Here is a 144,179-nt window from a genome sequence, read left to right on the forward strand (position 1 = left end):
GCTGCCCTGGCTCTGGCCCTCCTGTGGCTTGATTTTCAGTCTTCCTTCTGCTCTGGGACCTATCTTTGTAAAGTCTTCCCTTTTCCTTAACAATAATGTACAGTTATCTAGAGCTTACGATGTACTTTGCTAAGCACTTTACATACAGTATTTTGCTTCAGAAACTCTTATTAGGTCCATGTCGCAGATGAGGAAGCTGGGGCTCAGAAAGCTTATATAACTCCCTTAAGCAAATAAAGTCAGTGTTTTAGTGTCTATGCCATGTAGCCCCTTGAGCAATTTCAATCATGTTGTCAGTTTCTGTGTCTTGTGAACAAAAGACCCTAAAGGGACTCATCTTCTCTCATGCCTTACCCAGATTGGCATTAAGACTAGCTTCAGATGACCTCTGTGAAGTCCTTCCTGACTGGGTCATGCAGAGTTGGACACTTCCCATTCTCTACTCCAATGGGACATGGTTCATATTTATCCGATATCATTGGTTTACTTCTCTCTTCTCTGCAAGTCTATGACTTCCTCAATGATAGAATCCCAGAATTATTTGTGTCTGTCGCCTGGAGCAGAGTAGGAGTTCAATGAATCTTTGTTGAATGGGTGGGTGACTCCTTCTTACCTCGAGTGTATGAATAAGAGGGAAAGAGAAAGAAAAGAGAACAGGTGAGTGACATCAGTAGGCCACCATCTGTATATTTCAACACATATCCTAGGACAGGGGTACACGGACTGAGGAATGAGTTATTTTGAATGCTAAATTCTAATAAGATCACAACGCTTGATTTGAATCATTAGTTGAATTAATTTAGGAAATACATGTTGGCGATCTCACCAAGTCTCAGCAAATACCGGGGCCCGTGGAGGCGGGAGGGAGGTGGGTCTCTGGATCCAGGGAGCCCGCGATCTACACGTGTGGGCTGGCCAGTGTCAAAGGTGGTCTGACAGGGGCCACCAGAGAGTAAAGAAGAGCAGAGAGGAAGGAGTGGTTTGTTATGCCTGGGAGCACCCAAAGTCTCCACTGAGAAACGGCATCAGGGGTCAAGTTCAATAGCAAAGGGGGTGTCACCTGTGGGATGCAGGCCCCTAGGGCGGAGGAGCAGGGTGGATGCCTGGAAAGCTGTCCTGTGTGCAGGGGAAGGAAAGGCTGGTGGTGAGGATGTGAGAGTCCCTGTCCTTGGAAAGGGAGCAAAATTCAACTTTGCCCAAGTGGATGTGGCAGAAGGTTTTATCAGCCTCTTCATTCGCTCCTCCCGTTTTTATGAGGAAGGAAGGAAAGTACTGCTATTTTCTAGGTTGGCTGCATTTTCTGCTGGTGATTTTAAAACTGTGGCTCTTGGTTACCAGGACGCTTTTGAAATGCAGGTTCCTAAACTTCCCTACAGAAACTGTAATTCACTGGGCTGGGGTGGAGCCCAGGAGCCTGCATTTGTATCAGGCACCCCAGGAGATTCTGAGGCAACGGATTCTTCCAACCCAGTTTGTAAACCATTTCCCAGAGGCCCTACAGGTTTAGGAAAATGTGAAGGGACCTTTCGGTTGTTTGATGGGATCCTGGTTCTGGGGAGAGTCTTGTGCTGGGAGCTTGAGTTCACGGGGTTTCACCGTTTTGTATAGAAAGAACGCAGGTGCCTCCTTGGGGTCAGGAGGGAGGTTGTTTTTCTATAAAATGATTAGGGGCTTCTTAAGGGCAAGTTCTAGAAATAGGAGTTGCAGCTGGGACTTGTGGTGGACAGTGGGCTAAGCGCTCTGGGGAAGGAGCTGGCCCTGCAGCAAGGTGACAGCCTGGGACCTACGCCTGGTGAGGTCCACTGGGTTTCTTCTGCCGATGAGCTTTACCAGCAGGCACATTGAGTATTAGTTTTGGTTCTGTGAGGTAATTGCCCCCTTTTATGCCATAACCTTAAGTAAAATTCTGTTCCATACGACAGCACCGGGTTAGGAGTATTCCTGAGAATTTAAGACCTGGATCCACATTTGCCTTTAGAGCAGAGTGTGGGAGAGAAAGGATGTGGCTGAGGTGGCGTATTCTTTCCTGGGGCAGCCGTAACAAAGTACCCCAAACTGAGTGGCTTGAAAAATGGAAATTTATTCTCTTGTTTCTGGAGGCGACAAGTCTGAAGTGAAGGTGTTAGCAGAGCCACGCTCCCTCTGAGAGCTGTAGGGGAATCCTTCCTTGTCTCTTCCTAGCTTCTGGTGGTGACCATTAATCCCTGGCATGCCTTGGCTTGCAGCTGTGTCACTCCAGTCTCTGCCTCTGGCATCACATGGCATTCTCCCTGGGTGTCTGTGTCCAAGTTTTCCTCTTCTTAGAGAGACACCTGCTAGAGTGGTTGGGGCCCACCCTAATGATCTCCTTTAAGCTTGAATCATCTGCAAAGACCTATTTCCAAGTAAGGTCACATTCACAGGTACCAGGGGTTAGGACTTGAACATATATCTTTTTTGGGGGACACAATTCAGCCTATAACAGATGGCCAGATGTGAGAGTATATCCCCTCTATTCCTCACCCTCCCTCAGAATCTTCAGAAATATTTTGGAGGGGGACTGAATTATTGGAAGAAATATCAGCAATTCGTAAGTTTGAAGTTGGGGTATTTTATCAGGATAGTACACGACAAGACCCCAGATGGACTTGGGCCCACTCCAGTTCCATATGTGTCACGAGTGGTTAGTGCTTAGCCCACTGTTTGCCACATGAACCACCTAACTTCCCTTGTACAGCAGCCAGCTCTGTGTCACCGTCACAGGATTCAGGTCCGGCTTGTCTAGGGCCAAGCTGAGTTCTCTATGCAGAGAGATACTTAAATCCTTCCAGTGTTCAGACAATTCGATGAAATTACTGTGGGGCTGTTAGGTTCTCAGACAAAAAAATTGCTATGCAAAGTCAGAGCCTCATTATTTCACCCAAGGTTGGAAAAAGAAGAAGAGACCTGGTTACATAGTCCCCTTGGCTGGCAGTCATCGTGCTTGGGACACGGGTCACATGCTCGTGTCTGCTTGATCATAAACACCTGGTCCTGGAAGCATCCTCAGTTTCATTTTCAGAGACGGGGATGGCAAATTTAAAATTCAAATTCTTCTGAACAGCGGAGAGAATGTAGCTACGAAAGTGTATCAGACGATAGTGTTTTAAATGAAGGTTAATTTTCTGATAAAATAGAAAATGAAGGAAACATTATCTTGCTGCACACAAGCATGGTTTAGAATACTATAGCTCAATTAGATGTTCTGATCATGCAAACCATCGGCTTCATGTCTTGTTAAACTTCTCCTTTTCAAATTAGGAAGCTTTTCCATACTAAGATTAGCAGGGGTATTAAGGGTACAGCAGATAAAAGATCCCTTTGAGCTAGAAGGAAAATTATAACTTAAGAGAGTTCAAAACTAAATGAGAACTCCCTAAACTCCCGTGGTGTATCCAACGTTATTAAAAACATTGTCCAGCATGGAAATTAACTGCTAGACTCAGAGGAAAGAAAAGTTATTACTCTGTGCTTTTTTCCCCAAAAATATCGAGTACTTTTTCTTAATGGAATTTTACTTTGTGCATACTGAGATATACATCGAGCACGTTAGTCAGACCTATATCAGGTATTATTTGCAAAATAGTTTTTGGAATATAAATGTTTACTCCTTATGGGCTGGGTTTAAGGGAAAGGGAAGCAAAGACCATTGGAATTTCCTAGCTTTTGTTGCAAATGAAAGTTGATATTGTAAGTTTTAATAGGTACATCATTTTTCTGATTCATCCTCAAATCTTTTTATTCAGCTCTCCCTGGGTTTCATCCGGAACAGAGAGATGTGCTGTCATTTTGTACCGAGTCTTGTTTATGTTCAGTGCTGATAGTAAAGTCACAAAATGTGTCAGCACATACTCTGTGGCACTTAATGGAGTGTGTTCCCTGAGTGAACGAATGGTGCCTCGTCTTGGTAAGACAGTTGGTTACTGTCACGCCTGTCTCCCTTCTCATTAATGCTCTCAGTGTTCAATTCTTCGTCCCCTGTGCTGGCACTGTGGTCGTGACCCGCTAACTGCTCTCCCTTCCTCGGAGCTCTCCCCTCTGACCCGCTCCCTCCTGCAGGCCCAGGGCACAGTGCTCAGCCTGTGACTTGGCCGTCCTGATTGCCAGCCTTGCACCATCGCCGTGCCTTCCTGTGTGGCTTCTTTTGAACTCTCTTCTGGTTTTCTTCACAGGCCTTGTGCCAGCTCAGAGATCATATGTTCCAGGAAGCTTTCCCTGATCCTGGTTTCTCCCCGATGCCTTGTGTCCTCCCTCAGGAGCGCGTTTCACACTGTCTGGTTGTTGCTTGCTCCTTGTCTGTCTCCTCCTGAACCATCAAGTCTAAGGGCAGCATCTGGGTCTTGTTTGCCTGGATGTTTCTGGCATGTGGCCCAGTACTTGACACGTAATGGGTGCTTGACCAACGCTTGTTTGCTCCTCATTTAAGTAATAATTGGATATATTTGGGGTCTCAGGGAATATACAGGCTCTTTGAAGATGAGATGCACCCTCACTGAAACCCTAAAAATTGTGACCCTAGAAGTCTAGGACTGAGGGGCTGTGCCGAGGTTGCCTGGGCCAAAGATTCATCACACCCTCATTCTCCAGGTTGGGATGGGGTTGTGCCTGGTTGAGTGGAGGAAGAAATCTTAGGTGGATCAGTGGCCAGTAGTTTGGCAGATTCTGTCACTTAAATTGGGGCCAATGCAATAAATTATTGAATGTGATAGTGGATGACATATCATCTTATCTCAGAAAAGGGAACTGAGAAGCACCGTCCTGGATACCTTAAACACTAAGACATCATTTTCTGAAGCAGGTCCAGTTACTTGCATTTTATAGTGAAGGACTTTAGGGTACTGGTCCAGAAAAGAACACTGGAGTCAGACAGCCTACATGTAAACATCGTCACATTTATTAGCTGTAAGATCTAGGAAAAGGGCTAATCTCTGAGTGTCTCAGCTTTTTCACGTGTAATATGGGATTAAAGAAAGCACCCTGAAGTTGTAGTGAAGCTAAAATGAGATAATATGTGCAAACACTTAGCACAGTGCTTCGCTCTAAGTCTCAGTGAATACCTTATTTAAAACAGAGAAACTGAGGTTGGAAGGATTTAAATCCCAGGTGTGATCACTTAGCTAGTGGGGAGTGACTTAGCTAGAGAGGATTTCTGAATCCAGTTTTGTCTGTCTTACAAAAAAACAGGACTTTTCCTGCTCTACCGGATGGTTTTGTTAGAACCCAGTCTTGCATCCTTGACATTGGTGTCTGGAGCCTTTCTGACCCCTGTAGTTTGCCGCAGTGTTTTTAGGGATCTCCCCGTCAGCCCGTGCACTGCCCATACATTGTCTCGTCAGTTACCCGACACCATGGACATTTTCACGGAACTCCAAACTAGATGTTGCTCCTAAATTTTTAGTTTTCAAAGGACATTCCTGGACCCAGCTGCAGAATCCTATAAATTAAATTGAAATCAGTCACATTTATGATGAGGTTGTTAAAAAGCTGTAAGTGTTATGAATTTATGACTCTGTGCTCACATTCAGCTGTTCACTGCTTCTGCTTCTAGGTCTTTCTATCCTGTGTGGGATAAAATTTATATATGTGGGTGAGATCATTATAAATCTTTTATGCACCACAAGTGTGAGCTTAAATGTCTGCAAGGATGGAGAACCAGGCCCATGAGATAGCTGCTATATTTCGTGGGTTACGGCTCTTGTATTAACTACCAAAAAGAAAATCTCTCAAACCAAACCCAAACACTGAAGTTTATAACCAGCACCTACTGAACTCAATGAAGAGGGAATGCTTTATGATGGAGCTAAACTTTGATTCCGTGGAGACTATTTTAAATTTTTCTTCTTTTTCACATTAAATAAGTAATTCATTGATGACCATCCTTCCAAATGTCCCTTACGGACTTCCAGCTGAGCCCAGTGAGAAAGGAACAGTTTCTCTGCACCAGGATTTGGTGGCCCCATTGCGCTGGTCAGTAGGGAAAGTGAGGTCAGCACAGAGCAGCTGGGAGCCCTTTCCTCATTACTTTTTGGAATATTGACCCTGAACTTGTGTGTCAGAGAAGTCAAAGTGTCAAAGAAAATGCAGACATCTGGCAAGCCTTTAAGAAAACTATCACAAAAGTGAAAATGTATGTTTATCTTTTGCGAGGGGACAGCTGGAGGCTAGGTGTCAACCACACTGGGTGACTTCATGAGCTGTACCATGGCAGGGCGAGGCCTTATTGCCATTCTGAGAGAAACCCGGAAATAAACCCATTAGAATGATGTGATCAAATTAAAAAGGATAAGAGAATGTGGCAAAGGATCATTAGAAGCAAATACTGAGGTAGATTGAATGTTCGCGAACATTCTGTGCTGACTCCGTGCTTTGGAGCATGGGGCTCCCTGTTTTGCTGTGTTGTCAGTAGGAAATGACTCCTAAATTAATCCAGGCAACAGAATCATCTGGAGGAACTTTAATAAAAAATGCATGTTCAGGGTCCCGTCTCAGATCTGAATCAGAATTCCTAAAGCCGTGGCACATGTCTCTTTTTAATGAAATCCTTGGGTTGATTTTTGAGAACCAGAACCCAGTTTGGTAGTCACACATTCTCTATATCCTTTTGAAAATGTGTGTGAATTACTTTGGGCTTATCTCTTCTAGGAAAAAATTCTAAGTAAGTTGTGATTTCAGAGATTCTCACCTCCCTTCTGCAAACAGAGAACAGAAGCCCAGAAAGGTTGGCGCTGTGATCTAAGGTTGCACATCTCAGTGGGAGCCGCAGCAGAGCTTGCACTCAGGCCTGTGGCTGCCCAGCCCAGGGATCTTTCACTAGACCTGTGATCCCCACTCTGAGCTCTGAAGCAGCCCAGGGCGCTACAATGAACTCACACGATCCCTGCAGGACATTTAATATCTTCAGTTTTCTGAGGAAACAGTGATGCTCTGTGTCTGTCAGACAATAATGTGTGTGCTACTAGCTTGAGATAGCTCGGTTTCAACTTTGGGTCATGCTGCATTCTTTTTAATGACGTGACTTCTCAATCTGAGTTTCTGAAGATCATTAAGATAAAAAGCAACTATTTCAGGAAAATCAGTATGAAACAGGAAATGAGGGCGGCAATGTCCACTAAGTCCAAGGATTGAGAAGATGTGCTAAGCCCAATAAGTACGCATATCTACTAGTAAGTGGCTGTTTTAGAATGAAAAAAATGTTATTTTATCTTTCAATTTGTGTATTATTTTTTAAATGGCTACTAACTTCTTAGGACATAAATGCTTATAAACTAATTATTCAGTAGGCATAACTATTAGATATTTCTTTTGTCACAGGAACACTGTGAAAAAATTACTGAGACACTAAGGACACCATGAAAGAAGAAAGATTAAGAACTTCATCACACTGTCTTCCTGTTGTCACACACTGGATTTTGACTCGGGCATTCCAAAGCTTTGGTTTCCTGAGTTTCAAAAAAAACCCTTGATATCTTCTCTTCTTTTGGTGTCATTGTTCTCACCATTTATTTCAGACTACTTGTTTCCAGAAGAATCTATATATGAAAGAGTTTCAGATGACAAGAGTTTTTGTTTCAGCAGCAAAACTACACTTGTCCTGAAATGAGATCATATTCAGAGCTGTCTTATTGGAGGAGTAGGGCGCTGATGACATGAACACAGGGAAGTTCATCCGTCCAAAATATCAACTCTACTGCTTGTCATTCTACCATCATGGCCCCATTCCTTTGGGTTCTGTAGACAGTAGGGGCTTCTAGAAACCCCCATTGAGATGCAGGTGTTTCTTGGCCGACTTCTCTTAGAAGCCTTAGTCGTCATAAAGAGTCAGACTGGAGAAACAGCACACAGTTTACCTGATCCTGTAGGTAGAAAGCAACAGGAGGGAAACTGAAATGGAAAGACGGATGCTCATGTTGCTTATGGAGCAGATTTCCTAGGACTGACTGGCTTTGTCTCAGATGATGGGGAAAACAATCCCCAAGAACCTAGGGAAGAGCTCTGATTCTTTAGCTAATTCAGATTTTACCAAGATAATCCGTGTCACTTTTTGGTCATTTTGTTTAATTGGTAGAAACAGCCCTTTCCATTTGTCTAGTGCATTACCTTTCTGGAAGCTTTTTGTAGCCTAATCTCATTTGGTTTTCACCACATCCCTCGGAGGATTATTATTCTCATTTTTAACAGATGAGGAACCTGAGGCCAAGGGAGGTGCTATGCCTTGAGCTGGTTAACGAAAGAGAAGGTTGGGACTCTGGGCTTCTGGCTCTTAGTTCCTTTCCTTTCCTGCCACATCTTTATGGGTTTAAGAAAATTCAATAATGGGTGTAGTCAAAGCCATTATGAACACTAAAGAGGCTAGAGGCCATGGTTGTTCATCTTCGCTTAATGTCATGGCTCAGTACTGCAGTTACCCTGAGGGTCCTTGGTTCAACCCCAGCGCTCATCTTACTCCTGTCACTTCTATGACCATTGTGACCATTGGCACAGAATTCAGCTCTATGTATCATTGTATTTCCCAAAATGTGAATTCAGATGCTTTCTGTATTGTCTCCTTCCATGAGGAATAAAAGGGACTTGCTGCATATCGTGAATCTGTCTGTCTGAGAGCTGTGAGTTTTCCCGGGTCCACAGGGCCTCTCCTCCTTGTCTCCTTTGTGCACCATACACGTGTGAAATCCAAGCAGAGGCTGACTTGTTTTGTTGTAAGGGAGACAGTGCATTAAGGAAATGTTTTCACAACTGCAGTGCAGGGAGAACAATAAAGCCCATCCCACAGAGAGGAAGCGCACAGGGTGTCTCCAGGTCTCAAATGGAATAAATCATTTGCAAGGGCTGTGGTTAATGTTTGGTCTGAACGAGGCCCACACAGCTGGGACACTCAGTACTTTTGATCTGGCCTTTCAAGCTAGGGTGATGCCAGGAAATTGCATTTAATGGACTGAAGGCTGCAGTGTAGAAAATGGGAAAGGATTGTTATAAAAACAATAGAGACCATTTCACCACCCTCCCTCCACTGCACCTGTTGTTCCTCTGGAGTCCCTGAGTCTCTGCTCTACAAGGGGAGCCTGAGACTGGCCGGCTGGGAGCCCCAGGGACACGCGGCCCCAGACTGATCTGCTTGTGGTTAGAGACCTTCTCCAGGGCTCCAGCACGCACTGACTGTGTCAGATTATGACACATGTCACTGACTCATCTCCGCCAGGCCAGTCATTTCAGCACAGGAAGCCATGCACCTGCACTTCTTTGTGGTGAAAATAACTAATTTGGGGGAAGTGTTCAGCTAGTCTTGTCAGAGTTCAATTGATTAAGTTCGTACTCATGGCCACACCCAACCCTTGAGCATTGGGTGTATAAATAACCCCAGAAATGATACTGCAAACTAGCTTTACCTCTTCATGATAGGACTGGAGAGTTGATTTCAATAAAAGAGGAGGGAGGGAAAACCATCACATACTCATTGGATCCCCACACCTGTCAGATGGACCTGAAGAAGCGTTTCCTTCCTTCCTCTCATTCTTCCCATTGTGGAACTGAGCAGCAGGGTGGACTTTCCACATGGCTTACAGTGTTGGGGGCAGGTGCAAAAGCAGAAGGGCATAGAAAACAGCTGATTTGGCTGGAGAGATTAGAAATACTTGCTAGCTTCCTATTTCCATATGACTGTATGTCATCAGGGACTGAAGTTTTCAGGACAAAATCCCCCTCTTGTGATAGAAGTATTGACATTAAGTAGTTGCACATCATCGGGATGAGTGAACTGATTAATGCAGAGGTGGTTTGCTAATTCTGTGTAAGAAATTCGAGTACTCAACTGCATTTGATCTTTGACACAGAGGAAGCAAGTATCAGTATCATCTCCCATTATTCAAATGGGAACAGTGAGTCTCAGAGTGTTACACAGCAGGTCAAAGAAAGGTGGATTTGGAGCTGAAGGGCAATAAATTAATCAGAGGCTGAATTACGTGGCCAAGGTCTTCAACTAGTATGTGATACTGGAAGCGGTAGGGGGATAGGAGGAAGAAAATCACTTGCTATATGAGATATCGATACTCTTTTCAACTAGAATAGTCAAGAGTAGAGGCATTAGGTAAAAGTTAGAGTGCTTGGGACAAATTTTATCTTGGTGATTTTAGTTTTAGGGAACTAATTCCAATGGCCTGTTTTCAAGTATCTTCTATGGTTAACTCTTTGAATAAAGGCGTGCTTGATTATTCTCTTAGCCTCATAATTTACCCTTCTTTAAAAAATTATTCAGCAAATAGATAACAGTAAGGAGATCACCACCCCACTGCCTATGAGTTTTTCTGGTGAACGTCCCTTTTCCTTTCACGTGTTTGGCCAGATCTGCTTGGGGGAAGTATGATGAAGATCTTTACTGTTTGGCAACCTTCTTTTAGGGTGCTTGGGAAACTGAATGCGCTTTCTTACCGTCATCATATTCTAGTGGGAGATATTGGACAAAAATGAAAAGCTCCATTAAAAAGGCACTACTTTAGCTACCGAGAGTGATTTGACAGCACACAAGGCATGGTCTTGGTTGGCCCTTGCTCTAGAACCAGTAAGAAATGACTTTGGTATGAAAAAAATATTGGACTGATGAACACTGTCATTTTCCCTTCCTGGGCACCAGTTTCTGCTTATGCATCTGTTAAGGTAACACTAGCTGCTGTCACAGGTAAACCCTCTAAGTCCCAGTGGCTTAACATAGTAACGGGGTCCTGCTTTCATAGAGGACAGCTGAGTGTTCTCATTGCTTGCCAGACTTCCACATGCTCTCTCGGTGATTGAGGATCTTTCTATGTTATAGCTCTGCCCTGTCATCTTTGTTATTGAGTTGGTGGATGGGAAAAGAGTTGAAGATTATGTAGGAAGTACTTTTTAATAGGCATGTGTCATATCCATTCATATTTCATTGGCCATAACTCAATCACATGGCCATACTTAATTGCCTATGAGGCTGGTTAATGCATTCTAGTGTTCTGCCAAGAGGACAAAACAGATTTGATGAACAATTAGTTAGTTCCTACTCCACCTTTAAAAATGAGGGGTTGGACTAGATGACCTGTTACATTCTCTTTTTGATCTAAATTCAACCACTGCAAGATTCTAAGATCCCTACCTTTCATGGACTCATGATCTTTTGTGTGAATTGATCCACATATGACATTCCAAGGACGAAATATATTCTTAGTCATATGAAAGATGACCAGTCCTTTAAGGATGAAGTTTGACAAGGACGCTTTCATCAAGATAATTCAGTGAGTCCAGATACATCAATGACCAATAAAATGTTGCTTTTTTTAAATAGGCAGTCATGATGGAGTAACCCGTATCATACACAAATAGAAAATTGGATCAAATATATGAAATAACTCTTTGCAGACACTGGAGAAGAGACTGCAGATAACGAAAGAAACAAGGTGAACCAAGAGCTCTGGATTTCCACCTAGTTGCGCTTTCTGGCCACAGTGTAGGGGGGAGTGCCAAGCAGAGACTGGCGGTGTTGATAGAACTCAGGGTTCAGGGAGGTGGAGGTGCTGGAGTTGGTGGTACAGAATACCAGAGAGGCAGAAGCTATGCAAGGAAAGGGGGCAAGAGCTCTGCGTTGTTTCCCCTTGGTTCTCTTGCCGATGACCAAACTGAACATGCAAAATACGAAATTCCATGATTCTAGGCAAGAAGGACTGGGAAGACGTAAGATAAAGAATTCTTAGAGTTTATATGGGACTAGGAGATGTTCAGGTTCCAACCAGCCAAAGTCAACAGTGGTCGCTGGATGCCTGGGCCATTCAGTACAGTCACCAACTGCGTGATGACTTAGTAGTAGGACTTCACTAGCCCTGGAGTAAGTCCACTTGAATGCGTCTTTTCAGTTCTCGAGTAGAATGTTCTACCTATGCTAATTAAATCATTTGTTGTTTCTGTTGTTCAGATTTTCGGTATCTCTACTAATACTCATGGCTGCTTGTTCTTTCGGTTACTGAAGAGCTGTGTTACGCTCTTCAACAGTGATTGTGGGTTTCTCTTTCCATTTGCCTTCAGTTCTGTAAATCTTTTTAATCTATATATTTTTGAGGTTATATTATTAGGTGTATTCAAATTTAGGCTTGTTATATCTTCTTGTTGGATAGATCCTGTTATTCTAATGAAATATACCCTTTTATCTCTACTGTTATCAGTATGATCAGAATAGCTTTCTTTTCATTAGTGTTTCATGGTGTACATTTTTCCATCTGTTTACCTTTAAATTTTGTGTATCCTTCTGGTTAAGGTATGTCTCTCGTAGGCAATGTATATATTTATGTATATATGTTTATATATGTGCTATATACATGACTACATATATATAGTTATGAACATATATAGTTATACATACATATAGTTGAATTTTTCTTTTTGTAAATTCTGTCTGACAATCTTTGTCTTTTACTTACTGATTATCTGGCTTTAAATCTGTTACCTGGTTAAATCAACTTCTGTGGCTCTTGAAGCAATATATATGTTTGCGTTCATTTATCAAAACATTTAGTTTAACCCAACTAATAAAGAGGAATAATCTTAAAAAGAGAAAAGGAAAGTAGTTATTCTTTTTAAGGCAACTTGTGGAATGAGATCCAGCATTATTGGATGGCATTTTATCTTTGATGCCTGGTGGGAGATTACATTCTTGAGTGAGCATACATCGGACATCTCTTTGCTTTGACGTCTTGTCATTTTCCCACCCGCTCAGAGCGCCGTCACCCGGTGAGGTCCTCCCAGTCTCCTATAGGCAGCGGGAGGCGCTTCATCCTCTGCTTCTACCCCTCCGTCTCTCCAATTATTGCATCTTATTGCATCTGCTCGTTTACATGTTGTGGGAGAATCTGAGCTTCTCAGCAGGGCTCATGTTCTATGAACTCTTCTGTCTCAGCCTCTGACTCCTAAACAGCTCTCAATTGTTGTTGAATAAACGATGCATGCATGGTAGTGTCTGGATTAACCCCAATGGCATAAGTTTACATGGGAGGAGTGATTCAAGATCTGCTAAGGCCAGGAGTGGCCTTACAAGGTCTAAGACGATCCTGAGTGTTCCCTTCGTCAAAGGGTTCTAAAGGAAGTTGAGTTAAGTCCGAAATCGGACTTTGCTCTTTTGTTGACCCAAGCTCACAAGTGGGGCCTGGAATTAAACCAGTCTCTTCTTTTGTGGTGACAGACAATTAGTTTGGGAAAGAAATTTTTCCTGAGGCTTTCCTATTATTTATCAATTTTGGGGCCTATGAATAGCTTTGAATACAAAATTGCATGTGAAAATCGTTGTGTCTGCTATTGAATAATTGACTGATCTGTCACTCACAGCCTCTGAATGAAGGGTCCTGGTTAATTGCACCTGCTAGCTACTGATTGCACCTGCAATTAGGCAATTGTGGGGGCAGTTTTTCTGTTTCCGTTTAATTGCCTGGGCTAAAATGGAGAGTACCCTTTACAAATGTGGTCTATTATCTCATTGTGAGCCTTTGCAAATATAAGATGACCCCAGGAAGAGATGGAGAAAATATATAGTTTTGTTTGTTGCACACCAATTAATGTCAGTAATCTAGCCAACATTCCTACGCTTTTCATTCTAGTAAGACATTTAAGAACATTGGAATCAGTTGATACCCCCAATATAACTTACCTCTGCAGCATTTAGTTTTGCTATTTTTTCATAACACGAATATCCAAAGTGGTTTTAATTCATAAAAATCTTCCATGGTCACATTGTACTTGTCAGGGAGCCTTCTGAATGTGATTATTATAGTTCTGTTGCTTTCAGAGAGGAACACAAGACCCCGCCGAGAAGATCCGGCCCTTGAGTAATTAACTTCATACTGGGGTATATTTTCTGACCTGACCCTGACTCCAAGTTGTAAAAGCCTACTCCACCCATTGTATAAAGTACTTCTTTTAACAAGAGTACTAGTTAAAATTCTGTGGATTTGGGGGCGATTTTGCCTATTTACTGAATTTTTGTTTTTCTTTTTTGGTCATTTTTGCTATGTAGTGCAACAGAGATGTGCTGCTCAGAGGCCCTTTTCAAAATGGACTTGCTCCCCACTGTAATGAGTGCGGGTGACTGACAGCCTCCGGCCATTAGTTTCGTGGAGATCCGCCTCAGTTTTCCAGCTGTGGGCTTGCTGATGCCCAAGAGAAGTGGAGGAAGAAGGTCTTATCCCTTTCCATGTAACATAGGACTCTCCTAAGGTCAACCTTGCCCTGGAGCTCCCTGGGGGAGACTTTGCCATGTCATTTGTCCTTGCAGTCTGCCAGCTCCTCAGCCCAATCCGGCATGCTTCCTTTTCTTTCTTAATAGATGTTACTCCCCAATAAACCTTTTGTGCTCTCAACTCCATCCCGGCATCTGCTTCCTGGAGAATCCAGTCAATAACCACCATCAAATAAAGATGAATTAGGAATAGCTCAGAGGGTGTTTATTTTATTGCATCCAAGGCTTTGAACCAAAAACAGTTTTCAAGGAAATCTATTTTTCTATGAGATTATAAGAGTTACTTCTTTTTTATTTCTGTGTTTTCTTTTTTTCCCTCTACCAATCAAGGGAAAGGTATGTAAAATGATTTAGAGCCAAAAAATACAGTTTGTAATTTTAGAACCTGTGTTTCAAAGGATTTTTGTTTGACTTAAGTAACTGTTATTTGTAGTAGTTATTATTAAATAATATTATTTTTAGAGACCAAACTTCCAAATATTTCTAAGTGAAATGGAAGTTATCTCTAAACAGGTGCTAACAATTGGGAGAGACTTTTTACCTTTATATTATTACATCAGCAAAGCAATGTCGCATTCATTTTATAGACTTTATTCGTCTTCAGTTAAACTTCTTTAAATGCCTTTTCATATTAACTTTTAATCCAATGATGGATAGTGTATTTGGCAAAAATTCTACTTCCTGCCTGCCAAAATCTACATTGCAAATCGTGTGCCCTTTCTTCCATAACCATTGGGTTTCATATTTCCAAACTCCCAACAAGTATTAATGTTTGGGATCTGAGAATGAGACATCGGAATTCCTGGGAATGCTAGGGAATCCCTGAAATTATTTTAGTCTGTATTTTTCATAATATTTTTATATGTATTTTAAATGAATAATGAGTGACCTTAATAATAAACAGCAAATAATTTTTATTGTAATAGGGTTATACTAAAAGTTTCAAAAGATTTCCATAAACAAAAGATACCATAAGAAATGCACGGCTTATTACTCATATATGAACTGATATATTGTGACATGTAAAAGTGATCCCTTCCTGATAGGAATGTTTGATCATAGAAAACATTAAAAGGAGTACATTAACACAAAATGTACACCAAATAAAAGTCCAAATAAAACCAAGTAAACAAAATAAAACCAAAAATCCAAGTAAAAATCATTTAAAAATGGAAAGATATTATCCCAAATATTTAATATTTAAAAATTGCCATTCTTAAAAGTAATGTTTTAAACTATCCAAAGCATCAATTGCCTCATGTGCTAGTCTTGATCTTTGTTTTGTAACAAATATTCCATACATAGACAATTTTCTTTCATTTTGTGTTGAGCTGGTCTAACTGTTCTGCGTCTAAAAGCACATATGACTTGGGTGCTAGGGCCTAGGTTACTAGTTTTCTTTGCTAACAATGAAAATGTCTTGTCGACTTGCTCTGATTTTGGTTTTGCTGTTGAAATCAATATTACTTATGCTAATCAGTTTCTGATTTCATGTAATATTCCATAGCATTGGCATTTTCTCTTTGCATTTTTCCGTTAAAATATTTACAAAAAACTGTAGCCTATAGCAAATACTCAAATACTGGAAAACACTATAGAATATTATTGGGTGTTATTTGAACAGTGTAACAGTTAGATCTCTTAGCATGGTTAACAACATTATTCAAAATGAGTGTCAGTATTGCCAGTTTAAGTATTTATTTTGTTTCCTTCCCAAACTTGTTATTTCCTGGAACACCACTCCTAGGATTTGTGTAAAGTATACTCTGTGTATAAACGTATTAATATTTATTTTATTGACAATAGTGGTGCACCATTAGCAGTAGACATGGCCGGAACACACTCTTGTAAAATGCCAACGGCTAAAAGCAACACCAACTGACTCAATGATCACACTCCTCTCTTCCTTGCTCTTGTCTCAGTTTTCAGAAACTTTGATCTTAACCTTGGACTCCATATATGGCATTTCCTACTCTTGCTTTTGATTTCAATCAGAGACTTACATCTAACCAATAACGTCTTACTTGTTAACTCTGTGTCTTTTAGGAAAAGTGTAATAATTATTCCTGTTTTCTTATTTTCACAATTGATTTTTCTTAGGACTTGGAATTCAGAAAAATGTAAATTTCCTAAGAAAAACAGGGAAGGAATTTCTGCATTAAAACACTAATTGTTATCTTTGGTTGAGTAATGGAATTTGTTGGGAATTCCGCCAGAAGAAGACTGAGTTTTTCTCCCTTTGTGATCTGTGGTCATGGAACGGTGCTGTGAACATTGGAGATATTTGTTGACAAGTGTGATGGTGTCTTTGTGGGCTCGTGGCAATCACAATTAATGCTATACTATGGATGCCAAAGCAGCTAAGTGTGAAATTCCTGTTCTTTGTGGTCAACCAGACCAATTAAAAAACATTCATGAGGGTTGGGCTGGGAAGGGATCTGAGGTCTAGCAAACTGACAGTACCAAGGAGAATTGATTGGACAAGGGGAAACCTTTAGCAGAATCTCCTTTGTAAATGCTATCGTTGAAGAGAGAAGGATTCACCACTTTGGTGAGGTGACAAGGATTGTAGAAGGGGAGGCCAGGAGCTCAGGCATCTGTCCTTTGACAATCCTCGTCATTCCCATGCATATCCTCCTAGCACAAGAGGAAAAAGGAAGCCAAGTGTGTGGAGGTGTGGACTGAAAACCACTTCCTGAGGCCTGAGCACCCAGGTGGAGGCAGTCCTCCTCTACCTGACTCTCTCTGCCTCATTCTGCACAAAAAGAGCCTGCTCCACCAGGCCTTCATGAAGGGTTGAGAAAATTTTCTCCATTGACACAACATATATGTGTTAATAAGAAAAAAGTCAACCTTCTAATTATTCCTACAGGACTTAGCTTAATACAGTTCCAGTGTGAACATCACAGTCAAATGCTTACCCACCAGGCAGACACTGAAAGATGCTCTGAGAGCTGGCATGCATATGTACGAGTTTTGTTTTTTAGGAAACTAAGTTTATGAAACTGATGATCTTTCAATGGAGGAAAATTTTACCTCAGTTAGTTGGATGACTAGAGCTCTGTAATGGATATTTTCTTTTATATACTTTGGATCCTGGTGTTTTTCTTCATTGTTCTGAAGTTGAATGTTATGGAAACTTTTTAATAGGTAAATGTAATTTTGTACATTTAGATAGCGTTCTACTTTCATAAATTTATCAAATAAACATGTACATAGGAGATGAGGCTGGTATTCATTTTAAAGTGTCTTGTTGGCCCGTTAATGTAAAGTTATTTGAGTGAATACACTGTCATTATGAGTCACATACATGGGTTGGTAGAATATATATTAGACAGTTGATTAAATTACCCTAAATATAATAAGCTTATTTCCTATGTATTTTATTATAGTAGTATAGTATCGGAGGTGATGATATGTGTGTGAATGCGTGGAAAGGATGTTTTTTGCTTGAAACTGTAATTTAGTGCTCACTCAAATGCCATAAAGACTGCTTTGGACTAGGGGAAATCATGGAATTTATCTTTGATTTAAACTGTGAGTTGAATTTTAGACCAGAAGGTGTTTTTATATCTTTGCAAGTTGCAGTCTAACTGGTTACCTTCATTAGTCCGCCCCGGCGAGAACCTCTCCAAATGATGGCAGACCGTTGGTGCAATGGCCAGTCTCTGGACCGGGGCTGGGAGAACCCGACCCTGCTTCATGGCGGCAGGACAACTTGGCTCCGTGGCGCTGAGCACGTCCCTTGCCTCCCTGGGCCTGCTTCTGGGCTTTGGATGTCTCAGGGCTCATTCCAGTTCAGAAATCTTGTAATTCTCTCATCTGAATTATGTCCTTGAGCAAGCATACGATTCCCTGGACAATAAGCTTCGGCATTCCCAAACCTTGTCCTAGATGGTGCATAAGATGTTACAAGAGGAATAAAGAGACAGCCCATATCAGTGCCTGACCAGGGGATCACTCTTAATTTGAGGCACATCCGTGTAAATGATTGATCCGACGTTTACACGTGTGTTTTGTTTTTCCCAGTTCATGGGACTCTCATAAACATAGAGGCCCCTGGAACGGCACCTGCAGTGGCTTCCTCTCAGCCTTGGCTGTTTCCTGAGGCAGAAGAGCAGTGGCTGGTCTCTTGGCAGGAGCTAACATCGCCCGCCCTTTCCTATTCTGCCCTCCAGACAGTGCTGTGCTTTGTAACGGGTGTGAGCCAGGGCAGGGAGGGGCGGTCGGTTGGGCTGTGGATGCTGTCAGCCTCTGGGGTCCACAGGGAAAGACTCAAAATAGAACAGCAAATGCTTTTTTCCAGAAGTCCACTTGTTTCACGCCAAAAACAGTGAGACATGGATTTTTTAAAAAAGATTATCTCTGAAATACAATAGTTTCTCTCTAAGTGTTTATAGAGAACTGCTGATCCATCCATCCATTCATTCACTTGAGTATTTATTGAGCACCTGCAAAGTGTCAGGTCCTCTGCACTGTGATGACGATAGAGCTTCACCAGACAGCTCCAGTCCTGCTGCAGTGGGTAATTTTATGTGTCACTGTGGCTGGGCCGTCTTCCCCAGAATTTAGGCAAACACCAGTCTAGATGTTGCCAAGAAGGTCTTCTCAGATGAGGTTAACATTTAAATCAGTAGACTTGGAGGGAAGCAGATGACCCTCCCTAATGCGGTGGGCCTCATCCAGTCAGTTGAAGGCCTTAAGAGAAAAAGATTGATGTCCCCTGAAGAGGATGGAAGCGTGCCTCCAGACTGCTCTCAGCAACTCCAGACCGCAGCATCGTCTCCAGACTGTGACATCAGCTCTTCCCCGGGTCGCCAGCCGGGATTGTCTGTTCACCTGGGTTTCTGAGCGTCATACGTAACTGGTCCCTCTCAATAGCAATAAAAATAGCAGTCGTAATAAACAGTTGATGTTAATTGAAGCCTGCTCTAGGGCTTTAAAAGTGTTGACTCATTTAATCCCAAGAAGTGGAGGAAGGTGATCACCTCCTTTTCATGGATGAGGGAACTGAGGCACAGAGAGGTGAAGTGACCTCTCCAACCAGTAAAGGGTTGAGTGGGGATCACGATGCAGATGTCTCTCCAGCTGCAGAGCTGGTGTCCTTAACGAGGCACCATCTGCCTCTGTCCCTGCTGCTCTGACTGCTTCTGCTCCTGCCGGCCGCGCAGCCATACGGCACCTTAGGTCCTATCCCCCTGTTACATCCATTTCCTCGTGTAATCCTTGCAAGAATCCCATGAAGTAGGAAGGACTGCTGGTGTCATTCCCCACCAAGTGAAGAAAAGTGAAGAAACTGAGGCTCAGAGAATTTGCATGGCCAGTGCCCAGTCCCGGGACCGCTGGTCACTGTGGCGGCTTTGTCTCCTGACGCCAGGTGGGTGCAGTTTTTGCTACCCTGTGCCTTTTCCTCCGAGGCTTGCTGTATACGCTGAGGTTGGAAATGGGCGATTTCCCAGCTCCTTGGTCTCCCAGGCCCTGGTACCACATGAAGGAGGCAAAATTGCAACCGGTGAGGTGGACGTGCGTTTCGATGTCCTCCTGTTTCCTCGTGTCTTCTGAGGCTGTCTCCACTGGGGCTCCCTTTTGGAGAATCCAATTTTCTTCTCTCCATCTGCATAGTTGTCCCTGGTTTGTGGGCTCAGCTTAAATCAATCCTTCTAGAACCTTCCCTGATGGCACCTCCCTCTGTTCTTTCCTTCCGCGTTAGGTGTTCTTAGCTGGATGCCTCATTTGTTAATCAACCTTTGGCACAATTCTCATAGGATTGAGGAGCTCTGAGAAGCTTCTCCAGGTTTCTTTATGCCTCCTGGTCGAGGCCAGAGCCTGGCACACAGGAGGTATGGAGCTTGTGTTTGTGCATTTGATGTGATTAAATATGGTTGAAAACGTGGGTCAGTCAAATTGGAAATGACCCAATCACCTAATAGTGTCTCAAAGGGAGGCAGGGCAGGCAGCCCACTGGCCTAGTGAAATCCCCAGCGGGAGCACTCCAGTCCCTGCTGTGACCTCCTGGAATCAGGTCCAAAGCTCAATAGGAATTTTAGTGGGTGTAATAATGACCCTGTGATTCAGAAGTTCAGCTTGAACACAAGCAATTTCCTCAATTCAGTTCCCCACCAGGGAGCATTTCCTGGTGAGCACTTGGAGTTTCTTTTGTAACACCTACCTTAATTTGGGTACTTTCTAATTCAAACGCTGTGCAGGCAGCCTGAGCTCACAGCACCTCTCTCTGAGCAGGCTGCTTATGGCAGCCCCTGAATTTCTTTTGCAGCAATTGTAGAAAGGGGCAAAACCAAGGTCATTGCTGCACTGAATTGGGAGCTACGGTGGGGAAGAAGGATTGAATGGTGTACATCAATGGCAGAGCAGGGGAGAAAATGACAAGCAGGGGACAGTCACTAACCGTTGGCTTTGGGAAGGTTGGGTAGGACTTGTAGAGCTAGAGAAGGAGAAGCCAGGAAATAAAGGAGTCACTGGTATCACTTTACCCCATGTAGTTTGGCTGCACTGAGACCCCAGGGCCCTCATCCTAGAAATTTTACAACTTGGATCAGTGAATTGTTTTTTTTTTTTTAAAAGATTGGCACCTGAGCTAACATCTGTTGCCAATCTTTTGTTTTTCTTCTCCTCCTGAAAGCCCCCCAGTACTTAGCTGTATATTCTAGTTGCAGGTCCTTCTAGCTCTGCTATGCGGCATGCCACCTCAGCGTGGCCTAATGAGCGGTGCCAGGTCCGCATCCAGGATCCAAACTGGTGAAACCCTGGGCTGCCGAAGCAGAGCGTGAGAACTTAACCATTCGACCACGGGGCCAGGCCCTGGGTCAGTGAATTCTTAATCTGTAAATGGTCCTGGATGCCATCAAAGCCAAGGCTTTTATCTGAGATAAGGGTACAGAAGCACAGAATGGACTGGCCTTATCATGGTGGAGCCTGCGTGGGAATCCTTTCCCACTCCCCTCCCAGCCCGGAGCTTCTTCCACCGCCCAATGAAGGGCCAGCCCTGAGTCCTTGTTTGGCATCAAATGAGCGAACTCTGAGTACAGATTCAGCAAGTCCTTTGTGGCTTCAGCTGTCAATGACCTGGAGCCATGCTGAGAGGAGGAGCAAGGATTCTACCACTCTCCACAGCAGCGCAGGTTTGTCTGGGTTTCATGTTAGCATTTATAGCGCACTTGGAATGTACTGAGGGTTTTTCTTACACATTAAATATATCATTTAATCCTCACAAAATCCTCTGAAAATGACAGCATTGTTACCTCCATTTTGCAGCTAGATGGGGGTGGACATTGGATTGTCACCCAGCTCTCCCGAGCTCCCGTGCCACTTACTTCATTCCCCTACATGCCTGCCACGTGGCGCTGTCCTTTGTTAAAACACAGCTCTCCCCTTCCAGGTGGTCAAATCCCCATTTCTCGGTTAAACGGCCATCTAACTTGTCCTTTCTATGCCTCGGCTGCTGGCTGTATTCCTTGGTCTAGGAGTTCAGGTCACCGAAATTGTGCAGGTGTTCGCTTGTCTGTTACGTGTCAAGGACCGAGCCACAGAGGGGATATGGGGGGATCCTTTCCTTCAAGAATTAATGACTCACATGGCAAATTGGGAAATCGCTTCCAGCCGACAGACAGGGACGCTTCCAGGGAGAAGCAGCGTGTGGATGGGTCCTTGATGGATAGGCAGAATTTGGACAAGGGTGGAGGAGGGACCAAGAGGGAAGGCTGAGCATCCGGGGGGAAGTGTGAGCGTTGTGCAGGGATGACGGTGGACACGCTGTGCTCCCGACCTGCCTGCTCCTTCATGCTGACTGATGGGGAGAACGACTGCGCCTGCCACTCTGTTATCAAATGCAAACTGCAAAAAGCGTGAGCAACATCAGAGCGCGGAGAGAGGTTCCTGGAATCACCAGACTATTTGGGGTCCTTTTGTCTCCTCCTACTTTTCCTCTGCCCATAGAACCCTCCTCACTGCTCGTCCGTTTCCATCTTAATAACAGGGCGCAGCGCTTCCGCCATGCCCAGGAGCTCTTCTCTCAAGCGCCTGCTTGGGATAAACGCCTCTCTTTTGCGCTTACCTCCAGCTGACGACTTCCTCTCTTCCTGATCAAAAACTTGTCAGTCAGATAGTTAGGGTGCAGTGGGGCCAAACAAGTCGCACTGAGCAAAACTTTAAGTAGAGACAGAGTATAAAAAGTAACTGGAGACACTCACGTCTTACATGGCATACATTATAATTTTGGCGTCTTACTGGTACTGGATCCCAAAATGGATTTAAAGGTAGCGGTAGTACAAAAGATCAGCTAGGGTGCGTGAACCAGACCAAACGAAGCAAAATCCTGCCCGGCACTGGCGTCAGATGGAACTGAGTTCAAATTCTGGTTCTTTTGCTTATTAAAGAGGAGACTGTGAGGAACTTATTAATTTAGCTTAAGTTCCTACTTCACAGAATTCTTGGGTGCAAAGTGCCCAGCCCACAGCTCCATAAATAGATCTGTTCTCACGTCGACGGGCTGTGGTCTGTTTCTGCAGCATCATGACTTCTTATTTCTGAAGTCTTATTCCAGGCTGTGACCTAAACCAGCATCTGAACGGTGCTTGAAGTGCTGTGGGAACATTCAGAGACGGCTATGTCTGGTGCGCCGGCTGTTGGCCCCAGTGTGACAATGTTAAATATAACATCTGATAATTCTGAAGAGCGTGGTGAAGAGGCAGCGCCTGCCAGTATTGCACCCGCTGGTGCCTCAGCAGCCCACTATCCTGTCCTTGTAGTGGTGGCCAGCTGGCCCGTTGGCCTGAGCCTCCTAATGGTGAAGTGAGAGCGCTAGAGGGGGCCTCTGAGGGGCTGTCCAGCTCTGGAAGCAGGAGCACACTAGCAGGAGGGCAGAGGTCCAGACTGCTGTTGCCACTCCTTTCCATATTTCAGACTTAAGTGCCATCATCTCATGAGTGCGTTGTTGGAGCAGGCGCTGGCTCCAGGTAGCTGTGTGGACCTGTGGTGAGGGTTAGACATATCGGGTTCAGAAGCTGCCCTGGGGCCTGGATGTGGGCGTAGGTGGCAGAGTGGGAAGCAGACCAGGTCCCCAGCCGCCCAGGCCTGCGCTTGTCTGGGGCACCGTGGCAGCTCCCACGTTGCAGGGGCTGTTTCTCAGGGCTTCTCCCTGCTGAGCTGACACAGCCAGCATCCACCACTCCCAGGCTGGATTTCTTGTTGCTGCCAGCCACTCTGCGCCGGGAGGGGTGCAGGTTAGGCTCGGGGGCACCCTACTTCCCTGGGAGACAGTTTTAAACAGGCTCAGCTGACTGGGGGGAGTCCCTACATGGTGTTCAGGGCTGAAATAAGTAAAATAATATCCACCACCAGCCCAGGAAAAACAGGCCAAATATACACTACAGAATCTCAAATGCTTTTTTCTGAAAATGACGTTCCTGTTGGTTGCCTTTCATGGAAACACCTACTCACCCTCGGGACCCATTGAGCACCCTCCATCATTCTCTTTCACAGACTCAGTTTACCAACACATCTTGCAAAGCCAATTTGTCCAGGGCCATGAGCTGCATGGTGGAGTTAACAAAATGAACCCCACACGCTCTCTTCAGGTCATGACCACTGGCCATGTCCTCATAGTCCTTGCATTACATTGTCACCTGACTTCAGCTGAGTAGACAAGTATATGTGAAAATGCTGACTATGGACAAGGCATTTAGTTAGCACTACTGGCTTTTGTTGCTGACTTCTTTTGTGTTCCTAAGACTTAGTTCTGCAGTGAGAGTCTGAGTTCCGAGAGGGCAGAAACTTCTCTCTGTATCCACATCCCACAATATCCAGACAACAGGGGTTTATTAAATATTTGTCATAGTGTTTAAAAAATAGTAACAGTAACAACCCAAATACTGGGCTGAAAAAACAGTAGCGACATATAAGTGACGAGAAGTTTCACCCAAGGAAAATAAGCTTTATTTCTAGTGGAGAAAATGGCATAACAGCCACAGCTGCCGCTTCATGTGGCACACATTCCTTACCTTGGATGATCTCACCAGTCCTTCATGGTGGGTGTTATTAGCCCATTTATTTATTTATTTATTTTTTCAAGGAAGATTAGCCCTGAGCAAACATCTGCCAATCCTCCTCTTTTTGCTGAGGAAGACTGGCCCTGAGCTAACATCCGTGCCCATCTTCCTCTACTCTATATGTGGGATGCCTGCCACAGCATGGCGTGCCAAGTGGTGCCATGTCCGCACCCAGGATCCGAACCGGCGAACCCTGGGCCGCAGAGAAGTGGAACTTGCGCACTTAACTGCTGCGCCACCGGGCCAGCTCCTATTGTCCCGTTTTGAAGATGAGAAACCCAAGTCCTGATCAGAGTCACAAATGTAGTAACTTGTGCTGTGAATTATGGTGTAGGTCTTTTAGACTCCAAAGCTGTGATCTGTTTGTTAAGCCATGCTGCTGAGTGTTTTCACCCATTGTGTTCAGCGCCCGGTGAGATTTAATGTAAGAGATCTGTGTGCAGACGTTTCTGGTGCCTGCATATGAGAGGACACAAACAAGCGCAGATAAATCAGAGAGACCTTATCGTCGTGGAGGGATGTGCACTCATATGATGAACAGGTCAAAGTGTGTGATAACCGCCAGATAAGAGGCCTGGAGGACGTGTGTGTTGTGCAGAATAGCTTTGTTGAGTATCTGTGTTTCTTTATAAAGCTGGCAGCACAGTTGGAAACTGGTGTCTGGGACATTTTCGAGAACTAGATTCTGCTTCCTCCTCTCTTGCTGGCAATTTTGACCTCATGGTCCTACAGTTAATTATCTATGAAATATGTGCAGTATACCTTGCCCAGCCCAACTCAGCCTGATTATTTCCGTTTTAGCTAATAGAACCCATCGTTTCTGAAAGAGCCCATCTATGCGGTTCATGCTTTGGGAGTGGAGAGGTGTTGGTTCTTTAGGTGTGGTCAGGCTGAGCTGAACTGCGGTGTTGAACGAAAAGACAGCATTCCATTAGGTTCGTAGCTTTTCCTTACCTCTGACAGAAAGGGAGGAGAATATTAATGATGAGGGCACCCCCTTTTAGTAAATGAAATACCCCCCTCCAAGACCTCTATGCGTCCAAACCTTGGGAGTCGGAGGTCACCCACCTGCACAGACTAATGAGATTCATTAACACCAGGAGACCAGAGAGGTTCGCAAAGGGACATTATTGTGGCTCTTCTCTCCTTCAACAAAGGAGCCTCCCTTGTCCCTTTGCCTTCCTTCTGTCTGTGTCTATCATTAAAACAGAAGTGGGGGCGGGGCTTGAGCGAGGAAGCCTTCCACTAACTGCTTCCTGGAAACTCTTAAGAGTCTCAGCTGTTCTGTGGACAAAAACGAATGCCGTGCGTGGCGCGTAGCTGGATGGCTGTTCCTCATGACTGGGGGAGACTGCCGGTCCAGGTGGATTCAGAATCCTTCCGGATGCACGGAACTCTCAGGGGATGGTGGCTGCTGTTTTGGCATCCTGTCCCTCTTTAGGATGGAGACTTCATATGGGTCCTTGGAAATAGCGCATGTTCCCTCTCGCTGGCTGGAGGAGGTGGCTCTGAAATACAAGCCGTTAGGGATCTTTCTGAAAGATCTTGGGCCCTCCCCAGAAGACGCAGGTGATGACCGGGACAGCGTGCCCAGCAGGGTAGCAGGAGACTTCCGCACCTTTAATGTTTGACAAAAGGATGAAAACATTGAAAACAAGCAGAGCACTTCTCCAGTAGCAGGGGGTTTTTGTCTGCTGTGAGGCTGGGATGACCTGCATCTACCTAGCAGTGACAGAGGGCATCTAGCCAAACCTGCCTATCCTGTCTTTGCGGGTCTGATGGAGTTTGCCCAGTTAACAGAGGCCGTTTCTTACAGTATTATATGTGGGCTTCCCATGATTTAAAAAATATCAAAGATTTTCACTTGGGGGATGGAGACGGCGAAGAGGAAATGGACAGATGATATTACTCAAACTTTTGTTTAAAATGCTTTCAGGGAGCTATTCGTCTTTTGGCTGCTGTTACTTTTTTCCTGTTTGTTTCTTTTTTGTAATAAAAGTGTTTTAAAAGTAATTATGCTCGTCGAAGAAAGTGTGGAAAGTTCTAGAAAGTATAAAGAATCCAAGAAAAAAGTAATCTGTGATGGTACCATCAAGTGGCAAGCATAATGAATATTTTGGTTCATTCATCTCTAGTCTTTTGAGGAGGGAGATTATATGGGGGGAGGTGGGAGTCATTTTTTATAAAACTTATATTATGGATTTAACTTGAATCCTCTCTTTTGAACTCAGTACTATGGAATAGGCCTTCTTTATGTTATTAAAGACTTTTTGCCAACATATTTTTTTTTCTGGTTTAAAAATACTCCTTTCCCTACCACATGTTTTTTTGAGAGAGATTAAAAAACAAACCTACCTTGATGGGACCTTTAGTTTGAATATAAACAACCCAGTTGTTTTAAAGCGTTCTTCCCCCCAAGGAGAAACATTCCAATTGTTTCTGTTTATGAGATGCAAAATATTTCATCCCTTTGTCACTTTTTTTGGGTGTGGGTTCAAGATTGTGAAACTACGTTGGTTGTTTGATTTGATGATCCTTGTGGGTGAAATTGTGTTGCCTAAATTCTTTTCAACAAATGCACTCTTTCCCAAATCTAATCTCTGTTTGGATTTCTCAATGAAATTCTCATCATCTTATTTATTATTCCTCATTGAACAGTGTTTTGTTTTTTAAAGTGATTTTCATGGAACGTCAATTCCCTTTATGTAAAAGTCTGAAACCTAGGTCAGCTCCATGCGCAGTCCCCAGTGGGAGAGTCCACCTGTTTCCCCACATCTCACGTGATGCTTGACAGTCTTTTTCCCTCTTCCCTCCCTTATACACTTTTGGCTGGAACAGAACGTTTCCAAGCAGGTGTGTCCTAACCCAGAAGCCTGGGTTTAAGGATGCTTTCGTAAAAACAAATGAGCAATGAGTATATTCAGTGCCATACAATTAGATCTCAAAATAGAGTCTCTAGATTTTTTAAAATAAAAGATATCATACTCAGTGGAAATGACATGATTCCAAAAACACCTACGGTATAACGTTTCTACATTAGTCAAAAAAAAAAAAATAAAGATACAATTAAAGAAGTATTGGCAAAGAGAAATAGAAAGTGGTGCAATTTAGGCAGGAGCTAACTCACATAGAAAAACATTGACCAGAGATAAAAACAGGGAAGTGACCAGAGAAGAATTTTTTTCTTTAGAAACACCTGCATGATGAATGCCAAGGAATGGGAAAGAAAATGAAATAAGCCACAGAATTAATCAGCTTTTATCTTTATTGTAAAATGATTCCTGCATTGAAATAAAGTTTTAGCAATAGGAAGCTTCCAGTCGGTGTGACCACACGTCCTGTTTGCTCAGGGCAGTCTCTGTTCTTGCCTCAGATCCTTGCATAATTATTAATAAGATTGCCTTTTGTTCTCAAAACTGTAGCAGTTTGGACACTATTATATGGTCTCTTTATAACAGCAAAACTGAAATGTTTGTGATATGATAAACAATTAGTAAACACACTAGTTTCACACATGGATTTTGAAATGTGAGTTGGAAGTGACAACACAAAATTCAACACATTTACATCCACAGCTCAGATCTACAGTGACGTCGGAAAGTTGACTGAATGAGGATTTCAGGAGAACACGGAGTATAGAATGAGGTATGGAGGACTAAGGTTATTTTTATAATTATAATAATGATATTTTACATCCGTAGGGTAATTTACAGTTTCCAGAGACCTTCCATATCCCTGGACTCATGTGTCCTCCTGTGACTTTGAGTGGTCTGGAAGGAGGGGATAACAACAATGATGGAGGAGACGCCAACCCACCTCTGCTCTCGGGTTTTGGTGACCCCACGCTGGGAGTGGATGTCGTCCCTTACTGATACTGGAGGGAAGGGAATGAGAACAGCCTGGAGCACGTTCAAAGAAGGAGTAGGGCCTCAAAGGCAGGAATTTATTCGGAAAATCCTAGCAAGTGAAATCTGCATATCGATGCTGAGTTATGACCCATGGCAACTCCAGCTTTGGAAAAACAACTTAGGGATCTGCTTTTAGTGAAGATGAATAGTTTCCTGTGATTAATAGAAAAAAGATCAAGTGAGGAAAAGTAGCTCCTTATGAGAGCATTTTGAAGTGATGGGATTGATCATCATGAAAAAGGTGGCTCGTACCCAAACTCTTCAAATGTGTTACTGGAAAATTAAATTAATTCTGTAGAGTTTTGGTTTTTTTCTCCCTATTATCCACTATTAATATTAACAGGATAATATTATCCACTGTTAATATTATAATATTACCCCCTACTAATATTAATTAATAATTATTTAATTATTATATATTATAATAAATTTATATAAAATATAAAATAATAATATAATTATCATTAATAATTAATATAAATAGTGGATAATATTATCCAAAAACCCACTTTTTTCCCCGTAGAGAAATAATTGAAAAGAAATGAATATTCAGGAGCAAGGGGCCTACCATTCAAATGTGTAAATTTGGCATTTGAGGGGAGGCGAATTGCTTAAGCAGTTGCCTAAGTGACTGTGGGTGTCAGTTAATACTGGCTGATGAGGGTTTTACTCCCATTAGCAGAAAGATAGGTTCAGTTATTCAGTTTTAATCCATTTAGGAATGACTTTGTGGCAAGTGACCCAGCACTGTTTGCATGCATTCCAAGAAGAGAGCACGTCTCAGGCGATTGGCTCCTTCTCCCCAGGAGAAATCAGGACACACAGAAACTGTGACTTGCAGGGTGACCCTGTTCCTCTTTCTGAGTCATCCAGGAAGTAAAGTGGGATATAAGGAAAAGTCTGACCTAGGCTTGATTTCCAATGTCACTTTACCAAGGCTGAGGTCTCAGGTCTGTTTCTTAAGCTGGGGAGGCATAGGAAGATTTACTGAGGAATTCGGATGAGTTACTGTATTGAAAGTACTTCAAGCTCTGCGTGGAGCCTGTTGCCTGCAATTGCTTCTGCTGAGGTCTATTGCCCTCGCTGGTATTTTGCTCTGATTGGGAAGCCTCCAGGCTCCTCTCCTTCCTGGGCGGGGGGCAAGGCTGCTGCAGAATTGAGAGAACTCTGAGGGACAGGCCCAGAGGGAACCACAGTCTCTCCACCAAACAGCTCAATGGTCTCTATGGTTTGATTCCTATTAATCCCTCTAGACCAAAGTAGATTTTAGTCTAGTAGTGAGGTGGTCTTTTATTTAGACCTTTGGAAGAAAGTTAAATTAGATTGTTACTGCACAAAATTGGGGTTCTCTTGCCTGATGTACATAAAAAAAGCCAATTATTATGGCATCAGCTTTTGGGAAAAGAAATCAGCTTTATTTTGCGAGATCGATCTGCAAGGGGTCAGGGGCGTATGCTCTCAGATCTGTCTCCTCGATCCGGGGCTTGGGACACAATTTATGGGACGAAGGGCAGGGAGGTCTCAGGTGTGGAGATAGATGATTGGAGGTGAGGAGAGGTGAGGTAAGTGGTGATCTGGGCAAGTGTAGTCAAGCTTCATGTCTCTTCACAGGACGCATGTTCACAAAATGGCGGCATTATCGTCATCTGAGGCTGGAGTTTTTAGCTCTTTGACATCAAAAAGGTCACTTCCCAAGCATTTGCACAGGCCCAGTTGATGGGGCGGTGGTCTCAGCTGGCCTGAACCAGACAGGGGGTCTCAGTTCCTCAAAACTCACTCTTAGTTACTCTGTTGATAAGATGGGGTCAGTTGAACTGGTCATGGAGGGCCTGAGGTTACAGAATGAGCTGTAATAAATGACATAATGCAGCTTAATTTTAAATTTCCTGTTACCACAAATAAATAGAACTGCTTTTCTTAAGACGTATACCCGTTTTTTAAACTTTAATTAAGTGATTGATAGACATGCTGCCTGTGCCTTTCGATGTGAACCCTTTACCGTGTTCCCAGATGGCTGCGAGCTTCCGGCTCCTCTAGGCAACTCCTTGAAGGCAGGGATTTTACTAAAGATTTTGTGGGGAGACAGAAAATGGTTTTTGTTGCACACCAAATGGCAAAACCTTGAAAATCCTCCTGGAATCTTTCTAAGCCTTCTCCTGAGGCTCTTTCTAAACAGCATTTGTTCCCAAATCACTTTCTCCATGCCCTCTTCTGCCTTTCCCTCAGGCAGCCTCTGCATTTTCCTATCTCCCGCCTCTTCCTTCTAGATCTTTCCCTGGCTTCTATTCACTCTCCTATTTATGGAGTAATTAAGTCCTTTCTTTTCTTCTCCAGTTTCTCTTCTCCCAGGCCTTGCCCTTTTCTCTCCCGCCTCAGAAAACGCACGACTTTCTTTAGGACCCACTGTCTTTAGACCCAGGTGGCAAAGACAAAGAATTTTTATTGACAAATAAATCACAAAGAATTTTTGAAAAATTCCTATGACAATAAAATGACTCAATGACATTTATTGGCCCTCAGGACTGATTAGCTAGTTGTACCAAATATCATAAAATGTAAAATTCTCTGGGACAAGAATACTTCCATGTGTGTTGCAATTTTAAAAAGATTTCATTTACAAAAACAGAATGGGGAAAGATTCAGAACTCTATTTGCTTTCATGGCCTAGACATTTTTTTCCAGTTTCTTCTGTTGGTTTACAAAATGGAAACTTATATTTCTATCTGCTCTGAATTAACAATTGTCTATTAACTGATAGCTCCTGTCAAGAGAATTGGAGAAACAGGAGAGAAAAGGGGAGAGGAAGGGAGGGTTCAGGGTCCGACTGTGGAGTCTGGATGCCTCTTCAAACACTTAGTGGCTTGTAACCTTCCATGGATTCCTTAATGCCTCTCCACCTTAGTTTCCTAAAATGAGAATAACGATACTACCAAATATATGGCTTCCAGGAGAAAATAGATAATAAGTACTTAGAATTGTGTCTGACACATTATAAATGCTCAATAAATGTCAGCCATCATTATTTTTGCAGAAGGGTACAACGTTATTGATATTTTCAAAAGGAAAACCCGATGACATGCTTCCTAAGGAAGGATTGTGGTGGCAAGTGCTAGGTAGGTCTGCGTTGTCTCCTCGTTTCTTGAAGATGTTAGGATCAGAGCCAGGCATGGCCCCTGCGAACTGTTGCAGCATGGGTGTAAGCCACGTCGCAGGCCTGGGCAGGACCCTGCCCCACTGAGTTCCTCCCTGTTTCAGTCTGGCATGCCCTGTTCTGTCAAAGTTGCTCTGCAGTTGACGTCTCTGCTTGACCTGTTCAACAGAGATTCGAGCGTCTGCCGTCCAACAGGCACTGCTTTGGTTTAGGAAACAGAGGTGACCCCAGTGGACAGCATCTTGGCTCTTGTCACTTGCATTTCTGGCAGTAGCGGTGGGAAGACAGAAAATAAACAGATAAATATGCAGTCTGTAAGTCTTTGTACTTTTAAAAATTATACTATTTTCTATTAGCTTTTTATTTTCAGATCATTATAGATTCACATGCAGTTGTAAGAAATAATACGGAAAGATCCCATGTCCCCTTGACCCAATTTTCCTGATTGATAGCATTTTACAAAACTATAATACAATATTACAATCAGGATATTGACACTGACTCAGCAAAGATACAGAATGTCTCCATCTCCACAAGCATCCCTTATACGGCCCGCTAGAGCCACACTTTTCTCCCACCCTCGCCCACTCCCTAATCTCTGCAAGCCACTAATTTGTTCTCCATTTCTCTAATTTAGTCATTTCAAGAACATCATATAAATGGAATCATACAATATGTCACATTTGGGATTGGCTTTTTGCACTCAGCATGGTCCTTTGGAGATTCCTTCAGGTTGTGGCATGCATTCATAGTGCATTCCTTTCACTGCTGAGTAGTATTCCACGGTGCGGATGTGCCACACTATGTTTAAATGTTTACCCGTTGAAGGACATCTAGGCTACGTCCAGATTTTTGCTGTTATGAATAAAGCTGCTAAGAACATTGGTGTACATGTTTCGAATGAACATGAGTTTTTGTTTCTCTGGGGTAAATGTCCTGGAGTACAATGGCTGGGCGTATGGTAGTTTATTTTTTTAAGAAATGTTTATTTTTTTAAGAAAGTGCCCAACTGTTTTCCAGCGTGGTTGTACCATTTGACGTTGCCATGAGCAACGCATGGTTGATTAAGCTTCTCCACATCCTTGCCAGCACTTGCTGTTGTCTCTACTTTTTTAAATCTTCTGTTGGATATGTGGTGATACTTCACTGTGGTTTTATTTTGTATTCCCCTAATGGATGATTGTGCTGAACATCTTTTCATGTGCTGTTTGCCATCTGTATATCCTCGCCAGTGAAATGTCAGTTCACGTCTTGTGTATATTTTGTAATTGGATTGTTTGTTTTCTACTGTTGAGTTGAGAGCTGTTTATGTACGCTAGAGATGAGCCCTTTGTTGGACATGTGGATTGCAAATGTTTTCTCTCAGTCTGTACCTTGTCTCTCTATCCTCTTAATAGAGTCTTTCACAGAGCAAAAGCTTTTAATTTTGATGACATCCATTTTATCAACTTTTCCTTTTATAGATTGTGCTTTTGATGTCAAGTCTAAGAAATCTTTACTCAGCCCAAGATCCCAAAGATTTTCTCTTGTCTTTTTTCTATAAATTTTCCAGTTTTACATTTAAGCCTGTGATCCATTTTGAGTTACTTATATATGTTACGAACTTCAGGTTGAAAAATCGTAGGAATGCATTGATTTTTGCATGTTTATCTTGTATCCTGTAGTCCTGATGAACTGTTATTAGTGCCAGGAGATTTTTGGAGATAACTTGGCTTTTTTTTTTTTTTTGTCCATGAATGTCCAGTTACTCTAGTACTGCTTGTCAAAAAGGCTACCTTTCCTACATTGAATTGCTTTTGCATGTTTGTCAAAAATCAGTTGGGTACATTTGTGTGTGTCTATCTCTGGCTTCTCTGTTGTCTTCCATTGAGTTATATGTCTGTCACCAACCACTACCACACAGTATTGATTACTGTAGCTGTACAATGTCTTGAAATTGTGTAGACTGATTCCTCCCACTGTATATTTCTTTAGCAAAATTGTTTCAGCTACCATGCTTCTTTTGCTTTTTCACATAAATTTTAGAATAATCTTATCTGTATCTGCAAAAAATCTTGCTGGGACTTTGCTAACCAACACATTAAACCTATATATCGATTTGGGGAGAATCGACATCTTTGCTGTGTTGTCTTCTAATCCACGAACATGATAAGTCTCTCCATTTATTTCTATCTTCTTTGATTTCTTTCATCGGTGTTTTTTAGTTTTTAGTCTGTAAGTCCTCTATATGTTTTGTTATATTTATACCTAAGTGGCTCTTATTTTTTGAGAAATTATAAATAATGTTGTATTTTTAATTTCAGTGTCCACATGTTCATTGAGAGTATATAGAAACACAATTGAATTTTGAATATTTGCCTTGTGTCCTGTGATCTTGCTGAACTAAGTAGGCATTGTTTTTTTGGAGATTCCTTGGAATTTTTTTAAGTAGATAATCATATCTACTGCAAATAGAGATAGTTTAGTTTCTTCATCTCTGACATATATGCCTTTTATTTCTTTTTCTTGCCTCATTTAATTGGCTAGATCTCCTAGCACTATGCTCAATAAGAGTGGTGAGAGTGGACATCTTTGCCTTGTTCCCAATCTTAGGGGAAAAAAACATTCAATCTTTTATGATTAAGTATAATATAAATTCTAGGTTTTCTGTAGATGTTATTTGTCAAGTTGAGAAATTTCCCTACTATTCCTACTTTTCTGAGAGATTTTTACTGTAAATGGGTGTTGAGTTTTGTCAAATGATTTTTCTACATTAAGTGATATGATCTTTGGATTTTTCTTCTTTAGATTGCAAACATGGCAGATTACATTGATTGATTTTCAAATGTTGAACTAGCCTTGCATACCTGGGTAAAAACCTTACTTGGTTATGGTAAATAATTCTCTTTATATATTGATGAATTCTATTTGCTAATATTTTGTTAAGGAGTTTTACATCTATATTGAGGAGGAACGTTGGTTAATAGTTCCTCTTTTTCTGCTGTCTTTGTCTGGTTTTGATATCAGGATAATGAGAATAGCTTCATAAAATGAATTGAGAAGTATTCCTTCCTCTTCTGTTTTCTGGAAGAGGTTGTATAGAATTAGTGTTAGTTATTCTTTAAACATTTGGTAGAATTCTCTGGTGAAACTATCTGGGCTCAGAGATTCCTACTCTGATACTTTTAAAATCACACATTTAATTTCCCTAATAGTTATAGTGCTATTCAAATAATGTATTTGATATTGGAAGAATTGTAGTAGCTTGTTTTTTTTGAGTAATTGGTCCATTTCATCTAAGTTGTTAAACCTGTGCGTGCTGAGTTGTTCATAGCATTCTTTTATTATGCTTTTGGTGTCTCCTGGGTCTGTAGTGATATTCTATGTTTCCTGCCTGAAGTTGGTCATTTGCATCTTCTGACTTGCTGGAGGTTTGTCAATTTTATTGATCTTTTCAAAGAAACAATTTCTTCATTTCATTGATTTTCTCTATTTTCTGTATTTAATGTCATTGATTTCTGCTCTTTTCTTGAGTATTTCCTTCCATTTTCTTGTTTTGAATTTATTTTTCTCTTCCCTTTCTAGGTTCTTGAGAGGAGAGCATAGATTATTGATTTGAGACTTTTCCTCTTTCATAATAAATTTCTCTTTCCACATTGCTTTGGTTATGTCCCACAAATTTTGGTGGGCTACATTTTCATTTTTATTCAATTCAATTTCTTAGACTTTTTCTTGAGACTTCCTCTTTGACCCATGGGTTATTTAGAAGTCTGTTGTTTAGTTTCTAGGCGTTTAGATGTTTTTCTGTTATCTTTATGTTATTGATTTCTGTTTTGATTCCATTGTGGTCAGATAACCCGCTATGTATAATTTCAATACTTTGTGATTTGTTGAGGGCTGTTTTATGGTCCAGGATATGGTCTATGTTGATATTATCTTCTGAGAATTCTTGAAAAGTCTGTGTGTTCTGTTGTTTTTGCCAGACTGTTGCATAAATGCCTATTAGAGCCTTTTGTTTTAGTTCTGCTATATCCTTGATGATTTTCTGTCTAGTTCTATCACTTGTCAAGGGTGGGGTGTTGAAATCTCCAGCTGTCATTGTGATTGTCTATTTATCCTTTCAATTCTATCAGTTCTTGCTTCACACGTTCTACAGCTTGTTGTTTGATGCACACATTTATGATTTCTATGTCTTTTGGTGAATTCATCATTTTGTTATTACATAATGTCTTGGGTGGGAGGGTGGGAGTGCCTCATTATCACTCCTCACACGGCCTCCACAGCGGTGTGGGAGGTGGCTTTGTTACCACCGGGTGCCTCCCTCGTAGGCCTCCTTTGATGCTGCCTCTCTTGGGAAGGGGAGGAATGCCTTATTAGGGCCACGTTGGAGAGAATTCCAGGCTCCCCGTGTGGTCTCCATTGACACTGTGGGGAGTCCCTACTCACCCTTCTCTGAGCCACCCCAGGATGTTTCATTACAGCCAGTCCAGGGTAGGAGTCTAGTTTCCTTCCTCTGCCTTTGTTGGCGGGGGTGGGGGGGGGCACAGTTTTTCTGTTGTTTGTCTAGAATAGGGCAGGTATTGTGTAAGTGTTTTCTATTTTTCTAGGCTGCCCTTTTTCTGGTCCTTAGGCTAGAGAGAGCAGGCTTTTTGGGGAGGCTTTGTTGCCTGTGCTCTTTGCTATTCCTAGGTTGCTGGCTTCTTCAGCTCCAAGTCTGGGATATAAGAGATAAAAAGGACTCCAGAGAGCTCATACCACATTGTTCCTTCGGTTGTGAGGTCCCCAGACTGCCTGTCATATTCTATCAACATTTTAGAGTTTTCTTTTCTGTCTTACATATAAATATTCAAGATATTTAGTTGTGCTTAGCAAGGAGAATAGGGAAAAATCCATCTACATCATCTTTGAGGAAGCCTAACGCAGTATGTCATTTATCAACTATGAAGAAAAAGGAAGCATGGTTGGGGGGTGATGATGTGGCAGTGAATGTTGTTGCTTTTATATAGGGAGATCAGAGAAGGACTTTTTGGTAATGGTTTGAGTTGACCTCTAAATAAATTTAAGAAAGGGTCATGTAGATATCTAAGGGAGGTGCATTCTAGGAAGATGGAATAGCAAATGGAAAGGTGTTGGGATGAGTTCTTACTTGGCATTCAAAGATTTGCAATATAGGCTAGCTAAAAGGCAGGGAGCAAGGGCAGAGTGATGGGCATTGAGAACTGGGAGGTGGTATGTGGTTAGACTATGTCAGACTTTATAGGCCATTTTAAAGATTTTAGCTTTTACTTGGAAGGAGATGGGAGCCAAAGAGCAACCATGAGCTGATTTAGGTTTCAACTTGATCACTCTGGGTGCTATGTAGAGAATAAATTGAGGGTGTGGGAGTTGAGGCTAGGAGCAGGAAAACCAATTTAAAGCAATTGTATTAGCCTAGAGGAGAGTCCCAACTCCCAGACAGCCTAGAACTTTCATTTTTTTAAATTAATTTTAATTTTTTTTTTTTTGAAGAAGAAGACTAGCCCCCAGCTAACATCTGCTAATCCTCCTCTTTTTGCTGAGGAAGACTGGCCCTGAGCTAACATCTGTGCCTATCTTCCTCTATTTTTTTATATGTGGGACGCCTACCACAGCATGGCTCGCCAAGTGGTGCCATGTCTGCACCCGGGATTCAAACCGGCGAACCCCCGGCCACCAAAGCAGAACATGCTCACTTAACCGCTGTGCCACCGGGCCGGGCCCTAGAACTTTCATTTTTGTATAGAGGATGATATGCATTAATGAAAAAATTCTGGGTAATTTTGTCAGGATCGTTTTAAGTGGATTCCTTAAAATCTGGGTTGGCAAATTTAGAAAAAAATTCTCGAATTCAAAGGCTCTATGATAAATTTCTTCTGAGTAATTACACTGGTGCCTAGGCACTATTTGATCTATTTATGAGTGTCTGCATCTTACTGGCAAGTCTCTTTTCAGGGTCAGCACAGATACGGCACAATGACTTGTCTCCCAATGTTTCTTCATTCTTCCTCTCTTTTTTGAAGCTGTTGCCTGAAATATTAAATAGCTGTATCTGCAATTGGGTTGTGTTTGTTATAACTTCCAATTACGTCATCTGCTGCCATTGGAAAAACATGGATTATTACATCAGAATTGTTACTGACTTTTTGGGTTAAGGCACATTTATCAATTGGTCATGACAACCAAGATCCTCCCTGAACGGCAGGGTGGAGTTCTGGCACATTAGCTTATCTGAGCATGATATTTACAATCTATTGTCTATTTTCTGGTGTGTTCAGAGAAGATTCTGTGATTTTTACAATAGGCATACTCAGGGTCAGCTGGAAGACACTGAAAAGCACTGTTGTAGGCCTCAGCTATGCACCCCTGGTTGCCTATATTTGGGCATATAGGTTGGTCATTGCTTTCAATTATTCCCCTGAGTAAATCACGGCTGTCAACCGTCTCTCACCAGGCTTAGTGAATTACCTTTGCTGATTCTCGGATGGGGAGCATCTTGGAAATGTAAGAGTAGCATTCAGTGGTGTCTGGGAAGAGGACTTTGGTATACCAGGGCCATCGTGGGCTACATGAGGAGCAGCCGGGGAAGACCCTATCTGAGGGCCTGTTGTCCTTGTCCAGACTCCCACTCCCCATCAAGAATAGCTCTCCTTGACTTCCCACTGGCTGAGTTCTAACTTTCTTTCCCCTGCTCCTGGTGCCAGCATCCCTGAGCCACTGGAGGCCACCAAGTACCAAGCCTGGTTTACACTTTCCCTCTCCTCAATATCTACCCCAGCCTGGAGGAAAATCAAAGGTGGAGTTTTATTGCACGGTATAAGATAAACCTGTTGTATACCTTTGTGAGCCAAATTTGAAATAGAGATTAAAAAGCATACTTCCGGGATAAAACCAGAATGGCAATTTGAAGGAAGGGCTCTGAAGCAGGACTTACTTTTGAAGTGGTTTCTGCACATTCTCTTCCCCTGTAGTATGATGACAAAATTTACCCCCCGTGATTAGATGAGGATTAAATGAGATGCAGCAAGGTTGATACTCAACGCGTGACGATGCATCACGGGGGCCATAACACCTGTCATGTTTTGTCGACGATGACAGTACTTCACAAATCTGGTTGAATGAACCTAGAGTCCATCTGACTGATCCAGGGGCTTTCTCACAGGCGGTTTTCAGAATGTCCTTTGGCTTTTATGTTCATGCTATTTAAAAAAAAAAGCCAAAACCAAAACTATAAACCTGTAATTATTATCTTAAAACACTTTAAATAAAAGAGGCAAAAAGTTTATTTAATAACTGTGGCCTATCCGTTTGTGGGTCAGATTATTTTTCAAGCTATAAGTGATAGAATGTAAATAACATAGATCTTTACAGAACACACTCTTAAGGTTAGAAAGGGCCTTAGTTTTTTCACTTAAGCCATCTCTCACTTGAGGTAGAAATGGATTCTATGGTATTTCAGGCACAGCTTGAATACGCTATTCATTCATTCATTCAACAAGCATGTATTGTGTGTTTATTATAGTTGAGGTGCTTTTCTAGGGCATTGGGTAAAAAGGCCCTTAAGACATTTAAAATGGAGTGGAAGAGACATGTGAAGCTGTCAGAACCTGCATTAAGTGTTGTCATATCCAGTGTTTAGTGCGTGTTTATGGAGGACTGGCCTCTTAGCATTCCTGTCTCTCAGCTGAGGAAGGATAAGACTACTGTTGCGGGGGGGGGGGGGGGGGAGGGGGGGTGGTCCAACCCAGGCAGTCTGAACCCAGAATCTGGGCTTCTAATGACTATACTCAGAAAGAGGCACCCAGTTGCTTCGGGGCTGGCGTGGTCCCGGCTTGCTTCCTATAAAGCAGACTCTAGAACCCGGGCACGGGGAACTCACTCTTTCTAGAGAAAGGCCATTGGACATTTCCTGAATGTATTCCTGAAAAATAAAATACAAATCTAAACACTTCTAAATGTTATAAAAGGAGGGAGGAAGGGAGTGGGAGGGAGTAACCCAGGGAACAGTAGGCTGTGGGGAGATAAGAGAGCGGTCGGCGAGAGTGGTGAGTCCTTTTTTCACTTTCATGACTGTCGCATTGAGACATATGCTCCAGCACTTTTCCGGTCCTTCCATTTGCCGAGATCCACCCCCTCCACCCACCAGCCTCCACACAGGCCGTTCCCTCTGCCGGAGACACTCACCCCACTGGTGGGGGGCGGTGAGGAGCACTCACCCTCGGTGTTATTTCCTGGGGGAAGGGGTCCTGATCCCCTAGATTATTTTCATCCCTCCATTATACATTTTCCCATAACCCTGTCTAGTCTTTCTCACAATTGCAGTTGGGTAATTATTTGGGTAATTCTTTAAGTGCCTGTTAAATATCTGTCCCTTTGCCCTGATTCTAAGCTCTATGAGGAGAAGGATGGTCTCATTTTTATTCATCCTTATCCAGCTGGTACCTAGTATAGTGCCAAGGTCAAAATAAGTGCCTGTTAGGGGTTGCATTGTGTCCTTCTCCTCAAAAAGGATATGTCGGAGTCCTAACCCCCAGGACCATAGAATATGACCCTATTGAGAGATGAGGTCTTTACAGAAGGAATCATGTGGAGATGGAGTCATTAGGGTGGGCCTGATCTAATATGACTAGTGTCCTTGTAAAAAGGGGAAATTTGGACATAGTCATGCACACGGGAGAACACCGTGTGAAGATGAAGGAAGAGACCTACAAGCCAAGGAATGCCCATGACTGCCAGCAAACCACCAGAAGCTAGGAGACAGGTAGGCAGTAGATTCTCCCTCATGGACCTCAGCGGGTACCAACCCTGCCAACACCTTGATCTCAGGGTTCCCGTCTCCAGAACCGTGGGACGATACATTTCAGTTAAGTCACCCAGTTTGTGGTACTTTGTTAAGGTGGTGCTGGAGACTCATATGGTGCCTAATAAATACCCATTCACTACAAAAAAGAAACAGCAATATGTGGCAGCACACACTCATTTCCCATCCTTGGAATAGGGGCTTAGTCAATGTTTGTTGCTACTATGAAGTTTAACATGTGCCACTTTTTTTGTTTGTTTTTATTTTTGTTTGTTTTATTTCTCATTGTTAATTTCACAACTAGAAGAGTTTAGCTCTCTGTATAATTCTCAAAAAACCTCAAATGGTGTTTTAACCTCCCAAATGTTTTGATTATTCTTTCCCTTCTGGATCTTTGACCTGAGAGAAGGGAATTGGACAGAAGTGGCTGGTGTCACCTGAGACCATGTGTGACACCAGCTATAAGCGTAAAATCTCAAAAATCACATATCGTAGAACCAGCATTAAATTGTAGGGGAAATGTGAGTCATCCACGCATTTGTGATGATCTTGTTATGTACGGATTGGTACCTGGCAGGCTTCGTTTTCTCTAGGATTTCTGCCACCAACTGTCACTACATACTTTTCAATTTGCACAATCTCGTCACTGCCAAGAAAGAAATACCTCGGTGCGTCTTGTAATTACAGAGCTGCTCCTGTCGCCCCCTCCCCAGATCCCTGGAGGTTAAATTTGCACATTCTGACAAAGTAATTTCTTGATTTTGTTTTCTGTACGAATCATTGAAGGTTTCCTGAACAGCTTCGTTCAAACAGTGAGTCAGTGTCAGCCCCGAAAAGGACTTCCTCCTCTGACAGTTTAATTGTTCTCTTGGTTTCCAGGTTTTTCACCTTTTACAAAATATGATGCTTTCTCTACATCTTGTCTAAATATGGATTTGAAACACTGGACTGGTTTAAAAGCTGAAAAGCTAAAGTCTAATTGGAAGGCAAATGTGATTGTTGCAGATATATACAGAGCTTCTTGAAAGACAGCTCAGGACTTGAGACTAATGTCCCAGGAAGCATAAGGCACAGGCAAGGTGCAGATTCTCTGGAACAACACTCAGGGTGCCTGGGCACTCAGCAGCCACTCGATGGCGTTTTGCCGTTGGCCCATCGGCCAACAAGTGAGTACCTTGCCTGTACTGGGGACTGCCTTTCCACCCCATTAGCCTGCTTTGTGGTTCATAATGAGCCCAGTGCCTGGAATCCACATAGCCATCGTGTTCAAGGCGAGACCTCCACCTGTTCTCTTCGTCCCGCCCGTCTGCCCTCCCCTAAGTTCTTGCTCTGCCACTTACATCTGTTCCGTGTCTTCTGACTCTTCACCTCTGCTTTTCTCTGACTCCTTCCTCTCTGACTGTAAACACGTTATATATATACCATCCTTAACCTAAAAGAAACAAAATGAAATCTGTCTTTGAACCAGCCTCCTGCTCAAGGTAGGACCCTCTCTCATTTTCTTTCTTGCAAAAACTTGGAGAATCTTTCTAAATTTACCACCTTCTCTCTTTCACCTTCCATTCACTTCAGCTCACGCGCTGCCTCTTCACGGCGCCTGCTCTTAAGGGAACCACTGGTTTCCTAAATCAGGAGACTTAGTCCTCATCTCACTTGACCTTGGAAGCATTAACAGCAGTGTCAGAGGAGCCATGTGCTGAGCTAAAACCAAGAGGTGCCAGAGATAGAGAAGGGGCAAAGAGTATCAGAGGTCAGTTGACGGTCTCTGCCCCACTAATATTACTCTTCTTGACCAGTCAACTTCTTTTGTTTCCCCTTTAATTTTCACCTTAATTGATGGTTATCTTAGGATTTGTACTCACATCTTTCTCTTCTATTTTTCATTTTCTTCTTTCATCATATCTTCTCTACTTACTTTTATATTCTTTTAGGCAACATCATCATTTTCCCCAGCTTCAAGTACTGTCTCTCTGCCTGGACTTCCAAATCTTTACTTTCACCAAGGACCTGTTTGCTGAGCTCTAAACCTGTATTCCAAATGCTTGTTGGGCACGACCCCAGCGAAGTTTCATGGGTACTTCAAGTTAACGTGTCACACAGGGAATTTGATAATATCTTCAGAATTGCTCCTCTCCCTGTATTCTCTCTTTCAGCAAACCGCAGGACCACCTACTCCGTACTCTAAGCTAGAATCTTGGATATTTTCCTGGTCTTTCCTCTATTGCGTTTCTCACACCCAGTGTTATCAAATGCGGTGAATCCTTCCTTGTCTAGAACTCTCGAATTTATCGTCTCTTTTCCAGTTGCACTGCCGTAATTTGGGTTCTGTCCCTAGCATCTCTAAGGCTCGTTAACTAACGTGTAGCCCAGCGCTTTTTTCCTCCAAGTGCAAATCGCCTGGAGATCTTGTTAAAGTGTGGATCCTGCGTTCAAAGGCCTGTCGGGGGGCTTGAGTCTCTGCGTGTCCGACAAGCTCCTAGGTGACGCGGCTGCTGCTGGGTCGTGGGCCAGAGCTCGAGCAGCAGTGCTCCGGACAAGTAATACCTGCTCTCAGTCCCTCTCCCTCTATCTTTTCACTCCCTCACCCTCCTCTTCCCTCCCTGACCTGCACCCTACATAGCACCTCCTTATGCTCACAAGTCATTCTCTACAATGATGACAACCTTCTAATTTCTTAAAGCAAAAATACGATAATTTCATTGTCTTGTTTAAAAAACTTGATGGGGATTTTGTTGCCTTTGGGACAAAGTCCAACCTGTTTGGTAGAATATGCAGGACAATTTTAATGATCTGTAACGCACGTGCCTCTTATCTCCCCTGCTTTCTTAATCCACAGAATATGTATGTACAATTATTTTATTATTATTTTTTTTGGTGAGGAAGATTGGCCCTGAGCTAACATCTGTTGCCAATCTTCCTCCATTTTTTATGTGGAATGCCACCACAGCCTGGATTGATGAGCAGTGTGTAGGTCTGTGCCTGGGATCCAAACCTGTGAACCCCAGGCCTCTGAAGTGGAATGCACAAACCTAACCACTAAGCTATCGAATCAGCCCCCTTTATGCACATTTTTTTTATAGGGAAAGGGACTGAAGAATCTGTTGGATTCTCAAAGTGGTCTTTAACCTCAGAAAGGGGAATCACTGCTATCCTTTCTTGATGAGGAAATTTTATAGATGAAGAAACCATGGTCCACATAGATTAGACAGTTTCCCAGAGCGCATGAAACATGCATAGTTGCAGAGGCTGGACTAGACCTTGAATCCTTGGAGTTCTAGTCTGGTGCTGATTGCACTGAGCCATGAAAACCATCTTTCGTTAGTGGGTGAGGTCGGGGTCAAAGTGAGATGGCTGTGAGGAAGTGGGATGTCTTACAGCTGCAACAACCAAGCGACGTGCTTTAGCGCCTGGGTTACTCCCTTCCAGTGTTTGCACCCTGGAGGGGGCTTCACTGTACCTATGCGCTCGTGGTTTTCTAACAGAAGAGAGAAGCTCTGAGGCTGCAGGAAGGGCAACTAGTACTGTGGCTGGAAGAGCTCACTAGGAATGTGCAGTGTCAAGATGGTGACGTATGAGCCACAGAAGAAGGAACTTGGCTGCTTAGCCTGGGGGAGAGGGGGTAGGGGTGGGGGGCTTCTCCAAGGAGTTATGATGGCTGTTTTCCAATATCTGCCAAATTACAGTATCCAGTATATATTGATTGATTTTCCACAATGTGCATGTGGCTGTTTGTGTTTATTTGTATGATCTCCTAGAAGCCAGCAAGGTTGCTATGTGAGCGCTGGTTTAAGTTTTGGTTAGTGTATTGAAGCATCACCTCTGAAGACCAACATTACTTCTTCTTTCAGCAGAAGACTTGAAAACCCACCAGCAGGGCAAAGGGAGAAATCTGTTGACTTTCAAAGCTGTAAACTTACTATCAGGCTTGTTCATCTTTAAACATACTGTTTTCACTCTCAGAGGACATTTTTTCTAATGTCAAAATAAATAACATTTGACATTTTAAAATATAATTAGTAATGAGCATTCAGTAGAGGGCGGGTATGAGGAGCCGCTGGGTATATGCGGAAGGAGAGGTTTCTGGTGTCCCCGTCTATCACGCTTTTGGAATGATGGCAAAAGGCAGTGACCACTACGTCTTTGGGTCTGTTTAATCTCCAGCTGTGAACATGTGATCAATCATCTTGTGGACAACAAAAGACTTTTTCTAGAACCAGCAATGATTTCCATGTGCTTGCAAAGGTTTATGCACGTGCTGGTCTGCCAGCGGGTCGGCCCCGATGATGCAGTCTCTGTGCTCGGTGACTTACAGGGAGCTCAGGAAGAAGCCTCAGGACTTACTACTTCCACTATCAACTTTGCAGTTAACTCGCTATCTTGAGCAGTCGTGTGCCAGTTTTCTTTCTAATAAAAATAAGGGAAATCAAGCTTGTAAGTTTGCAAAGCTCTTTGAAATTTCAAATTCAAATATTATCAATGTGCAAATGATTGTAAGTCTCTCTCAGTTGCTGCCTTCTATTTACAAACAGCTGAGCCTTTTCTTCCCACTTCTGGATGAGACAGAGAAAGGGCACCAGAACCAGCCTCAAAAGGTTTGAAGGAAACATGTTGTGGCTTGGAACGCAGAAAATCAGGAATGCTATCTTCAGAGAGAAAGAAAAGGCAGATTATATCTGCTACAGAGGTTTCAGGCTATTTGGCTACAATCCCTCCATGTATAGGGACATATAGGGTGAATTTAACTCAGCAAATAAACACTTTTCAATTCAAATTGGATCCTAGAGAGCTATCTGAGGAAAAATCATTTTTCAGGATCTTCATTCTCTATAGTTTCTTGGAATTGAAATTGCTTAAAAGAATTTCATGTTTTATTTTAAACCATTTAAAAACATATCATGGCAGGAACATGAAAGCTACCACTGGAATTCCCATTTCCACCATTTTCAAAATGGATAGGGCTGGTCGAGGGGTGGTGTGACGCTGGTGGGGGTTTTCTGGGTTGCTTTCCGTCGTGTGCTTGGTGAAAAAAGGCAGAGCATATGGAAGGCTGGTGATTCATCTCCGTGTAAGATGTCCTGGGGAGGGTTGGGATGCATTCGCTCTGCAGCATTTCCCCCGCTGTACAATGCTGAAGTTTTTGCCTTAATGAAACAGAAGAATTTGCTCTATTTCAGATTTTCAAATGGATGATCCCAGAAATTTTTTCCAAATCAAAGTTTCCTCCTTTTCTGTCTTTGTGTGACCCCATCTCCTTTTGCAGTCTTATTCACAAGGGTCCCACTCTACCCCGGCAGCTGGGGAGGAGTACGATAGCCTATGTGTTCAGTGGTGCTTTCAGGGCTCAGAGAGCACTGCCCCGTGAGTGTGTGGCAGTGTAGGTGTCCCCAGGTGGAAGGACATTATTAAATCAGGAAGAATATTTCAACAAATAGATGGCAGTGTATATCTTAGTGATGGTGGAAGGTAAATATTTAGGCAGTACAAGCTGTTGTTTGCAAGAACTAATTTTGTTGAAGATCAGGGTCAAGTGTACGTACTAAGAGTCTTTGATTTATTGGCATTATTCAAAAATTGGGCTTAATTTGTTCTTCCCTTGGAGGGCACATCTTTCGCGCTTGACTTCAAAGCATCAGTGACATGACTGGAAGAAGCTTGAGATGTGGTTACTTTTTGTAAAAATATTAAAATGTGGAAAATCAGAAAGATCTTCTTTAAATAGTCTGCTATAATTAAACATTTATCTTACATCCATATAATGGAAAATGGTGAGCCATTGGAAACTATTTTGGATAGTTTGTTTAATTTTAAACTATTAGAATGTTCAATGTCAGTAAAAGGAGATTACGTTATACAATTAAACGAAAAAAATGAGTATACAAATAGTATGTATGCCATGGTCCCATTTCCTTAAATCTATCTACAACAATAGATGGGGCTATATGAAATTACTGTTTCGTATGTCAAAATATTTTGATATCAGCAATTTTGGATAGTTCAAGGTACAAGAGAAAGTGTACACATACACACACACCATATATACACACATATACACATGCCACACACACACACACGAATGATAATTACCAAACTCTGGATGGGGATCACAGGCAACTTAAAAAATGTTTCTTTTTCTTATTGATGCTTTCTATAATGAACGTGCGTTACTCTTTTAATAAGAGAGAGAGAAGCAGATGCAGAAACTTTCATGGTGGAGACAGGTTGGCTTTGGAGCTTGTCTATGCTGTCAGTAGAAGACTGGAGGATTTTTATCTCTGATTTTCAGAGCTCTTTAGAAATGACCAGATTTGGTGAAAGTAACTACCCTTCTCTTCTCTTCCCTTCCTGTCCCCAAGTAGATTCCCCCAACTAAATTGTGGGATCTCCTTTTGCATGCAAGGATCTGGCATTAAGCAGGAGCTCAGTAAATATTTGTGAAGGACTGAATGAGTGAATACTTGAAGGGGAGAGTGATTAAATTATTATTGTATAATATATTCTGAAATTTTGCCTTTTTCCTCCCAATTACTAAATGACTTGATTTGTCCTAAGAATAGAATGGGGTTGAGTTATAAGTCCATATACTAAGAGGAAAATCCAGTCTGTTGAAAAAGGCAAAAATGAAAACATTGAATTGACTGCTGAATTTGTCTAGAAGAATCTTCACAATTCTCCTGGATAGGGTATAAAATAGCTGGGTAAAAATCTCAGTTTATTTTGAATTTCTGGAAGATGTTAGAATTCCTGACCCCTTATTATACAGACATTTCTAAAGCAGCCTGACCTATAGGGACAAGTGCTCAGGCCTAGCTGGCCCTAGACTCTAGTTTTGGATCCTCTGCAGGATGCATTTAACTCTGTCTGTGACCAGAAGCATTGTTTTTTCAGTCTCATCCCTCTCCAGGATTGCTATCTGTGCCCAGTTTTCATTTCAATGGCTATCCACTTCTACTTTGGGTTGAAAGGAGGGTAGGAAAAAAAGAGAGAAAGAGAGGAAAGATGGAAGGAAGGAAGTGAGGGAGGAAGGACTGAGGGAGAGAGGGATGGAAGGGAGAGAGGGAGGGGTAGGGGGAGGGAGAGATTTTTAGCCATGTGGGATCTTTCAGTACTCTTTTTAGCAAATGGTTATAAAAATGCTCCAAAGGGTAGATGCTGATCATTTACCAGCTGACACGATCAGGGGAGCATTATTTCCATCCTGTGATTACCTCTAAGTGACTCATGCCAGCCTAGATGGGTTCTAAGTCCCTGAGTAGCGCAGGTCCTGAAATTAACTTGAATAACCTAATTTCTACCTTCCCGTCGATCTCTTCTTACACACTGTGCAAAGGGCAAAACAGAAGTGAAACAAGAAAGATTAACAAGGTCTGTGCCAGCTGTTCGAGGAGAAGGCATTGTTTGTCTGCATTTAAGGAGAAAAGGACACTATTTGGCAGCGTGGGGTGCCTCGGCGTCGGCTGGAGCTAATGATCATCCTGAGAATTGAGCTGTAAGGCGAGTTGCCCATTGACCGGCCCTGACTGCTCTGGCTGACAGGTGCTAATGGGAGGGGGCAGGACACAGCTGCCTGAACAGGAATCCCATTATCCTTTGCTGGGTATTGATTCGCCCTGTGGGATGTTTCCTTTCTGGCTGTGTTAATTTTCAGAGTGCACGTTCGCCTCGTTCTCAGCACAGAGAGAGAGTCAGAGGTGCTTGGGGCTAACGTGATGGGCTCTGCCTTCCAGTCTGCAGAGGTTCTGTCTGTAGGGATGTAGGCTTTCTCTAATTATAGTGCCTGCTAGGGGACAAGGTCTGGAAGAATAGCTTTACCACTAATATAATTGCCCGAGGTGCATGGCAAATTAATCTAATGACATGAGGTGCATTTTGAAAGTGTTTTTTTTTTTCCCCCACTCATAAACGTAGTTCAAATTTAAAACTCAATGTTTTTGCACAGAAAATCCAGGAAGAGATCCAACAGTTGGAGTCTCGGCCATCTACAGTCTTCTAAAAATTTTCAATCTCTTCTTTGTTTACAATTAGGCCTTCTAAAAAATCTTTAGAGATAATTTAGAGATGACCTTTGCCTTTGGTCTTCCTCTGTGATTTGGTGGTTTGTATTGAAGGGCAATACGTGGGTGAATTGGTTTATTATAGTTAAAGTGATTGAATATAACATTTAGAGATATCTTATTAGGTAGGTAGGTCAAGGCAGATTGTCCATTGAAGAATTAGATACTACAGACTCAACTCTGGGTACCAATGAGGCATTTAAGTCATTTCATTTGACTCTTTTTAGCATCAGCCAGTCCACATCATTTACAGACTCTCTACGTGTTAAAGAAATTGTCCTTAGATTGAGCAGAAACCTGTATTTCTATAAACTTTATGCAAGTGTATCTGTGCGTGTTGTGTATCGTGACAGGGTATTTCAGGTACATTTAAATGCTGGAACATTCAGTTTAGTTCACAAATTGCCCCAATTTCTTTCAGCTCCTATGTCTCTGTTAATGTCTGATGCAGAAACTGCAGGAGGCCTTAGTTCTGAAGGGACACTGGTCACATGCATAGCTTCTGTTCCTCAGCCTCCATCTGGCTGTTTCCCCGTGGGTATGTCGTGTTTCTGAACAGTGCAGGCATCCGGCTTTTGGAATTCCTCTGCATTCAGCTCTCCTGGGAAAGGTGAGACTAAGCAAGGAGGGATCTGTGCTCAAAGCGTTGACAGGAGGCTGTCTAGCACCACCCGCGGTGAGTTCTGTTCTTGAGAAACAGATTTCTGTGTCCATTTGCAGTGCTTCTGCCAGCGAGGAAAGTTTGTGTCAGAGGTTCAGCTTAGCAAAAGGCAGACAAGCTAGGCATGAACGATTTGTCTGAGGAGGTCGGAAATGGCTCTCATAATGATCATGTGATTTTTCCTCCACGGCAAGCTCGAGATGTTTTCTATTCACTATTTCTTGACTTTTCAGAAGAGCTCTGTGGTAATCTGGTTTCAGTGTTAGAGCCCGTTTGATCCATCGGGGACTGAGGAAGTGGAGCATGTCCATTCAAGGGCTGGAGTGGGACTTAGGCCTGCATTTGGTAAAAATATATAGAACTTGCTTGAGACAAGAGGCAGCAATCCTTTTTTTAATGCATTATATTTTTGTGGTTATACAAATAATTATGTAGCTTTTGTAGGAAATTTAAAAATATAAAAAATGACAATCATCCATAATTCTGCTATTTAGAAATAATAACCGTCATTACTATTTTGATAATTTCTGTCCATTTCTAATTATATGATTTTTGTGTCCTGTTTTATCGTTTGTTATTTTGCCCAAAACGTTCCCTCACAGCACTAAAAACTCTTTAAGGATGTAACTACCAATGACTGAGTCACATTCAGGGCAAGGAAGGACAGTCGGGGAGATGGGGCATCTCCACAAGCCTGGAGCACAGTGGACAGAGGGATGAGTTCCCCAGAGCAGGTAGAAAATGCTGGTGGACAAGATGGGGGTGACTTGGTGGCCTTTAGGAGATTTCTACTGCCCTGTTTGGCTCGATGAAAAAGAGGGGAGGTAGAAGTGAAAGAGGGACATCATAGTGGTCGCATCTCTGAAAGAAGAGGGTGACTGATATAGAGGGTGGATGGGGAATACTGCCCTACAGATACCAGTCTTGGAGAGCTCAAGAGAATAAAGCTGAAATCACCTTACAGAAAACGTAAAACTGATGACGTCATACCTCTGGTGGAGGGTGTTGTTGAGAAAGCGCTCAGAAGTAATGGGCTCAGACCCAGACCTCCAGCCACTCAAGCTCAATCCTCCATCCCTCTCCACCACCACCCTGCAAATGGGTGACTCATTGAAAAATTGTCATCAAAATGCACGTGAGCTTTGTAGATTGATTCCAAACACAAGTGGAGAGTTAGAATATAAAAAGTCAAAGGCACGTGGAGAATACACACCAGAAAAAATGATGCCACAAAGGTAAAGAAATGTATAAACAAATACTTCTCTACGGATGCAAAGATATTAACAAAAATGTGACCTTTCTGAGAGAAAAACTCAAAGGAGAAATGTAGGGCCTCAAAGTAGAGATCATAAAAGTAAGAAAACAATCAAAATCATTATGGAAACAAGACTCTTATTACCAGAAGCCAAAAAATATATATGGCAAAAGACACATTCTGAGACATAAAAAGTAAGTTTCAGAGAATGAGCAAAATGAAATAGAAAAGAAATAAATTACAGATGGTTATAGAAGACATCGTTGGTAGTGAAGACAGATAAAGGATAGCTCATATAATCATAGTTGTGCCTGGAAAGGAGAAGAGAGAAAATGTAGGCAAAAATTTAAAATGATATTTTTAAATTTTGGATTTTTGTTTTACAAACAGATTGGCATCCACAGATTGAAAGAGTACACCATGTCCCAGGAAAACAAGTTCAGAAGAAGACTACTCTCACATGTTTTGCTGAAGTTAATAGGGAGGATTCCGTGGCACCTAGGGGAAAATCAAGTTCTCTCTAAGGCGAAAAGGCAGGGTGGCCCCAGACGTTTTTATAGCGTTCAAATGGGAAACGCAATGGACCAATGTTTACAAAGTTAGAGATGAAAATATGAGTCAAGATGTTTATATGCAACCTAGCTGCTATTCAAGTAGAAAGACAACAGGCAGGTCTTCTCAAGCATTCAAGAACTCAAGGTGTATAGGCCCCAGTAGTCCTCAAAAAGCCTGTGAGAGAATAAGCTGTAGGCAAGCAGGAGATCACTAGAGATTTTAGGTGAAGACGGAGGAGCAGGAGGAAGGGAAGGAGAGAAAGGGGAAGAGGCAGGAGGAAGAGAAGCGACGAGAGAGAGAGAGGAAATGAGAACGGAAGAAAGGAAAGGAGAAGACTGGTGACAGCATCGAATTCACTGAAATGAGACGCAAAGCTGAGTAACTGGAGAGTATGATTAGAAAACAGAATGTAAACATAAAATATGCTAATAATAAACTGCCAAAACATTGAGTTTGAGTGGGGAGAGAAGATGTGAGTATTTATGGAATATATCCAAACACAGACATACAAAGGATAACTTTAATAGAAGAGGTGGTGATTTACCAGGAAATGCAAATAAAAATAAGGCAGAGTTGTAAAATTCATGTCTAGCAAGTTTTAACTAAAAGTAAAAACTATTAAAGATAAACACTGTGTACTGATAAAGATTACAACCTACCATGAAGGTCTATCCTGAATGTTAACGCACAAAATATGGAAAAACTCATTAAAACAGAAAATAAACAGATGAAAACACAAAAGAACAAGTAAACTTTAATTTACCTTTCTTAGCTTACGATATATCAAGTAAATAAAAACAAGTAAAAGTATAGAAAGTCAAATTATTCAAGACGTGAAATAGATATGTATTGATTGATCATATGTTAAGCCACAACGAAAACAAAGTTCTGAAAGTAGAAATGGTTCAGATATTATCTGATGGCAATGTTATAAAAACTAGAAATGGACAACTGTGACTGACGCTGCCGGTGACCTACTCAATATTCATTTTGTCTTCTGCTTTTTAGTTGAATCTCAGGTTTGCACGGGCTGCAATGTTCCCAGCTGAAAATACTCACCCAGACGCCATTTCTGCTAGGGCTGCCATATGACACAATTGCAGTCAGTGAGACTTGGAAGCTGAGAGTTCTGGAAAAGCTTTTGCTTTCCTGATACAGTGCTCTTTCTTTTCCACTTTCGTTTTCTTCCTTCCTGCTTCTTGCTTGGAAAGCAAATGTGACACCTTGAGGGAAGATGAAAAACATAAGGAAAAAGATCTACATACTTACATACTGGTAAAATTAATTTGTATACTGGGATCCACAAAACGGAGGCTGCCCCGGGGGTCCAGCTGAGGCCACAAATCTAAACCTAAGTCAGACTGTACTTACAGGAAACACCTCATCATCAAGGAAACCTAACATACACCTGTGGCTTAGCATCAAAAGAATGACAGGCATATTTACCAGGCAACTCTACATGCAAGAGCTGGGCAACTACCCTGAAATTCTCTGCCAGAGGCACATGTGTGAACAGCAGTTTATAATAAATGACAGAAAGTTGTAAATGTGACTAAGAAGAAGTGATCAATTCTAGGAAAACTTTAGAAAGTTGCATGGAAGGAGGGTCTTTGTTTATGTCTATGTTTATGAGGGATACTACCAAAAAGTTGGTATTTTTTTTTGTAATGCCTTTGTCTGGTTTTAGGAATGCTGGCCTCATAAAATGAATTGGGATGTACTCTGTTCTTTTTTATGTTGTGTAAGAGTTTGTGTAGAATTGATATTATTTTTTTCCTTATATGCTTTTTAGATTCACTAATGCCACCATCTAAGCCTGGGGTTTCATTTGTGAGAAAGTCTTTCAACTGTAAATCCAATTTCATCTACAATTTAAATATAGGGCTTCAAGTAGAGAGTTTTATAAATATATCAGTTTCAAATATTCTGTTTCTTTTCATTTAAATATTGACAATTTGTATCATTCAAGAAATTTTTCCATTTCAACTAAGTTGTTGAATTTATTGTCATGAAGTGATTCACAATATTTCCTTATTATCTTTGCCTTTTGTAGAGGATCTGTAGTAATGTCTCCTTTTTCATTCCTGGTATTGATATTTCACATATTTTCTCTTTATTTTCTGATCAGTCTGGCTAGAGATTTATCAATTTTATTGATATTTTCATAAACCAGTTTTTAGTTTCACTGATTTTCTTTTTCAGTTCTCTGTTTTTAATTTTGTTGATTTCTGCTTAAAAAAACCCTTTCCTCTTATTATTTGAATTAAATTTGTTCTTAGTTTTCTAGTTTCTTGAGGTATAAAGTGAGATCATTTTATTTAAGACCTTTCTTCCTTTCTAATACAAGCATTTAATGCTCTAAAGTTTTCTTTAAACATTGCTTTAGCTGTAAGCTGAAATCCAGAGTTTATTATGTTGATTTTTAATTTTCATTCTGTTGAAAACATTTTATAATTTCTCTTTAATTTTTACTTTGACTCCTGGGTTGGTTATGATTTCCAAGTCTCTGAAGATCTTCCATGTGTCTTTCTGTTACTGATTTCATCGTCATCAAAGAAGTTACTTTGCATGATTTCAATCCCCTTAAAATTTTTGAGGCTGACTTTATGGCTTATTGTATGATCTGTCTTTTGACTATTCCATGTGACCTCAGGAGCGTGTTGTTGAATGGAGCATTTTATGAAGATCAATTAGGTCAATTTGGTCTCAGGTTTTCCAAATGCTTAATTTTCTTTGAATTGCTCGAGCAATTCCTGAGAAGGAGTTGTTGAAATCTTCAACCATAATTAAGGATTTGTCTACTTCAACTTCTAGCTCCGTGTTTCTGCTTCATGCCCATTGAAGCATTTTTATTACATGCCTACACATTTAGGATTTTAAAATTTTTATCTTTTACTGGAGAAGATTGGCCCTGAGCTAAGATCTGTGCCAATCTTCCTCTATTTTGTATGTGGGTTGCTGCCACAGCATGGCCACCAACAAGTGGTATAGGTCCGTGCCTGGGAACCAAACCTGGGCCACCATAGTGGAGCCTGCCAAACTTAACCACCAGACCACAGGGCCAGCCCCACATTTAGGATTTTTGTAGGCTGTTTATTATTATGGTATGTCCCTATCTATCTCTGGTAATAATCCTTGTTTTGAAGTAGTACTTTGATATTAATATAACCACTCCATATTTCTTTTGATTAATGTTTGCATTTAGCCTTTTTAAATCTTTTTACTTTTAATCTATCTTTGTTTTTATGTTTAACTTAGATTATTGATATACTATGTTTGCCTTGTTTTTTCTTTTAATCCAGTCTAACAGTATCTGTCTTTAATTGGGGAGTTTTGTTCATCTACTTTTACTCTACTAATGAATATGTTTGAGATTAAGTCTACTCTTGCTATTTATCTATTTTCCCATCTGTTCTTTATTACTTTTTTGCCTACTTGCTTCCTTTTGTGGATTCATTGAATTTTCTTATGACTACTCTTTTTTTTTGAGGAAGATTATCCCCAAGCTAACATTTGCTGTCGATCCTCCCCTTTTTGCTGAGGAAGATTGGCCCTGAGCTAACATCTGTGCCCATCTTCCTCTCTTTTATATGTGGGACACCTGCCACAGCATGGCTTGATAAGTGGTACATAGGTCCTCACCCGGGATCCAAACCGGTGAACCCTGGGCCATGGAAGCAGAGCATGCAAACTTAACCACTGCACCACTGGGCTGGCTCCTTCTTATGACTACATTTTACCTGTACTGCTAGATTAATAGTTGTTCCTCTTTTATTTTTTGTTAGTTGCTCTAGAGTTAACATTATGAAATTTTAATTTATTGCAGTCCCTATTCAAATATTTTACCACTTCAGTTTTAGTATAATAATCTTATTACAGTGTACTTCCAATAACACCTTTTTTCTTGTGATATTATTGTCATACCTCTTAGTCCTACATATGCCATAAATCTCATAATACATCATTATCACAAGTATCATTATTATTGCTTTAAACAATTCTTTTTTATACATTAAAAAATAATTAAAATGTATTTTTATAACAGTCTACATGTTTACTATTCTCAGCACTCTTTATTCTGTCCTATATGTCTAAATTTTCATCTAATATTATTTTCTTTTGAAGAAACACCTCTTAAAGTTCTTGTAGTGCAAGTCTGATGATAGTGAATTATATATTTTGTCTCAAAAAGATCTTTATTTTATCTTCGCTTTTGAAATGCTGGATAAATTCTAGATTAGCAGCTTTTCAATATTTTAAAATACGTCTCTCCATCGTCTTCTGGTTTGCATAGTCTCTGGTGAGATATCTGCTGTAATTCATATCATTGTCCTTTTTAGTTTATTGTATCCTTTTTATGTTGTTTTTGAAAGATTTTCTCATCACTCATTTTCAGAAAATTTTAACTGCACATATTATCCCTTACATTTCTTTTGCCTGGGTTTGTTAAGCTTTTAGGATCTATAGATTTACAGTTTTCATCAAATTTGATATAAAAGTCTTTGTCTATATTTCTGCAAAAATTTTTCTCTCCATTTTCTTTCCAGTCCTTCTAGTGCTCCACTTACATGAATGCTGGAGAACTTGACATTGTCCCACAGTTTGCTGATAATTTGTTTACTTTTTCATTCTTTTTTCTCTGTCCTTCATTTGGGATAATTTCTACTGCTATTTCTTTAAATTCACTTGTCTTTTCTTATTCTATGTCTAATCTGCTCTTAATCCAGTGTTTTTATTTTTAATTTGAAATACTTTTTATTTATAAACGTTTCACTTAGTTTTTTTTTTTTTTTTTCTGTACCTTAGATCATTTCCCTTTTCATCACGGTCATGCTTTCCTCTGCCTTCTCGGACGTTTGGAATAAAATTATGTTCTCTTTTTAACTTATTAGTCCACTAGTTTCCTCATGCCTGTGTGAGTTTCTATTTTTTATTTCTTCTGATATGGAAAAATTTATGCTTTTTTACAAGCCTAGTAGCTTTTTAATAATGCCATGTATTGTAAATGTCATGTTGTTGTTTGCTGTGTTTTGGTTTTGTGTGTGTTTTTAATAATGATGAATTTTTGTTTTTGTATGTCATTAGATTAGTTGGTATCACTTGGTATTACTTTGAGGCTCGTTTCTTCTTTTGACTGGAACCATATGTTATGTTTTTAGTGACTTGCCATCATAAATGCAGGCGGATTTCTTTGTATACTTCAGGTATAATATGCAATAGAGTTTTACATAATGCAAATTAATTTTTGTATTTTATTTCTTTACTCTTTCATTAAAATTTATTCCAAAGGCTTCTTTAATTTTATTCACATTCTATTTCTTAATTAAACTTTTTATTTTGAAATAATTATAACTTCACATGCAAGAAGAAACAGTACAAAGGGATTCCATGTGTTCTATACCCAGTTTCTCCCAAAGGTAACATCTTGAAAAACCACAGCACAATATCACAAACATAATGTGGACATCAATACAGTAAGACTGCTCCCTCACCATCTGTTGTGTGGCTCTTGGTAGAATACCCATTCGCCTGCCAACCGTGCCCCCTCCTTAACCCCAGGTAACCAATAATCTGCTTTTCACTTCTATAACTTTGAAATTTTCAAATGTTATATAAATAGAATCATACAGCATATAATCTTTTGGAATTGGCTTTTTTCACCCAGCAGAATTTTCTGGAGATTCATCTCAGTTGTGATGTGTATCGATAGTTTGTTCCTTTTTATTGCTGAGTAGTATTTCATGATATGGATGTGCCACAGTTTATTTAACCTGTTGAAGAACATCTGAGTTGTTTCCAGATCTGGGCTATTGTGAGTAAAGCTGCTATGAACGTTTATGTACAGGTTTTGAGTGAACATAAGTTTTAATTTTATCTGGGATTAATCCCCAGGAATGCAATTGCTGGATGTATGGTATTTGCATGTTTAACTATTTAAAAAACTGCCAATCTTTTTCAGACTGGCTGTACCATTTTACTTTGCCACCAGCAACATATGAGTGATAACAGTTACTCCACATCCATGCCAGCATTGATGTTGTCACTTTTCTAAAGGTCCTAGCCATTCCGATGAGTGATTTTATTTTGCATTTCCCTAACAGATAATGATGTTGAATAGCTTTGCCTGTCTTTATTTGCCATCTGCATATCTTCTACAGTGAAATGTCTGTTCACGTCTTTTATACATCTTCTAATTAGCTTGTTTCTTTACTGTTGAGTTTTCAGAGTTGTTTATATATTCTAAAGAGTAGCCCTTTGTTGAATATGTGATTTTCAAATATTTTGGCCTTCTCTGTAGCTTGCCTTTTCATTTTTTAATAGAGTCTTTTGCAGGGCAAACGTTTTAAATTATGATAAAGCTGAATTTATAAATTTCCTTTATGGATTGTGCTTTTGGAGTCAAGTCTAAGTGCTCTTTGCCTACCCTAAGATTCTGAAAGATTTTTGCCCTATTTTTTTTCTAAAATTTTTATAGTTTTACATTTTACATTTAAGTCCATGCTACATTTTGAGTTATTTTTGTGTAAGACAAGGGGGTCTGTATTATGTTCCACACATCTATGGGTCTCTCTCTCTCTTTCTTCCCACTAACACCACACAGTCTTGATTACTGCAGCCATAATAAGTCTCGAAGTTAGTTAGACTGGCACTTCCCACTTCATTCTTTTTTGTTTTTAAGGCTTTGTTTTTTTAGAGTGGTTTTAGGTTCACAAGAAAACTGAGAGGAAGGTGCAGAAATTTCCCATATACCCACTGTCCCCACATGTGTATAATCTCTCCCGTTATCAACAACACTCACCAAACTGTTACATTTTTTACCAAGGATGAACCCACACTGATACATCACAAGCATCCAAAGTCCATAGTTTACCTTAGTGTTCATTCTTTCTGTCCTACACTCTATGGTTAGATGAATGTCTAATGACACCTACACATCATTTTAATACCATACAGAGTATTTTCACTGCTCTAAAAATTCTCTAAGCTTTGCCTTTTCATTTTCCCCCATCCCCACAAGCAACCACAAATCTTCTTATTGTCGCCATAGTTTTGCCTTTTCCAGAATGTCATATAGTTGGAATCATACAGTATGTAGCTTTTTCAGATTGGCTTTTTTCACTTAGGAATATGCATTTAGGGTTCCTCCATATCTTTTCAAGCCTTGATAGCTCATTTCCTTTTAGTGCTGAATAATATTCCATTCTGGATATTCTGCAATTGGTTTACCCATTCACCTACTGAAGGGCATCTTGGTTGCTTCCAAGTTTTGGCAATTATGAATATAGATGCTATGAACATCTATGCACAGGTTATTGTGTAGACATAGATTTTTTTACTCCTTTGGGTAAATACCAAGGAGTGCGATTGTTGGATTGTATGGTAAGAATACATTTAGTTCTGTAAGAAACCACCAAACTGTCTTCCAAATTAACTGTACTATTTTGCATTTCCATCAACAACGAATGAGATTTCCTCTTGCTCCACATCCTCACCAGCGTTTGGTGTCATCAGTGTTCTGGATTTTGGCCATTGTAATAGATGTGTAGTGGTATCTCATTGTAGTATAATTTGCATTGCCTTGGTGACATATGATGTGGAGCATCTTTTCATATACTTATGTGCCATTTTCTTTGGTTAAGTGTCTGTTAAGGTCTTCGGCCCATCTTTTAATGATGACATGAATGTTAAATGTTATTTTATAGTCCCTTAGGTGACTGCAGCTCTGTTCTTTTCTAAACTTTTTTTCAGTATATCTTCTTTCTTGCTCAGATAGGGTAGTTTCTATCATTTTACCTCCAAGTTCACTGATTTCTTTTCCTCTTTCCCCTCTGTTCTATGAATGATGCTATCCATTGAATTCTTTATTTTGGTTATTCTTTTTTTAAGTTAACATATTCCCATTTGGTTCCTTTTTATATCTTCTATATCTTTGCTGAGGCTTTCAACTTTTTAATTCATTTCAAGCATGTTTGTAACTGCTTTTTGAAGCATTTCTCTGATGGTTGCTTTAAAATCTTTATCAGGATAATTCTAATTTCTGTGTCATCTTGGTGCTGGAGTCTGTTGACTTTTTTCCTCATTTAGTTATAGATCTTCCTGTTTTTTATTTTAACAAATAATTTTTGATGGAAACTGGGGCATTTTGAATATTAAGTTTTGAGACCCTGTATCTTATTTCAACCTTCTCTTTTGTTTGGCTTCCTCCAGCACTATCCTTTAGGGGTAGGGGAGCAATGTCACCACATTACTCTCAGGTGGGTGTAGAAGTCCAGGATCCCCACTCAGCCTCTAAGACTTGTGAGGGGCGGGGGCTTCTCATTCCTCCTGAGGGTGGAATTTCCGGCTCTTTGCTGGGGCTCCACTGATAACATCCAGGATGAGAGGGTTAGAAATGCCTCATTACTGCTCCTCTTGTGGCCTCATCTGACACCTTGGGCAGGTGGCTTCTTTATCACTGAGCACTTGTAAAATCCCTGACTGTATTCGAGGCCTCCTTTGATGCCACCCCTGTAGTGAAGGGGAGAGGCACCTTACTACTGCCGGGTGGGGTGGAAGTCTAGGCTCCCCACGTGGTCTTCACTGACAGACACTGAGGGGCAGGGGCAGAGGGGGAAGGGCTCATTATACCTGGTGGGATGAGAGTCCTGGCTCCCTAGTCTCTCCTTCTCAACACTTCCCTAGGGAGGGTTTGTGGGGACCTGATTACAGCCTGGCAAGGATGGAGGTCTGGCTCCTCCACTTGGCCTTTGTTCGTGTGGGTGGGAGTGGGATCACAGCATTTTTGGTGTGTTTGACTGCAGTAGAGCAGGTAGTATCTAAAAGTTTTCTGTCCTTCTATGCTGCCTCTTCCTTCTACCTCTGACTAGAAAGAACATACTTGGGGGGCCTCTTTTTATCTGCACCTGGTGGCATTTCTGTGTTGCCCGCTCCTCTAGCTCTGAGTCTGGAACATAGGAGGCAATGTGAAAACCCAGGGAGCTTCCTGTGGTGTCAGTCTTTGGGTCCCAGTGTCCCTAGCTAATCTGTCTTAGCTCTACTTTTCAGAGTCTTCTTCTATTTGTCTTTCGTATGATGTTCAGGGTTTTAGTTGTTCTTAGTGGGAGGAATAGGGTAAAGTATGCCTACTCTGTCTTCCTGAAAGCAAAAGTCCCATGAGACTAGTTTTGAAGCCTTGTAAAGGTGATTCCTCAGACTTTAGCCTGGGGTTAGTTTAGTCCCACTTCTAATGTCTTATCCTCCTGACGTGTCTACTTAATGCCCCGTGTATGACAAGCTCCTTTCTCTTGGCCTGGTGGGAATATAAGCTATTCCCTAAACACACCTGGATTTTGACAATAATATTAGCTAAGAGTATCTTTCCTTTAATTTGAATTTTTTTTGTTATTAGTGTGGTTGGATATTTTCTTTCATATGAAAACTAGGTATCTGCCCCTCAATGCCTGTAACTTTTCCAGTTTGCTAAGAGTCGTCTTGTCCTTTAAGGTTTCCATAAGCTTTGGCTTTTCCCTCCCTGTTACTGATCCCTTACAATATCTTTGGGAATCTTGAAGCTGGTGGCTGGGGAGGACACATGTCCCCTGGTCACTTAGTGCTCTGTGTTCCTGCTTCCTCTAGATTCTCACTGCCTATGTTCTGCTTCACCTCCTGTGTGCGCTGGGTTTTTCTGTGCTTCATGGAGCTGGAGAACACTCCACATCTGGGCTCTCAGAGCACCGCTGACTCCATGGTGGGCCGCAGCCTGCTCTACCCAAAGTTGGGAAGATGAGGTGGGGGTCATATTAGAGCAACAACGACTCACATGAGAGCTCAGCAAGCAATTTAAGATCACGTGTTAGATTTCCATCTTCTCAACAGTCTCTTGGCTGCTTCCAACGCTGGGGATGTTCCCTGAATGACTCTTCCCTTTGTGCTCAAGTATTCTGCCATGTTGCTCAGCCCTCTCTCCTCAACCTCTTCATCTCTCTTTCTTTCAACCTCTGCCCCGAAATCCCTCTCCATTTCTCGTGTACAGCTCGTTGACCCCATGGCCTCCCTGCAGCCCATCTGGGCCTTGCCCAGACAACAGCCTCATCTTTCTCACCAAATGTTTTCTGAAGACACTGTTTCCTGGAGAGAAATTTTTTTTCCATCTTCAAGCTTATACATTGCACCACTCCAGGGGGCATCTTTCACACTTTCACAGAAAATAGACCATGAGCGGGTCCTGGGACTGTCGGATGGGGAAGCCTGGGGCTTTGTGTAGTGCAGACGTTAGCTCTTTGACTAGTAACATAAGCCTGGAAAACACTTTTTCTAGTTTGCCATTTGTCTTAAGATGTTTGTTGCTTTATTCTGCTGTATAAAAATATTTATATACATAAAACCTGCATTTGAAGTTGAATATGTAATTTTTCCTTTATGTGTATTTATTATTCAGGCTTATTTAGAAAATCTGTCTCTGCCTAAAGGTTATAAAATACCATGTTTTCTTCTAGTGCAGTTCTTTTGTTGTCTTGTTTTAATTTTTTTTAAACCTGTAATCCTGTTGGAAACAGTTTGAAATAAGAAGCTAAAGACCCTGCTTTCTTCTCATTCTTGCCAAATAACTTGTTTGACAACGTTTACTGGTTAAAGAATTATTTTCTGTTGATTTGAAACGACACTTTTCCACTATTTATACTTGAGCCTTTATCTGGGTTCAAGTTTAATGTTATATCAAACTTTAATCATGACTTCGTTTTATCTCTGTTCTTCTAAAGACATTATCTCGGGTTCAAGGTCCTAGACTGCCAGAACTCCATGGCATGTGAAAGTCATCTGGGTCCAGCCCCATCATGCCATGGAGGGAGAAACTGAGGGCATAAAATTCAAGCAACTTGGCTGTTGGCGCACAGGGAGCCAGCAGCAGGGCCAGAGTTTAAGCCAAGTTTGTGTGTCCTTAAAATGGGTTTTGCCTCTACCCTTCATCTTCATTTCTACCGCATCACACATATCTGTCCTTGTAATTTCCCTTCACTGGTTGTGCTGGTCCCCTCTTCCCCACCCTAGTACATGGTATACAGACCTTCTAGAATAATCTTGGTAAAACAGAAACTGTGCAAGACAGAAGAGAGGATAGCATGTTGCCTGTGTGGAAAATTCTATTGTGGCACAGCCTCATGGACCTTCCTGAGCTATGTGGTGAGTAAGAAGACCCTGTAGTCAGGGCAACCTTGGGGCCCAGGACGCCTGGCACAGAGGCTCACTGATCAAGTGCTACTTGAGGTGGGGAGGAGCGTTCTCCTACTCCTGGTGCAGGACCCAGGCATGCAGGCTGGCTCAGAAGCTGTTGGCAGAGTCGATGGGGGCATCAGCAGGCCCAGCAAGCAGTGCCCCATCCAGAGGGTGGCGGGAATGGAGCATAGATAACAGGCCCACAGGGGCGGTTCCTAGAGGACAAGACACCCTGGCTGCTCTGTGAGTTGTGAGGCAAGTAGGACAAAGTATGAGGGCAGGGTGAGTAATGATGCATGTGTGTATTTGTAATGTGTGTATTACCTCTGTGCTTCAGAGGTAAGAGCTGTGACCAGGATAGCAAGAAGGGGGTATCTGTGAATGCCAGAGGGTCTGCAAGAGAGGCACGTGGAATGGAAAATCCTGGCTGAGAAATGGGGATCTGCTCCTAGATGCAGATGGGATGGTGCCTGCCCTGTTCCAGAGGGAAATGCTGGGTCCTGACACTGTATGTGAGAGATTTCTGAAACCACGTCCTTCTTTGGATTTCCCGTGGTAGCTGCTGCCTTGGCTGGGACTCGGTGACCCCACACGTGATGTGTTGCTTCACACAGTTTTCCAGACAGGCCTCAGCAGGTTGTCATAAAGGCTGCTTGGTACCTGAGAGGAAGACAATGGTGACTAACACCTGTGGGCAACAGAACTTGTTTAAAAGCTAATATAGGACCCCCGAGGTCTTCCAGAAATAACAGAGAGGATTTTTCAGGGGGATAACTCCTGCTTTGTGGAGTAGGAACAATGCAAATTTTACAGCCCAAGCAGTATAAATTTTACTGATAACCTCACCCCATTTTTCTTCTTTTTGAGCCCATTTTTAATTCCAAGTTGAGATGGCCTGAGGATACTTGGGTTACGTGTATTTTCCCATGTTGCCTCAGAGCCTTGGAAGCAAAGTGCATGTTACTCCAGCTGTGGCTGTATTGAGATTAACACTATTGAAAATATGCTTCCTTTGACCCCAGGTATGTGCCTGCAGATTTTCCAAGCCTGGGGCCTGTCGGAAAAGGAAGTGGAAGAGGGTTGTGGGAAAGCTTGATAATGGTTGGGAAAGAAGAGAGCATCCCTCTAAACATGCACTTGATCAGACTCTCAAGGAAATCATGCTAGGTTTGTGATAAACACAAGGAGCAGGTATTTAGAATGCTCCTAGTTCTAAAAGGAATAATAAAAAACCCAAATCTCGGTAGTTCTAAGAGTATATCACTGTGTATATTAACAGATGAGAATATTGACTAAAAGTAGTTACTTCTCATAATAAGTGGCTCCCCTATAGAAACCTTAGAACTCTTCCCTTGGAATGGAGGAAGCAGAAATTCACCCCAACCTAGGTGCTTAGAGGGGCAAGATGCCCACTGCCTTTAACTAGTTGACCATTTTTGTGGACATCTACCATTTTGGTCATTAATCAATGATGTTGGCAGGAAATCACCCATTAGGATGGGTTCATGCAGGTCTTGAAAAATATTAACTGTTTTGTCTACATTGGGGTTGGAGAAATCCCACAGAGCAGGTTGTTACGGACTAAACTTTTGTATCCCCCCAAAAATCATATGTTGAAGCTCTAACCCCCCATGTTCTGGTATTGGGAGGTAGGCCTTTGGGAAGTACTTAGGTTTAGATGACGGTCTGATGGATTAGGGCCCTTATAAGAAGAGGTGGAGCCACCAGAGCTTCCTCTCTTCCCCACGAGAGAACACAGCAAAAAGGCAACCATCTGCTTGCTAAGAAGGCCCTCACCAAGTACCGAATCTGCCAGCACCTTCATCCTGGCTTTCCCAGTCTCCAAAACTGTGAGAAGAATGTCTGTTATTTAAGCCACCCAGGCCATGGGATTTTGTCATGACAGCCCGAGTAGACTAAGACAGAACAGCTACTTCTAGTGTCAGAGAGAACCGGGCCCTGGGTTTGGCTTCCTCACCTAGCTAATGGGATGGCCCTGGACTTCTCTGAACTCCCATTTACTCATCTCTAAAGCAGAGATAATAATACCTCCATTGTAGGACCATTGGTCCATTTAGGATACACACACCCAACCCTGCACTCCCGTTCCTCCTCCACACATGCACATCATGCATCCGGCCCTGGATAACTGGGACATAGTTGAACCTCCATATATATTTCTTATTGTTTATTGGTTTATACAAATAGAAGCTCTTTTGGGAGCTCTTATCTATGTGATGAATGTGATTTTTTAAAGGGGACATTTAGAAATTGGACTTCAATTTGGAGGTACAAGATTTTAGAGGCACTAAATTTGAAGGTACTTGAATTTGACTTATTTTTAAGATATTTGAAGATGGAAGCCAAAAAGATAACATCCATCTAGTCTAGAGGTAAGCACCCAATAATAAACTACTATGAATAGTAAAGAAAAATTGCTGCATACGGCTATTCCATTTTTTGGTTAATAGGATCTGATGTCACTGTAATGGTATTTAGTAAATTATAATGCTGCCATTAAATTATAATCCTGTAGCAAGTAGTTGTGAATTCAATTATGCTGCTTAGCTTCTAGCTATCCTGCATATTTCATCAAAAGCTGATTTGCCAATGATGGCAATGGCCTCACATTGCTATAAGGAAAAAGACATGTAGATAAAACTTGGGTTGAAAGTCAACCAGTTAATGAGAGGCTCATCAAAGTCCTACGCTAGCCCAGTCATTGAAATCATCTTCCACTGACGTGGGGTGCCCTGAGGTTTTCTGTCTCATGTTGTTCCATCTGTCCAGGCCCACTCTCCAGCTGTCCACAGAGAAGAGGAATGGGTGATTCCCTTCAACTTCCGTGTGAAATATGTGGCCAACGGTAGATCCCACCTGGGAAAGGGGAGGCTTCAGTCCCTGAGCTCAGGTGTGTATACCTGCTAGGAAACCTCAAGGGCAAATTAGCACCCAGAGAATATAGAATCTGGTTTGTAACAGGAAATCTGAGCGTCAGCTTTCAGCGACTCAAGTTTCTTTGGGGGAGAGTCTCTGAATTAAATAGCTTTTCTGAGGAGAGCTAAGAATCCAGGGTAGACAAGGAGGTCTTCAAAGCAAGGTCAGAGGCAGTAAGCAACATTCGCATGACCCAAGAAAGCCATTGTCCGGGATGCAAGCTCCTTGTAAGAGGCCTGGAGAGTGAAATGAAATGAAAAGAGAGGCCGAATGGGAAGAAATAAATTGTTCCTGTTGGCATAAATACAACTGGAAAAAACAACTTGGTCTGTAGGTCTTAGGACAGCAAAGCAATTGGCAGCTTGAAAAGCGGAAACACCCTTGGCTGTGCAGTTGTGTTCAATGCCAGGTTCAGATCTCGGCTTTGGTGGGTGACCTTGGGCAACATCTGCCCTTGTAAATGGAAATAATGATCCTGTCTTGGGGCTATTGATATCGACGTAAAGCATCCTGACGCATTTCCAGTGTGCAGGCAAAGAGACTGGGGTCTCTGGAGCCAGATTGCCCTGGTCTGGATTTGGTGTCCACTACTTACTAGCAGCATGATTTTGGACAAGTTCTTTTACTTTCCTGTGCCTCGGTTTGCTCACATGAAATAGAGCCAACAATAGTACTTTCCTCAAAGTGTTGATGTGAAGAGTAAATGAGTAATGTATGTAATATAGTTAGAACAGTGTCTGGCATCTAATACTATTACTGTATAAGTATTTGTTGTTATTGTGATCAGGCATGGTATTATCACTTCTTGAGGAACTATATGGTCTTGAGAGAATATTGAGTAAAGAAATAGAAATGGGGAGGATACTTGAGAGAGAATCAGTAGCTGTCCTCACTGTATATGTAGAATGACCTTGAGTCCATTTCTGCCTGACAGAGGGGCACACTTTCCGACATCATTCATCCAATTGTGATGCAGAGCTGGGGTTCGAATTCTGTTATACTGCAGCACCTCCTCCTTAGACATCCAGTGCTGTGCAGCCAAGATAAAACCTACCTGATTAGTGGGCTCCCTGTCTCCAGGATTTGATTATTAATCGAGGTCAATACAATATTGTAAAGCCTTGGTTTGGACCGCCACCGGGAGCAGCCGTGCAGCTGCGAGCGTGCGAGAGCAGAGGAGCTGACTTCCTCTTTATCGAGGGGGAGAAGGAAATCCCAGTATCTAAAGGCAGGGAGAGGCGATGTTGATTCCTGACTAGATTCTAGAAGATCTGTGTGCTAGGCATGAGAGGTTTTCACCAGTATCTGGTTCTCCCAAAAATTAGGCAAAGGATTGAGCTCTGCCTCCTGGGAGTTCATTGTGGGCGTGCAGAGCGAGGGATGTATGTCAGTTTTGGGTGGAAGCACTTGCTGGGGTGCAGCTCTGAGCCCACTCCTCCCTGGTACCCATGGCAGAAGTACATCTTGACTTAAAAGGGCCGTGAGAGCAGAATATTCTGGAATTTTGAGCTAACGCAAGGAGGACTTTGTGGTCCTGGAGAGGAAATAAACTTGTGTTTGTTGGGCCACTGTTACTACCTAGCCCTCAAAGACTATTTGCTTTCACTCATTCACACATTCATTCATTCTTTAGTTGGTTCATTCAGCACATGATTATTGGGTATGTAGGGTGCTCAAGCCCTGGATGCCCTAAATCACTTGTTAGCTCTTGAAATACAGATCTTGTTCTCCACTATATTTGAGTGTTTGGAGGCACTGAATTATGCTGTTGAACTGTTTGTCACAATATTACTGTTGGTGTATTGTAAAAATTACAGTGTGCTCATTGTTCCCTCTCCCTGTACTCATTTCCTTCCTTCCAGCTGATGGTGAATTAAAACAGATGCGGAGAGAAGAGGGCAGAAACGCAACCTTAGGCATCACAGACAGGGACAAAGGGAGTGTTGGGTCACATTCTATTGGGACATATTTGGGATGCTTTCTGTCACGCATTTGCACCAAGTACACTTTCCCAAGAATGAAAAGCAAAATAAAACAACACACACAGGTCAAGGATTTGAGGTTTGTTTGATTTGGGTTGTTATTTGGGAACCAGAGAAAGCAAACCAGAGGAGCTTTGCTTGTTAAGTCAAGATGAGCATATTCTTGCAACTAAGTTAGTTTGCTCAAATACTTAGGGAATAATATCTACCCTCTAAAGGAGATAATAAGGATTTTGTAAAAATCATATGCAAAAATAGTGTTCTGCAGCCAGCTGGCCCTCAGACTGTCCAGTGGCTTCCTGCTCTCGCATCCGTACACCTTCACTTTGCCTGGTGCTGGACCCCTCAGTGGCATCTGACAAGTGACATTTGTGTGTTGAATTGACTGAGCCTCTCACTTTTCAAGCAACTGTGTTGGCAACAGAAAATGTAGCATCAACTCATTTATGGCGGCTGCTATAACACACTAAAATGCAGTAGAATGTGGAAAAGGGAAACTTTCACAGCAACGGAAGCTCCCATTGTCCCCCAGCACTACAGGGCTTTGTAGCGTGATTTTAAAGGCTGTAAGTCACAGGGAAGAGAGGGTTTCCTGAGCCTCTGGGGTAACCTCTCTCTTTTCCGTTCCATGTGATTGTGAATGGAGTAACTGAAAGGCTAAAATGGTCTCCAGATTAGAGAACCACGCAATTTTGGTTTGTTTCTGTATTGCTAATGGGATTGTAGAAATAAATATATTTTATTTGAAATTTTTATTTGCTTAGAAAAATAAGACGTTCTCATAAAAACTCAGAAACTACAAGAATATATTTTTATACGTATAAATTGACTTTTAAACATATTTAAAAGTGAAACTCGTTCTGCTCTTCCTACTAGACATAATTACTGTTTATATATGTAAATAGATATACACACATATCTAGTTGCATATAAAAGTCATATAATTATATATATAATGTAATCTCAGCTGTGTATAGTTATAGAATATTTCACATTTTTCCTACTGTTATATATAAAATTTTTTCTTATTTTAAATATAAATTTACATACCTCTTTTTATAAACCTTATTTTATTGGCTGTATAATATTTCATTCCATATTCACAATGATGATTTTTTCATGTAAAAATTTCCTGTCAGTATAAAATCATAGGCTGTTACTCTTTCTACCTGCAGACGCATCATGCAACTATGAGAAGATGTTTGTTAAATCAATTGCTAAAAAAAAAAATGCACAGAATCTGGCTAGCAGTAAGTATCATGTTCACCCACTCTCGTCCAAAACTAGAAAGAGTTAACATATGTGCTGTCACCGCAAGCACGAGTGTGGGAAGGAAAGCATTTCTCCTCCTGAACCGTTTTTAAATCACACCCATAACGTGGCTGGAAGTGAGTGTCAGGCCAAGAGAGAAGCGTTCCTCTGTTCCAAAGAATACCGCAATAGGATCACAAACGAGGCAACTTGGAACCCAGCAAAGCGAAGGTGCAGGAAGCGACTTGATTCAGTTACACCGTGTCTATCTGTGTAGACTGTTCAACAGCAACAGTGTTGTCATTTGCTAATTATGCAAAGAAACACTTTTCACTTTGTAAAATATATTTCATTCATATATATTAAATTAAACTAAAAGGAGAAACTTTTTGAAGATTTCTGGTTTGGATTTTTAATTCTGATTTAAAGAATGACTCAGCCGTTTTGAATTCATAAATATATCTTACTTACTTAGTTGCGTCCACAATAGATGGGTCTACCATCATGCCATTTGTTGGCTCTGCTAATGGCCCACTCTTCCAGAATTAGAAGCCGCTGTCTAGACCTCTTGACGGGTTGCAGCCCAGGCTGTGATCTTCCTGGCCTGCAGGACCTCTCCTGCCAAGAAGCGCCATCCCCATGCAGGCTTGGGAGACACGTTTCATCTTGGTGTTGTTTGCAGACAGACTTTAAAAAGCTGTTCCGAGAATACATCTCTGCCAGTAGTTTAGTATGTCAAACCGAGGACAAGAAGTTTGCTCTATTCTTAAAATGCAACTATTTGTATATTGGGAATACTGGCCAATGAGAAGGAGAGCTGAAGGTCAGGAAAACAACTAGGCTGCTCATGTCAGAGCTGAGTCATGGCGCCCCATGGGATTCTGGAAAGGCCTTAAGTGGTGTGGGAAGGACTGAAAGGGTGAGCACACCCCAGGGGTGGCTGTTTTGTGGCTTCTTGAGATATTAACTCCTCCATACTCAGGGGTACGGATGGGAAATGACCAAGCTAGAAGAATTCTCTGTTTATTTAAAAAAATTTATGGAAAAATAATAAAATCCTAAAGATAAGAGTGTGGGAGGCACTGTGGAGAGGAAGAGGCATGAAGAATGTACATAAATAGTTCTTCCCAGGGAAACCGGACCTGGGAAGATGAAAGACTTATGCAAAATTTGGTATCCTTGAAACTCTCAGTATGCTTTTATTAAAAAAAAAGAAAAGGCACTGACTATCCCTGTATTGTCCACTACCCAGGCAGAGAGGAGGGCAAGCTGCATGATGGGCACGTGACTGCCCAGCCACCTGCCTGTCATACCAATGTGGCCTCAAGGCCAAGCCAGAAGGACTCCTCCGTGCGAGTGAAGAAAACCGAGCAGAGGATAATTTATGGCATGTGCTTGGAGATTCCCTTAAATAGAAAAGACAGCCGCTCAACTTTTCCCAGCATGTGCACCATATTCAATGCGCCACATTGAATACACGGGAAACACAGACCTCCACAAATGTCTGGACGGGATCTGGGTGCAAGCACAACATCCCGATTGCCACGAGGCCCCGAATTACTGCCTAATGATGCCCACCACTCAGAAGGATTGCAAGGTCAAGTGAGGGAAGGCCGAGAGCACACCTCACCCAGCGTCTGCACCGAGCTGGCCCCCTGTACGTCAAGGCTCATTGCCTTCCCCAGACTGTAAATTCGACCAAAGAGGTAGCTTATTAGATAATAACCCCCAGGTCATAACTCACTTTAGAATACATTATAAATTATGATTTATACATACTCTTAATTGTAAACTGAACATTACATTAAATTTGAACTTTAAATAAAATTAAAATTAATTAAATTCCTCAGTCTACACTGAGTAGATAGTGAAAAGGCACAGAGTGAGAATCTGGAAATTAAAACATTTACAATGGATACCCTGCAACTAGATAATGCTGAAGTGGCTAGTATTAGGTGTGCTGACTAAATTCCCCACAGCAGTGCGTTGGTTTAAAAGTGACACTGCGAGGTCACTGTGCTGACGGTAGACTAACATTGAATTACTACACGTAGTTTTTGGAGGTAGCACATACGTAAATAATTTTTAAAACATCGAAGTCTAACTGGGTTTTGATAAAATCTGGTCTGATGGGTCAAAATTATTTGCTGAATTTATTTAAATCTTAATAGCTGCATGACTAATTTCCCTGGAATGATCACTCTCTTGAGGGCTGCTTGGGCAACCTGTTTTCAATCCCCAAAAGATGAACTTAAAAGAGCATTCGTTCTCAGATGGAGAGGATAGGGGTGTGTGTGCAGTAACTTGGTGTGGTGATATGTTGGAAGGAAGGGGAGATTTAGAACATAGCATCAGACTTTTCATGGAACGACTGCAAGAAGAGACCTCAGACCGGAAGTGGTTCCCAAGTCAGGAAAGGCGATCGAAGGTCTGTTGAATATTCTGACCACGGAAACGAAGGTAGCGTGCACAGCATATAGATTTGCTCCCCATCCTGGGACTCCTCCTGGAAGGTTGAGGGAGAGTTGGCTGAATCATTTACTGTCACCCACCACAGCCCCTGCTTCTACTATGGAGAACGTCCACATGCGGTCTGATGTGGTACAGCCTGCCTTGATCGGCGACTGGACCTATGGTCCTCTAGGCAGTCACTCTGGGCTGCTGATTGGCCAGAGAGGAAGGAAGTCAAGAATGCACCTAGAGGCATGGCCTTAGCCTCCTTGAGGCGCTCAGCTGCCAGCTGAGTTGGAGTATACAAAGAAAAAACCCCAAGAGTTTTCACTGTGAACCTTTCCAGACCTTTTCATTTCTTAACTCCTGTGAAAAGAAAATTGATCTCAGAATCTTACACATTTAAATATCTACTTGGACTGAAAATATTTTATTATTTAAAATGCCTGCGAAGTCATCGTGTTAGAGTTCGTATTTCCTACAATTAGAAGGAAGGAAAACAATTAGCATTTTGTAGCCACCTACTATGTTCTAGATCTTGGGCTCAGCAATTTTAAATATGTGATTTTTTTGTCAGAGGGATGGGTGGTGGAGTGGGGGGTGAATTTAGGGCCCCAACGTGCTCTCATACTGATTCCCAGATTCCTGCTGAAGACTCAGATTGGGTTTTTGAGAAACTCAGCAGCAAAAGGGTGAGCAGTTGTGGTGTAGGAGGCGTTCTTAGGGGGAAAGCAAAGTGGAGAATCTTAGCCCTGGTGGATGGGGGGCACCAGCAAAGAGCAACAGGTCCACAGGGTGGGAGGGGCACCAAGGAGGCGGTGATTAGCCAGCCTCCATTTGGCTGATGGGGTCTTGGGGAAGCCTTCTCACAAGAGGTTATAGTTGAGTAGGGCCTTGTAACAAGAATCAAGGGCATTCCAGCAAAGGGCACAGGAGAGATGGTGCATAGAGGTCAGGGTGAAGGCAGGGTTAGGGCATGGGGTGTTGGGAGTAAGATGGAGCCCACTGGGGCTACCGCCAGGGCTGAGTCGAATGATAAGAGTCCTGTGTCCTCCAGGCACTCTGCCCTGACGTGGTGCAACAGATGCAGCTGGCTGGAAGGGCCTGGAGGATCAGTGACCCAGTTCCCCAACTTGCTCAGAAAGTGCCCCGGGGAAGACTGCACAAGCTTGCCTGGAGTTTGTAAGCGCATATGATGGAACTCCGAGTCCTAGAAGTTAGAGAGAACAGCAATTTCATTTTATGTTGAGAGGAAATTCTTAGAGCAGACTATTTCGTATCTATTATCTTCATTACACACATGAATCATTTGAAGGTATTTCCTGAGGACATACCCACTATGCGTTTAGAGCTGTATGTGTATAGCTGGAGAGCGGCTGCAGCCCGCCAATGGGAAACTTCCAGTTGGGTTGGATGACTCAGTCCATCCCAGGCAGTGGGGTGAGGGCTATATGGTGCTGACTTGGGGCAATTGGTATCGGCTACAGGGCAGAGAGAGCTTCATGAACTGAGCCTGGAGCGTGATTATGTTCAGCTGGGTGAAGGGGAGGAGCAAAAGCCTCTCATGGGAGGGGAAGCTCTGGAAATGTGCTTTTGGGTATGAGGTTGTGAAATGGAAATCATAGCTTTGGAGATCAGCCTTACTGGAATGGAATAAATCAAATGTAACATGGCTGGAAGGAGGTGGAATGTGGGGAGGACATCAATGTTTAGATGATTGAAGAGCCAGACAGAGAAATTTAATTCTGCTGCATTAGGCAAGAGTAACAAGCACAAATGCGTCAATGTCTTCAGGGCGAGACAGCTTTCATAGCTTGAGAAGCCATCAAGTGTGGGGCGATAGGGAATGGTGAAGCCTGTGGTGAAGCAGAGAGTGCAAGGCAGGCCTGGAGATACCAGACTCATTTTTTAGTATAGTGACAAAACCCCCAAAATTTGCTGTAGTTGTGGTCATTGGTCTCTGAATTGGTTGACTCTATTTTTTTTTGTGAGGGGGGGGGGCAGATAATGTTAATATTGTAAACTTTCTCAAGAAATGGAGTAAAAGTAGTTTTAGGACTTTGGCCTGATACTAAATCAAGAGGGGAACAGAGACAACTAGTCAGGGAGAAGGTGATTTCTAAATTCCAGGCATGAAGCCATAAGGCCTGGATGCTGTGGGGAGGAAAGGTCCGTGGGTAGGTGTTGAAAAGGGTGACTGGGACCAGAAAGCAGATGGAGTCCAGGAGGTCCACGCTGAATTTCTGAAGTCCTACAATTTCCCATCTCCTGAGCCAGAAATTATAAAACCAGGATAGTTTTACAAATAAGTGCTGGAATAAAAAAAATCAAAACAAACCCAAAAAACCCACCTGTTCCTAGAGTCTTTGCATTTTCTTTGTTATTGTTAATAACGTTCCTGTTTGCACAGATACACAGTCTGATATTAGTTCATCTCCAGGAACCGTGGTGAGGTAAGTGAGAAAGAAAAGAGAGAAAGCAAAAGTGGGATTTTAATGAAGGAAAGTGAAGCATCTCCAACTTAAAAACAAGCAAAACATTGTCATGATTATTGAAAATAGAAACCTGAGATCAAAATCCAAAGATTTTACAAATCCATGCACTCTTTATTAACTCATCCAAGAAAAACTCCCACAAAAGATTTCTGAGATGCCGGGAGTGGGGGCAGGGTATAAATAGCTGTGCTGGAGACAGGAATTCAGACGGTTCTAAGCATGCTGACAGTATGGTAAACAAACGAGCAGTTGCCTTCCTGACACAAACATTGGGACTCGGCTAGTTTTGATTTCTAGCTCTGATTCTGTGTGACTGTGCCACCGAAATTAAGATTTCTCACTTTACATCTCACCATTCTTGATGGGGCCAGAGCTGGTGCAACATTACATTCCGTCTAGAACGATTTCACCCTCAAAGCAAAACTGCAACATCTCATATGGCAACAGAGCGTTGTATTCATGACTGCCTTTTCTTCCTTTCTTCCTTTCTTTTCTTTCTTTTCTTTCTTTCTTTTTTTTTTTTTTTTGTAAGCAGAAAAATAATGTGGTTTGATGCAATGGCCCAACACAATAGGAGCTAATGAATAGAGCGTGTTGCTCTCGAGAGACTGCAGTTCAATTACTGGTGGTGCCAATCAAGGCAGAAATATTAACCATGGTAACCACAGATTTCCAGCTCTATAGATGCATCAGGGAGGCAGTTGCTCTTTGGGAATCATCGGGGTCCTGGGAGGGAGAAGGGCTTGGAGTGACAAAGCACCACTGAGCCGGTGAATGCCGCCTTCACAAAGATGGGCATTGATGGGCTACTCCTCCAAGAAGTCCTGCTGTGGAGGCCCAGAGCTTCATTCCAAGAGAACTTGTGGGGGTCCAGGAGGAAGGTACAATGGCAAAGAAATATGTATTTAGAGGGAGCTGAATAGGGCGAGAAGAAAGAAAGTGAAAGAAAGTTATGTGGTATGGGTCATGCGTTACCACAATGATCTGGATTCATTAGGATTTGGGGGCAGTGAATTACATACAGGGTAAGGTATGTGTTACGGGTTGAATTGTGTCTCTCAAAAACTCATATGTTGGAGTCCTAAACTCCCGTACCTCAGCATGTGACTTTATTTGGACATAAGGTGATGGCAGATATAATTAGTTAAGATGAGGTCATACTGGAGTAGGTAGGATCCCTGATCCAATATGGCTGGTGTCCTTATAAAAACAGGAAATTTAGACAGACATGCACACAAGGGGAATGCCACGTGAACATGAAGACAGAGATTGGGGTGATGTATCTGCTAGCCAAGGGACGCCAGAGATTGCAGCTAGGAGAAAGTAATGGAACAGATTCTCCCCCACAGCCTCAGAAGTTACCAACCCTGCCAAAAGCTTGGTCTTGGGCTTCCGGCCTCTGGAACTGTGAGATGATAAATTTCTATTGGTTAAGCCATTCAGTTTGTGGTGCTTTGTTGAGGCAGCCCTAGCAAGCTGGTACAGCCCAGATCTATTGAATCAGGAACTTCATGGCTAGGGCCCAGTTACCTGTGTTGGAACAACCTACCAAGAGATTCTGATGCACGCTGGAGTTTGAAAACTGCTGCTCTAAATCATTAGTTCCCATTAAAATAGTCTAGAGATGCTTTCTAAAAACCAGACTTTCCTAGCAGTTGTGATATTCTCCCTTCTCCCTCCCCCCCCCACAGATTGGTTGAATTAGAATCTCACAGATATTTCTTGCAACAAGTTTGGAAATCCAGGGCGCAGGTTTTCTAATGGTGTGTCTGGTGCTTCTTCCACTTAGAAGGCAATTGCTCTTCCAATAAGGAATCTTCAGTTTTGCATCGTGTTTTCCAGTTTATGGCACACTTTAACGTGAATTGTCTCATTTGCTTAGTTTTGGGTCCTGACCCACTAGTGGGGAAGAATAAAAAGGAGAAACTTTCATTGGTTCAGCGGTCCCTCGGTGAGCCAGGCATGGGATGCATGCCCATGTAAGGTTCTGTTCTCCCAGGTGAGTGCCCGAGGGCACCTTGGGCTCTGGAAGAATCACGTGAGTTGGGGTTGCAGCTAGAGAACCTCGCAATACTTGCTCATTTAATGCTCGATCATGTTTTTGGTTGGCTTTATTTGGAAGTGAATCCTAAAATGCAGTCTTGACTGTGTCCCCACTTCCAACGCCCCAGGGCCTCCTCTGTCTCTCTTCCCTTCAGGACAGCACCTGATTTACTGGGTTGGGCCTTCAAAATTCACCCCAACTTGCTGCACCAGGCTCATTTCCCTCCGTCCCTGTCCCCTCACCCCGCACTCATGCTCTGTGCCGTTAGCTAGAGAGATAATAAACACATGGGCTCACATTGACCTTACTATGTGTTACTCTCAGCTCTTTTCAAAGGTCAGTGTGCAAAGTTCCCCGGGATTAGTGTCTGAAGTAGGCCCAAGACTCTGCATTTCTGATGAGCCCCCAGGTGCCGCTGACGGTATGAGCATCACAACTTAAGGAACAGACCCTTAGCACATATTAGCTTATTTAATCCTCACAACAACCCATGAGGTTGGTGCTCTTGTTGTCCCTTATTCAGATGGGGAAACTGAGGCACAGGATGGTGAAGTGTCTTTCCTAAAGTCACACAGCCAGTAAGTGACAGAGCTGGGATTTGACCCCAGGCAGTCTGGCTCTAAGTTCCATTTTCTTGTCCATTTCCCCAAGTTGCTTTTCAACAGGAATTACAAACTATTTGTGGTTTCCCAATACCCCGTCTTCTTTCTCTGCTCTGTGCCTCCAATGCAAGTTAATCAACCTCTCCTCCCCTCAATGTTCTCATCTGAGAAATGGGGCTATGGCAATACCTCGCTCACAGAGTTGTTATGGGGATTGAACAAGACAGTCTGCGAAGCTTGCTTTTGCTTCTCCTCCTCCTTATCATTACTATTATTATGTGGGTAAAAATGTGGACTTCAATTCCACTGACTGTGTTGGAGCTGTCTCTGCAGGACGCCTTAGCTGTGTGACCTGGCATGTGACTTAAACTCTCTGAAGGTCAGTTTCTTCTTCTAAAAAGGCTATAATAATAATAATTCCTTCCTCACAGAGTTAATTTATGAAGCATAAATTAGAGAATACACGTAAAATCTCTTTGTGTAAGCCAGGCATGTAGAAAGGCGTTAAAAATTGTTAATTGCTATTATTTTCATTCAGTAAACACTTCTTTCAGCCATATCCACATGTTCTTATTCAAGTAATATTCTAAGCCCTTTCCCATGCATCATCTTAGTTAAGCTTTACAAGAGTCTCATGAAACATTTATTCGTTTCCACTGTGCAGATGAGAGAACTGAATCACAGAACCAGAGTGACTTGCTTAATGCCATGCGGTTCATTATGGGTGGAATAGAGTTGAAAGCCCCAACCATGGCCATCGCTTCCTCTTTCTGTGATGGTCAGTGCGCGACCTTCACCAAGAGGGGTCCACCAAGTGCAGAACGAGAAGAGCACTCATGTGTGCTGCCCCTCGACTGCCTCTCCGCTCCCTGACCTCTGAGCTTGGTGGTGGTTTCCTTAAATCCCTTTCTTTCACTACGTCTTTACGTTACTGACTTTTTTTCATGCCCCTTTGTCCTCCTTGCTCTCCGACTGTGGCCCCTTTTGTGATAACTCTTGGTCACGGTGGCATGGGTAGAGTAGGCGTGGACAGTTCTGGTAACCAGTCTCTCCTTGGCTCTTTAGACTCGCCCCTTTAGCTGAGAGCCAAATGGGTCAGAGGGGGAAATGGTTTCAGCAATCCTTACTCCTGGTAGAACTAACTCCCCCCTTCAACTTCTATGAAACAAGAGCAAAAGTGGCTGACAAAATTTGAAAACTGAGTCCAGATTATTTCAGTGCAATGTACACCCATGTTCCATATGGTGTTCTGAGATGATATGAGCATCGTCTAGGGCAGAAGAAAATATTTTCCTTAAGTAAATCGGAAACTTTCTTGAGGTTGGTGGCTAGTTTACAGATATTCATTCTGGAGTTAGGATATTTGTCTTTCTCCTAAGTATTATGTGGCCTGTATAAGTGTTATTTGTGAAATGTAAGTGAATTCATATTAATTTTAATTTCACTTCAACAAGCATTTATCGCAGGCCTGTGATGCGCTTATCGGTAGGACAGACCTTTCTGGGATCAAAGGGCCCAGAATGCACAGACACACACAGACACACACATACAAAATCTCTTACACTGAACTTGAGGAGATTTGCTTCTCTCTTGGAGAACTTAAAAAGGAAAGAATTGGGGAATATTTGTGATGTTTTCCCATTAAAAACCCACGGGAATGACGGTCAAATGCTGGACGATTATTTGTCAGCCCAAAGCAGTGCTTTCTGTGAATAATTTGGATCACTGTGTCCCTCTGACTGAGGGGGGACAGAATTTTCACGCTATTGGGATGGGGATAGGGCAGAGACGTGGAGATCTGTTTTTCTAGGATGGAAGTGGTGATTTGGTAGAAAGAAAATTGAACATGCAGGCCAAAGACTTGCATTCCAATTTTTGGTCTGATATTTGTTCACAGTGGGATCTTACACAAGTTAATTAACCTCTCTGAACCCAATTTGCTCATCTGTAAGACAGAGTTAAAATATCGACTTTAAGGATTGCTGAATAGAAGAAATAGAATAATAGATGTGAGCATATTCCGTAAACACTGGAGCGCTGTACTCATTCAAAGGTTATTATTATAATAATGTTGACAACATGATTAACCTGACTGTCCAAATGGGGACGATATGGAGGAAATGAAAGCACAGATCCACCCTGGTGTCCCCACTGCTGTCCCCAACAAGCAGCCAGGCCTGAACTGAGGGGAGGGAGAGTCAGGGTAGCTGAGGCACACAGGGTGCAGCCTGAGGGAGTGGTGGGGCCAAAGCTGGAGAAGTGTAGCGTTTAGTGGCAGTAAGTACATTCACAGTGTTGTACGACCATCACCATTGTCTAGTTCCGGAATTTTTCATCACCCAAAAGAAAAACTCATACCTGTTAAAGGAGTCACTCTCCATTCCTCCCTCTCCCCAGCCTGACAGCTACAAATCTGCTTTCTGTCTCTATGGATTTGCCTAGTGGGGATATTTCATATAAGTGGAATCATAAAGTATGTGACTTTTTGTGTCTAGCTTCTTTCACTGAGCATAACGATTTCAAGGTTCCTCAGTGTTGTAGAGTGTATCTGTGCTTCATTCCTTTCTATGTCAGAGTAATATTCCATTGCATGGGTATGTCACATTTTGTTTATCTATCCAATGGACAAAGGTAGAAGGTCCTTTCTCCCTCTGGGCTGTTATGAATAGTGTTTCTGTGAACACTGGCATGCACATTTGTGTTTGAATCTCATCAACTCTTCCCTCCCACTATTTCATTCTCCATGTGGCCAAAATAATCTTTTAGAAGATAAATCTGATCTTCTCACCCCCTGTCTTAAGCCTGCAAAGGCTTCCCAGGCCTTGTGGGATAAAATTGAAAGTCATTAGCGTGGTCTGCAAGGCCCTGTGTGTTCCTGCTTCTGCCCACCGCATCAGCCTGTGTTTCTCTCCTCCTTGCTTTGCGTACTTCAGCCACTTAGCACTTATTTTGGTTCCGGCAGTACAACATACTTCTACCACCCCTGGTCAGTGCCACAGCTTTTTCAGCTCAGCCTAGAAAGCTCTTCTGGATTCCTCTTTACCAACCTCACTCAATCACACTTGAGATTTCAACTAAAATCTCACTTTCTAGGGCAGGCTTTCATGCTGCCAAACTAAGTCCAGCCTCCATATTTTGTATTCTCTCACACCCTGCCCTTCTCCTTGGTAGCATGTATCACAATTGCAATTACAGTGATTAGTTGTCTATCCCTAAAGAAATGTAAGCTCCCTGAGGGATGGTACAGGATTGTCTGTAGGCAGCTGTAAATCCAGCACTTAGCGCCTTGTCCTACAGACAGTAAGTGCTCAGCTTTCATTTATCCAACATCGTGGGTGTCCAACCCCAGCAACACTGACGCATCTAATATTCCTGCCCTTCTTGCTGTCGCTGCACACTTCCGTGTTAGCACAGTGTGGGGCAGAGGCAAGGAGGCCCCTTTGTCCTGCGAAGAATTTGGGGAATGTGCATCATTTCCTGTGAGGTCCATGGCGACATTCTCCGTGTTCTGCCATGGCCATGAGGTGAGAGGTGCCATCTTTCACTTAGAGGCTGGAAAACAAAATGAAGGTGCCATGTGGGAAAATGGCCTTCACTTGCTCTAGGACTGTTTTCTGTTAAGCAGAGGAACTGCAGCCAGAGCAAAAGTTGAGAATGCACAATGGCTGAAATACATTAAGCTTTGGGCCAATGCTCATACATTTGAAATGATGTCAGAGCCATGGAGACAAAGTCCTTTAATCTCCTGTAGAAGACTGAGTAAAGTTAGTGCCCCGTGGAGGACCACTTATGATATTTTCCTCCTGGAACAAACTGTGGGCAAGTGGGGTATGGTTGTCTCTACCAGGACAACGGCAACGGTGACCATACTCTGTAGGGTCCCTGCGGTGCTATAAGTGGTGGCGCCAGCTGTGGCCACACTTTCATATTGCAAGAATGAACCATTGCAGGTGAATGACTGATGCATTGATAGAGGATGCGAAGGACTTTATCCAGGCCGGTGGCCTGGGGTGAGGTCAGCTGTCGAAGCTGGCAGTGGGAAGAACAAAGGTGGCCCATATAGATAGATTCCCAGCCAGGGCGAACCATCAGATCATTCTGAGCCTTTTGCAGTGCACGAGGCATGCGGAAAGTCTTAATGAGGACAGTGCTTTGGTTAGGCAATTTTTTCTATTAAAAGGATTTTTCTTTTTAATAGAGGAAATATTGACGATCAAGCATTAATCATCTTACAAGATCATGGCTAACACCCATTGAGCAGGCCCCCATGCCGGGCACTGGGCTGCATTGCTTACATGGGCCATTGCTTCCAAGTCCCCACGATGACCTCCCAGGTGGGCCTCCTGGTTAGCCCATTATGTAAATGGACCCGGAACTTGGAGAGATTAAATGACTTGTCCAAAGGTATTTAGCTAATAAGTGACAGACGTGGGATTCTAACCCAATTTTCTTTGAACCCAGAGCCAGTGCTTTTAATGGTTACAGTGAATTGACACTATTTTGGAGGTTTGGACAAGTGCAAGACCCTCTTAGGATTCGGTCCTATGCAGCAGGAAGTAGTTATAGACGATGAAATAGAGAAATCTGTCCTTGGTGTCCCCGTAGGAATCCATAGCAGATTTTCTGGAATCATGCACAGGCGAACACGTACAACACACACACACACACACACTCCAAAAAGACAAAAACAGGCGGATGAGCCAGGAGCCTCCGGGGGCAGAGTCTTCCTCTGAGCCCTGCAGGGCCCAGGGAATTGGTTCAGGTTGATGCTGAGGTTGGAATCCTGTGACCAAACCACGCAGTCACTCTCTTGAACTCTGTCTCTGGAACTGCCTTTCTGGATGCGGGCTACTTGTGACTTGTGGCATTACTTCTTTGACAATGTCAGAAAGCGGTGGTTCATCTTCATCTGTTCCCCTTGTACAGCCTCATGACAGAATATTGAACACCTGTAATTCACAGGAAGGTGGCATAGCTCAGGGCTTAAGAACACAAGCTCTTGGGACAAGTGTCCCTTCCAAATCCCAATTGTGCTGCATGCCTCCATGTGACTTGGGGATAGTTACTTCAACAATTTGTACCTTCCTTTCCTCTTCCATAAAACGTGGGTAATGAGGGTACCTTCCGGTGATGGTTAATTTTATGTATTAACTTGGTTAGGCTATGGTATCCAGATGTTTGGTCAAACATCAGTCCGGATATTGCTGTGAAGGAATTTTCTAGATGAGATTAACATTTAAATCAGTAGACTTTTGAGTAGAGCTGATTACTCACCAAAATGAGGGTGGGCCTCATCCAATCAGCTGAAGACCTTAATAGAAAAAATTGATCTTCCCTGAGCGAGAAGGAATTCCACCAGCAGATGACCTTCAGACTCAACCTACAACATCAGCTCTTCCCTGGGTCTCCAGCCTGCCGACCTACCCTGCAGATTTTGGACTTGTTAGTCCTCACAATTGCTTGAGCCAATTCCTTAAAATACCTCTCTCTCTCAATGAGATTATATATCTATATATAAATATATATAATAGATAGATATATAATTTCCTATTGATTCTTTTTCTCTGGGGAAGGCTGACTACTGCCCTTCCTCACTGGGTTATTTTGAAGACTAAATGAGTTATTACGTGTGAAACTCATAGAGCCGTACGTGGCACAAAGTATGAGGTCACCATGTTAGCAATTATGTTAAATCTAGCATGAACTAGTGCGATCTGCATGCACACTCTGCAGGGTGTCGGCGTGGATGGGACATGAGGTTGAGGAAGTCACGGGCCTTGCCTCAGAAAGAGGACAGTCCAGCGGAAGGGACAAGCATGCACTCTGGCAATTGGAATGCACTGAGGAGAAAGAGAGAGAAACGGAGGAGTCATAATAGTGGGCTGACTGTGTGCATATTGCTCTCAGACACCTTGACCTGCTGCTCAAGGTTAGTGCCTTTCTCTAGGTCCTTCTAGTGTCATAGAAGGCATGAGTTTAAGGTTATGTCAGCCTCCCAAATGTGAGACTGGCTTTTACACAGGAAGTTGATTCTTATTCAACGATGGGGTTACGGAAGGCAAAGCTACAAGTGAATGTGTCATGCTCGGCCATGGGACAGGTGAACAGCAGATGTTTCATAGCAGGTGTCAAGGCCTATCTACAGTAAGGTTGGCGCCGGTACAGGGTCATTGGAAAGGCAGCTCCTGTCCCTGGGAAACCTGGAACCTAGGGAGGGACACTCCCACCTGGTCAACAATTCCAAAGCTTTGGCCTTGCTGGAGTGGAGGTCAGTGCCAGGGCGGTGGGAGTACAGAGGAGGGAATGACAGGAGCCGACGGGAGCCAAGGAAGGAGCTGGAGATTCAGTGGATAAATAGTAGTCGGGGGAGAGCAGAGGAAGAGACCCTCACAGAGGGAGGCAGAGCCTGGCTGGGCCTTGCCTGGCACGGAGGAAGCACTGGGCAGTTGGGTGTCCTGCAGAAGGTCTCTGTGTCCTGGGAGTGGGGAGGAGGAGCAGCATTAGATGAGAGAAGTCCAACCTCAGCGAAGCTCCTCCATAATAAACCCATTCACCATGGCTCGTGATTCACGGTGGTTACAAGAAAGCCGGGGCACAGTTGCTGAAGAACCACTTCCCCTCGAGCCCACATCTTCTACTGAATTTTGAGATAATTGTATGACACCACCCAGAGAAGGAACCCCAGCTCCTTGGAGACAAAAGCATTGCCATTCTCTCTCTTAGGGCTCCTCTAGCTCCCAGCGTGGTGCCCGGCACAAAATACATTTTCAATCCATTTTTATAGAAATGAATTCAATTTTAAGCCTTTACTTTTCAGCTCATTCTACCAGTCAATCAGTATTTAGTGATTGTTGACAGAAGTATAATCAAAGAATTTCAGATCTATAAGGACCTTGGATACTGGCTATGCACATATCTCGTAGAGATGAAGATACTGAGGCCTTGAGATGTCAAGTAATTGGCCCTAAATTACCGGGTAGCATGGCTTGTCGGGTGGAGGCCATCCAACTCTTTCTAGTCTGAGAAACAGAGCGATGATGCAGATACTCTGGAACTGCGTATGTCTTCAGATGTGGTCTATTCATTGGTTTGTGGCTGGTCTTCTGTGTTATTTAGAGAGTGGTGCTGGTAAGATTAAGATTGCATTATGGGCGAGTTGGCTTCCATTTCTCCCTGGGAGATTGAGTGCATGGCTCACCAGCTCATAACCCAAAAGATCAATGCCGGATCAGTGCAAAATCACCTCTCAAGTATTCAGCGGGCATTTTCCAGAACAGCGCTAGTTGCTGGGGTTTAATGGATATTAGAAGATGAGTCAGACATGGTTCTTGCCCTCATGAAACTCAAAGTCAGTTGGAAAAAGAGCATAACCACAGGAAACAGGACAAGGAAAAGAAAGTGAAATGACCATAGGAGGCAGTTGGCAGAATGGCCTGTTTTCAGGCTCTTGCCCTCACGATGGTAGGACAGTGTCTCCGAAAGCTCAGCCAGGGTCAGTTTTGCTTGTTCTTCACTGAGATCAGAGCCATTTGGTACCCTTGCAGTAATTTACTGTTAAAAAGGCAATCGGTTGAGTTTTCCGTTCTGAAAATCAGTGATGAGGAAACAGCCAGAGAGAGCCCGGAAACATTATTTACAAGCCAATGAAGGTGGAATTGAACAAGAGAATGTCGTTTGAGTGTGCTCCAGAATTCCTTAGGGGGGACTGCATTTTCTGTAGAGAGAAAAGGAAAGCAGGAAAACACTAGTTTGTAATACTATTTCACCACTTGTGGGTTATGCCTGATGAAATAGGAGGCCAAGTTGATTTTGGATGGGGAGTTGACAGGTGAATGTAGTGGCACCTTTCACTGAATCTCTTAGAAGCAGCAAACAGGGCTGGCCCTGTGGCCGAGTGGTTGTTAACGGAGGGTTAAGTTAACGCGCTCTGCTTCAGTGGCCCAGGGTTTCACCGGTTCGGATCATGGGCATGGACCTAGCACCACTTGTCAGGCTACACTGAGGCAGCATCCCACATAGCACAACCAGAAGGGCTCACAACCAAAATATGCAACTATGTACTGGAGGGCTTTGGGGACAAGAAGAAGAAGAAAAGATTGGCAATAGATGTTGGCTCAGGTGCCAATCGTTAAAAAAAAAAACAAACCCCCAAAGCAGCAAACACTTGTTGTTAGTGTCATCAAGTGGATTCTGACTCTGTGACCCTGTGTACAGCAGAGAAGGACCCTGCCTGGTCTTTTTGTACCATCGTCTCACCTTCTGGCACTCTATCAGACAATGCTCTGCTGCTGTTCATAGAGTTTTCATGGCCAATTCTTCTTAAGTGGGTGGCCAGGTCCTTCTTCCTAGACTTTCTTAGTCTGGAAGCTCTGCTGAAACCTGTCCACCAGGGGGGACCTGCTGTTATTGGAAACAGCAACAGTAGAGCTTTCAGCATCGCAACAACCTGCACCCGCCATTGGATCACAAGCGACAGGTGGGTGATATGTTTCCCTGGCCGGGAGATGAACCCAGACTGCGGTGGTGAGGGAGCTGCATCTTAACCACTAGACCTCCAGCGCTGACTGCAGCAAACATAGCTCCTTGGGAATCTGGATTTGGTGTCTATTACCAAGGACACCCAAAAAGAGCCAGCTCACTCAAAGCAGGACTTATGGCAGTTTCTGCACAGGTGAGAACAGACATTTGTACTCATGCTTAACGAAAGTGATCCTCGTAAGACCACATGATTTATTATGACTCATTTCCCATGAGAAACTTAGCAGAATTAACCACAGAACCCATCCAAATCATCGAAAAGCTAATCATAAGGACCTCCTCTAAAATCAAGCCCCCTTAAGACAGTACCCACTCAAAGGAATCTTTGTATCACCCACAGTACTCTGCCTAGGCTCTAGCCCATAGTAAGTGCATCCTAAATGTCTGAGGAGTGAATGAAAAGAAGGCATGACCATGATAAAAAGGAAACAGAGAAACACATCAAGTTACTGTCTTTAGCTACGTATGAACATGCATAAATAATTATGAAACTGATTAAATTTACACATTTAGGAAATAACCACTCAGGATAATATTTCTCCATGAGTGTATCATCAGAGATGTCATCCAATTTGGCCCTCACACCAGAGTAGACACTTCTGTTTCCAGTTTATAGAAACTAGTGCTTAGATGCATTAAGCAACTGCCCTGGATGATGGCTATAAAAATATGGGTTCATCAATTGTCACAAATGTCCCACTCTGCGGGGGAGGCTGTGCATGTGCGGGGGCAGGGGTATATGCGAAATCTCTGTGCTTCCCTCTCAATTTTACTGTGGATCTAAAACTGATCTAAAAAATAAGTCTTTATTAAAAAACATATGGAGCAAATGAATGAGTGACCTGCACGTGGTGACTCAGCCAGCACGTGATAGAACAGACAAAATTCAGATCTCCTGATTCGTATTTAGTGTCCTGATTTAAGGTAACTCCTGAGTTAAGACCAAACAGGCATGTGCTTCTGCTCTATAACCTGCTTCTCTGGGTTTTGGTTCAGAATCACTAGTTGAAGGATACCACGAAATTTACACATACTTATTTATCTTCTTTCTGCAGGTCATTTCTGCACAAGTGCACATTGCTGTCACCCATGCTAGTGTGAGTTTCTGGAAGGTGAGGCTAAGTCAGCCCCTCCCTCCTCTGTCCTTCCTTCATGCTGTGTACCCGCCTCTCCTGTCACACCGGATTGTGAGCAGGCATTTGTCTCTGTCTCTCTCAAAGACTGAGGGCCATGTCAGACTCGACTTTCTATGCCCTCTCCCAGCTCAGTGCTTTGTGTGTAACAGGTTCTCAAAAGTTGCTAACTGCAGAATAACTATGACCATTTAACTGCCTTTATCTGTCACATATAAAATAGATTCCAATTAAATACCTTTCGACGATGCTAATAACAACAAATAAGAATATCAACATTTCTTGGGTTAATGTGATGTTCAAACAAAAGATTACGTAATTGGATGAAAGGAGCTTCTCCCTTGGAAACTGCAAAGAAGTGCTTCACTTGTGCCAGGGAGGACTTCAGACCCTGGTGCGACTCAGTCACTCAGTGTAGCACGATGATGGCGTGTGGACGGAACACATGGGTTCATAGTTTGCATCCCGGTTGGCTGGTGTTCCTAACTTGATTCAGAGAACATTCCTTTTTGCTCACCAGTTTGGACCACATGCCTCCAAAAGGCTAATTCCCACTTTTTGAGTTGGTGTTTATTGAGTTCCATCTGGTGAGCAGAATACCATGAATATGTCTGAAATGGGTTACGTTAATGACTGCTCAACGTAGGAGAAAGGAGACAATGATAGCAAAGATAAGGTCTGTTCCTATTGATTAGAAAACACAGTTGTAGTCTAAGCATCGGAGATTTTCTCAAGGTTAAGATTCCACCCAAGAAAAGAGCATGAATCAGAATTAGAAATCAAGTCACACAAAGACAGACGTGTTTCCTAGTGGTGTTGATAAACCGGGACAAATGAGGGGGGAAGATCAGGCAAATATTTGCAAGTAAAGTTTCAGAGAGCAAACGCAGATTAGACACATCAGAGAGAAAATTTGCTTCAAAAATAGAAATTAATTTATTTAGTAAGTCAAAGATAAGCTGGGTTGTCATTACATGAGAAAATGGAATGATGTTCCCTAAAATAAAAAAATGTGTTTAATCCCAGGGAGTTCAACTTTTGGAAATAATTCTAGAACTGGATTAAAAAATAACTTCGATAACTGCCTTGCCAGCCCTTTATTCCTCCTTTTTTGAAAAAAAAGTCCAAGTTTCCTCTGAATCGAGTTTGAACACTCCTAGTGGAATTTGTCCGAGGCTCCGTAAATTGCTAACATTCCATCTTGCCATGTCTTATAAACATATAGACGGCAGTTGTTGCACAGAGTTAGGTTTTTAATAATTTTTCAACTCCTTTCCCTCTGGAGTCCAATTAAAGCCATCCTCTGCTGGGAATCCATTCGTGAATTTCGGAGCTTTATTATGAGAACAAAGAGGTAAGTCTTTCTGTAGAGAATAATCCTACACTGGCGGAGAGCTGTACTCGATGACCTAATGGGTCCTTTCTATCTCTAATTTCTATGATTCTATGAAAATCATCACTCACTATAAGAAACAGATGTTGCCTGGGAGACAATGGTGGTGAGGACCATGTTTCTCCATCAGCCCCTTTCAGAGGCGTGCTGCCACCTCTTTTTCCCCCACTTCTCTCCTCTGTGGCAGCTGACGGGATATTTATAGCCTCTTCCTCAGCCTGCCAATTATAATTATCAATATCTTCACTGATAAAAAAAGAGGCATCATCAGAGTTGTGCACAGTATGTGATAAGCCAAGTTTGAGTTGAAAACGAGAATAGTTTCTTCCCATTATGGACAAAAGAGAGGTGCATTTGGTGGCGGGGCTGCCATCTAGGCTGTGTTACTGTGGCCACAAGAGAGATTTTGGCCTCCCTTAAAGCACCTCTGTGGACAAATAGCGAGGTGGAGATGCTCTTATGAGCAGCTATCGCTTGAAAAGACAATGCAGTCTGTACAGTACGGAGTTAGAGAGTTGCTCTAAATATAATGAATAAACGTGAACTCTTACACCAGGCAGCACAGCTTAGTAATTGCTGTTCTGGAGCTCACGTCTCTGCAGCTATTTAGCTCAGCATTTCATCTCCAGCTGCAGCACAATTTTTGCCAAATATAGATAAGTGAAGTTAAAGTTATTGGCAACCACTAGTTCTGTGTCCCTGTTTTGAGTTTATAGATTTCATAGGAATGGCATTACTTTATTTCTGCAGCAGACAATTGTTCTTCTGCAGCAAGAACTTTTTCCATGGTACAGTCTGCATGGCATTTCGACTGAGGCTGGAAATTGTATCAGAGAGATGTATGGGCAGCCGGAGGGAGATTTCTGTTTGGGCTACAGAGTAGTTGAAATTTGGTGGTGGAGGCAAGACAGACTCTCAACCCAACCAACATATTTTAAGGGTTTCCAAACCTTAGCAGAATTTTAACAAAGTATCTGCAGACGCCCCCTTTCATCAAGGACCGCCTGACGGTAGTGATGACTCCATCCACATCTGCAGCTTTTCTGAGACTCACCTTTGGGAATACGTGGCCCCCAGCACCTGAAAGCAGTGTGTGGTTCTAGCCTTTTATTTCTGGTGAAATCTGAGGCTATAAAATTTCCTTTTAGATGACTAAGAATTATAGCGTTAAGAATTTAAAGTGATCTTTGTGTAGGAGTTCAACTGTCCAGGGCGTACAATTCCCTTCTGAGGTGGATGACCCCTGACCTCTTGATCACTTTTCTTTGAACATAAAGCTTAGTCTTCCAAGAGGCATCTGCTCCCATTATCTGTTCTCATTGCTGGAGTTCAATATTTACTTGGCGCTTTTTTGGTAGAGGTTAGTGGCCAGGCATCGTGCCTCCCCTGGGTAGTCTCGTCTCCATCTTAAACACACCCCTTCTCTCAATTATCTTGTGGCTTCGTTTAGACTCCTTATCACTCTAGTGGCTTTGCTGTTTTGGAAAAAAGACTTTCTAACACCTTATGTAGCTACACAATAGAATGAGAAAACACATTTCGGAAGGAGATTGTCATGTGAGTCAGTCAGTACCACTTACACACACACACACACACACACACACACAATCTCAACGTCTTGGTTATTAACTGACCTGAAACTACTTGGTTAGATTCTTGAAGTTAACTATTCTCTCCTTGTTTATGTCATTTATACATAAACACGGTCATTCCCACATTTCTTTGCTTGCTGACCCCTCTGTATGTGATGCTAGAATAGAGTCGTAAATTAGTCTCCTGTTCTTCCTCTCTTCCTCTCTCCTGCTCTCTTTCACTCTCTCCTTATTTTCTTTTTTCCATGAGTGACTTAAGCCCATTTAAAAGATGAATAAAATTCAGCAATCAGAAAATAATTTAAATATTCTAAAATGCACCCTTTTCAATTCATATAATATTGGTGATCACTTCTATTGGAAATCACTTTAGGAAATACCTTTCCTATTTATTGTCTTTCTACCAAATCTCAAGGCAGTGCAACCACCTTTCCTGAGCCACTTGCCCACCAGGAGGCGGGGTACCCTCCTCTATAGCTTGTGGCAGCTCTAGTATCACTGTTGTCACATTGTATTATAAATATATATTTCTACTTAGCTCCTTCCCTCCAAATGGGTTAATGACCACTTTTAATTTATTTTCACATTCTGAGTCTTAGCGTGCTGGTGACTGATGCATAGGTGGTCCTCAGCAGATATTGATTGAATGAAGGAATGTATTCACAGTGAAAATGATTTTGGGAAATAGCAGCAAAGTAAAGGGAGAGCCTCTGAACACAGTTTACAAAAGACCCAAGGAAGCTTTAGTGACTGTCTCCCAGATCTGGAGACTTCTGCTTGCTCGCTCCATCCTCCGCTCCTACTCCGTCCTCCGCCCAGCTAGCAGGAGAAGCCTTGCCCCAGCCCAGGGATGCTGTGGGGACTGGGGCTGAGCAGGCTCTGCGCCTGGAGGGTGCGATTCCGGGAAGTCAGCTTGGGAAGCTGTGATTCCGGGAAGGCACACGCTGTTTGAGAGTGCTGCTGAGGGCTCAGCTGTCGGCTGGAAGCTGTAAAGTGCATTTGCAAGCTTTCGCTGGCTGCCTGTTGGATCTGTTCCTCATTCCCCAGACCTGGGAGCTCCCCTGTCGCCTCCAGATGTGCCAGGATCTGCTGCTGTCCCCTTCTCCTTTTGAGGAACAGTGTGTGGTCGCCTCAGGGGGCGGGGTCCTCCACAGCTTCTCTGAGCCGGAACTGGTGACAGCTACTCTTGTCTTCTCCTGACAGCACAAGGAGTTCTAAATTACTTAATTTGAATATGAAAATGTTCCCTAGCATAAAGACCCTGTAGGAATTCTCTTCTTGCACCTCTGAAGGAGGCACTGAGATAACGGTTTGTCCTGGGGCCTTAGTCTTGCCCTAAGGCAGAGAATAGATCTGTGAACATCTTTTCTCTAGATTCCATATTTTATGATTCTGAGGGGACACAAATGAGTTGCAACAAAGAAGTGCTGAATGGGCCTGGCGAGACACCTGCCAGCCGTAGCCTGGCAAAGGGCCGAGGAGCCTCCAGGAGCAGCCATGCTGCTGGCTTTGACCCGCCAGCCCGTTTAGGGTCATCCTTGAGTGTCAGGGTTTCTCTCATATGCCCTTCTTTTCTTGGTCCATTTAGGCCCGTAGCTACCATTAGCTTTTTTCTAAAATTGAAGTAAAAGTCACATAACATAGAGTTGGCCATTAAGCATTTTAAAGTGTACAATTCAGTGCCATTCGGTACCTTCATGGTGTTGCGGGACCATCACGTCTATCTAGTTCCGAGACATTCTCATTGCCCCGAAAAGGAAACCCCACACCCACTAAGCTGTCACTCCCCAGCCGCCTTCTGCAGCCCCTGGCAGCCACTATTGTGCTGTTAGCTTTTGCATCTTAACATAGTGAATGTTGGAAACAATTCCTTTCAGTCCTTTATTATATTTGCAAAAATGCATTAAGTACATTTTATTCCAGGCACCGTGTTAAACATTAGTATACATGCACTCATTTAATCCTCACCGTAACAGGTGTTATAAAACAGTCGCTATTTTTATTCCTATTTTACAGGTGAAGAGACTGAGGCAGAGAGTAGTCAAGTAATTTTCTCAGTGTCACACAGCTAAGAAATGGCAGAGTTGGGACTCCAGCCCGACTAGAACTTTACACACTTAGCTAGTATCTTCCAGTATGTTCTGTTCAGACACTTCATCCTCAGCCCTGCTCATTGCTGCCCTCCTGTCCCTGCTGTCGTGGCTTCAAGACACTACACCAGAATGGCCTTTTCCCAGGGACCACACAAGCCTTTTCATCCGTCGCCTTCTTCCGGTTTTGTTCTGTAGCTTCCTGGGCACTGGCGGCAGAAGAAGGATCCAGTATTAACATCTGTGCTGTAATTTTCCATGACTATCTCAGAACGACTGAGGACATGACTACTATTTTCTGGATCAAAAAGTCTTTTAGGCTCTGTCCTGACCTCTTTGGACAAACATGGTTTAGGTACGAGTCCAAATGCTTCACAACATTCTTTTGGAAATTGAGCAAAGCTGGAAATTTTGTCAGAGAGAAACAACCAAAGTTCATGGCCAAAGAGTAATGTGTTTGCTTAACCTTGGGGAAAAAGATTTTTTTTTTAAGTTATAAAGTTTAATGTAATTATAACCCTCCCCTCAACTAAAACGGCAACAGAAAACACAATGGGACCCAGGTTTCCAAGTGTGAAAATGTTCTGTGTGTGGATCCATATAAATATCTTAAATACATTTAACTTTGTTGTAAATACGTGTACGTGCTTCTTGTAAATATACAGACCTAGTTCTGTCCAGATTTCAGAGTCATAGGAGTTATGGTTTTTATCTATTTCTCCAACGTTAACAGTTTTCGTTCTTATAAAACAAAGGTAGCTTTTTCAACTAGGTACAGAGTCAACGACCATCCCCACAGTTGTGGATGGCTTTGGATTCTGGCCCATGTCTGCTTACGAGGCAGAGTCTCATCCTCTGGGCAAGTTGGCCCTCGGCTCTCAGTGAGCTCGCAGGTCCACAGTCCTACTCATAGGCCCTGGGATGCAGAGGTGATTGTCATAACGGGAGTTCACACGGAGGCCCTAAGCGGCAAGCACTGTGCTTTGTGCCTAGTGTGTTTTGTCTCCTCTAATCCTCACAACAAATCCACGAAGTCAGTGCCATTATCACCCCTGGCTTACAGAGGAGGAAACTGAGACACCGTGTGCAGAGTCAGGAGGTTTTAGCGTGGAGTCTGGTTTCATTGCTGGCCCTAGGAATGTAGATGTCTCTCTCCTTTTTTTCCATTCAGCTTCCTTCTATTTATGTAAATGAAACTCAAGGAAATGAACAGGGAATCTCTTGCTGGATTCTCTGTTTAGTCTCCTTGGACAGGACGGAGAGGGGTCCTGTGGCCGTTCCTCTGCCAGGTGTCTCCCCAGCCTCGCTGGCCTCTGTGCCTGTGGAGGACGCTGCACGGGGCTGGGCCTCTGAGAGACGCAGGGCTGTCGATGGCCCTGTAAAACCCTAGACTTCTTCACGCAGTTGGTTTTCACCTTACAGAGAAAAGGAAACGTTAAGTCCTATTTTATGACTTTGGGTTTTTCTTTTCTCTTTGTAATGAGAAGAGTGGAGGTAGGATTCCACACTATCTCAAAGAAACGTAGCCATATATTTTAGTTAGAGCACACATTATCTTGGTAGAATATTATATGTGGCCCAACAATGACAGTTCCTCAATTTAAACACTTTGTGCCAATGCATGGCTTGTTGTCCTCCATGGTGAGGGCTGGTGCTGACCACGCAAATTCTTGTCATCACTTCTGTCTGTCATCTTCAGTCCTGTGGAGCAGGTTCTGTGCCCAGGTCAGGGCTCTCACATGATGAAAGAAACTCAAAGAAAGGCAGATGAGGAAGGGACAGTCAGAGAAAGAGCCCAGTCGCCCCTCACATTTGAGCAAGAGGAGAAACGGAGCCCAGACAAATGTACAACACTTGTCCTAGCACGAGGTACCCAGTAGGCATTCAACAGATATCGCTAACTCCGTTCTCCCAGCTAACGTGAAGGTCTAACCCAGGTCAGACCAAGATAACACATAGATTTAGCTTGATGTGACAAGTCTCACCACAGGCTAGTAGGTGTGTGGAGAGCTTTGATGAAAAGGATTGTAAGGCTGAGGCTTCAGTGGGAAAGCTGGTGGGGATGGCTTAGGATGCCTGCCATGGGTAAGCAGGGGCTGATGTCAGCATGCGTGAGCATCTGCGACCCAGTGATGTGGGACAGTAAAAATGTACATCATTTATGAAGTCCTACTAAGAGTGCACACTAGACATTTTACAAATGTTAACTCATTAATTATTCTAGCCACCCTATGAGATACTTGTTATTAAGTTCATTTTCCAGATGAGGTAATTGAGAATTAAAAAGCTTAAGTAACTTGTCCAAGGTTACGTGGCAGTTCAGTGGCAGAGCCCGGGTTTGACCTCACGTCTGTCTCGTTTCAAAGTCTTGCTCTCTCCACCACTTTCTCCTGGCTGCAGTCAGAGCCAGCTGTCATTTCTGCTGAGCGTTCCAGCACGCGTTACTGATGGCCTTTGGTCCAGGGTGCTGATCTGGGGCATGGTGTTTCCTGATCGGCAGACGCTTGTCTTCGTTTGGACATAGAGAAGATCCCTGGGAGAAATGTGGATTGCGGAGCAACCCATAGAAGAACTGGACATCCTGCCTTTCCTCTGACAATATGTGGCGTGGTCTGTCCTCTTCAAAGTGACAAACTGAGAAAAGCGATCGGCTGATTGTGACATGGAGAACACCTTACATTTTTACCTGCTATATCCAATGGCACATATTTTGTGTGTTTGTTTCAATAAATCCTAAATTACAAGGGGCGTTTCCTCCTGATTTGTTACTTCACTTTTCACGTTTAAGCGTGGTCCAGTGGTGAAGGAAAAATTACAGAATCTCTCTATCCTGGTTCTTTCCTCTCATTCTCCATAGTGGAAAAAGAAAAGAAAAAGGCTGGTTTCAGTCCTGGCTGGTAACTGAACTGTCCAATTCTGAACTAAACTTGGCCGATGGTGGTTCCAGCTTTGTTCATGAATAATCGACAGTCACATCTGGATTCATATATTTACCTAAATGCAGACAAACGCAAATTATCTTGGATTTGCCTGATGTATTTCTATCTGATGCTGTATTTTTTTCCCTAAATATCTCACCGCACCATCTCACGCCTCCACATTTCTCTTTTCTCCAAAGACCTAGCAACAAAAATATGGGCTTCTTTCTCCCGTCACATTCTCCACCCGAGCAGTAAGTGTAAGGGTTTAAGAAATAGACCCTCTTTTTCTTTAAAGTGATTCAATGCAAATTTTTGAATACGTGTGACATGCAAAATATCAGAACATCTTGAAACAGCGATACCTTCCGAGACGGCGTGTTTTCACGTCTCGTTTTAAATGAAGCCTGAAAAAGATCGTCTCCGCACCAAATAAGGCGCAAGCCTTCAGGCGCACACACGTGCACGCCCAGTCCTTCCTCCCACTCCACCCCGCCAGCCTATTTTTTTTTTTTATTAGAAAACACTTGAAACTTATCATGTGCAGCAGATGGGAGTAGAAAATGCAACTTGAAGACAGTTATATAAATATATCCTTGATGTCTGTTTTGCTTTTCAATTTGCAACGAAAAGTACAAAGGTAGCGCGGCGCGCCAGCGAGGGCCGTCTGTGTCTCCTGATATCCATTCCAGATGTCGGCTAGACTTCGTGGAGCCAGGCTTATGGCACTGGGGCTGGAGCCGCGGGTCTCCTCCTCCAGGTGCGATGCCTCATGCTGATCCCCCACATGCTTGCTGGCCTTGTCCAAACACTCTGCGCTCTGGGCCGACCTCCACCACCGGTCCTGACCCTAATTAGCGTCCTGATTCCTGGCTCTCCCAGGGCGGGTCTAGAGGCAGGGCCACGTGTGCCTGCTTAGCACCTTGCCTCCGCAGACATGAGAACCTTAAAAAGGCAAAAAATAAAAAGAAAACAAAAGAGAGAAAAGGAAAAAAAGTAACCCCAATGTTGTTGGCAAATACCATCTGCCAGCCAGCAAGCGGCTCCTTGTGCCTGTCCACTTACTGGGCTTCCCGAGAGGCTGGCGCTGTCTGACCCCGGGACTGGCAAAGCGCGAATGTGGCTCTCTGTACACGCTTGTAAAGGATTTTACACCGTAATATGTTAACTTCCTGATTAAACAGTGCTAAGCACAGGAGTGTCTCATAAATCTTGCAGGCGCCGACTTCATTTATCTGAACATCGGTTACTGTCTAGTGTGGGTAAACAAGTGACAGGGGCATTTATTACGATGTATGGGACCACAGAGTAGTGCTATTAATAACCTGTGCCCCGGGTCCCCTCATCTGAGAGATACCCTTGTCTTTGAAGGGGAGCCTGCAGCCTTTCTGCTCTCAGTTCAGACTAGGTCCATCCAGGGGAAGGTTCTGGAAGAGTCTGCACAAAGAATTTCAGGTGAAAGATTATTGGGCAAAACCAAGAATCACTAATCGCCTCCCTGCCAGCTGCCCTCCCCTGCCCCATGCGTTTCAGGGCACTGAATGGCGCTCGGGACCGAGGGACTCTTGGGATGTCATAGTTCTCTACACTGTTTTGCAATTGGAAAACGTTTAAGAACATAACAGTTCGAAGGACAGTCTTAGGAATGACAGACTCGTTCAAGGTCACAGTGGGAAATGGGAGGACTCAGCCTAGGGGGAGCCCTTTTTCTCCCTGGTGCCTTTAGAAGCAGGAAATGAACTGCATTAGGCGTTATTAGCACCAATGGGTCTATTCCTCTGTGTCAATGACAGAAAACAAACACTGAGAGATTATCTTGCCTTTCCTTTTGCTTCCTCATAACAAAAAGAACCCATCTTAATTGCACACATCTTTATTATTTTGAATCCTGTGTGTGTGTGTATCTGAAGGGGGGACAGAAATAAACTAACTCGTGGATGGGAAATGGAGAAAAAAGTCTGAATTCTTATTTACTTTATTGCTTTGGAATTCAGATTCTCAATTATGTGTTCACTGTGGTAAAGTAAATGTGGGTCCACTGAAGTGTTGCTAGTGTAGCATTCATTCTTCCCTGAACTAGCTGTGTGTCATTGGGCATATTACTTAATCAGTCTGAACCTGATTTCTTTTTCACCTCTAAAATGAGGGAGATAGGTTACCTTGAGCTTTAAGTAAAATTTTTTTTTTTTTTATGAAAGAATCTAGCAGGGGGCTAGACACAGAAAATGCTCTTGATACATTCCAGAAATGTGGAATTCAGCAGAAAAGGCAGAAAAGATGCCTTTGATGGGAAAATTCAAAATACTTTGTTATAAGAGTTTCACCTATAATTAGATTTATTTTCAACCAACAAGTTTGAAGGCTCAGCATGCAGGGCAGGTGTGCAAGGCAGGTGTTCTACACGCTGTGGGACACAGAGATGAGAAAGTCATGACCATCCTTGGGGGATATCCTCTGAAGGGGAGACAGACCTGGGACGCAACTGGCAGGGCTTCATTATATGGCTCCAATGGCGGACTGAGGAAGAGGCTCGTGGATGGTGGCAGAGGACGACGGAGTAGAGAAAGATGATTGGGTCTCAGTGGCACTAGGTCAGGCATCAGCCGTGTCCTCTTAGGGAGCACCATGGGAAGAAACCTTGGGTTATCTTCTTCAAAGAACACCACCCTAGAGCCTGGTGGGGATTGTGCACCCAGGGTGTTCACATAGGCACCACTCCTGCCCCTTCTGTGACCCCACCCTCACGTTCCAGTCTCCTGGCAGCAAGTGCCATCCCCAGATGGGCCAGCTTCTCTCAGCTGTCTACATCTTTGCTTCTGCTGCCTTTCTGCCCAAGATCAATTTTCCTCCATTCTTCAACTGGTCAAATCTCATTTTGTTCCCCAGGAGTCTAGCTCAAAGCTCTCTGTGAAGTCTTCCCCAGCTCCTTGGCTAGAATTAATCATCCCTGTGCTCCCCTAGCCTTGCACATGCATTTGTTTTAAACGTTCCTTTTTGTGTGTGTGAGGAAGATTGGCCCTCAGCTACCATCTGTGCCCATCTTCCTCTTTTTGCTTGAGGAAGACTGTCACTGAGATAACATCTATGCCCATCTTCCTCCACTTTATGTGGGATGCTGCCACAGCGTGGCTTGATGAGCAGTGCTGGGTGTGCATCCTGGATCTGAACCTGCGAACCCCAGCCCACCAAAGTGGAGCACACGAACTTAACCACTACGTCACCGGGCCGGACCCTCAATGTTCTTTTTAAATGCAGCTGTCTTGGAAGATGGGTAGGCCGGGGGCCGTGTGTCATTCTGCTCTGCATCGTTGGCAGCAAAGGGGTGTCCCCAAGAGGGCTGTAGAAGGGAAGGGGGCGTGGTGCTCTTGTGCCCTTTCTGTGTCCATGTGGTACACATCTTTCCCACCTGGCCTCACTGGCCCCTCCCAGCAAGACTGCAAGGGAGGTGGTGGCACCACATTTTGGGTCAAGAAACTGAGATTTAAAGAGATTTATTAACATGTTCAAGATCACTCAAATAGTATTATGATGGAAACAAGATTTGAATCCAGGTGTTTTTGATTCCAGCTCCTTGATTAGACATGGTTTTATGGGAAAAACCCGCAGCCAGGACTGGCGGGAGCAGCCGGTCAGCATCCAGGGATGGTGCTTTGAGCAGGTGGTCCCAGCGTGTGGCTCCCTGCCCCGTACACCAGGGTTCCTGCAAAATCGAGTAGAATCAGCCACAGTCTATGGCTGGTTAGCCTTCTAGTCATGAGACCGGCCTGTGCCCCAGGCGGAGTGTGCAGTGTGCAGCTGGAGGGCCGGGTCGGAATACTATCTCCGCCAGCCTCTGCCCTGCAGGGCTGCCGTGATAATGCAGGCATAGCACGCATAACAGCGCGGGGCCCACAGGGGTGATCCAACACTATTTGGAATCTGATAACAATACTTATTACTTACCTTTTGCCCTGGGATTGCTAAGAACATGCTTTTATCAGAACTAACAATTTCCACAGACTTCCAAAAGGGGAGAAGTGCAAGATCGTCAAGGGTAATTCAGACTTGGTACTTGTAGAAGCTTATTGGACTCAAGTTCAGCCTGGCAACTGGTTGTCAGGAAAAAATATTCCAGAGCAGGGATTGGCAAAACGCTGCCCGCAGCCGAATCTCAGCCCTCGGCCTGTTTTTCCACAAACCATGAGCTAAGATGGCTTCTACACTTTTAAAGTGTTGTAAAAATAAAAAAAAAAAAAAAAAGTAAAGCAAAACAAAAGAAGCCTGTGAGACAGAGAGCCTCTGTGGCCGGCAAAGCCTCAGACTTTCCTATCTGACCCCACGCAGACAGAGTTTGCCGAACTCTGCTCTGGGCACTGTTTTCCCAGAGTGTCTACAGATACAGGTATTAAAACGAAGGCTCCATAGCTGGTGAGTCTGGGAAATGCTAGGCTTTTAGCAAAGTAAGCAGAGAACTGCACTGCAGGGCCCTGAAGAGCCTTTAAATCCCCAAATTTATTTGGCCTATGAGCCCCTTCTGCATGGATCACCTTGAAGATGTGTGTCTCAAGACTATACTTTGAGAAACGCTGATGTAGGAATTTTAATACAAAGGCGTCTCCACCAGTAAACACTTAAAAGAGAAAAGTACGGGCTGAAGTCACAAGTTCAAGATAGTCACCCTTTAAAGATGCCAGTCTACTGGTTTGATGCCAGGGAGGACGCAGGCCACCTGAGATGTCCTAACGGGTCTTCCTTTCCTGTGGTAAGTTAGGGTTTTAAATTTTCATGATGGCGGCAAAATTAAAGTGGAAAATTGTACCATCGCAGGTGAGTGCCTCGAACGTGGTCTAGACGGCTGCGCTATCAGTCCCCTGCCCCCTCCATCGGTCCCTGAGGGTCACCCCTGGGACGTGTGATGTTTGCACAGAAGAAATTCTTAACAGACTAGAGCATAAGTCAGGTCAAGCTGAGCTGTCTGTTGAGCTCTGAGGCTGCCAACAACCTCGATGAATTATTTAGTGAAGAGTCCTTGAAAGGCCAGATCTGGCCAAGGTAGACAGAACCCAGCCAGGATTGAGCCGGGATTATAACAGTGCTCAAACTTCCTTCATTTTGTTACTCCAGACATTTACAAGAGGCACCTACTATGTGCTAGGCATGTGCTAAGAGAGGGTGGATACACATATAATTAAGAAATTCTTTACCTACTAAAATTTATAGAATCAATCAATACTTATTAGGCACCGACTATGTGCCTTGCAGGAAAACACAGAAGACCTGACCCTGACCTTTATGGAGCCCACGGTCTAGCAGAGAAGACAGCACTGAACGAGTAACTAAAGTACAGTTAGGGTAAGTCCTGGGACCAGAGTGTTGAACAAAACAGACAGTCCCCTCCCTCTTGGAGCTCACAGCTCGATGAAGAAGACAGACATGTGAATTGAAAGTCACTGCACAGTGTGACATTTCTAACAGGATACTACAGGTTGCTGTGAGCTCACAGGAGGCACGATGCAATCTCTCTTGGTGGGCTGAGGAGATGTTGAGCTGGAGAGGAACCTGTTGAAGGAGGACTAAGTCATCCACAAGGCAGAGAAGGAGGAGGGACGTGCCAGGCAGAGGGCATATCATGTTCGAAAGCAGAAGAATGTGAAAGAGCCTGGCGAGCTAGACAGAGGGCCGGGGGTCCAGGCCAGGCACACACGAGAACTGTGAGACAGCAAGCAGAGCCCGAGACCAGGCAAGGGATGTGTTGGGGGCAGGTCAAAAATTTAAAATACCGTAGGTGAACGATGACCAGCGCTGCTGAAGTCAGAGTAATTTTCTGTGTTTCCTGCTGGTTTTTCAGAGAAGTTGAAATCTCCGGATCAACTCGCTCTTGGGGGGATAGTTTCTCAAGAGTGGGCTTGGGGACATTACTCTCCTGAAAGTGTCAGGCACCGTGCAATTTCGTGGTGTGCTCTTTGAGGAGAAGACAGAGGTGGCTTCGAAACCACATGCCCTGTGCTGCCGAGGCAACCCGTGCAACAGAAAAGAAAGTTTCAGAATTCAGGTGTTTGAAATCTTATCAGTATTGTAATTACGAAGTCAGCTGCTCTCTCAAAAATTAAGAATGTGCTTTTGTGAAATGACACAGATAAGAACCTACTGATGCAATTAGAGATTGATTCTTACAAAATATGCTGGGTCATGCATGGCCCTTAGCCAAAAGCCTCAATTTTTCAATCAAGAAACTCTTGGGGCCAGCCCGGTGGCCGAGTGGTTAAGTTCACATGCTCCGCTTCGGCAGCCGAGGGTTTTGCTGGTTTAGATCCTGGCTGTGGACACGGCACCTCTCATCAGGCCATGCTGAGGCGGCTCCCACATAGCACAACCAGAGGCATTCACAACCAGAATATACAACTATGTACTGGGGGGCTATGGGGAGAAGGAAGAAAACAAAAAAAGAAATTCTTGATGGGTTTTGTTGATGTTGGTACATCCCTCTTTTCAAAGTATCATCTTATACAAATTCATCTTTTTGAGGAGTGAAAATCTGAATGAGTTTTACTTAGGTGTTTTGCAAGAGCCCTGTAGTTGCTTGGTACATGCGTGAGTGTCCAGGAAAGAGCATGGCTTTAGCCACCAGCCAGAGATCTATGTCTGGCTCTGCCATCCATCAGCCATCTCACTTGGGGACAGTTTCAGACTTTCATTGATTATGATGATTTTAAAAACAAAGGGAGGGGGCTGGCCCCATGGCTGAGTGGTTGAGTTCGCGCGTTCCGCTGTGGCAGCTCGGGGTTTCACTGGTTTGGATCCTGGGCACGGACATGGCACCACTCCTCAGGCCACGCTGAGGCAGCGTCCCACATAGCACAACCAGAGGCACTCACATCTAGAATATACGACTATGTACTGGGGGGCTTTGGGGAGAATGAAAAAAAAGAAGATTGGCAAGTTTTTAGCTCAAGTGCCAATCTAAAAAAAAATCAAAGGGAACTTGGAGATAATTTAATCTGTCCCTTTATCTTGTGAGTGAGGAGCTTGAGGCCCCTTGGGTGGAGGAGACTGAGAGGCGATCACTGCGTGAGGAGAGGGCAGCACCAGGCCTGGCTCAGAGTCCATGGCTCCAGCTCCAAGTGCTGCTTTCCCTCATTCTTTCTTTCCTTACTTGTCTCAGTTTCTTTGTCTGTAAAGAGAGAACAGTAATTGCTGCCCTGCCTTCTGCATTGCTTTATGGTGAAGATCAATAAGATGAAAGCAGAGAAGCACATTAGGAACCAGAATCTACTGTCCCTGTGCAGGAGAAAGAGTGTAGGCTGTAGGCAGGAAGGGAGGGCTCTTGCTCATCGCGTCCTCCTATCTTTTTTGTGTCTTTTCATCCCTCACTTGTAACAGGAGCTGACACATTATGGTCAACATGATATATTAGCAATTTAGAAGTTTCAGACGAGACCTTTACTTGAGCTCTACCAGGTGTCAACTGCTTTGTTAGGCACTCAGCACTCAGAGAAACGGCCCAGGATTAATATTTATTGAGTGAGTCGCGTGTATGTATGTGTGTGTATTGCTTTGTCATGACTTATTTCTAAAATCACCTGAGATTAGGCATTCTTACTGCTAATTCATTAATGAATAAGCTGATGAGTGCAGAGGAAGTCACCTGGACAGGCTGAGAAAGACAGAAGTGGTGAGCGACAGTGTTTGAGAAAAGGTGCTTCTGACTCCAGAGTTCCTGCCATTCCCATTGTAACCTGCAGACTCCTGCCTGCAAGTGGTTTTGTTTTGACGGTACAGAGTCAGATTGTAGCTAGCATTTCCTGAGCACTTGCGACTTGTGAGGTGCTGATGGAAGCCCTGGATAGGTGCAAATGTTGCTCATTCCATCCTCCAACAGCCAGGTGAGGAGGCCCTAGTATGAAACCACTTTAGAGACGAAGAGCCACGGGCACAAGGAGGCAGCTGGCCTAGCCCGCTTTCACTAGGGACGCAGACCTGGCCAGTCGGGGAGCCTTTGTTTTCACGCCTGCCCCCGTGACCCCTGCGTTGGAGCCCTCGTTCTAGCAAGAGAGAGAACTGTCTGCGAGGGTTTTAAAACAGCATTTGGCAAAATTCTTAGAGTTCATCCCATAGTAAGAATTCATTTAAAATTTTCCACTGCAACCTACTATATGCGTGTGCACACACACTCAGAACAAAAGTTTTTTCATGAAATAATGCTTACCCTTACAATAGCTCTGGGTTTCTCCGTCTCAGCACTGTTGACATTTTAGGATGGGTAATTCTGTGATGGGCAGGACTGTCTTGTGCGCTGTAGGATGTTTGGCAGCATCCCTGGCCTCTACCCAGTAGATGCCAGTAGCACCAACCCCCGCAGTTGTGACAACCAAAAATGTCTCCAGACATTGCCAATGTTCCCTTGGAGAAGGAAACACCCCTGATTGAGAACTAATGCCATAGATGACACTCGTATTTTCTATACTATTCTGTAATATATTCTATTTATTAAAAATAAAAAGAATCAGGTTGCAACCTACAAAATCGATGGTTTGACCCACTGTCAGGTCTTGGTTTTCCATTTGAAAAACCCTATTATAGGATTGTGGGATTATGGGGGTGTTTTGTAAAGAAGGAGAAAATAGAAGATAATGATTTCAAGAGACAACAGGTAGTGGGAATTTTATAATAAATGAGGAAATCAATAATATAAATTTGAAAATATAAATATACTACCTGAAAGGTCCTGTTTAGAGGGGATTGAGGCTTTCAAAATATGAAGATGGTAGACTATGTGGGACATACTGTGAATTGTTCAGATAGGAATTCTTCTCCTGAGCATTTGGGGAAGGATTAATATAGTTGGAATGAATGTCCTGAGTTCTCTCTGGCTCCCTAAGGAGCTGGAACTCAGGTGCCCTCAGGATCTGAGAGGGTAAAATGACAAAAGGATTTTTTTCATTGAAGTATTTATTTACAAATTCTACCCATAAAAAGGATAAATGACTTCATAAAAAAGTAAAATGAGGGTCTGGCCCAGTGGCATAGTAGTTAAGTTCCGCGCTCTCTGTTTTGACAGCCTGGGTTCGCGGGTTTGGATTCCAGGGGCAGACTACACACTGCTCATCAAGCCAAGCTGTGGTGGTGACCCACATATAAAGTGGAGGAAGATTGGCACAGATGTTAACTCAGGGCTAATCTTCCTCAGCAAAAAAAAAAGGTAAAATGAGTAAGTATAACCAGAAAAACCTATGAACAGGAGATTTTTTTTTCTCTCCTACGTAAAGGGAGGGTAGAACTGTACACAATTTTTTTAGAGCTCAAAGTCTAAAAGCACCTCAGTATCAACAGTAAATTAATGGGGGCTTCCTGAACACTTTCATGGTTTAGGTATCAATACCCTGAGCCCTATCCTGAGCATCCGAGAGTCTGAGGAGGTGACTAGAACAAAGGTTCGGAGTTGTATAGGTCTGAGTTTGAGTCCAGGTTCTGTCTACTTTCTACTGGAAACTTGGTGAAATTGCTTAGTTCCCCTAAGCTTCATTTGTCTTCTCTTTAAAGTAGGAATGATAATATCTGTCTCAAAGACGCTGACTGCTGTGAGTATTAAAAGAAATAAGCCTCACAATGCCTGGCATAGCGTATGTATTCAGTAAATGCCCTAAAAATAAAAATCACCATTACTGTTGATGGGTAGCCTTGATATTAGACAAAGTCCTAGGATCATGGGCCCCTCCAGGCTTCCTCTGGGTGGAGAGTGAGCTGCTGGGAGCCGTATTTTACGTTGGTTGCCCAATGAGATTTGCCCCGAAACAGTAGCTGCTGAGCAGAAATGACCGACACCTCCGTGGTGAGAAGTTTCACACTCTCAGAGAGGTGGCTTGGAGGAGGGACCTGGTGACTCCCCACGGCATCAGGTCTGAGCAGTGCCTCGTGGAGAGAGCTCTATTGATGAAGGGCCATGAATGCCCGATGACTTAGCTACTCCTCCGCTTAAAGGGGAATCATGAGAGTCTATTGCTGTGTTGTTGGGCCAATGACATACGATAGATAGATGGCAATCCATATGATGAGGAATTCTCAATTTGCATCATATTCAGTTGTATTTTTTAAAAAGCCTGCTGTAAAAATGGATATTAATCAAAACAACTATCAAATTACACGCATGTCTGACAAAAGAAATGTGTTGGTTGAAGTCACAGAGTGGTAGCTGACCACTCGTATACGTGGACTTGCCCACTAATGTTGCTTAGAAACACCACGTTATCAAGAAGAACCTCATGTCAGTTTGGAGCAGTTCCCAGACAGCTGGTTAGTAAAGATAATTTGCAATGGAAAAAAGTCTAATATCTGTTCCAGTAATTTTTCTTTTCTCTTGAATTAATTTTTTCATACTTAAGGAGATAATTTTGGAGGAGGAATGGTAGACATGCTTGATACTTCCTTCAACAAGACGGAAAGTTAAATAAGAAAATACCTGTAAATGTATAAATGTACAGTTTGTCAAAATGGCCATTAAAAAGATAAGGAAGTCTGGGGAGAAACTGATGAAACTTGGCGACTAAAACAATGATGCATTCCTGGGGGTTGGCCCGGTGGTGCAGCGGTTAAGCTTGTACGATCCGCTTCTCGGCGGCCCGGGGTTCGCCGGTTCAGATCCTGGCTGCGGACATGGCACTGCTTGGCAAGTCATGCTGTGGCAGGCGTCCCACATATAAAGTAGAGGAAGATGGGCACGGATGTTAGCTCAGGGCCAGTCTTCCTCAGCAAAAAGAGGAGGATTGGCAGCAGTTAGCTCAGGGCTAATCTTCCGAAAAATAAATAAATAAATAAATAAATAAAATTAAAAAATTAAAAAATGATGCATTCTAGAAATTTCCGGGAAGTGTAGCTAGGAAAGGAGACCCTAAAAAGTGACAAATGTGTCCTCCACCTGAGTGTTGACATAGATCAGCGGTTCCAAAATACTTTATCACCATCATAGCAGCTCTTCTGGATGAGAACACTCAATGCCAGTTAGGACTTTCCCTCTCAAAGGACGCTAAGATGCTTTTAAAAATCTCATCCTTTGTGGATATCATGGTTAGAAGGCCTCCTTTTTTATTAAGATGCTCTAGGAAAGCCAGAGAATATCTGGAGGAAACACTAAGATGGAATCAGTTAGCGTGATTTAAGCTTGAATGTTTATGAAACTGCCTAGCTCAGTGGATTCCAAAGCTCCCCCCAGTTAGTTGAACTGTGAAATTCTTTTTTTCAGAGACCTGCCATTGGAAAGTCTGTTATGTAAAATAAACAAAGTAGAGCAGCTCCAAGGATGGTAGGGGGCAGAGGAGTCCCACCCGCTCTCCTCTTTCCAGTCTGCCTTTCAGGCTCCCAACCCCGACACTCTGCCCTTGACCCAGGGTCCCTGACGGGTACCTTGGAGCTCTGTGGAGGGGTGGGGCTCCCTCAAGGCAGCTAAGGGTCCACCTGGAGCTCAAAGTCTAAAAGCACCTCAGTATCAACAGTAAATTAATGGGGCCTTCCTGAACACTTTCATGGTTTAGGTATCAATATACCCTGAGCCCTATCCTGAGCATCGGAGAGTCTGAGGAGGTGACTAGAACAAAGGTTCGGAGTTGTATAGGTCTGAGTTTGAGTCCAGGTTCTGTCTACTTTCTCCTGGAAACTTGGTGAAAGGACAGTAAGATGCTTTTAAAAATCTCATCCTTTGTGGATGGTGACCTCCAGGCACATCTCAGTGCCCAAGCAGACGATTCCATCCATGACTGGTCTGGCAGGAATGAATATCCTAAAGAAACGATTTGTAGGACTAAGTGTTTTAATGAAACTTGTGACCCACACATATCCTCATAAAATTCTAAGCACAGTCACGTGGGGCATAAGACTTTTCAGTCAATGATGGACCACACATACGACAGTCGTCTTATGAGATTAGAGCCATACAGCCCCGATGTGTAGTAGGCTATACCATCTAGGTTTGTGTAAGATATTCTATGATGTTCACATAATGATGGAATTGCCTAATGACACATTTCTCAGAATGTATCCCCATTGTCAAGCAACACATGACTACATATACATATATGTAAATGTGTATATATATGTATGGGTATGTATTTGTGCACGTTTTTTCTGTATTACTATTGGCCACCAACAATTAACAATCTGGGGTCCCAACTGCTTTCAGAACTGAAAGCAGGGCTTTGTTGCAAATGCAGAAGTGTACAATGTCTGGGTGTTCTACCATCTGAAGCAGTTGCTCTCAGAAAGGTTAGGTTTAGTGTTCTTACATTTACCTTCTGGAACACAGTGGGATTTCCCCCTGATCAATGAAGGAGAATTCGACTCTCGAAAGGGCAAACTGATTTCCACTTGGTCTCCATTCCCGCCTTCCCGAGATCCAGTTTTAAAGAGTTGAGAGCCCTGGAAGGCACCGGGGGGATGTTTCTACCTGAATGCACGCAGGCACTTTCACGGCAACCTGCACGCCTTTTACAGTGATAAACAGTAATTGTTTAAACCTTGGCTCACTTTCTTCCCTCAGTAAGAAGGAGAAGTCTGCCAGTTTGAACTTTCCTGGTCTCAGCTGTTTCAGAGTGGTGCAATCACGTTGTTAGATTCATTTTGCAGCTGGCCTAGTGAATTATATGCATTCAGAAACCAGCCTTACCTGGTTGACTCCGGTTTCCCTACAAATGCGCTCACATGGGCATATATTTGCCTCTGGCCCTGCCTCAACCAAGGAAATCTTTAATCCTGGAGGAAATTGTTATTGCTATTATTCTGGTGCTCAGCAACCGCCGTGCCTCCTCTCTGAGGAGTTCTCCAGCCAGATGGAAAGGGGGCTTGTATGGCGAGTGTGCTCACACACACTGAGAAAGTCTTGCACATGCAGCAATTTCAGCTTCTATTTCTGAGAATTTTGTCAGGAGTCTTGACAATCAATGAGAACTGAAAACAATTAGTCACAGTTGTGGATCTCTCTTTAAGTTCATGGTCCAAACAGCTTCACAGGAGAGCCACGTCCGAAGGCGAAGACCAGGGCCATGCAAAATACAGTTTTTAACCAGACAATGGCATTTCAGTCTGGGGCTCAGGAAACATCGTGACATTCCCTTTGTTTAATCAAAGTTCTTTCCAGCTCTCAAATGCTGTCTGATTTGCAGAGCTGCCTTATATTTCCTATCTCCGACAGACGATGTGGTTGGTACTGAAATCTTTACAGCAAATCTGAGCAAAATGTTTTCAACCGGTACAAATGCAGCCAAACAATGCTATTCTTATTATCAGTGAAAGACATTTCTGAATTTCCCTGAAGCAGGGAAGGACTCAGTTTTCTTTCATCCCATTCACTGCACCCGGTGAATTCACATTGAATTTGAGAAGCAAGAGCTCAGGAACAAGGAACCAAACCCCCGGCTCCCGAGAGAGGTGTTGGAGAGACTCACACGGGGGTCAGCTCTCAGCAGAGCTGAAAACCTGTCTAGCCTGCTTCTAATGACCGTTTCTCGTGGCCTCTGCTTTGCTACCTGTCATTTTCTTGCTGTGCCTTGTCACGCGGAGGAATGGTGTAGTGGAAAGAGTATTCAACAAATGTTTCCAGAGAGCTCCGCCTGTGTTGAGGCATGATCGCAAACGGAGCCCTGCCCTTCAGTAGCCCACAGGCGAGTGGGGAGGCGGTCTTGCAGACAAGCCAGAGCTCGAAAAGGTGACTTGGGTGGCCCTTCCACCCCACGGACTGCATCGTAACTCTGTACCCTTGGCTCATCTATTTAATCTCTTGTGTTCTGTTTCGTCATCTGTCACTTGGGTAATACCCACCCTGCAGGTTTGTGAAATAAGGGTCAGCCGAAGAGTTAAGTGAGATAATATATACACAGCACAAAGTTTGGTGCTTAACACACAAAGTGAGGGAGCTAATGGGCTGGGATAAATGTTGGTTCCCTTCTCACTGGGCACTCCTGGCCTCTACTTTCATTTATGTCATTCCAGACACAATGGGCAGGACTGTAGTTTTGTTTGTTCGTTTGTTTTCTTCGACTTTGTTCTATTTCATTTCTTTTTGGCCCTGGTCCCTCTGCTGTGCTGTTTCCAAGTCCTCTGGGCTCACTGGGGACAACCTGTATATGAAGCCGCATACCTGGCTGCCCTGAGCCGAGTTAGTTTTCCCAGGTCCCGTCTGTCCTTGTTCTCCATTCTTCCCCACCCCCCCTGGAAGGCCTCACTATGCCTCTGCCTGAACCCATGTGTAGTAGAATTTCAGGGGTGGTTTTATGTCATTCCCAGCAGGCTTATAAAAGAATAGGCAGTCAACAAACAATGTTGTACTGTTAAGGGAGGCAAGAGGTTGAGTTTCGGCTGTAGACTTCTCCAGGCCTCCGGAGCAACCACAACAGCTGCCCTGCAACAAGGCAAGAAAGCAGTGTAGCCCCAGCCTCTGACAAACCCCTTGGGCTCACCGTCTCCACTCTGGAAAAGTAGGTAAACTGCACATGTGGCGTGCAAATGTTCCCCGCTTTACCCAAATCTTATGCAATGTATCTGGAACAAAGGCCACCTGAGAGAAAGTTCTGCCGGTTCCGTGTCTCAGCTCTGTCCCTTCTGTTCTGTGTTCTGTTCCAGGTTGGAGAGGAAGCTATGGAAAGCTGCTCTTTTCCCTGTGGGGGCGCAGTGAGCTTGATGTGATTTCACTGTGTACAGACAGCTCCTTTCAAGAATCTGAAAACTGAAGGAAGAACTGGAGTCAGGAAATATGGCTGTGGACTTCCCACAGGCGGGCAGAGAGGACACTGTGAAACCTTGGGGATTGACAACCCCAATTTCGTCTTTTCCTTCACATGAGTCTGGCCCCGTGCCCTGGACCTAGCCAGCAGCCCACAGCTGCTGCAAATTGATTTATCCCCTGATGATAGTCGGAGCTGCTGCCTGTAACATCAGAGAGACACTGCTTTGCAGGATGTTTTTTAAAGACGATAAAATTTCCTTCGCTCCTTTCTGTTCTTTGTGCCATCTGGCATTTTGGGGTGCAAAGTATGATTAACAGCTATTACTTTTTCAAGTCAGGATTGTTTTGAGATGTATGTATTTGGGAGAGCAGTGGGGATGCCATGTCGCTTGATAACCATCGGACACCCCAAGACACCTGCCATCCTGGACGGCTAGGCTCATGGCTTTCTGTTGAAAAGGCCTATTGGAATTCCTTTTGTTACTATTCCTTGCCCCTTAGGACAAGTTGAACCAGAAGTGGCGAAATCTCCCTATTCTAACTGATTTCCTTCCCTGCCCTATTAGGAGACTGGGCAGCAGGCCTTGGAGCTGAGCCAAGACATGGAAAGGCCTCGAGCAGGGAGGTGACCATGGGAGGTCACCACATGCTGCTGAGCCCAGGACGCGGCCTTCCAGGGAAGAGCCCGAGCCGGCCATGAAGGCAGGGGCAGTGCGGCCTTGTGGGAACAGCGCAGGGCTTGGCGCCCAGTGGCCCTGGTTTGAGTTCGCTTCCCGCCGCTTTCCGACCCCTGAGCAGCCATTCATGCTTTTGAATCGCGGGTGCTTCATTTATACAATGGTACGGTACAAGCTTCCTCATGAGAGCGTTGCGAGGATTGAGTCAGATGAGGTAACGGCTGCAAAACCTCTAGTCGTGCAACGATTTTCCATCTGGGATGGAATCAAGCTACCTGGAGTGGCTAGAGCCTGTCTGGGAGGGGACACTGTTTTTACAAGAATCTTCTCTCTCCTGCTGCCCCTGCCTCGTGGGAGGGCGTTTCCCAGCGACTCGTCTGCTCCACCTGCAATTTCAAGTTCAAGATTTCATTCTCGGGCATTTCTAGAGCTTTCTGAAAGGCTCACCTGGTCCAGCTGACTAACTCTAGGAATGCTCACCTGCACACCACAGCTAAATTGATCATGAGAGCAATTTGTAACATCACCCCAAGAAAGAGGGCGGGTCAAGGAAGAATGGGATAGAAAAGGACTGTCTGTGAGGGTGGGATTCACAGAAACTCCCAAGCTGCCTGCACTGCACGTGTCACCTCTCCCAGCCTTGGAGATCCAGCACCACCTCCGACCTGGCGCCTGTGGCCTGGCAATGTCACCTCAGCGTGTGCTCTGTACCACAGGGAGTTACCCCGCCTTCCAGCCCACATTGGAAACTAGCCCTAAAAATCCAGTCACCCATATTTTGTATTGCCAACAGCACATTTCCAATTAAAAGCACAAGTTTGTGGGTATGAATCATGTACTTTGAATAAATTCTGCTATGTGATGATTTATTTTCTTGACACCAAATAAATTATACACAGTGAACTTGGCCTATATTTATACTACCTCGTCTATGGATCCTGGGTGAACATAAAGTTAATCGATTAGAATGACAACTAATTTAGTGGATGATGAGGACTCTGTAATTTGGACCCTGGAGGCAAATTATTTCATAGAAGTGAAGGGTCAAATAGTTTTTATGAACCAGAGGGTTTTATAATTCCTAGAAGTCCTTCCAGATTCAGAAACTTACCAAACGTGCAATACAAAGCTTCACTCCCCAGTGGGAACCCTAAAGCCTCAAGCCAGCCCACACTGGACATCCCGAGAGAAGCACTGGTTGCACCCAGCCCTCAAAGGCTGGCGTGCCTACTAAGGAAGTACAGAGATGGAAGATCTCAAAGCAAATTTGATTTTGAAATTGACTTAGTTGTAATAACCTAAGCTATCAGCGGCCCATTTTTAAAACTATTTTTTATACCAATATTCCTTTAAAAAAGAATTCGTTTTATATATAATATACTCTTGGGACCTGATACTATGAGCTGGCTACAAGTGCCTTTCCTTTCCTTTCTTCCTGGAGCAAGTGCTCTTAGATTTGAGGTCATGCACTCACAGACCTGCAAGCAACCATGGAGGCCCTTCCTAGCCTTAAACATGAAATGAAGAAACCAAGGCCCAGAGAGGGTTAGCATTTGGTCCCATGACACATGGCAAAATTGGGTATGGTTACAACCACAGGGAGCACGTGAGCTCCCTGAAGACATTCTGCTTGGTTCTCCTCCTCCTCTGCCACTATGCCTTTAGTGCTCAAAGCAGCTGGTTTGCAGACCAGCATCTTGGCATCATCTGGGAGCTTGTCACAATGCAGAATCTCAGGCTCTGGCCCAATCCCGCTGAATCACAATCTGCACTTTGGGCTACTTGGCCAGTTCGGTGAAACTGGAAAAGCCAAAAAACCACCCAAAACCAGTGAAACAAACTCCTAACTTGCGTCCTGTTAAATTCTGTGAGATGTTGGCCTTAATTGTTTTTCTTTATCTCCACACCATTAACTAACCACTCCCCCAAACCACCTATACATTCCTATTTCCATATGTCAAACTTTTAATTGGTCGCTAAATGTTTTGGGTGTTTTTTTCTAAATATCTCTCCCATCCCCCTCCGACTCCTCGACTTCCCACCTCCAGGTTTCCCCTCTCTGAAGTTCCTCCCTGTTAACGCCAGAGCGACTTTCCTGAAAGCCAGTTCGCTCATGCCCCTTTTTCAATGTAAATGGTCCACAGGTTCTGCTATGGAATGAATTGTGTTCCCTGAAAGTTCGTTTGATGGAGCCCTTACAACCAGTGTGATGCGATTTGGAGCTGGGTCTTCCGGAGGTGACTAGGTTTAGATGACGTTATGGGGGTGGAGCCCTCCTGATGGGATTAGTGTCCTTGTAAGAGACACCAGAGAGCTTTTTCTGCACCATGAGAGGGCGCAGCAGGAAGGCAGCTGTCTTCTAGCGAGGAAAAGGAACCTCACCAGAACCTGACCATGTTGGTACCTTGATCCTGGACTGTCAATCTCCAGAACTGTGAGAAACAAATGTCTGTTGCTGAGGCCACCCAGTCTATGATGTTCTGGTATGGCAGCCTGGGCTCACCATTCTGTCTGAAAGGGAAACTGTGAACTCCTTAAAACGACCTGAAGATCACACACTATTTGGGCTCCCTGTGAGTGACCAGTAGATGGTTTCTGATCATATGAATGGATCGAGCAGGGCCATTTGCCTAGACGTTGATCCAAATGTGGAAGTGGTGGTGGAGGAGGGAGAGCTTGTTCCGAGAAGGAAACGAGGGATATTCGATTTCACGCTGCTTCAGTGTCTGTGTTGACTGATTTTACGTCAAATTGACGGGGCCACGAGATGCCCAGATATTTGGCCAAACGTTACTCTGACTGTGTGTGTGAGAGTGTTTCTGGATGAGATTAACGTTTGAATCAGTAGGCCAAGTAAAGCAGATTGCCTTCCTCAATGTGGGTGGGCCTCATCTAATCAACTGAAGACCTGAAGAGAACAAAAAGGCTTGGTAACAGGAACTCCTCCTGCCTTACTGCAGGAGCTGGGACAATGGTCTTTTTCAACCTTTGGACTTGAACTGAGGCATTAGTTCTTCTTGGGTCTTCAGCCTGCCAGACTGGAACTATCCCATTGGTTCTCCTGGGTGTCCAGCTTGCAGACTGCAGGCTAGGGATTTCTCAGTCTCCATAACTGGGTGAGCCAATTCCCAGGAGAACCTGATGAGTATAGTGTCTTTAAGAAAGCAGACCCAGGGCGGTGGGCTACAGTCATGGGGACAGCCCTGTCTGCCCTTCTCCTCCTTCCACCTGCCTCAACTGAAGAGGTTGCCCCAAGGAAGGTGATCTTGCTGACATCTTGAATCCCAGGAGAAGACGATCAAGCAATGATAGGCTGGGGGTAAAATGGCCTTCCCCAGGGATAAACAGGAGCTGCGCAAGCGGTGTCTTTGTTCCTGCTCAGATTGATAACACTGCTCAGAGTGTGTGTATCACCGGGTGGACTCTGAGGCTGTCCACTGCCCTCCCTCCCCTCCAGCCTCTCCTATGATTTAATGAGGCTGATGGGAAGCAGGAGTGTGGCCCCAGGGCCATGTGCCTCCACTACAAAGTGGCAGCTGCAGAGTATTCATCAGGATTTTATTCTTTTATCTTCTCTTACTTAATCTAGATGTTACAAGTTATTTTAGTACCATCTAGAAAATGATTTGCTGCACATTTTGGCCAGAAGTTAGCAATTCCTTGAACAATTTTACATCTAGATTCATTAGTTTCTTTTCAGTCTGGATTATGGTAAAACCTTGTTAAGGGAAATAATGGGGACCAGGGCAGGGCTAGGTTTTGTGGGCCGAAGCACGCACAATTTTTCAGGCTCTCTTTAAGAAAAAGGATGAAAATTATAGGTGCAAAATGCAAGTGAATATTTATTTAGAATAAGAAAACAAATTTTAAGAAGCTGAAAAATATCACAAATATCACAAAATCTATAAAAATGGCACAATATTTTCATCAATTACCTTCATGACACATCTCCATAGTACTTTTATTCCTACATTTTGGCTCATGCACTGTGAAGTGCTTCTTCATTGGACAACTATTTATAATATCGTTAATAGAAAGAGGAGAAGGGTCACTCAATCTTCTTTTAGCACAGTTGATTAAAATGTATTTTAATTATTGATAGTTGGGATGTATAAAATATGCAACTGCACGCACAGATGTACTCACTGTTTATACTATAGCCTCAGATTTGTGCCTTACAAACACGGTTGTTCAGGTAGAGTATATTTTGTTGGCTTTCCATAAACAAATGCACGATGCATTTAAAATTGCATATGCTACATTGTCGATTGTACTCTTGTAGAAGACAGCTTCTGTTTTCATTGGTCATTGATGAGAACTGCATCCTCTCTTTGCAACTTTACATGACTAATGATTAGAAGGATTTTGCACAGGTTAGCTTCTGGTTCTATATATTTCAAACCTTATTTCTGCCCTATGACCCACACACTTTTAGTGCCGGATGTTGTAAGATGCATTGATATTGGTGTATGATCTCTGGCCCTGGACTTTCATGTCACAATGCCATAGGAGTTGGCATAATGGGCAGGAGGAACACTCCTGCAAGTTGTTCCTATCCTAGGACAGACAACAATAACTTTACGCATGAAAGGGACAGCGCCACATAAATATACCCCAGTAAGTCCAAACTAAGTGTATCCCCACTCTTTATTCAAAACACAAAAATGCACAAGCCATGCCAATCGAGTCTGAGGGAAACAATAGGAGGAGCGGGGAGTAGAGAGGCAGAGCAAGCAGTCTTAACTGATCGCAGTTAAAATATTTTTGTTTTGTAAGTTTTTCAAAAATGTGAATTTTTCAACCATGTAAATGCATTGTGAGGTCCTCTCCCAAGGGCGTGTAAGAAACCAATGGAGCTCAGAGGTCCTGGAACTTTAGCTTCTTGGTAAATCTGTACAGAAAAGTTGGGTCCGTGTGTTTGCTCAGAGGAAGTTTTCCTTACGACAAAGTTAATCTTGCAGAGAAATATGTAAATTGCCTGGGCAAAACAAACTTTTAAATCTCTTTAGGAGTCCTATTTGCATAGTAATTATTGATATGCTAATTTCAACTTATTCTCAACCATTCTTTGGAGCAAGTCTCCCAAAGATTTCTTCATTTACCTAAAAATGATTATGAGCACACACCATAAAATCAAGATTTATTTGAATAGAAACATATGGGGCTGCCCTGTGGCGTAGTGGTTAAGTTTGTGCGCTCCACTTCAGTGGCCCAGGGTTCTCCAGTTAGGATCCTGGGCACAGACCCAGGCACTGCTTATCAAGCCATGCTGCGGCAGGTGGCTAACATACAAGGTAGAGGAAGACGGGCACAGATGATAGCTCAGGGCCAGTCTTCCTCAGCAAAGAGGGGAGGATTGGTGGTGAATGTTAGCTCAGTGCTAATCTTCTTCTTCAAAAAAATAAAAATTAAAAAAAGTAAATGGTGCTGGAACAACTGGACATGCACATGCAAAAAAATGAATCTAGACACAGACCCTACACCCTTCTCAAAAATTAACTCAAAATGGAGCATAGTCCTAAATGTTAGATGTAAAACTATAAAACGCCCAGAAGTCAACACAGGTGAAAATGTGGATGACCTTGGGTATGGTGATAGCTTTTTAGATACAATACCAAAGGCATAATCCATGAAAGAAATAATTATTATGCTGCATTTTATTAAAATTAAAAACTTCTGCTCTATGAAAGACACTATCAAGAGAATTAGAAGGCAAGCCACAGATTGGGAGAAATATTTGCAAAAGACATGTTTGAGAGAGGACTGTTATCGAAAATATACAAAGAATCCTTACAACTCAACAAGAAGAAAATAAACAACCAGATAAAAAATGGGCCAAAGACTTTCAGAGACACCGCACCAAAAAAGATATACAGATAGCAAATAAGCATATGACGCTCCACATCAGATCTCATTAGGAAGTGAAAATTAAAACCACAGTGAGATACCGCTACACACCTAGGAGAATGGCCCAAATCCGGAACCCTGACAGCGCCAAATGCCCGTGAGGACATGGAGCGGCGTGAACTCTCATTCATTGCTGGTGGGAATGGAAAATGGTGCGGCTGCATTGCAAGACGGCTTGGAGGTTTCTTACCAAACTAAACACGCTCTTACCGTATGATCCAGCAATCGTGCTCCTTGGTATTTACCCAAAGGAGTTGAAAACTTACGTCCACACAAAAACCTGCTCACAGATGCTTATAGCAGGATTACCCTGTAGAGAGCAGATGTTTCATATCAGAATGTACTTCTTAATATTTAGGAAAGTAGCAGCAACACTTCAAAAATACGGAAGCATAACGACTGTTTAAATGGGAAGAATCTCCATTTATAAGTTTGAGGTCAGTCCTAGAGGTGTAGGGTAAGAAGATGAACCATGGCGTCTCCCATGGCTTTCTCTAAGTTATATAATACAAAATTCACCTATCCGTGTTCTTATGTTGATGGAACAGGCAGGATGAAGCGCATTTCTGTGAAGTCACCATGGGAATGCAAAACAAAATTAGAGGAAAATCACATGGTTATTTTAAAATGTAGACTGTGCAAGAAATAAATTATTTCTGACCGGGTTCTATTAAGGAGCTCAAACTTGATTAATTCTTGGCCCAGATAAGCATTTACCTCTAGCAATTACATGCCACTATTACAGTGATTATTTTATAAAAGCTAATAAACACTATCTGGAGTTAATATTTGCTCCTGAGGAAAGTTTGCCAAGAGCTTAGAATATGTTTACAGAAGATTTTGCCTGCTAGGTTAATGTACAAAGTTTGAAACACCAAAATCCTTTTAGCATCATTAATACAAAAAAAAAAAAATAGTGCACAAACAGTTGTACCCAGTAAAGCTGAAATCTGATACAGAAATAGGCAAAACCTTAGGAATTTTGCATAATTAGCCAAATATTGCCCATCTCTAATGAATTCCAGCCAACTGACTCTGCCGTTGATTTAGTCTCTGAAATGACCTCTGCTTAAATCTATACCATGTGCCTGTTTGCGTGTCAGAGAGTCGTAAGTAACGGCTGAACTCTTGCTAATTTAAAGATTGGATGGACATTACGCTAAACAGACTGTAGACTGTTGTTTCAATGTACACATGCCAGAGTTAACAATGGGATGTTGGCTAATGTTCTCAGCAAGGAGGAATAAGGAACCGATGCATGACCTCTGTATCTGCTTAAGCATCAAGTTTAACACTTTGTTTAAGTAGAGTTTGCTTTTACTAAAAAACTCCTGATGGACTTACGTGAGTATGTTTGAATTTCAGTAAATGTGTTTGATATTCACACATCCTCTTAATTAGTCCAGGGATCTGTGAAAAACTAATATTTTATTATATTGGTATCATAATCAAAATACAGTATCCTTCTTAGGTTCACATTTGATTAACCTTAATAATGAAAAGAATAAACATAGCCGTGATCCACCATCCCAGGTTTGCTACCGTAATTTTCTCTATTTACCTATAGATTGTATGCTTAGTCAAAAAGGCACAAGTGGTGAGTGAGGGTGGAGGAAGTCAACTGGGCCAGCGTCTGAGTCTTTGAATCCATTCACTTTCTGCAAACTTTATTGACTGCTGAATTTCTCAGGCCTCCTCATTTATTGAGGACCTTGGGTAAGATTTCGTCTTGGCAACGAATAGGCAGTTAGATCTAAAATTTCCTCTTCCATTCTACAATTTGGTACACACCCTAAAACATTTTTCTTTGGGTGAAAAACAATAAAAAGATGTCTCAGGGGCTGGCCCGGTGGTGTGGTGGTTAAGTTTGTGTCCTCTGCTTCGGCAGCCTGGGGTTCAGGGGTTTGTATCCTGGGGGCAGACCTACACACGGCTCATCAAGCCATGCTGTGGCAGTGTCCCATATACAAAAGAGAGGAGGATTGGCACACATATTAACTTAGGGACAATCTTCCTCAAGCCAAAAGAGGAAGATTGGCAACAGATGTTAGCTCAGAGCTAATCTTCCTTACCAAAAAAAAAAAAAAAAAAAGATATCATATACTAGGCTGTACATATATATCTATTCTGAGAAAGTTTGGAGAGAAAGATGCTTTGTAAATTTCTAAATTGTGTGTGCATTTCTTCTATGGAGTTTATTTAAGAACTGCTCTTAAGATGCTGGGTTTAATTTATTTATTTCTACAGGAAGGATAGGTATTTGAGCCAGAGCTACCTCTGGGCATTTATCCAAAGAACATGAAAACACCACTTTTAAAAGATATATGCACCCCTATGTTTATTGCAGAGCTTTTCACAATAGCCAAGACTTGGAAACAGCCTAAGTGCCCATCAAGGGAAGAATAGATAAAGAAGATGTGGTATTTATACATGATGGAATACTACTCAGCCATAAAAAAGATGGAATCTTGCCATCTGTGACAACATGGATGGACCACCAGGGTATTGTGCTGAGTGAAATAAGTCAGGTGAAGAAAGACAAATACACTATGATTTCATCCACATGTGGACGATAAACAACAAACAAACAAATACATAGATACAGACAACAGATTGGTGATTTCTCAAGGGGAAGTGGGGGTAGAGGAAGGGTGAAAGGGGTAAAGGGAGATATTCATACAGTGACTGATAAAGACTAGAGTTTGGTGTTGAACATGATGTAGTCTATACAGAAGTCAAAACACAATGATGTACACCTGAAATTTATATAGTGTTATAAGTGTTACCTCAATAAAAACCAAAAAGACAGGTATTTGAAGTTGTTACAGAGCCCTGCTCAGGGGAGACAGCCGAGGATAGCAGATAAGAATGCAGGCTCTTGGGCAAGTCTCTAGATTTCATTCTACCTCTTTTGTCTCAACAGCAGAATATGTCACTGGGAGGATTAAATGAGTAAACATGTGAAAAGTGCTTAGAGGTAGACCAATCAGCACTACCAAGGGTGGAGGCTACACTGGGGGGTGGGAGGAGCTGGCACTGACGGTCTTGCACTCCCAGCTCAGGGGGAATAGGAGGGAAAGCAGCAAGGATGTGGGTGCTGAGAACCACAGGAAAGAGTCATAGGCATCAATGGTGACTGATACTTTAAATGAATTATGTGTCTGTCTTAACAATATAAATTAGAGGAAAGTCTTTCAATAATGACATTGCTACTCAAAGAAGAATAACAAAAACGCAAAATTCCAGGAGTAATCTGGAGCAGTTTTCATCTGCCTAGGGCTTTCGAGCCAAAGGCCATGCCTGCTCTTCACACTGTAAAAGCTGCCACCAAAATAATAGTTAATGACCAATCATTATTCTTTCAACTAAGAAAGCATTTCTCTTAATGTCCCCAAATACAGGTTTTGGGAAATAGATGAGCAACTATGATGCATGCATGTATCTGTAAGTTGGGGTGGAGAACCTCAGCTTTGCCATTTGCAAGTGGGCTCTGCGTTTGGTAAACTCATAGATAAGACTTGCAGATATGCATAGCACAGCTTAACTCAGCAGTTACAAAGTGTCAGGGAAGTCGCTGGATATGAGAATGACGTACTAAAAAGAAGTAAATTAGTAAAACTTTAAACATCATTAAAGTTTCAAAAATTTTTGTGCTTTAAGTTTCTATTCAACTATTTTCTTGTTTGTATATTAAATAAACATTTATTATGTACCATGTACATGGCACTATGCTAAGAACTTGAGACATATGGGATAAGAAGTTAAACGAACTCCCACTTTTATAGAACTCTCCATCTAGTGGGAAAGGTAAACATTAAGCTATTATTATTAGTTAGCTGAGTATTAAATCACTTAAAATTATTATTACTAAATTGAAACTTATGCAACTTACAAAGGAGTACAGGATGCTGAGAGAGAGTACAGCAAGTGGATCAGATGCAGTTTGGTGTGGCAAAGGGCAAGTCAGGAAAGGGTTTTTAAAAAATGTATCATCTGAGGGTCTGGCCCCATGGCTGAGTGGTTAAGTTCGCATGTTCCACTTCTCGGCAGCCCGGGGTTCACCGGTTTGGATCCCGGGTGCGGATATGGCACCACCTGGCATGCCATGCTGTGGTAGGCGTCCCATGTATAGAGTATAGGAAGATGGGTATGGATGTTAGCTCAGGGCCAGTCTTCCTCAGCAAAAAGTGGAGGATTGGCAGATGTTAGCTCAAGGCTAGTCTTCCTCCAAAGAAAAAAAAATTAAATCTTCAAAAAACAAGTATAATTTGAAATGAGTTCTGAAAGATAAAAATAAGGAACATGTTATAAAAAAGCATATGTACAAATGACTTCAGGTAGAAAGAAGCATGGAGATTTCAAGGAAATGGGGGGAAAAAAGTCTTGTGTGAAGAAACACAAAAAGTAAGAGAGAGTTGCCAAGTTAATGAACTATAGAGGCTTTTGGGTGCCCACCCCCAAAATCAATTCTTGATACATGATAGAATCAGGAAGGAAACACCAATACTAGAAACTAACGAAAAAGAGAAAAGAAGAGAGCCAGCCCTGATGGCCTAGTGGTGAAAGTTCAGCTCTCACTGCTTTGGCAGCCTGGGGTCACTTCCTGGTCGTGGAACCACACCACTCATCTGTCAGTAGCCATGCTGTGGTGGTGGCTCACATAGAACTAGAATGACGTGCAACTAGGATATGCAACTACGTACTGGGGTTGTGGGGAGGAGGAGAAAAGGAAAAAGGAGGAAGATTGTCAATAGATGTTAGTTCAGGGTAAATATTTCCTTTCAGAAAAAACAAAAACAAAAACAAAAACTTAAGGACAAGCTGTTAAAAGAAAAGAAAAGAAGAAAAGAAGGCTGACTATCATCAGCACTGTTTAACACAGTATAGCAGTGATGGCTAATGCTATTGGATAAGAAAAATAAGAGGTATAAGGAAAAGTAAAACTGTCATTAGTTTTAGTTAGTGTGATCATAGAGAAACAAAGGATAAGAGAATCTAGAAACTATTAAAACTAATAAAAGAGTTTGCAAGATATTGGATACAACATTGCTAAATTCAGTACCATTTTTTTATTGAGGTATAATTGACATAACATTATGTTAGTTTCAGATGTACAATGGAATGATTTGATATTTGCATATATTGCAAAATGGTCACCATAATAAGTCCAGTTAACATTCATCACTGTACATAGTTACAAACTTTTTTTCTTGTGATGAGAACTTTCAAGATACAATTTCCTGGCTGCTTGCAAATATGCAGTACAGTATTATTAACTTAGTCCCCAGGCTGTACATTACATCCCCATGATTTATTCATTTTATAACCGGAAATGTGTACCTTTTGACCCCCACTACCCCCTTCAAAGTCAGTACTATTTTTATTCACCAGCAATTACCAACTGGAAAAGTTAATCAATAAAAGATAATAATTGTATTCACAATAGCAAGCCTACTGATGATTAATTTAAATAAGAATACAGTGGAAGTTTAATAAAGTGTATAAAATATTATCTGAATATGTAGAAAGGCATTATATGTCTTAATGGGACATTTTTGGGCTTCAGAGGGCCATGTGGAGATTTGAAAACCTCTTCCCTCCTTGTCAGAAAAACAGCCATACTATTTCTCCACAAAAGCAGACTGAATCATAAGGGTGTAGCTTGTGCTGGCTTTCTGGTACTTCTAAAAATTTGTCACTGGAAGTCATCAGTACTGGTAGCTATTGAAGCGTTGTCATGGGAGTATAGGACAAAGACCAAGAATTTCTTCTTCTTTCTCTTCTGCTCAAATATCACCTCTTTTGTGAAGCTTCTCCAAAATGTGGGGCTCTCATTGCTGTATTCATAGTCTTATGTGCATTCATCTAGTCACCCTGAGCACATCGTTTTTAGATTATGTGTGTGTGTGTTTTTCTTCTGCTGGGCTGTTAGCCCTTTAAGGGCAGGTACCATATCTTCATCGAATTTTGTATCTCTTTTGCTGAGCACAAAATCTGGGAAAAAGCTGGTACTTAATTGTTTAATTGAATTCATAGAAAAAGTATTACTTTCTTTTACTTTTTCTGGCTTGGTTATAGATTTCATGCATATAAGCTTAGTGTTTTTGTTTAAAAATGCCACGTGAGCAATCCACAAATTATGGTTGTAATGTCATTGCCATTATATTAGTTCCATAGCTAAAAGGGACTTAGAAATGCTGAAGTCAAACCTGGCTTTCTATAGAGCCTGCAACTATCTTTAGTACCTCTCAGCTACATGAGCGTTTCCAGCAGGATGGGAGCATGTTCCCAAGAGGATGGACGGGCCTGTCAGCACAGCCTGGGAAGAGTTCTTTTCTGGAGGCTGCTTACATGTCCTTAGAGATTTTTGGCTGCTAAGTCTGACCATCCTCATCAGAGATTCCTTACTATCATGTCACCCTGAGCACCTCCAATCTCCATGCTGGTGGAAAGGCTCAGGTGAGAAGCAGTGTAGCTCTTTGTCGTGAATGAGACCCAAGCTGGGGATAGACTCGTGTCTGCTTTGTGTACAGAACATGGCACAGGGGTGCTGGCCAGGACGTGTTGAGATGTTCCAGGCACGGCAAGGGGTACTGTTTATGTCCATGGTGATAGAGAATCACGGGAGATCCAGCAAATAATTGTACAGAGAATTTAGCATGGGGAATGTGATGTTCCTAGTCGTGGTCTGAGTTACTGGGAGGTATTGTGGTATAGGAAACTCACAAGTAAGCAGCAGGCTTGAGGTAGAAGCCTGAGACCCAGCTCACTCCCTGCTCCCTGGGTGACCAGGGCCGTGCTGCTTAACTATAAAATGATCGTTAATGAGCACCTTCATATAGTGGCTGGGAAGAGCAAATGAGATGTTGTTTTTGAAAGTGAAAGTGTTTCGCAACCTCTATCGCTGGGAACAAATGTTTTTATTCATCTATGTAACCAAGAATGGGGAGAAGTTCAAGATGTTGACTGGGGCCAAAGAGGAGACAGACGAGAGTTGGCAGGTGGGGTCTGGTTCTTGCCTGTATTCCTCTGTCAGTTGGCAGACAGATAGCAAACCTGCTCATTCCTCACGTATGCCTGGCTGTCTGTGGAAAATGCTCTAAATAAAAGATGCTAAATAGGTGGGGAGGAGCCAACGAAGGGCAAGGACATGCTGTGCCTTGCAGCTTTGGTCTGTTCCCACTTAGATACAAAGTGCATGACGGATGGGGAATTTGGAGGCTTTGGTAAATGTTTTCACTGAACAGAGATAAAGAAACAGCCCTAGAGAGGAGGGACTTGTGGAGATGGGTCCTGCTTAAGCGACACCTCTAGGTGGAAATCTTCTCTGGGAAATGATAAAGTGTGGACTACTTGCCTCCCATGAAAGCTCCCCCCAGAGCACCACAGAGAGACCAGAAGTGCACATTAACTCTTTGCAGACAGATGTGGCAAACACTCGTTTCAGAAGTCCTGACTCAGGCTGAGAGGAAGTGGAAGTGAAAAGGTCGAGATCTGGGCTGAGCTGTGGCTCTGCTACCCATAGGCGGGAACCTGCGGCAGGGGGAGCTCTTCACGCTGGCCTTGGGGTCTTCGTCTAGAAAGCACGTGGGTTGATAAAGATGTTCTCCATCCTAAAGTCCTGTCATTCGGGAAACGATACAAAGATCATTTCTCTCTCTTCAGATGGTTTTATTAGTTTTACAAATATTTCTTAACCCAGGAGACTTCAATGGTTAGATGGGCAGAGACATTTCTTGTTACAGAAATTTTACTCCAAGAACGTAATTTCTGCTACAGTTATAAAATTTTTGAATTCTCTAGGGACATTACTATTAATCATTTACTAGGCGAATTACATTTCCTTCTAAATATTTGAATTTCAGATTTTGTTTTAACTTTTAAATTAAGTTTGAAAATTTATCTGGTGCACTGGACATTTTCCAATGGGAACACTTGCCCAATTTCGTAGACACTAAGATTGAACTCTCAGAAAAGTTTAGAGCCTTCCTTTTAGAATTATCTCTGTCCAATAGTTTTGCCTCTAAAAATCAGAAAGTTGCAATATTTGAAAAATATCTTCTTGAGTTTTGTCTGTGGTTTTTTGATGATCTTTTTTTGTAATAGTTTTTTTGGGATATAATTCACATACCATACAATCTCCTATTGAAAGTGTATATTTCAATGTTTTTTGGTATATTCACAGAGTTACAGAACATCATCAAAAACAATATTAGAACATTTTCGTCAATCCAGAAAGAAGCACGTTCCCTTCAGCGATGACTTCCATGTTACTCTATTCCTGCCTCCACCTCCAGGCAATCACTGATCTAATTTCTGTTCCTTTTGATTTTTCTATTCTGGACATTTCCTACAAATGGAATCATGTAACGTGGTTTGGTGACTAACTTCTTTCACTTAGCATAATGATTTCAGGGTTCATTCACGTTGTAGCGTGGATCAGTACATCATTTCTTTTTATGGCCAAATAATATTCCATTGTATAGAGATGTCACACTTTGTTTATCCATTCTTCAGGAATGGTCAGTTGGGTAGTTTCCACCTTTTGACTATTATAAATAATGCTGCTATGAACACTTGTGTACAAGGGTTTTTTTTGTGGACATATTTTCATTTCTCTTGGGTATATCCCACGAGTGGAATTACTGGGTCAAATGGTAACTCTATGTATAATCATTTGAGGAACCGCCCGACTGTTGTCTAAAGTGGGCTAGACTATATTACATTCCCATGAGCTGTGTATGAGGGTACCGATGTCTCCACATCTTGCCAACAATTGTTATCATCTGTCTTTTTGATTACAGCCATCCTAGCGTGATGCGAAGCGGTATATAATTGAGATTTTGATTTGCATTATCCTGATGACTAATGGTGTCAAGTCTCTTTTTGTGTGCTCATTGGCCCTTTGTGTATCTTCTTTGGAAAGATCTGAGTGTCTTTTGAGCTTGTTCTGTTGGGATGCGGCATATTACAGCCCTGCTCGTTTTCTATTGTTTGATGGCCTTCCAGGATAGGACAGTTGGCAAATAATTTCTAGTCTGGAGATTTGGGGAACCATAACATAGTATGGTTAAATGACACATCAGTTTTATTACTCCCTGACTCCATGTAAAAAAATAAGTAATATATAGCCGCTTTTATGAGACAGCGTAATTTGTCATTACGCATACTCAGTGCAACTTGATACAATTCAGCTTTCAACATCAATGTTTTCATTTTATACACTTGATTAGGATAATTTTGGTTTTCATAATATTGTCTTTATATATAATGAAATACTACTGGTTCAGGACAAATCAGCTTTAAGTATAAAGATCCTAGTTTATCTTAGAAATACTGGCGATCAAATTAGAGAATTATGGTAAAACAAATGATCAAGATTATGTTTCTTCTGCTTCGGGGGCCACTGCTGAATTCTAAGGAACAACATTTCTATTCTTTCTCTTTGGATCTCCTACCAAGAGTTCACTGCCAATTTGCCATGTGGTTTTCATATAGAGCGAGTTCATGGCAGTGCATCAGACTGAGTTCTCATCTTTTTATTGATCTCGTCTAAAAGCCTGTCATTAGTCACGCCTTAAAAGCCTTTTCTTAGAGGGAAGCTTTGAGTTCAATTCTTACTCCTGATTTAGGTCACACCTCGGGGGTGTAAGTGAATTAGCTATGGATCCTAGATTAACTCTTTTTCTCTGTCTGTCTCTCCCTTTCTTTCTCTCTCTCTGCATTTCTTAAGGATCTGTTTAGTGTTGGGGATAAGAAAATCCATAAGACCTAGACGTAGCTCCGTGAAGGCAGCAGGGATGTGCACAAGGTGTTAATCCACCCTGAAGGTTGCCGTAATGGAGAAGTACGCAGGGGCCTGAGGGGGCTCGGAGGATGGTGCTGGATGGCAGAGTCTTTACAGGGCAGGAAATGTTGGGGTTAAGATTTCAGAAAGGAGGAGATAATCAAGCCCACAACCATGAGTAAGTGTTATCAGGTAGACAATTAAGAGAGGCCACTGCAGAGGAAGGGCCAGAATGATGAAGGCCCACAGGAGTGACAGAGTGATCAGTCTGTGAGAGTGGAGTGGGGCACCATGATGGAGGTGATCTGGAAAGAATAACAGACAAACACCATTCTTGGCGGCACTATAGCTTATATTATTTCTTCCCCTTGCCCTCGGTTTTACTCTGCAACAGCCAAGAGTGAATTCATGAGAGCTTTCCACAGATTTGACAATAGCTCTGCTCTTTCTCCCAAGTCTTCTATTTTCCAGGGGGAACATTCCCCATTCCTTCACTTTCTCCTCATATGGATTGGTTTCCAGGACCGTCACCATCACAATTTTCTCTATTGGATATGCTTCAATATGCAAATTTTCTTCTAAAAATGTGGCTCCCAGTGCAGAATCCAGCACTCCAGATGTGGTTTGCACAGTGGGATGTCTGGGGGCTGTGCGTTCCTCTGTCATGAGCACTAAATGTTGACGTCCAATCATATCCTCCAGGTAGCTTGTTTCAATCATCTGGGCCTTGTTTACCAAACATCCAAGATTGGAAAGATCCAAACCAGGATCTTTCAAACTTGGGCATGTGATTCCTTGACTCAAAACACAAGACTGGTTATTTATACATATTTATTTTCATCTGGTTAGTTTTGACCCATTTTTATTAGGAATGCCAGAACCTTTTAAAATCCTGATCCAACTATCTAATAATGTCTTGGCAATCTCTCTCCACCTAGTGTCATCTAAAGACTTCAGAGTTATGAAATCTTTTAGTTTGTCTCCCTCCAATAATTTGATAAAAATATTGATAGTAACTGGGTTCAGTATGGAACCAGCAGCCTCCGTTTTATTAAGAACTGATATTAGTGCTTCAGGATTCAAATGACTGTATTGAACCATATTTGTGAAACTGACGGTAGTTTAGAAAGTATTGCTCACTGATTGATAAACAGATACCCCAGAGCAGCATCTCTGAGTTAAATCTGTGGATTTTCTCTATTATAATAAACTGAGGAGCTGATTAAAATGCAAATTCCTGTGCCTCGTTTGAGACCTACTGTCCCAGGCACTAGAGGATATGCATTTGAACAGGTGATTCACCTGAGTGCTGGGGTGGAACGAATAAAGACGGTAAGCTATCCCGAGCATGGATGATGGGGGTGGTCTAGGATGCGCAGTTTGCATCTGGTTTAGTGTAAGGAGCTGTGGCATTACTTAAGGGAAAATACGTTTAAAGTGATGTGTTGGTGAGTGAAGTGATGCCAGAGGGATTTTGGTGCATCTTAGAAAAAAATCCTTGATCTATGACATCCTCCCCTGTGATCTGGCCTTCAGCCTGAGACAAGGAGCATCTTTGCCTTCTACGAGAGGTGCCGGCATGATTTCAGCATTGTTGCCTCCTTAGTCACTGCTATCTTGGGAGCGTGACTATTATGCATTGGCTGCATGAAGTGGCTGATCTCATCCTTGAGTGGCAGCACCTCCAGCCCCGTCAGACTCTGGAGTCGCCAGCCTCAGTGGAACTGACTCACAGTTCTTTCTGCACACCCTGCAGCTCTGAATTCACACCAGGGTAGACAGTGTGGGTTTGACGACATGCTAGGGAAGGGTTGCCTGAAACACTTATTTACTGAATCACAACTCTAGGCTCTCACTCTATATTTACCCATCTAACATGGCTGCCAAGGCTCCACGTAGTCTCATGTGACTCTGACGCTATTTGGGACTTAAAGATCACTATTTTTAAAGCTAGTCATGAATGTCATAACTTTTCTCTCCTTACAAGATTCTAATTATCTGTCTGTCAGACATCCCTCTGTTCTCTGCAAATTTATTGAGCTCCACCGGCTCTGTCTCTTTATTTTAGGAATCAGCACAAATTGTCGTTCAGGATTTCTGTAGAGAAGTCTCACTGTCTAGATTCTTCTCTTTGATAATATTTATGCATCCAACATTGGAGTATCTAAATATATAAAGCAAATACGAACAGACCTAAAGGGAGAAATAGACAGCAGTACAATAATAGATTTTTCCCTCTCCTGGAAACTACAAGAGTGTCTGGAGTTTATTCTAGATCTTTCCAACATCTGAGCACTTCGACTTCATGACTACTTGCTATTTAACTTTCTTATGTCAGTATCTCTTCTGAAATATATCTCAAAGTCTTTCTCTTGCTTCTTAGTTATAAAACTAATCACTCTCAATTTCTACCATTCTGTTTATGTATAACATCAACAAAGAGAAGCTGTTTAAAAATAAATTTTTCTCTGATTATGAGAACAAACATGCTCATTGTTGAAAACTTGTTAAACATAGAAAAGTAGAAAAAATCGATTATAATTATGCCACTCGAACACTGCTACACTTTGATTTAGTTTAATTAAATCTTCCTCAGTGCGTACTTATTTTTGGAGTTGCCATCATACCTTACGTATAATTTAATATGCTCCTTGTTTCACTTAACATTATAAGTTAGCTGCTTCGTATCATTATGTGAACATCACAATAAAAATTACTACGCGGTTGTACCCTTTTGCTGATCATTTATGATGTCTCTTATAAATAACCTCATGATGAATATCTCTGATATCAAGGTTTTCTCTCTGTAATTCTCTTGGTTATTTTACTCAGGATAAAGTCAGAGAAGTACTATTATTGTACCAAGGGGACATTTTAAAGGTTTTTGATATGTATTTCCAAATTGCATTCCAAAAGAGTTGAATCCTTTTATACACCTACCAGCAATATGTGAAAGTATTTATTGGCATGATTTATCCTAGGAAAACCATAGTTACACATTTTAAGGGGAAAAACATAGCATTCTATTTTAGGAGAAAGGTGAAAACATTTTCATAGTTGAAGCAGATCTCAAGACATGGTTTAAAATGCTCAGCAAATCCTTTATCCACTGGGCATGATACAGTGAGCTTCCCGAGGAGAGTGAGAAACACCAGCAGTAAACAAAAAAAAGACTATTAGGCAGACCTTTTGCTTTTCTTTTGACTTTTTCATCATTAACCAAGTCATTCTTACAGCTTCCTTACAAGAGCAAGAGAGAATGTCAAAGGTAATACACCTGCTTAATGCTGGATGTGTGTTACCTGGGAACCAATTCATGTAGACAAATCCCTGAATAGAGATGATAACTCAAGAGGTTTGCTCCTTGGAGTAAATTGCTATGGTCTTGTAGTATGACAAATGGTCTAATTGCTACCATTCAGAGGACTCGGTTATTTTTCTCAAACCATCAAAGTAGAAATGAAATTCAGATACAGAAAAATGGCAATAATAGGGACCTGGGGACTTGTGATGGGCTACCAAAGTTTTAATTCCAGTCGATTCCCACTACCACCCTTCACCAGATCTGCACAGTCCAGACTTACACCTGCCAGGCTAGAGGAAAGGACGGTCTTAGGGTCAAATGCATTGGGATTAAATTTTAGTTTTGTAACTTTTGCAGGCTCTTGGGAAATTCACTTAACTTCTCTAAGCTTCTTTTTCCTTATCTGTCAAAACAGGAAAGTTTTAGCATAAATAACATTTCTTTTTAATGTAGTGGATTCAATGAACCATGAATAATTCACGCGAATTGTAGTGCGTACATAGACATTATTCAACAAACAACCATTTCTTCTCTTTCTTCTCTGTATAGCCCCCAAATGCGCAACACATAGTCCTGCTTTTCCCTGCTGTTTCCCAAATGCAGTTTCCCTATTCTAGAATGACTCCAGTGCAAACTAATATTTTTCTCCTCTAATCTGCTAACTATCAACGTTTGAGCCATTCGTCCTTTACTTTTTCTTTTGAATTTTCAAGTGTCAACTAAGTCATTCTCATAGAGCCCTGGAATAATGTTTTGCACCGGAGTAATGCTTTTATTATGTGTTTCTCAGTCTTCCTAACCAGAGTCTACTTTTCTAAAGGGCAGGAAATACATCTTTGCATTCCCCTGGGATCTTAACCCTGCTTCTGAAATGCAGCAGACTGTTGGCAAGTGCCTATTGAATGTTTGACATTCATTCACTATCCTACACACATGTTTTTAGAACTTACTCTGCTGGATGGTAGAAATACACTCATGGATGAGATTGATAAAACATCTGCTCTCCTGGACCTCAAGTGCAACTCTATCGTTTTCACGTAAGAGCAGCTCAGAAGCAGAAGAAAGCCATAGAGATGGTGCTTGAGGTACAGGAGACTTGTCTTCAGCCTGCGTGTGCATTGAAGACTGAGAGATGATCAATTACCTGTATCAAAGAAAGGGACTCTGATGGATGTTATCAAGTTGCTAATGCTCTGTAATCAACCCCCACCAGCCTCCCCATCCCTCTTCCAATGGCTCCCAGAGTGGTAGGGAAGGCAGAGATATTAACAGGAAACTACAATTGTGTGGTACATGCTATGTTACAGGTAGTACAGGATCCTAGAGAAGCACATAGGGAGGCCCCTAATCTGGAGGACCAAGGAGACTTCTCACAGGAAATGACATATCGGCTGAGCTAGCAGGTATATGGGTTGCGTACAAAAAATGGGGTGAGTGTTTCACAATGAAAGAGCCATATGTGAATCAGCCTGGAGTCCCTGAGGGTGCCATGTCTTTGGAGAGCTTAAAGTGGTTTCACATAATTGGAAACCCCAGGGAGTAGGAAGCAGTGGGTTGAAGGCTAAGCAGGTGAGGGCTCAGAAAAGGCATTGTAAACCTTTTCATAGTTTGGACTTCATCCAGAGGGCACTAGAGAATGACTGAAGCATTGTAATCATTGGGGTGACATGCTTGTGACAGAGCACCCTGGCTGATGTGCAGAGAGTAGATTTGAGCAGGACAAAATGCAGGCAGGGAGACCATGAGACTGCTGGGACAACCTAGGAGCGATTCCAGGGGGAATCGGGCTTATTCAGGGATAGTCATAAGGTGGAAGCACTTGGGCTTGATTGGACGTAGACATTTGAAAGTTAGCAAGAGTAGGGATTACACTTAGGTTTCTGATTTGGGTGATCAAGAAGGAAATGGTTCTTTCCACCGAGGGAGGGAATATAAATAATTGAATTGCAGCAGAAAGATCATGAGCTTGAAACATTCTGAAGTTTAGATGTTTGCGGGCTATCCAAGTAGAGATATACAACTAACAAGTCACGTGTTCTCTGAAACTCCGGGGATTACTCTCTGACCCGGAAATGGGGATATTGGAGGTGTGTGCCTATAGGAGGAAATTAAACCAAGGAATTACGTGAAGCTGCCCAGAGGAAATGCAGGCAGTGGAAAGAAGCATGTGGTTAGAGTATTTATGTGCAACTAATAACCGACCGCAGACCTAGTCAAAAAGGTTATGCTACATTTTCATTCATATTTTACTTATTCCTTTGACCAAAAATTTATTTATTCATTCATATGTTTCATCCTTTTCTTTCTCTACTCATTCATGCATTCAGTAGTCATTTACTGAGCCAGGCACTGGGTTAAGCTCTGAGGATGCACAGATCAATGACATATAGATTCTTTTCTAAAAGGGGAGTGAGTCTAGTTTATTGGAGAAGATCCATAATGACAACATAGGGTACTAAACACTTTAATGTTAGTAGGGAATTACTTGGATCCCGGTTCCTGACCTACTCTGGGAATGCTTTCAGAAGGACATAACGCTTGAGTGGCAATTTGAAGGACAAGAGAGAGAGCCTTGAGGAAAGGGTGAGGAGGTGGTGGGGTATTCCAGTCTATGGGAGTCTACTCCAAGCCCTGATGCATGGAACACATGATTCTTTGAGAAATCCCAAGTTGCTTAATGTGACTCAGCCAAAGCGTACTTGTTGGGATGTGGCAGGAACTGAGATAAGTAGTGTCTCTAGGAGCCCTATGCTAAAGGACCCCATGGGCCATAATTAGTAGTTTAAGCAAATCTTGGAAGCAGTGGGGAGCCATTACACAGTTTTCCTCTGGGAGAGATGTGATCAGATCTGCAGGTTAAAAAGATCAATCCCTCAGTGTGGAAGTTAGATCGACAGACACGAGGATCCACGCGGAGGGCGGTGAAGAGGTTGCTCAGTAAATCTGCTGAGAATGGGGAGGGCTGCCCTCAGGCAGCCACAGCAGTGATGGAGAGGAGTAACATCATTCTGGGAGCAACACAGTTCACTTAGAGTTGGCAAGACTGGGGGGCCCACTGGTTGTAGGGGCTGAAGGAGAACAAAGGAGGAAACAAAGATGATGATTAAATCCTTACTTCTGACTTGGGTCAGTGGACGATGTGGACCATTCAGTGGGCCATTCAGAGAGTCAGTCCATGAGGGGGAGAAGAGGGTGTTGGTGGTAGACATTTAGCTCTGTTTTGGAGACAGAACAAGTGCTTTAACTAGATGTAATTTCAGCCTTGAGAATGACTTTATACCTCAGAATTATAATTGTACTGGCTATCGTTTAAAAGAGGCCTCGGTCTACAGGCTCAGCCAATCCACAATGTCTTCCTGAGAATCTATGCTATGCGTTGTTCTCAATGCTGAGAAACAGAGAAAGGTACTCTTTCTTATAGCCGGCAGTCATTTTATAACAGGACTTTCACCTCTAGAACAATCAGACCAGCACAAGACAGCATCCACCAAGTATTGAATTTTGGGATATGCACCCTGAGAGCATTAAGAGTTTAAAAGATGAGGAGACCAGAAGGATAACTAGGAGAAATCAGGGGTGGCTTTCTGAGGAGGCAGGACTTGAGCTGGGTTTGGGAGGGTGAGAGTTATGAACCCAAGGTCTCATGAGCATACAGTGGTGAAACCAACTGTCAAACAGGCTGTGAGCTCTGAGATTCTGCACGTCTTCCCAACCCATCATGCCCATTTAAGATTTTAGATTTTGGATTAGGAAATTATCATAATTAGAGTCTATTTTGTGTACCGTGACTGCCATCAAAAAGCTCCCTGGCCACATCCTTCACTCCTTTAAACATTCTGATGGTGTCCTTTGATGGTGCTTGAGGAGTTACTGGCCTCCAGGACATCTGCTGCAGGGGACACCTGCCTCCTTCTCCACAGCGTGCTGAGACTGGTGGCTAAAGAAACTCTGCGGACCAGGGCCTGGTCTGGGTGGCTCTACTTCATACCAAGCCCAGACTGAGTCATACTGACAGCCTCCGCCTGCTGGGGGACCAATGACCTACAAAACCTCAATCCAGAGTTACATTTAGATTAGAGCAGCCTGCTACTGAGTAACTGCCCATATTGCGTCTTGGTCTAAGATGTCTTCAGACTGAGGACCAACGGCTCCACCATCGCCTGGGAAAATCTGCCTCTACATTGTACAATTGATTTTTATTTTCTTGCACTGACAGGGCAGTTAAATAGGTTGTGAAGGAAATCCAGGATGCTTACTCCAAAGCTACAGCAATACTTGTGGCACAGTAGGCTGTCACTGAGGCATGGAGGCTGTTGGCCAAGGGACTCAATGAACTCAAAACAGTCTCTTGTAAATTGTATTATTGCTCAAAACTATTCCTAGCTTAATGTTCTGACTTGATAACTGCCTTGAATCCCTTAATTTTAGCAACTCACTAAGGCTCTTCTTAGGTGAATTAGACTAAGCTTTCCCTTTGAGACAGTTCTCGACTCCACTCACTTCTTACGCTCATTCACTTTAATGTCAGTGTCTTCATAAATCCTGGTGTGATGCTCCTTTCCCCGGCCCCAACATCCCAGAATCCCACCATGTAGAACACCGCCCCTGAACAAATCAGTCTAGCCTGTTTTAGACAGTCTGGATGGAAGGAATTGTGTTCAAAACTCTAATTTCCCCTTTGTAGACGTGAGTTAGATGCTTGACATCACATCTAAAAAGGACAACATCAGCAGCTGGGATTGGCATGCCTTATCCACTCTGGAGATGTTGACTGCAGTGTTGGCATCTGGGCCTTGGGTAGAGTGGTCCTAGACATAGTCTTCTCTGATAAACCTGCCCAACTGGGGGAGTTTTCAGAGTCAACCACCCATAGGTGGGAAGAGAGCGACAGCAAGAACATCATTTCTGTCCTGCCCCAGGGCTAAATCATTGTGCTGGGGCAGCTGAGCTGGCTGCAAGGCTATGCACTGCTTTTTGGCACGAGCCAGGACGTTACATATTCTTCGTCCCCCTGCCTGCAGTTCTGAAAAGCCTTACATTTATTTTCCACAACAGAGATGAGTCTCGTGGCTATTCTCAAGCTTGACGTGCTTGAACAGTGCCTGCTGCGAGTCTTGCCTCTTCAAGAGGAAATGAAGGCTCAAGGCTGGCTAGTCTTTCTGCACTGTATGTTTGCTTGCTCACCTGCTGCCACATTCTCAGGTATCAGTGGGTGGGAAAGTATTGGCAGAGAGGAGGGAAGGATGAGATTGTCTCATGAAAGCTTCATTGATATTTAGATTCTTACCCCTATTTACGGCAACACTGTGACTTACCCTGAGTTGTACACCAATAAGTAGCAAAATAACATTCCTTTACAGTATTTTAGAGCTCTTCTATTTTTCTATATATAAAGATGAGAAAAACAATGCCTGATGAGAAAAACAATAAAAAACTAAATCAGATACAGTTTCTTATCGTGGACATAAGATCCATGTAGAAATACATTATAGATTCATGACAAGATAATAAAGCAGTGTGTGTGTACGTGCGTGCGTGTGTGTGTGTGTGTGTGTGTGATTGACAACAGAACTTCACTGGGGTTGGGAGTGACAGGAGAAGGTTGCCTGGTGGAGGTGAGCCTGAAGACAAGCACAGAGCTTCTTCATTGTATGCAGGATAAGTTCTGTCTTCTTTAGTGAGGCATTTAAGGACCTCCATAGCCTGTCCCCACTACTGCCTCTTCCTCATTCCCCAGCCTCTTCTCACCCCAAGCCCCCTCCCAGACCCATCCCGTAACTGCACCAGGTACCTGCAGACTCACCAGTCCTTGCACTAGGCACCTTCTCGCTCTAGGCTTCAGCTTACGCTTCACTTCTCTGAGTGTTGCCCTGGTGTCTGTCTTATCTAGGGCCAGAGGGTATTTCCATTCTTTCAATGGCAATGGGTTAGAACTGCAGGACCCAAGACACAAAGGTCATTTAAAAGATTTTATCACCCCCCCACTTCCCTCCCAAAATGCAGTTCGCCCATAATGTGCAGACATCACCTGGTCTGTGTCAGCAGAGTTTACTAACATGAAGATGCCAAAGGACTGAGGCCCTTTTTAGGACATCCTAGGCTTCAGAACTCCCAGACAAATGTTCTTCTGCTTCTCCACTTGGGGAAATACATCATTCATCGAAGCTCAGCTCAAAAGTCATTTCTGGGTGAAGCCTCTCTTCCCCCTCCTGCTCTGCCCCCCATGGCATAGACTCAGTCCTGGCTGCCAGAGTTCCTGCCGTCTGGAGTCAAGCATTTTAATAATGTCTCTTCAGATGTCACTGCAGTACCTTGGGTGCACATCTTTCTCCCTCGCAGGACCGTGTACTTTTGAGGGGAGGGTCTGAGCTTTGTTCGTCTCTGAATCTCCATCAGGGCAGCTAGCTCAGGAGGCATGAAATAACACGGTGCCCCAGTGAACAAATGAGCTCCCCACAACTGGAAGGCTGAAGTGATACAGCTGGAAATTCTCTCTCAATGCAAATGACTGGAGCAGAAGTTTTGCATAAAGCTGCGACGAGATCAGAATGGAGTTAGGTAGATGTTGGTCAGACTGTAGGAGAACTGATCGAAGAAGTCCACGCTTTCCCCACCCTGAAGTGATGAAAACTGAAGTGAGCCAAAGATTCTGACATCGGTGTTGGCCCTTCCAGAGTGGTGTAAGAGCAAGAAGGTGGCATTTTATTCAGCTGGTGTGCGTGTGGCGGAGACAGGTGGGAGGAAGGGTTCCTGTCACGTGTTCTCTCAGTTACGTGTTCTCTCTGATCCTCTGGCTCCTCGGCAGCAGAATGGAGAAAATAAGCTGCACCCCATGTGGTTGTGGTGACCAGGGCAGCGTCACGAGAGCGTCCCAGCACAGAGTCGGTACTTAGTGTCTTCTCTCGCACACAGTTACACATTGGAGCTGGGGAAACAATCTTCTGACGGCCAGCATTTCCACCATATGATTCTTGAGGGACAGCAATCACGGCTTCAGTTTATCAAGCGCCTACTATGTTCCAGGCACTGCGCTAGGTCTTTCTATGCATTATATTCAGTTCTTAACAATTTGACAAGGACAATAACATTATCTTTATCTTGCTGGTGTAAAAACTGAGGCTCAGAGACATTAACAGACTTGCTCAAGGACAGACGGTCTGAGCTTATACCTGCCTCTACACAACATACAGCAATTCATTTCTACCTCACCCACTGGGGGTTGGCTCTCTCAACCTATGCTCACCTCTTCTACTGGGAGAAGTTGGAAAGCTAGAGACTGGAGTTTGGAATGAGATTTGTCCTTCAGCCATCAAAAATCCCTGCATGAGATGTGGAAGGCAGCAGCTGCTCCCTCTCCTCTGGATCATAGCTCCAGCGGTACCAGTGGTCCATCAGCTGCTACCTCACTTCCATTCCTCTGTCCTCCTCAGTGATTTTGTAAGCATTTAATTCCTTGTACTAAGTCTTTTGTGTCCAAATACTTGGAGTAAGTTCTGGCTCCTGCCCTGGGTCCTGGCACACACAATCACATAGATTAGATTAGAACTCCTGAGTAATGAGCTCCATGAACATGATTATGCACGGAATCACAGCATCATTTGCATAGTGTTACCCTCTTTTACGACATCCTACCTCCTCTTTTTACCTTTAACATAATAGATTTTTAAAATAGGTAATAGATGATGTCTCATTTTCTTTTCCCCTCTAAAATGTGTCATTTGAAATGTAGGAGTAAATAGAGCACGCCACTTGGATTTTGAAGAATTAACCTTCTCCTGGATAAAGCATCCTGCTCCATGATGTGTGTGCATACGCTGAAGGTGGATGTCAGCTCTAGGTTGTATGTTGGACCTTGAATATAACCATAGCTCATTGAATTGGCTCTTCTATCTCATGAAATTAATCAAGTAATCTAGTGATTGTGATTGTGAATGACATAGGACAAAACATGACAGTTTGCATTACATGACTTGTCTCAGGCCAGGAAAAGAGTGATGGAAAAAGTAATACTTAAAGACATTATTAGACTTGTAGAATAGTTCATATTTACAAATGTGGTCTGTCCCCAGATATAGTCTGAATGCCTGATAATGTTGCAAAACAGCAATGAAAGTGTAACGATATGTTGGTATTCTACAATTCACTCCTTTCCTCCCCACCCCAATTCTGACTACAGTGGAGCATCCATGGGTGATCTGCTTCATTCTTTTCTCCTAGCTGGAATTTTGAAGGAAGAAAACACAATGACTGGGAACATTCTCTGCAGAAAAGCAGCCAGGCAATAAGAACTAAAGTCTCGAGGGGTCCACGCCTTGAGGGGCCCTGGGAGAACAGAGAGAATTGCGAGAAGAGAGAGGTGAGGTCCTGAGAGTGCCCTGTGGAGGGAAATGGAAGAGGTAGCCAAGAGCCAAGACGACCACGTCCAGTGGGTTTAGATGAGGTAAGAGTTGTGTTCGGAGGGGAGGGCTGGTGAGGACGATAGTGCATTCCTTGATATTATGGGGCTTAGACCGCAGGAGAGGAGAGGAAGTTAGTAAGAACTGTAGTAAACTACGCACATGAGAGAGACATGTATTATTACTTGGGTTGGGTTTTTAAAAACTGTAATGTTTTTAGACTGGACATTGTGAGTGATAGTTTTATAAGAGTTACAAGGAAAAGCAATTTTTTAATAATGATTTTACATGTGAGGTTTTTTTTAAGGATTAGGAAGAAAGAGGGAAAGAGAAAAGAGAAGGAGGAGTCCATTCAAACAGTATACATTTTCTGAACACGTGTTCTCTTCTAGACTGCGCGCTGGATGCTGGAAAAGAGATGAGCAATGCGGCAGCCCTTCATCCGACAGCACACCAACGACAGAGGCAAGTGTATTTGTACAAGAAACCGCCGTGCACAAGCATGACAGGAGAAGTGTTAACCATGTGCTTTGAAATTCTTCACAGAGAAAGGCAGAAGGAGAAGATGTATGGTGGGCAAGGAAACATCAAGGCTTGGAGGAAAATGAGGGTAAAAAAAAGAAATACTCATATATACACGGAGCAGGAGAGAAGTTCAAGCCAACAAGCAGATAAAATATCTTCAAATGACAACTTATAGATAAAGCCCATGGCCTTTTCTAGCAGTGGGCTCATTTTTCTTTTCTTAAAGAACAAATATGGCTATGTTTGGGACACATGCTCTAAATCTCTGTGTAACGCCTTTTCTAGCAGACCAGGGAGAAAGTGGACCTGAGACTCAGCTACATTTCACGAAGAGAAAATGCTTGGTTACTCCAGACAGTTGTCTGCAAAGATGAAGTAAGCCTAAAACAGCTAAACAACTCTAAATTATATTATTATTATGCTTGCTGAGGTTGGTCATATTTCTAGAAATAGCCTTTATTGAACCTGCAATTAGGAGGTACTTATTATGTAAAATTTGAAAAATCCACCTCATTAAAAAGAATGAAATAAAATTCATCTATAACCCATCTCTCTAATCTAACCACTCTTAGCATCTTGATATATTTCCTTGCGTTTTTTGTACTTTCATCTGTACGTAGTTGAGCTTATATTGTGTAATTTCCCTATTTTTGTCCCTTAATGTTATATAGTAAACATTCCTCGAAATCGTTACAAGTTTTTAGAAAACTAATTTATTACGGCTGCAAGACATTCCATTGAGTGTGTGTACCATAAATTATTTCACCATTCCTCTACAGCTGGACATTCAAGAACATTCCATTTTTATTTTATAGCAATAATAAATAATACGACAAACATGTTGCTTGATAAAAGCTGTTTTTTAAATTCTTTTTGGACTTCTTTTTCTTCGTATATTTTCATACAATTGGAATTACCAGGTCAAAGGGCATTACTATTTTAAAATTCTCTCTCTCTATTTATATGTGTGCATGTGTGTGTGTGTGCATGAGTGTTTGTTTGTGAAGTTACTTTCTAAAGCATTACACCATTGTGCCCTCTCGGGAACAGTATATGAGCTGGACATACATCTTCTAGAACATAGTGTTGAATGATATACTTGAACCTTTCTATGCCAAGGCTGAATCTTAGCAAACAATGGCTACATGTTCTATCCAACTTCTTTGGGATTGCATGACTTTTGGCCGGCCAAGAAAGTCTACAAAATGATGAAGCAAACATTTTCACAGCTTCAAAGCTTGTGGTGGGTGGGGGCGGGCTGAAAGTTGCTGAAATGTACACCAGCAAAGATTGGCCCTCCTGGGAAACACCCAAGGGCTTGGGTAGACTTAACTGGAATGTGAGAATTTTCTTTTAACCCGTGATTAGTAGTTTACGTTTCCTTCTGTCTGGCAGCTCCTTCTGTAGTACCATCACATAGTATCTACTATCTACTAATTTAATCTGTCACCCTCTGTGCCTCCACACACTGCTGCTTATATTTAGAATCACTCCTCTCTCTCCAAGTACCAGGCAGATTGCAAACCCTCCTTAGCCAGAGCACATGTGTGTGCTTTTTGTTCCCCTGTTGTTATATAAACCACACACACGCACACACGTTTTAAGAACCCACCCTGAAAAATATGGCCTTTGCTTAAAAAAAAAAATAGGAGAAGAAGACAGTTTACACTGCTGTGTAGCAAAGACCATATTTTCTCGTATTTAGGAACAAAGACGTGTCAGCCTTTATTGAGCACATCACTAACTATATAACTAGCGTTAAACACTCTATTTGCAACTGTTGCTGTGTATTTTGTGTGTGATTATCACCCCTAGATCTGCATCCTATAAAAAGATATTTCTGTTTGCTTAATTATAAAGCTCTTTATGAACAGGCTCATGTGGAAATAGCTTGGTGCAGCTGAAATAGAAATATAATTATAATGAAGGCAGATGTTTGTGAGATACTGGCTCATGAAACTTGTTCAGAATCTACAAAGGAGAAACGTTGCGAGCGTGTCTGTTCACTGGTGGGCTGAAGCTGGGAGCAAGGAGTGTTCGCCTCAACACTGATTTTAGTGTCGTCTTATTTACTCTCAACCTTCGCTTTCCTAGATCTCTGTAATTTGGAAAAAGAGTGGCTTAGCTCATCTTATCACTGAGCTGCGGGGAAAATGATTTATAGAAGAGTCCGAGATAAAGACACAAAGATTAAAATTACTAAGCAATTAAAATTACTAAGGGGAATGAAACAGAGCTTGTGGCTATGGTTCCCTCATTTGCACAACTTGGGTTGAGTTTTAGTCACTTGAAATTTGGGATCAATGATGTTGGTGGGGTTAAGACGGCGCTCTTTCAGTGACTCAAATATCCTTTTTGTTAATACAAATTTCCTAGAAGGCACACAAAAAAGACCTAATGTGAGAGGAGAAGAGGTTAAAAATCTTCTAATGTAACAAGCTTTTAACCAGTCTCCGTTTTGGAAAATGGATGTACTGATAAATGATCCTGGTGAACGAACACATGAAGACTCGGGCGGACACAGGAGTTCATCTGAGGTTTTAAAATAAAAAAAAAAAATTCATCCAATCAAGTAATTATTTCCAGCCCAGTGATCAGTTGTTCTGTTTAAACTTTGATTCAAACTCAATTCCTTTGTGAGTGGATGTGGTCTTAACATTACTACCTTTGCTTTGTGCATTTTTTTCTGAGCTATTACTGTGTTGAGGTCTTTTAGGCATTTTGAAAATGTTAGTGCTTAATTTTTAAGTTGTTAAGTAATTAAATGAATTAAAAAACAGGTTAATCTCCCTGAGGCAATCCATCTGTGGACACATTCTTTGTGGTCACCCATTCAAGCCATTTCCAGCTAAGTGTTCATATCTCAGAATTTGAGTTGGAATATCAGGAGGCATCGATCACTGTGATTTTCAAGTGAAAATAAACGTGAATCATTCTCCATGTGTGCCTCACGTGATGAGACACATGTCCCTGAGATCCTGATTATGAATTCTACTTTAAGAAGTTCAATGAATTCCGTTTTAACTCCAGTAGACAAGGCTAGGAGTCTTGTGGCGGACCTGCTTCTTTCATGAGTTCTTTTATAACATGAGCAATTTCCCAATTTTTCTATTATATATATCATATATTTATAGTGTATATAAATATGTCTACCTCTCATTATCTATCTATCCTCTCTATCCTTATATTTCTTGCACTCGAGCACATATCATCCACCAAAATTATTATCATGTACTGGCAATTGGAAATCAGTCATTATCAATGTACCATCCATCGTAACAAATAATGTTCCGCATTCACCATCTCAAGGGAATAGTCTCAATAAGTGAATTTTTGGCGTGCACACTCTTTCCAATGTGTAAGCTCTCATAGTTGTCAAAACTTGGCTGGCAGTGGCTCCAACGGCCTGCCAGGGAGCGTGAGTGCCCACGAGATCAGGCAGTGCTTGGAAGGAAGCTCGACATGAATCGGGAGTGAGAGTCACCATCCGAGTCTTGCTAGAACAACAAAGATGGTAAAAACTATCACGTATTGAATGCTCACTATGTGCCAGGCTTTGTTACAAGTATATACGTAATTTATACACGAAGTGAGTTATATTCCTGATTTTCAGTTGAAGCATTGATGCTCAGAGATATTACAGACCGTCGAGGTTTGCAATGATAAGTAATCACTGTGGAGACACTCCTATATGAAAAACTTAGAGTCTCTATTTAGTCAGGATTGTTTCTTTGAATTCTAGGTCTTTTGTAAGATTCTTGATATACGTTTCCAAATTTTTCTGCTGAAGGAAAGTATATGTGTGCCCTTTCCACCCTCTCCTTCCCAGCATCGAACATGTCATCTATAAATCTTCAGTTTGTTGATGGGTAAAACATGGTATCTCATTTTGCCGGTCGGCGAGGTAGAACCTGTTTTCAAATGTGTTAACCATTTGTATCAACTCCGTGAATTATATTTTTAGTCATTTTCCTATTTTAAAAATTTTTGACTGTTTTGGAGTTTTATTCCTGATGAGTAAGTTCTCTTTATATATTAAGAATATTGACCTTTTATCATACTTATTGTGAATATATTTTCAGTCTCTTTACCTTATTATTGGCCTTATACTGCAGCTATTATATTATTTGTTACATCATTCAAACTTACCAATAATTTTCTTTGTTTTGTTTTCTATTGTTTAAATGCTTGGGAAGTCCTTTTCTGTAAAGATCAGTTAGATTGATATATATTTTCCTTTTTATGCTTTCTTTTAAAAATATTTAGCTCTCTAATACATATAGAATTTATTTTTGGTGTAAGATAGAAGATGGAGTTCTAACTTGATTTTAGTTAATGTTCATTTTTAACGCTAGTCATGCTGAATAATCCATCTTTTCTCTCTGGTTTGTGTTTTTTTTCTGTCTTCTGTTACTGTCTCCTCTCTTCTATTTATTTATATCAATTCTTCTTACACTAATACCACAACGTCTTTTTCTTGGTTTAGTTTTAAAACTAATTTTACTATTTAGTTATGTCACATCCCTCCATCAATCTTTTATATTTAAAAACATTTAGAGTTATCCTTATGCATTCTTCAAAATGAATTCTAGAATTATTTTAAGATACAAAATATGTCATTTGGAATTTTGTTTAGAAGTTATTTAATAATTAATTAAAAATAATTTTACTGACATTTGCAATGAGCATTTACTGAAGTGAACTAGTCTATGAGAGAACTGAAGGCAGTTTTGGGAAATTGAATATATTTTGAGTTAATTGATGACAAATGGGCTGTGTCTCAGAAGGAATGGACTTTCCAAGAGACATTTCCGTCATAACTGAAGTCTTTTTTTTTTTAATTTCCTTCTTTCTTACGTTAAGATCATTTGAAACAGCTGAAGTAGCTGGCTATATGGATCTTAAATGAGAGGACAACACTCTAGTCCAGACATTCGGTGACTCCTCTGGTGGGGATCAGCATCATCTCTAGATTTCAAAATATGCCAGGATTATATAGTTTTTTTTTTTTTTTAAAGATTGGCACCTGAGCTAATATCTGTTGCCAATCTTCATTTTTTCCTTTTTTTTTTAATTCTTCTCCCTAAAGCCCCCAGGTACATAGCTGTATATTCTAGTTGTGAGTGCCTCTGCTTGTGCCATGTGGGACGCCACCTCAGCATGGCCTGATGAGCGGTGCCATGTCCACGCCCAGCATCTGAACTGGGTAAACCCTGGGCCGCTGAAGCGGAGTGCGTGAACAGAATCACTCGGCCATGGGGTCAGCCCCAGGATTATATACTCATAATTCTTATATTTCTGTCTTCTGCCTACACTGTCCTCCTCCTTCCTTTTGTATTTTCTCAATAATTGCTTTGCTGCAGGCTGTCAGAGTGTTGGTCAGGCCTTCACCAGAGTGGCTGTTCTGATGCTCTGTAAACCTTCACTCCTCGGGATTGCAAAGTTCTAATGGGTTCTGCACTGAGATGGAGACAGAAGTCCCCTCCCTGGCTCTGAGTGAATGTGTCACTTGGGTCCAGACTCACCTGCTTGTGCACAGATCCTCCCAAATCTCTCTAGAGCTGCAGTGGTCCACCTTGCTGGCCTCAGGACCGTTTCACACCCTTATAGATGATTGAGGACCCCATAGAACTTTTGTTTACTTGGGTTATATCCACTGATAATTACTGTATTAGAAACTAAAACAGAGACGTTTTTAAAGCAGAAGAACACGCCTTCTATACCTCATGTCAGAGCCTGCTAGCACACCTAAGAGAGACTTTTTCTCCCCTAAAGCCTTGAGGAAGGAAGCCGCCATGTTGTGAGAGGCCTATGGAGAGTGCCATGTGGCAAGGAAATGCAAGAGGCCCATTGAGCTGAGAGTGGCCTTGGCCAGGGGCCAAAGCCAGCATGAAACAGCCTACAGCCAAAGGAGATGAATCCTTCCAACAACCTGAAGGAGCTCAGAAGCAGAGCTTTCCCTTGTTGAACCTCGGACAAGATGCAACCCAGACCACACCTCGTTTGCAGCCTTGTCAGACCCAGGGAGAGCAGAGGACCTTTCTAAGCCACACCTGGGTTCCTCACTCACAGATAGTAAGATAATAAATGTGTGTTGTTTCAATCCTTTAATTTGTGGTAATTTGTTACTCAACATAGAAAGTGAACACACATATGATGGCCAGTTATGTGAGGAGTATTTCTGTGAAACCAATAAAAACAATGGATTCTTTCCTATATATAAAATAATGTGTATCTATTACAGAAATATGTGAAAGAAGCCCAGTAGAGAGAACTTAGAACAAATTGATCACTCTTTATTCTTTATCATACAATTTGGTTAACAACTAATTTCCAGGTGAACTTATAATATGATTTGACCTTGAACAATTTGGTTTGTACAGAACTTCTTTGGGACATCCGTAGCATGTGAAAGGGCCTGTGCCACAAATATCTTCTGATGAAGAGCTCAGAGCATCTCAATAAAAAATTCCACATAATTCTAGAAACCCTGGAAACAAGGAGGTGAAAACAAATATTTTCTTATCTTACTGTGTGGAAGTCAAGAGGCCGGGCGGCAAGCGACTTATCACTTATTGCTCATGTCAGTTCACGCTCTGGATCCAAAGGAGACCATTGTATTTCTGTGAGGTATCTTTTGCCTCATTGTTATAGATAAGGATCTTTCCAGATTCTTTCCATTTGTAGATTTTCATTATTAAAATCAAAATTTTAGATTTTTATATTATGATTCTCTTCATTCTGCCAAACAACTAAATGGAGGGATTTTTAGCAGCATTAATCAACGTGTTAAGGTAACATTATGTGGCTGCATGCTAGAGAATGGGTCTATGCCTCATTAATCCCACACAGGTCACGGATTTCAGACAATAGACAGAGACCTGCCATCCTGCTGCCGTTGTCTCCAGAAACTCTAATGCCCTCAGAAACCAGGAGTCTCTGGTCTTTGACCACACTTAATGCTAGGTCTTGAAACATCATTTCACATGTGGTGTCCGCTTTGGGGCCTAGGCATTGGCTTCTTTTTCAGATTTCGGAGAGTCTGTGGGAGAACCATCTTGTGTCCTACTGAGGCACACGGCAGACTTGATGTTGAACTGATGTGATGTCTGAGGCCTGGAAAGAAGTGAATCCACTCTGAGGAGAGCAGTGTTGGCGGCAGCTGTGGAAAGACTTTCGATTCCCTGGATGGAAGAACCGTTCTGCCTGAGACTGAGCAGGATTGAGGCGATTCAGCTGGGTTTTGAACCTCACCTCACAAAGGCAAGATAATTTGATAAAGGACATTATTTCCTGTGGATTTTCCTTTGTTCCAAACATCTTTGGGCTAATTTACAAGAGCCTCCAACGAGCTGTGTTCGTTAGCACGGGATGGCAAAGGGGGATGGATTTTCATTTAAGATCAGTGGCCCCAGAGTTGCTGCTAAACCTTCGGGGCAGGACACCGGAGACACAAAGGGACCGTTACAGAGGAAGAAGCAATTTGGCCAGCGGAGATCCACACCTCTGTCTCATTTGGGATAAGAAAGCATGCAGGGAACAGGCAGCTGTGGTTGAACAGGCAGCTGTCTTAGAACCACGAGCT

At 42.7% G+C, this 144,179-nt stretch overlaps 2 long non-coding RNA genes across 2 annotated transcripts; one reads left to right on the plus strand and one right to left on the minus strand.

Annotated features, from left to right (window-relative positions):
* The first annotated feature begins 21,271 nt into the window (after window positions 1-21,271).
* LOC139075858 (uncharacterized) lies at window positions 21,272-109,578 on the plus strand. The gene is made up of 2 exons (XR_011526771.1): window positions 21,272-21,393; window positions 107,896-109,578. It is a non-coding gene; the product is annotated as an uncharacterized lncRNA (long non-coding RNA).
* LOC139075857 (uncharacterized) lies at window positions 46,097-68,818 on the minus strand. The gene is made up of 3 exons (XR_011526770.1): window positions 68,528-68,818; window positions 51,753-51,916; window positions 46,097-49,219 (listed from the first exon to the last, which is right to left on the minus strand). It is a non-coding gene; the product is annotated as an uncharacterized lncRNA (long non-coding RNA).
* Window positions 109,579-144,179: the final 34,601 nt, after the last annotated feature.

The sequence above is a fragment of the Equus przewalskii genome, chromosome 14 (assembly GCF_037783145.1).
Source record: "Equus przewalskii isolate Varuska chromosome 14, EquPr2, whole genome shotgun sequence".
Taxonomy (NCBI): domain Eukaryota; kingdom Metazoa; phylum Chordata; class Mammalia; order Perissodactyla; family Equidae; genus Equus; species Equus przewalskii.